Below are 118,278 nucleotides of genomic sequence, written 5' to 3'. Positions count from 1 at the left end.
AGATTTCTTTGTTCTGTAACTCTCCCCAATGCCCTCCAAAGAGACATATTGGATCGAAATATTAACTCTTTCCTCTCTGGTCAGATGCTGAGTTTTTTCACCACTTCCTGTTTTTGTGTAAGGGATTCAGAGAATCATATAATCCCTGCAGGCCATTCAGCCCATTGAGTCTGCACTGACTCTCCGACAGAGCATCCCACTCAGGCCTGTCTCCGTAACCCCACACCTTCTAACTCTGCTAACCTACTCGTCTTGGGACACTAAGAGACAACTGAGCATAGCCAATCAACCTAGCCCGCACATCTTTGGACTGTGGAAGGAAACCGGAGCACCCGGAGGAAACCCACGCAGACATGGTGGGAACGTTCAAACTCCAGACAGTCACCCAAGGCTGGAATTGAACCCGGGCCCCTGACGCTATGAGGCAGCAGGTCTGATTGGAACGCATGAAATTCTAATAGGGCTGGACAGAATAGATGCAGGGAGGATCATAGAATCATAGCATGCCTACAGTGCAGAAAGAGGCCATTCAGCCCATCGAGCCTGCACCAACAGCAATCCCATCCAGGCCCTATCCCCATAACCCCACATATTTGCCCTGCTAATACCCCGACACTAATGGGCAATTTACCATAGCCAATCAACTTGACCTGCACATCTTTGGACTGTGGAAGGAAACTGGAGCACTCAGAGGAAACCCACGCAGACATGGGGAGAACATGCAAACTCCATACAGGACTGTTTTCCCTGGTTGGGGAATCTAGAGCCAGGAGAAATGGGGTAGACCATTTAGGACGGAGATGAGGGAACATCCCTTCACTCAAAGGCTAGTGAACACGTGGAATTTTCTACCACAGAAGTCTGTGGAGGCTCACTGAATGTATTCAAGAAAAGTTTTTTTATTCATTCAGAGGATTTGGGCGTCACTGCCTGGGCTGGCATTTTTGCCCATCCCTAACTACCCTCCATTTCAGAGGAAATTTGAGAGTCAACCATGTTGCTGTGGCGCGGGAGTCATGTGTGGACCAGACCAGGTAAGGATGGCTGATTTCCTTCCCTAACGGCTGTTAGTGAATCAAATGGGTTTTTACAAGAACCAACAATGGTTTCATGGTCATCAGTAGACTTTTTTTATTGAATTCAAATTTCACCATGTGCTGTGGTAGGATTTGAACCAGGTCCCCAAATCTTGTCCTGGGTCACTGGATTACTAGTCCAGTGACAATACCAATATCACTACTCCCTTAAGCGATAGATAATCTTTTAGATGTTAATGAAATCAAGGGGTATGGGGAGAAAGCAGGGATATGGCATTGAGATAAAGGATCAGCCATGATCATATTGAATGGCGGAGCAGGCTCGATGGGCTGAATGGCCTCCTCTTGCTCCTAGTTCCTATGTTTCTTTGGGTGCTCAGTCTGAAGGCAGGTTCTCAGTTCACTGTCTGCTGATTCTTTCCCCTGCGGTATTTTCTGGGCAACTCTTCAATCAGTGGTTGTTTGTCACTGCCGCCCACTCTCGGGGGTAGGGCAAAGAGACAGGTCCCAGGGCTACCTCGGATTAAATGGCAATTGTTGCTGTTATTCTGAAGCACGCGTCAGCCATCTGGCCAGCTGGGCTAACCGGCTGCCCACAGCCCTGTACGTCTTTTCTACTCAGGTGCATACCCAGTTCCTTTTTGAAAGCCACGATCGAATTCTCCTCCCCCGCACTCTCAGACAGTGCATTCCGAATCACTCGCTATCTGAGAATGTTTCTCCTCATTTTGTGTTGGTTCTTTTGCCAATCCTCTTATACCGTGCGTACTGGATCATGACCCTCCAATGGGGAACAGTTTCTTCCTATCTACTTTGTCTAGCTAGAACCCCTCATGATTTTGAGCACCTCTGTCACTTTGGAAGTGTTTCACTCATTTTGGACTCCCTTGCGAGTCGAAACATCTATAATGCACAAGCTTCTCCAGACCCATAATCCTTCTTGAATGCTCAATTCCTCTGACTTTGGTCTTCCGTGCATTCCCACTCCCCTTCATCTCACCACTGCTGTCAGCTGCCTCTGGCCTATTCTCTGGAACTCCTTCTCGAAATCTCTCCACCTTTCCACCACCCTCTCCCAGTTTTAAAAAAAATCCTCTTCAAATCCATCTCTTTAACCAAGTTTTCAGGCGTCCAGCCTGAGCTCAGCATTCATTCACCATGTCTGGGTGGCATGGTTAGCACTGCTGCCTCACAGTGCCAGGGACCCGGGTTCAATCCCCAGCTTGGGTTGTTGTCTGTGTGGAGTTTGCACCTTCTCCCTGTGTCTGCGTGGGTTTCCTCTGGTTTCCTCCCACAGTCCAAAGATGTGTGGTTTAGGTGGATTGGCCATTACTACATTGCCCCTTAGCATCAGAGAGACTAGCTCAGGGTAACGCCTGGGGTTATGGGGATAGGGCCTGTGTGGGATTGTGGTCGGTGCAGACTTGATGGGCTGAATGGCCTCCTTCTGCACTGTAGGACTTCCTGATGCTTATGGTCGAAGCATCTGAGAACATTGTGTTAAATGCACTTTTTAAATGTAAGTTGATATTGTTGTTGTCTCCACCACTTACAAGCCAAGACAGAGAGCAGCCTCAAAACACCGAAAATAATCAGTCAATCAGGCAGCCATCTGTGGAAAAGAAAATTAAACAGCTAGTGCTTCAGATCTGGGACCTGCTGAATATTTCCAGCATTTTCTGTTGTTATTTTAGATACTCAGCAATTGCAGTGTTTTGCTTTTGTATTAGTGTTTAATTCACCACCTCCTTCTCATTTGCCCAATAAGCAAAGAATTTGTCCTCCAGTTAGAAACTCAACCTGTGAAATGAGAATGCCATGAGACTTTGATGTGGCAACGGTGCGAATGCTTCAACGCTACAATCTGCTATTTACTGTATTCAAGTACACACATTAATTACTGTAGCTTCAAAATGATTGCTACCTCTTTCACGGTTCATGTATCACAGGAGGTCAACTCTTTTAACATTACATTATTGTCACTGCACTCCAAACATAATTAATGTTATGAAGCATTTTGATGTGATAAGGTGCAAGATAAGTATCATTTCATTAGTATGTTGATGGTGAGAATTATTGAGCCACATTGGGTATTGCAGACCGAGTGGTTACTTGAAATTCTATTTGACATCAGCAATTTTATTCTTCATGCCTCACCTTTCATTTTATCCTCAGGTGAACGGCTGGTACCATGCCATGTTGTTCCAATGCTTCCCGATAACCACTTCATTCCCAATGACTCACCATAACCACCCCATTCCCAATGATTCACTATAAACACCCCATTCCCAATGATTCACTATAAACAGCCCATTCCCAATGATTCACTATAAACACCCCTTTCCCAACGATTCACTATAAACACCCCTTTCCCAATGATTCACTATAAACACCCCTTTCCCAATGATTCACTATAAACACCCCTTTCCCAATGATTCACTATGAACACCCCTTTCCCAATGATTCACTATAAATACCCCATTCCCAATGATTCACTATAAACACGCCTTTCCCAATGATTCACTATAAACACCCCTTTCCCAATGATTCACTATAAACACCCCTTTCCCAATGATTCACTATAAACTCCCCTTTCCCAATGATTCACTATGAACACCCCATTCCCAATGATTCCATTAACCATCCCATTCCCAATGACTCACTATAAACACCCCATTCCCAATGATTTACTATAAACACCCCATTCCCAATGATTCACTATAAACACCCCATTCCCAATGATTCACTATAAACACCCCATTCCCAATGATTCACTATAAACACCCCTTTCCCAATGATTCACTATAAACACCCCTTTCCCAATGATTCACTATAAACACCCCATTCCCAATGATTCACTATAAATACCCCATTCCCAATGATTCACTATAAACACCCCATTCCCAATGATTCACTATAACCACCACATTCCCAATGATTCACTATAAACACCCCATTCCCAATGATTCACTAAAAACACCACATTCCCAATGATTCACTATCACCACCCCTTTCCCAATGATCCACTATAAACACCCCTTTCCCAATGATTCACTATAAACACCCCATTCCCAATGAATCCATTAACCACCCCATTCCCAATGATTCACTATAAACACCCCATTCCCAATGATTCACTATAAACACCCCATTCCCAATGATTCACTATAAACACCCCATTCCCAATGATTCCATTAACCACCCCATTCCCAATGATTCACTATAAACACCCCATTCTCAATGACTCACTATAAACACCCCATTCCCAAGGATTCTCTATAACAACATTCCCCATGATGCACCACAACCTCTCCAAATTGTCAATTGGTAGTAGAGAACTTGAATATTACTGAAAAAAGAGACCAATTGTTGAAGATTTTTATCCTACACTTATCAGGACAATTACAAGAATACCAGTGTCAGTGGAAACAACAAATTTATACTGTATGAGAACAAAGTGCTGATTTGCTGACAAGTGCCCTGATTGGTCGAGGCATTGTCATGAAGTTGATGGTGACTGACGGTTAACTGCCAGGCACTGATTAAAATAAATGTGGTTGACTCTCAACTGCCCTCCAAAGGCAACTAGGGATGGGCAATAAATGCTGCCATCCAGCAACGCCCATGTCCCACAAATGAATAAAAAAACAGGCAGTTTGACTCTGGTTGGCCAAGGCCTTACTCTGAAGAACAAGTCAGTGAATGGGTGTTTCTTATTTCCCATTGTATAACCATTCCATTCCCAGTGATTCTCTATAACTAGCCATTCCATCCCCAGTGGTATTCTGTAATCAGCCTTTCAGATGAGGTGTTAAACCATCTAAGGCCTATTTTATAAGGCATCCAGTGAATACCCAGTTAGTGCCCATCACCTCGAGAGGAACAAGTGAGATATCTTTGAGCTTTGACAAAGGGTCGCCTGGACTCGAACCGTCAGCTCTTTTCTCCCCTTACAGATGCTGCCAGACCTGCTGAGATTTTCCAGCATTTTCTCTCTTGGTTTCAGAATTCCAGCATCAGCGGTAATTTGCTTTTATTTCACTGGCTGAAAGAATATTTTTTTTAAATGATGGTTCCACCTGAAGTGAAAGCTGGCACTGGGTTTATCGCACCATGGCGGATGCACATCCTGCCTTGTGAGATGGATGACTAATTCATGGAGGGTCTGACATTGCCAAGTTTGCACCAGATGATGATGCCAAGTTCAACTAAACATAACTTGTCATTGTGAACATGGTAAAGTGCCACACTGATCTACTGTATCACCCAGTCTTCGAGCTACAGGTTCATTTAATCTCTTATTTATAATCCAGATTTTACAGTAAAGGACCAGATATTTGTAAAACTGGTGTTGAAGAATAAGGTATGGAAGAAGCAATTTCCCATCAGTGAGTTCTCAGTTCTTATAACAAGACTTATAATTGATAATCAGAATGGTGGAACTTTCTGTGCTCGGGTGGAGTTGGGGGGAAGGTAACTGAATGTCAAGGAGGAAACTTGCCTGGAACACATAGATCACCAACAACCTTTTTCTGATCCACCCATGCCGACACTATAGTTAAGAAAGCCCACCAATGCCACTACTTTCTCAGAAGACTAAGAAAATTTGGCATGTCAGCTACGACTCTCACCAACTTCTACAGATGCACCATAGAAAGCATTCTTTCTGGTTGTATCACAGCTTGGTATGGCTCCTGCTCTGCCCAAGACTGCAAGGAACTACAAAAGATCGTGAATGTAGCCCAATCCTTCACGCAAACCAGCCTCCCATCCATTGACTCTGTCTACACTTCCTGCTGCCTCAGAAAAGCAGCCAGCATAATTAAGGACCCCACGCACCCCGGACATTCTCTTTTCCACCTTCTTCCGTTGGGAAAAAGATATAAAAGTCTGAGGTCACGTACCAGCCAACTCAAGAACAACTTCTTCCCTGCTGCCATCAGACTTTTGAATGGACCTACCTTGCATTAAGTTGATCTTTCTCTACACCCTAGCTATGATTGTAACACTACATTCTGCACTCTCTCCTTTCCTTCTCTATGACCGGTATGCTTTGCCTGTATAGCACGCAAGAAACAATACTTTTCACTGTATGCTAATACATGTGACAATAATAAATCAAATCAAATCAAACAGCAGTTAAGCACAGAACCAGACCATTTGGCCCAACTGGCATTTTTTAAAATTCCTCCGTGGGATGTGGGCATCACTGGCTGGGCCAACAGTTATTTCCTTCCTTAACTGCCCTTAACCTGAATGATTTGCTAGGCCATTTCAGAGAACATTTAAGAGTCAACCACATTGCTGTGGGTCTGGAGCCACATGTAGGCCAGACCGGGTAAGGACGACCAGGTTTCCTTCCCTGAAGGGCATTAGTGAACAAGATGGGTTTTTACAATGGTCATCATTGGACTTTCAATTCCAGATTTCATACTGAATCCAAATTCCACCATCCGCCGGGGTGGGATTTGAACCCTGGACCCCCGGAGCATTACCCTGGGTCTCTGGATTACTAGTCCATACTTGTGCTTCTGATCCAACTGAACCTCATCCCACTCCACTTCATCTCTGAAGCAGACTGGGTCACTGGTCCCTGTTTAAAAATAGGTGGGGGGGGAGGGTGTCACATATTTAGGACAGAGAAGGGGAGCAGTGTTTTTTCTCAGAGGGCGGTAAGTCTTTTGATTTCTCCCCCTCGAAAGGCTGTGGACGCAGAGTCTTTGAACATTTTAAAAGCAGTGGTAGGTAAGCAAGGGGCTGGAAGGTTATCAGAGGTTGGTGGGGAGTTGGAATTGGGGTTGCAGTCGGATCAGCTGAGATCTTACCGATTGGCGGAGCAGGCTCAAGGGGCCAGGTGACCTACTCCTGCTCCTAATCTGTATGTTCTTATGCCCCCTTATCAGAACTGCTGTTTTGTTATTTTCAAAAAATCTGCTTCACTAATGTCCTTCAGGAAAGGAAATCTACCATCCTTACCTGGCCTGACTACATGTGGCTTCAGATCTACAGTAATGTACTATTCCTTCCTCTCGAAGATCCTTATCTAGCTGCCCTCTTAAGAGACAAAAACAGAAAATGCTGGAAAAACTCAGCAGGTCTGACAGCATAGAATCATAGAATCATAGAAACCCTACAGTACAGAAAGAGGCCATTTGGCCCATCGAGTCTGCACCGACCACAATCCCACCCAGGCCCTACCCTCATATCCCTACATATTTAACCGCTAATCCCTCTAACCTACGCATCTCAGGACAGTAAGGGCAATTTTTAGCATGGCTAATCAACCTCGCCTGCACATCTTTGGACTGTGGGAGGAAACCGGAGCACCTGGAGGAAACCCACGCAGACACGAGGAGAATGTGCAAACTCCACACAGACAGTGACCCAAGCCGGGAATCGATGCATCTATGGAGAGTGAATAGAGCCAACGTTTTGAGTCAGGATGGCCCTTCGTCAGAGCTAAAGACAAAGAAAATAGGACATGATTTATACTGTGAGGGTGGAAGGGAGGCTGTAATTGGATGGAGGGAAATGTAAATGGTGATGATTTGCCCTCTTAAGAGGATGGTATCATTGTAGTGATGTTACTAAAGTGCTAACCAGAGCCCTGGACTAACTGCTCTGGAGGTTTGAGTTCACAGCTCACCCTTGTAGTGTAAGGTTGTTTGGTGTCTCACTAAGAGCTCAGGAGGCTTGTGCGGTTGAACATTAACTGTTTATTGGTAACCCATAACTATACACATCTCCTAGACAGAAACCTGAATAGGGGTTGTCTCTATGTTGGCTCCTTCCAGACTCTACGGCACACACTGTATCATGTGACTCTCTACATCAGTATGTGGGCAGAACTGTTTCCCCAGTCCCACATTAACCCTTGCTCTGCCCAAATACCATTATACGAAGGTAGCTGGGAGATTTAAATTAAATTCATTAGTAAATCTGGAATAAAATACCAGTCCCTCGATATGAGTCATGAAATTGCTGTTTCGTTATTTTTTTAAAAGCAGCTGGTTCACTAAAGTCTTTTAAGAAAGGAAATCCACTATATTTACCTGGCCTGCCACCATAGAATCATAGAATCCTTCAGTGAAGAAGGAGGCCATTCGGCCCATCGAGCCTGCATCGACCACAATCCCACCCAGGCCCTATCCCCATAACCCCATGCATTTACCCTAGCTAGTCCCCCTGACACTAAGGGGCAATTAAGCACAGTAGCAGGGGTGGCTCCGTAGCACTGTGGTTAGCACTGCTGCTTTACAGTGCCAGGGACATGGGTTCGATTCCTGGCTCGGGTGCTCCTGTTTCCTCCCACGTTCTGAAAAGACGTGCTGGTTAGGTGCATTGACCCGAACAGGCACCGCCGGACTGTGGCGACTAGGGGAATTTCACAGTAACTTCATTGCAGTGTTAATGTAAGCCTTACCTGTGACTAATAAATAAACTTTAAAAGCATGGCCAATCCACCTAACGCACACATTTTTGGACTATGGGAGGAAACTAGAACACCCAGAGGAAACCCATGCAGACACGGGGAGAACGTGCAAACTCCACACAGTGACCCAAGCCAGGAATCGAACCCGGGTCCCTGGCGCTGTGAAGCAGCAGTGCTAACCACTGTGCCACTGTGCTATCTCTGGCACATGTGGCAACAGATCTACAGTAATGTGCTTGACTCTGAATTGCTTTCTAAAACTCCTTGTAAGTCAGTCAAATTGTATCAAATTGCTACAGAAAAACAACATTGAGGGTGTATAGTACCTCAACTACATTGACTGTGGTGGTTCAAGAAGGTGGCTCACCACCACCTTCTCAAGGGCAGTTAGGACTGGGCAATAAGCTTTGTCAATGGCATTCACACCCTGTATTCTTGGGTGAAAATATTTATCTCGCTGCCTTCTTAAGAGGATAGCAGCACAGTGGTGATATTTTTAGCAGCGAGTTCTGCATTCTAACGAATCACTCTTTGGATAAAGAAGTTTCTGCTGATTTCTCTATTGGATTTATTAATGACAATCTTGACAATCTTTCATTTGTGTCATCCAGCTCTTGCCTCCCCCAAAATGGAAACATCTTTATGTAAGTCCATCAAACTACTTCAGTCATGTCGTTTATTAGCATCGTATGGAAAGTGCCGGTTTACATTGGACAGATGTGCGTGGCACAATGGGTGGCACGGTGGCGCAGTGGGCAGCACAGTGGCACAATGGGTGGCACGGTGGTGCAGTGGGCAGCACGGTGGCACAATGGGTGGCACGGTGGCGCTGTGGGCAGCACGGTGGCGCAGTGGTTAACACCGCTGCCTCACAGTGCCAGGGACCGTGGTTCAATTTGGTCACTATCTATGTGGAGTCTGCACATTCTCCCCATGTCTGCGTGGGTTTCCTCCTGGTTCTCCGGTTTCCTCCCACAGTCCAAAAGACGTGCTGGTTAGGGTGCATTGGCCATGCTAAAAATTCTCCCTCAGTATACCCGAACAGGCGCCGGAGTGTGGCGACTGGGGGATTTTCACAGTAACTTCATTGCACTGTTAATGTAAGCCTACTCGTGACACTAATAAATCAACTTTAAAACTTTCGTGGGGAAGAGGGTAGTAGTGGAAATAGGTATGGGAAGCTAACGGCACAGTGGTTAGCACTGCTGCCTCACAGCACCAGGGACCTCGGTTCAATTCCCGGCTTGGGTAACTGTCCGTGTGGAGCCTGCACGTTCTCCCCGTGTCTGCGTGGGTTTCCTCTGGATACTCTGGTTTCCTCCCACAGTCTGAAAGACGTGCTGGTTAGGCGCGTTGGCCATGCTAAAAATTCTCCCTCCGTGTACCCGAACAGGTGCCGGAGTGTGACGACTAGGGGATTTTCACAGTATCTACATTGCAGTGTTAATGTAAGCCTACTTGTGACACTAATAAAGAACATTTTTAAAAAAGCTTTAATGTAAATCAGCATGTGTAGGGACAATGTGTGAATGGAGGAGGGATCCAGGGCAGCAGAGTTTGGGATTCGCTGGGCATTATGGAGAATGGCAGTTTGGTCAGGATAAACAGTAAATAATGCAAATATTGAATCGCCAGAGAGGAGAAAAAAACTACAGGGCTAAATTAAAATTATCGATAAGACAAGATGGTCAAAATCTATTCAGTGGCGGGGTGGTGGGATAATTTTCACAATTGCAATCCTTGAAAGCACAAACTTTCTGCCGACCAAGTTCTGTCAAGATTAAAACCTCGACAGATCTCATTAGGGTAACTGTAACAATCCCATTTGTTGTTGATGTGATGTGACCCGAGTGACTTTGAAATATAATAAGATCGTTGTGTGTGTGTGTTCGAATGCAGTTCAACGGCTGGACTTTAACGGAACAAACAGCAGGAGGAGGGATGTTTGTCTCCGGCACCTTCCCCTCTGTGTGAGTGTGGAAAGGGGGTAAATTAACATTGGCGAACCTGTCACTTTCAGCCACCCCCCCTCCCCTTGAAGTATCCTTTTGCGTTGACGTCAAAGTGTTCACGTGATCCGGTTTGTTACATCGCCCTGTGTTTGGCTACATCAGGAACTGCACCCTCTGCTTCAGCTGATCATTCTCGGGGTTCTCCTGCTCACAAAAATGCCTTCTGACAAGTCATTCAAACAGAGGAGAAGCTTCGGTAAGTACAGTGGGGGAATGGGGGGAGAGGAGAGAGAGGAGATCCAAGAGGGAGAAACAGGAATGGGAGAAAGTATAGCAGCCAGGGAAGAATCCTTGGTGTATGTCTCTCTCTCTCTCCTTCTTCTTGCGGGGCTGTTTTCCTTCTCTCTCTCTCGTTTTGTTTTTTTTTGCCTTTGACCTTCTCTCAGCTGACTGTGGGGGGGTGATACTGGTGTGGACTCAGTTAAACAGCTGTTGGGAGGACAGGCAGATCCGACTCAGGAAAGGGAGGAAGAAATATAAGAGACGGAGGGAGGGAGAGAGAGAGGGCGATCAGTTGTAGGCAACAAAAAAGGAAACCGTCTCCTAAAAGTGCCTAACAAAGAGAAAGCTCTCTCTCTCTCTCTCTCCCTGAGATCCCGAGGAGCCTGAGGACAGTGCATTAGCAGCCAAACGCACACATCTTTCCATGTCCCATCTCCCATTGAAATGAACCTCGATTATGATTTCATCCCTGTTCTCGACCTGTCCATACTGTGAATCCCCAGGGCTTCAGTTGTGTCCGGAGCTATCCTCATAATTCCTGGGATAGGGCTTTCTAAGGGATGTGGATTCTGTTGTTGTTGTTGTTGTTCACACGTTGGAAGCCATTTTACAGTAAATTTGTCCATTTTTAAAAAACACTGTTTTAATAACAAAGAGACTTACCTCCTTCTTGAGCGCCCCATTCGGTTTTTTTTTCTAACTTAACAATGCGTAATTTAGCTTTTAAAAAATCAGTCATTCCCCTGTTGAATAATCTGTTCAAAAATAGGTGTTTATAAAAACCTAAATGATAGTTCGTCGCTACAATAAACGCTAGGGAGGGCCCTTGTATATAATGCGCTGTTTTGTTTTGCATTTAGCCAGACGTTCTTGTATATTTACTTTCAAATCCAAGGGCAACTTGTACCCTGGTTTGATTGCAGAGATTATTTTCTGTTTAACTTCAATTGCATGTTTGGTATGTATTTGTAAATCAAAATAGTTACTGACCAGGAAGTGTTTTTTCTACCATTCATTTAACTGCGGGACCTTTGATTTAATTAGATTTTTTTCCAAAAAACTAATTTATAATATTTTCAAAACTGATGTGGAGCCAGTTTAAGTTAAAGGGGTGTGACAGATGGTGCAATGCACGCTGTGTATTTATTGTTATTAATTAGGAGCAGGTTAGGGGTTTGGCCTTGAGTGCCTCAGAGAGACTGAGATTTCAATGTGTTTTCATCTTCTGAGATGGTACGGACATTTAAGAAGAAATTATCTGGACTTCCCGCACTAATCTGTCAGACAAAGGTGTTGGGGGATTTAAACAAGATTTACTAGGATGCTACACGGACTTGGTGGTTTGAGTTATAAGGAGAGGCTGGGTAGACTGGGACTTTTTTCTCTGGAGCGTAGGAGACTTAGGGGTGATCTTATAGAGGTCTATAAAATAATGAGAGGCATAGATCAGCTAGATAGTCAATATCTTTTCCCAAAGGTAGGGGGAGTCTAAAACTAGAGGGCATAGGTTTAAGGTGAGAGGGGAGAGATACAAAAGGGTCCAGAGGGGCAATTATTTCACAGAGTGTGGTGAGTGTCTGGAACGAGCTGCCAGAGGTAGTAGTAGAGGCGGGTGCAATTTTGTCTTTTAAAAAGCGTTTAGACAGTTACATGGGTATGATGGGTATAGAGGGATATGGGTCAAACGCGGGCAATTGGGACTAGCTTCGGGGTTAAAAAACCCTGAACAACATGGACAAGTTGGGCCGAAAGGGCCTGTTTCCATGCTGTAAACCTCTATGACTCTATAATTATTCTACATCAGTTACTGAGTGAGGCCTAGTGTGAGAAAGGTTGTCTCTCATGGAGTTGGACCTTGGCTTTTGTTCCTTCAATATGAATTCAAATGGCAAATATTGGCCCATAGTTTCCAGTCTTAGGTAAAACCCAGATCAGTTTAATGCTGATATCTAATTTAAGTTTTTTTTTACTAGATTAACTAGATTGTGACTTGCAGAACTGTACCCCATTTTGCCCTTCCTTCCACAGAAGGCATAAACACATTCCTCACTAATGCACGTTAATATTGTAATTCTGCCTGTAATATTGCTTGCCAGTGGTCCAATAATTCGACTACAATGTAACACTTGTCCTTTTATTGTTTAACTGCCAGATTTTACTACCTATTACCAAATCCATCGTATAAATGCTGAAATATTGGGGAAGTTTTACTTTTAATGTGACAGGGCCCATTGCAGCTTGGGAGTTGAAATTGCCAAGAATGTGAGTGTTGTTGACATTTACTGGTTCATTGCATTTTGTTGATGTGGCTGCCTTCAGCCTTACTGATTGAGAATCGAGAGGCTACCGAGCTCCTGAAACACCTTCCTTTCCTTACTCCCTCTCTACCCTTCTCCCAAATGCATTCTTGTGATGTGGAGCCCCTCCCTGCCTGCTCAAACCTCGCCAAGGAACCAAGGACATAGCCCCGTGGTACAGGAGCTGTACACACAACTGGTGTTGTTCACCCCTTTCTACAGACCCACCCTATTTCCTCCCCCCTCCCCTCCACTGAACTGATCTCAACATTGAAACTAGAAGCAGGAGGAGGCCATTCGGCCCCTCGAGCCTGCTCCGCCATTCATTTTGATCATGGCTGATCATCAAATTAAATATCCTGATCCCTGCTTTTCCCCCCCATATCCCTTGATCCCTTTAGCCCTAAGAGCTATATCTAATATCTAATCAGTTTGACTAAGAGAAACCCTAAGCACCGCCAGTGCTTTGGGAGGGTGTGACAATGCCCACATCTTACCCTCGTGGAGTGCCCACTGACCTGGACCACCCGCTTTACCTGCCTCAAGGAAAAGGATCTCGCCCTCTCAACCATTGCTAATGTGCTGCTGGACTGAGCTCCCTCAAGGCCCTGTACAACCTGCAAGCAGCACAGATTGTATCCTGTAATGACCCAAGGATAGTGTGTGAGATGCACCTCATTTCTCTCAATGCAACTGAACTAAAGAAATCAGCTTTCCCAGTGATAGCTGAGTTCAGAATAATTTGCCTGACTTTTCTTTCTATTTGTGGCACAGCTGATCGAATCAAAGAAGTTCAACAAATCAGAGACCAGCATCCTAACAAGATACCGGTAAGTGGCCTTTCTTCCCTATGGTCAGAGTTGAACTCTAAATTTTACTTCAATGGGGCGATGGAGTTGATTGTCAAAGAAGACTATTTTTGGGGGGGGGGCGGAATTAGAAGAATGTATGTGGCACAGTGGTTAGCACTGCTACCTCGATTCTCGGCTTGGATCACCGTCTGTGCGGAGTCTGCACGTTCTCACAGTGTCTGCGTGAGTTTCCTCCGGGTGCTCCAGTTTCCTCCCACAGCCCAAAGATGTGTGGGTTAGGTGGATCGGACATGCTAAATTGCCCCTTAGTGTCAGGGGGACTAGCTAGGGTAAAATTCATGAGGTTGTGGGGATAGGGCCTGGGTGGAATTGTGAAACCAAAAGAGAAAATGCTGGAAAATCTCAGCAGGTCTGGCAGCATCTGTAAGGAGAGAAAAGAGCTGACGTTTCGAGTCCAGAGGACCCTTTGTCAAAGCTGGGTGGAATTGTGGTCGGTGCAGACTCGATGGGCCGAATGGCCTCCTTCTGCACTGTTGGGATTCTATGTGTTTGACATGACTTTAAAACCCACTGTAGAAGAAGGAATGACTGACCTCAGAAGGAGGGGGAGAGGTGGGACTAATTCAGATAAGATCTAATACAGAGGCGATGGGCAGAATAGCCTTCCGTGCTGCATCATTCTGCGGGAATCATTACTTTTCAGTTGACAGCCTAAAGGCTGAATGGGGATGAGGGAGCATTTGCGAAGGTGGGGCGGACATTGTTGTTTTGTTGCGAGTTGTGGCTTACTGTACACGGGTCTAAATGGTATTTGAATGTATTTACTTGGTGGGTCTGTGAAACATGGAGTGACTGTGTGTGTGTGTGTGTGTGTGTGCGTTGGCTGTCCCTGTAGTCTCAGTGTAGCCGCCTCCCTCCCCGGGCGCTGGTCAATTAACTGCAGCGACTCTCCGCCCAGGCTGCGCTCTGCAGACTTGGAGCTAACAGGTGGAACTGAATCCCCGACTGTCAATAAAGCAGAGGGAGAGCGAGAGAGAGCATTACATCATGGCTTTTTACCGCATTGCGTTTCGGGTAGGAAGCTTAAGTCATGGTAGCTCCCAACACAATAGAACTAAATGATAGCCAGGACATCACAACCCCCAGTCCAAGACAGCAACACATCAGTGGGGAATAGGGCTCTCTTTAACCCTTGGCCAGCAGAATATTTTTAAAATCACATAGTTTGCTTATTGCACTCTTTGTGTGTTGGGAGCTAGTCTTAAAGAGACTCTTGGTAGACAGACTGTACATTTCAGTGTTGGTTTAATTCGAGTTTGATATGACTGTGTTCTTTGGGTGAACTTTGGGGGGGTTTTGGGGGTACAGGTGTGGTAGCGTTTTGAGAATTTGGGGCAAGCTTGAAATTTTAGAACTTTTTTTTTTAAAGGTTTTGTTTATAGTTGGCCTTTTTTGTTTCTGGGTCTAGGGAGGAGATGGTTGGTGAGGGAAAGTCAGCATTTGTAATCCTTGCTGGTAACTATACTTACGAGGAATAACATTTTGCTCTTAACCCTTGTCCCCACCTCCCTCCAAAATTACAGTGGTTGGGGCGGCGCTGTGGCACAGTGATTAGCGCTGCTGCCTCACAGCGCGAGAGGCCTGGGTTCAATCCCGGCCTCGGGTCTGTGTGGAGTTTGCATGTTCTCCCCGTGTCTGCGTGGGTTTCCTCTGGGTGCTCTGGTTTCCTCCCACACTCCAAAGATGTGTGGGTTAGGTTGATTGGCCATGGTAAATTGATCTTAGTATCAGGGGGATTAAAGGGTAAATACATGGGGTTATGGGAATAGGGCCTGGGTGTGGTCAGTACAGACTTGATGGGCCGAATGGCCTCCTTCACTGTAGGGATTCTATGGATTCTATTCTATGGAAAATTTAACCTTCAGCTGAAGAAAGACTTTATCATTTGGTGGTGTTTATAGAACTGTCCCTCTCCCTGGATGAGTCACTGTCGTCAATGGGTGTACCTATTAATGACGAGGCCAAAATTGGGTGTCAATCTGAGAGTTTGTGGGTGCCATGATTTAATTGAAGGACAGAACAGGGTAGAGGGGCTGAATGGCACACTCCCCATTGGGGCAACACAGTGGTTAGCATTGCTGTCTCACAGTGACAGGGCCCAGGTACAATTCCTGGCTTGGGTCACTGTCTGGGCGGAGTCTGCACGTTCTCCCCATGTCTGTGTGGGTTTTTTCCGGGCGCTCCAGTCTCCTCCCATAGTCTGAAGGACGTGCCAGTTAGATGCATTGGCTAAATTCCCCCTCAGTGTATCCAAACTGGTGCCGGATTGTGTCAACTAGGGGATTTTCACAGTAACGTCATTGCAGTGTTAATGCAAGCCGACTCGTGACACTAATAAATAAATTTAAAACTTTATTCTTGATAGAATATGAGTGTGGCATTCATACCAATATTCTGTGCCCTATCAGTGATGAGAAAGCCTTAGCACGGTGACCTACAGTTAGACCTTTACATCTGTTGAACACATTGGCCATTATTGCCCGTTGGTGTCGGGGAGCTAGCAGGGTAAATACATGGGGTTACGGGGATAGGGCCTGGGTGGGATTGTTGTCAGTGCAGGCTCGATGGGCCGAATGGCCTCCTACACTGTCGGGATTCTATGATTCAAGTCTTGATGTTGAGCAGCGTACTTACTTAGCTCGATAGAATATGGCAGATACATGAAGGTCCAGCTCTTTGTAATAATCCAGCGATCCACAGAAACTATGCGCAGAGAGAAGCATGGCCATTTGTGCAGCCACACTGCAGTTCAACCCCTGAGCAGTATGCATCACACACCTTTCTCATCAGCTGTGAAGTAAGCAGGAGAATGACGTTTAGCGCCATTGCAGTATGCGTACCGTTTACCCTGCACAAATGTTTAAAATACACTGAACGGACCAGACCTCCGTAATAACCATCGCCCAATAACTGGCCCTTGCCCAATAATGACCCAAAAAGAATTTCCCACCCCCATTCCCAGCGATTGTCCGCATTGGGCAGAGAATTTATTTCCTGTCCCTTGTTCAGATGGGTTCCAATATCTTTATTTGTGTATGTTGTGGAGACGCTGGTGTTGGACTGGGGTGCACAAGATGACAAGGTGGGCAGCACGATGGCATAATGGTTAGCACAGCTGCCTCAAAGTGCCAGGGACCCGGGTTCAATCCCGGCCTTGCGTGGGTCACTGTCTGTGTGGAGTTTGCACACTCTCCTCGTGTCTGCGTGGGTCTCCTCCGGGTGCTCCTTCTGCAGTCCGAAGATGTGCGGTTGATTGGTCATGCTGAATTGACCCTATTGTTAGGAGGATTGGCAGGGTGAATATGTGGGATTACGGGAATAGGGCCCAGGTGGGATTGTGGTTGGGTGCAAACTCGATGGGCTAAATGGCTTCCTTTTGCACTATCGGGATTCTATGATGAGAGGCCATACAACAACAGGTTATAGTCCAACAGGTTTATTTGAAGCTTTTGGAGCATTGCTCCTCCGTCAGGTGAGGCCAATGTAGCATTAGGTCAAAGGTAATATTCTTATTCCTCTTACTTTAGGTTCTGGCTAAACTTTGGCTTGCGTAGCGACATAACAAGATGAGAGGATACATTCAACCACCATCTGTCTCTCTGAGACTATAATTTGAATGTCATGAGCTCCGTTAACTGTTGGTGGTTAGCGCTGCTGCCTCACAGCGCCAGGGACCCGGGTTCAATTCCGGGCTCGGGTCACTGTCTGTGCGGAGTCTGCACGTTCTCCCCGTGTCTGCGTGGGTTTCCTCCGGGTGCTCCGGTTTCCTCCCACAGTCCAAAGATGTGCGGATTAGATTGATTGGCCGTGCTAAAATTGCCCTTTAGGGTCCCAAGATGTGTAGGTTAGGGGGATTAGTGGGGTAAATCCATGGGGTTATGGGGATAGAGCCTGGGTAAGATACCCTTTCAGAGAGTTGATGCAGACAACAAAGGGTTGTGAACGTATCCCAGTCCATCCCGCAAACCAGCCTCCTGCCCATTGACTCTGTCTACACTTCCCGCTGCCTCGGAAAAGCAGCACAATTAAGGACCCCGGACATTCTCTCTTCCACCTTCTCCCGTCGGGAAAAAGATACAAAATTCTTAAGATCACGTACCGACCGGTTCAAGAACAGCTCCTTCCCTGCTGCCATCAGACCTTTGAATGGATATTAGATTGATCTTTCTCTACACCCCAGCTATGACTGTAACACAACATTCTGCACTCTCTCCTTTCCTTCTCCCCTATGTACTCTATGAATGGTATGCTTTGTCTGTATAGCGCACAAGAAACAATACTTTTCACTGTATCTCAATACATGTGACAATAATAAACCAAATCAAAGAGTTAATGGGCTGAATGGCCTCCTTCTGCTGGTAGGGATTCTATGAACTGGTTTCGCAAAGCTGCCTGGTCCCAGACTATCTCATCTCAGCATCACCTTGTAGAAGAGGAATGTGTGGAACACTGGGTCCACAGTTCTGTAAGAAGTTTAACAACACCAGGTTAAAGTCCAACAGGTTTATTTGGTAGCAAAAGCCACACATTTATTTGGTAGCTTTTGCTACCAAATAAACCTGTTGGACTTTAACCTGGTGTTGTTAAACTTCTTACTGTGTTTACCCCAGTCCACCGCCGGCATCTCCACATCATGTCCACAGTTCTGACCAAAGCCAGATCTCACTAAAGTTTCCAAGTCTGATGTCTTTCTTGGATCATACTTTTTTGCCCTTTAAATGAAGTTGAAGATGATTGTTAAACTGAAGTATTAGTCCCTCTCCTTCCTGAGCCTGCACCAGCAAACGTGTTTTGTCAACATTTTGCTGACTGGAGATATTAAAGTCATAACATGTTGTAATTTAAGACCATTCACTCTTGGTTGGCAATTCCTGCAGTGCTGTTCAAATATTGCTCAACAGGGTTGGCACCTGAGTGTTCACAGAACCTTGTGGACCATGACATTGAAATACTTCAACTTGCATGTGGCTCAAGTTGTCAACACCAACCAAGGTTTAGGATTATCTGCTAATAAAACAACAATGAATTAAACTGCCAAACCAACAATAATTTAACAAGAACAATCAAAACAAAGTATGAACACAAATAGCTCAGAGCTCTGTGGTCAATCTTGTAGCCTAAGGACTCCATGGACTGCAGTTACAAATTTCACTGGGGACATCAGGTATTGTGAAATAGTGGGACCCTCGTCAGTAACCGGCCTCCCCAATCATGTGCCAGAGATCTCTTGAAGCAAAACGCCACGCTGGTGCCAGTACAGAGCGAGACTGCGGATAGTTGGGAACCTGTCTCGGGGGCAGGGAATTCAGATGGTGTTCGTAAAGCAGAAGTGGAAATGAATAGGGTTGGGAAGCATTTTCCGATCAGGGCCATTGTGATCTCCTGGACTCGTTTCGATCGCCTCAGGGGGTCGGAGAGGAATTTCCCAGATTTTTTTTCCCCATATTGGCCCTGGGGTTTTCACTCTGGGTTTTCGCCTCTCCCTGGAGATCACATGGTCTGGAATGGGGGGGTGGGGGTGAGTTAATAGGTTGTGATGAACAAAGCATCGTAGCTGTGAGGGACAGCTCGGTGGATAGGATATTAGGATGTAGATAGGCTGGAAAATTGGGCGGGGATCCTGGATTCAGGATTCAATCCTGGACCGGGGAGCGGCGTGGGCTTGGAGGGCCGAAGGGCCTGTTCCTGTGCTGTATTGTTCTTTGTTCTTTGTTCTATGAGAAGCTGCCTTATTGCCCCAGTCCATTATCCCCAATCTCCTCCTGTCTCAACCTCATGGCCTATAAAAGGTTAAATGCCTTTGTTTTGTGTTGGTTCACATTCCTATGCCCAAGGGCTTATTATGTGTACGGTCAAAATTTATATACTGATATTGATAGGCAGAGGGATCTGGGTACACAGGTCACTGAAAGTGGCAACGTAGGTGGAGAAGGTAGTCAAGAAGGCATACGGCATGGTGGGCGGCACGGTGGCGCAGTGGTTAGCACTGTTGCCTCACAGCGCCAGGGACCCGGGTTTGATTCCCAGCTTGGGTCACTGTCTGTGTGGAGTTTGCACGTTCTCCCCGTGTCTGCGTGGGTTTCCTTTGGGTGCTCCGGTTTCCTCCCATAGTCTGGAAGGCGTGCTGGTTAGATGCATTGACCCCGACATGCGTCAGAGTGTGACGACGAGGGGAATTTCACAGTAACTTCATTGCAGTGTTAATGCTTGTGACTAATAAATAAACTTTAAAACTTTACTTTAAATGCTTGCCTTCATCAGCCGGGACATTGAGTTTAAAAATTGGCAAGTCATGTTGCAGTTTTATAGAACCTTAGTTGGGCCGCACTTGGAATATAATATTCAATTCTGGTCGCCACACTACCAGAAGGGTGTGGAGGCTTTGGAGAGGATACAGAAAAGATTTACCAGGATGTTGCCTGGTATGGAGGGCATTAGCTATGAGGAGAATTTGGAGAAACGCGGTTTGTTCTCACTGGAACGACGGAGGTTGAGGGGCGACCTGATAGAGGTCTAGAAGATTACAAGGGGCATGGACAGAGTGGATAGTCAGAGGCTTTTTCCCAGGGTGGTAGAGTCAATTACTGGGGGGCATAGGTTTAAGGTCCGAGGTGCAAGATTTAAAGGAGATGTATGTTTTTTACACAGAGGGTGGTGGGTGCCTGGAACTCGCTGCTGGGGGAGGTAGTGGAAGCAGATACAGTAGTGACTTTTAAGGTGGGGTCTTAACAGGTACATGGGAATAGAGGGATGTGGTCCCCTATAGGGTAGGTGGTATTAGTTCAGTCGGGCAGCATGGTCTGCAGGCTTGGCGGGACGAAGGGCCTGTTCCTGTGCTGTAATTTTCTTTGTTCTTTGATATACTATAGAGGGCTATGGACCAAGGGCAGGCAGAAAGGATTAGTTTCAATTGGCATCATGTTCGGCTCAGCATTGTGGGCCGATGGGCCTGATCCGGTGCTGTACTGTTCTCTGTTCTCTGTTCTGTGATAATAACCCTCCAATATCCGGTGGGTTCAGGAAAGACAACTTGCAATATGATGTTCCCCCTGTGGCAAATGAAAGAGAAATTACTTGACTGTGCATTTGTTGATCAGACAAAGACCTTTGACACATTAAATAGAGAAACCTTGCGCAAAGCCTTAGACAAACATGGATGTCCTGATAGAGCTGGAAATCTGATGTAGTCGTTTCATAATAGAATGATGGCCAGAGTAACTGACAGTGGTGAAGACACTGACCTCCACTGTCTTAACAATGGTCTGAAGCAGGAGTGTGCCATGGTCCATGTATGCTTCAGAATATACTTCACTGCTATGCTTTTCTGAGACTTTTGATGGAATATACATTCAAATCGGAACGGATGGGAATCTCTTCAATCCGGGAGAACTTGAAATCTTCATCTGAGGTCTCCGAGATAATGATACAGGAATTGCTACTTGCTGAAAACTGTGCCCCTATATCACACTGCGAGTGTGATCTTAAAGGATCGTGGGCATCTTTCAAAAGTGGTTGATGATGATAGGCAAACCATCAGTTTAAGGAAGACAGACACTCTTCCAATAGAACCATAGAAAATTACAGCTCAGAAACAGGCCTTTTGGCCCTTCTTGTCTGTGCCGAACCATTTTATGCCTAGTCCCACTGACCTGCACTTGGACCATATCCCTCCACACCCCTCTCATCCATGAACGGTCCAAGTTTTTCTTAAATGTTAAAAGTGACCTCGCATTTACCACTTTATCCGGCAGCTCATTCCACACTCCCACCACTCTCTGCGTGAAGAAGCCCCCCCTAATATTCCCTTTAAACTTTTCTCCTTTCACCCTTAACCCATGCCCTCTGGTTTTTTTCTCCCCTAGCCTCAGCGGAAAAAGCCTGCTTGCATTCACTCTATCTATACCCATCAAAATCTTATACACCTCTATCAAATCTCCCCTCAATCTTCTACGCTCCAGGGAATAAAGTCCCAACCTATTCAATCTCTCTCTGTAACTCAGCTTCTCAAGTCCCGGCAACATCCTTGTGAACCTTCTCTGCACTCTTTCAACCTTATTTACATCCTTCCTGTAACTAGGTGACCAAAACTGTACACAATACTCCAAATTCGGCCTCACCAATGCCTTATATAACCTTACCATAACACTCCAACTTTTATACTCGATACTCCAATCGCCACAGAACTCCTGACTATACCACATCTAAACACATTGTACTGTGTTTACCCCAGTCCAACGTCGGCATCTCCACATCATGTATACCACATCTACCAGAACTGTCAATGACACAACTCTGAAAGCTGTAGATATCTATCTCGGAAGACAATCTCCAGAATGGGTGGCACGGTGGCACAATGGTTAGCACTGCTGCCTCACAATGCCAGGGTCCCAGGTTCAATTCCGACATTGGGTCACTGTCTGTGGATTCTGCACATTCTCCCCGTGTCTGCGTGGGTTTCCTCAGGGTGCTCCAGTTTCCTCCCACAGTCTAAAGATATGCAGGTTAGGTTGATTGGCCATGCTAAATTGATCCTTAGTGTCAGGGGGACTGGCAGGGTAAATATGTGGGGTTACAGGAATAGGGCCTGGGCGGGATTGTGGTCAGTGCCGACTCTATGGGCCGAATGGCCTCCTTCTGCAGAGGAGATTTACCAGGATGTTGCCTGGTATGGTGGGAAGATCGTATGAGGAAAGGCTGAGGGACTTGAGGTTGTTTTCGTTAGAGAGAAGAAGGTTAAGAGGTGACTTAATAGAGGCATACAAGATGATCAGAGGATTAGATAGGGTGGACAGTGAGAGCCTTTTTCCTCGGATGGTGATGGCTAACACATGGGGACATAGCTTTAAATTGAGGGGTGAGAGATATAGGACAGATGTCAGAGGTAGGTTCTTTACTCGGAGAGTAGTAAGGGCGTGGAATGCCCTGCCTGCAGCAGTAGTGGACTCGTCAACATTAGGAGCATTCAAATGGTTATTGGATAAACATATGGATGATATTGGAATAGTGTAGATTAGAGGGGCTTTAGATTGGCTTCACAGGTCGGTGCAACATCGAGGGCCGAAGGGCCTGTACTGCGCTGTAATGTTCTATGTTCTGCATTGTACGGGTTCTATGATTAAATCAATTGGCTGCATTGACTGTAAGGTGGCAAATAGAATTGCCTGAACAAGCTTGATATTTGCCCATTGACGCAGGAGTCTCTGGAGGAAACAAGATATAAAACTTACAACAAAACTTGCTGTGTACAAAGCTACCTTCCTATATACCTGTGAGACATGGACTACATACTGTATTTAAAGCAACTGGCTAGGTTCCACATGAGATGCATTCGGAACACCCTGGGCATCAAATGGAAGGACAAAGTACCAAACACCGAGGAACTCCAAAGAATAGGAATGTCTGGGAGTGAAGCACATCAGTATCCCGCTCGGATGGGGCTGACTCCAGGGAGACTGAGGGTTACATCCTCATTCACAACTTCAACTTGGGACTCCGCCTGTGAGGTAGACCAAGATGAAGGTTTAAGGTGAGCCATGATGGCATGTACACCACAGACTGGGAGGAAACATAACACCCAGAACTGTCTCGGGTGCGATCTCCGGTCGTGGATCAAACAGCAAAGGACTAAAGGCAAGCTAGGAAGAACAGGCAGCTCCCAAAAAAAACCATGTTAGGCCATGCAGATTGGAAGTCGGGCTCCACAGCCGGGTTAGAACACATAGCGGGTGGCCATATATGCAATAAACAGCCACCTTCAATAACGTAGGAAAACTGACAATGATCAGGGCGGCACGGTGGCACAGTGGTTAGCACTGCTGCCTTACAGACCAGGGACCCGGGTTCGATTCCCGGCTCGGGTCACTGTGTGAGTGGAGTTTGCACGTTCTCCCCGTGTCTGCGTGGTTTCCTTCCACAGTCCAAAGACGTGCGGGGTTAGGTGGATTGGCCGTGCTAAATCGCCCCTTTAATGTCCAGGGAATTAGCAGGGTAAATATGTGGGGTTACGGGGATGGGGCCTGGGTGGGATTGTGATTGGTGCAGACTCGATGGGCCGAATTGCCTCCTTCCGCACTGCAGGGATTCTATGCTTCTATTGCAGGATACTGGTGGTTCTACTGTAGTTTCTGCATCGCTGTTGAATATTAAAGAATAATTAAAGGCGCAATCTAATGCATGGATTCTCTGCGACATTACTAAATTGTTGTTTTGGAAAGAAAAGATTGTTATTGCGTATATCCATATCTTCACTTTGAATCTGTTTTGTCAACAGGTGATCATTGAAAGATACAAGGGGGAGAAACAGCTGCCTGTGCTGGATAAGACCAAATTCCTAGTTCCCGACCATGTCAACATGAGTGAACTTGTTAAGATTATTCGGTGAGTGTTACCCTCCAAGCAAAGGGCAGGGAAAAGCACCTCTGGTGCGGAGATGCAGGACGTTGAGTGGGTTTGAAATGTCAGGGTTCTTTACAAACAGCGGAAAGACGTATTCACTGTGGGCCAATGCCCCTTGCTTGAAACGCCTCTGAGCGTTTTGAGCAGAGGAACTGACGTGAAGAACCCGTTTTTAAAAAAAAAAACAATGAAGAGAGAAAAATAAATGAAACATTTCGACATGACCTTACAGCAAACTGCACCAAAACAAGTCTCTGCTTTGCAGTAAATGCTAGTGGGAGCAGACTTGCTTGTGGCTGTGTGGTGTGACATATAGGTGCCGCAGCAAGGTAACTTCTTGCGAGCTGTCCCCAGCATACCCTCTAATTCTATCGTTCACTCTTGTTCTGTGTTCTTAAATTTTAACTCTAACTCCTTTTAAACTTTCTAATAAGGAGTGTCTTTAAGACAGAGATAGATAGGTTCTTGATTAATAAGGGGATCAGGGGTTATGGGTAAAAGGCAGGAGAATGGGGATGAGAAAAATATCAGCCATGATTGAATGGCGGAGCAGACTCGATGGGCCGAGTGGCCTCATTCTGCTCCTATGTCTTATGGTCTTATGTTAACGGACCTACCATATATGAAGCTGATCTTTCTGTTCACCCTACCTGTAACTGCAACATTATATTCTGCACCCTCTCCTTTCATCCTACCCTATGTACTGGGGCGGCGCGGTGGCACAGTGGTGAGCACTGCTGCTTCACAGCGCCAGGGACTTGGGTTTGATTCCCGGCTTGGGTCACTGTCTGTGCGGAGTCTGCACGTTCTCCCCGTGTCTGTGTGGGTTTCCTCCGGGTGCTCCGGTTTCCTCCCACAGTCTGAAAGACGTGTTGGTTAGGGTGCATTGGCCATGCTAAATTCTTCCTCGGTGTACCTGAGTGTGGCTACTAGGGGATTTACACAATAACTTCATTGCAGTGTTAATGTAATGTTGTGACACTAATAAATACATCTATGAACGGTATGTTTTGTCTGTATAGCGCGCAAGAAACAATACTTTTCACTGTATGCTAATACATGTAACAATAATAAATCAAATCAAAATAGGCCTGGGAAACAGCTAAGGTGAAACTCAGCCCCCACCCCCACTCTGCCCAACAGGTCTCTATCCCGATATTTAATGTCCTCGGGTTTCACAATGCTGGAGGATATTGGATGATGTGGATGTTGCTTGGCAAATGCACACAGTTCAACTCCAGGCAGAAGGGGCTAAATGGCTTCTGTTCCTATCTTCCTCCTCACAGCAAGGTTTGCAGTGGTTAGCACTGCTGCCTCACAGCTCCAAGGACCTGGGTTCGGATTCCCGGCTTGGGGGTCACTGACTGACTGTGCAGAGTCTGCACATTCTCCCCGTGTCTGCGTGAGATTCCTCCGGGTGCTCCAGTTTTCCTCCCATAGTCTGAAAGACGTGCTGGTTAGGTGCATTGGACATGCTAAATTCTCCCTCTGTGTACCCGTACAGGCGCCGGAGTGTGGCGACTAGGGGATTTTTACTGTAACTTCATTGCAGTGTGAATGTTAGCCTACTTGTGACACTAGTAAATAAACTTTTTAAAAGTTCAGTTGATGAGGAAATAGAGGGTCCTTCCCATGGAATCATTCCCAATGAAAGTTATTCCCTTCAGGAGAGCAGTAAGGCAGGGCTCTCATTAGATGAGGGTTGCATTTCTGCTATATAGAAATCATAGAAACCCTACAGTACAGAAAGAGGCCATTCGGCCCATCGAGTCTGCACCGACCACAATCCCACCCAGGCCCTACCCCCATATCCCTACATATTTTACTCACCAATCCCTCTAACCTACACATCTCAGGACACTAAGGGGCAATTTTAGCATGGCCAATCAACCTAACCTGCACATCTTTGGACTGTGGGAGGAAACCGGAGCACCCGGAGGAAACCCACGCAGACATGAGGAGAATGTGCAAACTCCACACAGACAATGACCCAAACTGGGAATCGAACCCAGGTCCCTGGAGCTGTGAAGCAGCAGTGCTAACCACTGAGCTATCGTGCCACCCCATATAGCTAATTTTTAAAATCTAAATCCTTTCAGAACCATGATACGTTCTTACACCTGTTTCTTCTCCAATCTCTGAAAGATAACAAGCAGATGATGTTTTTAAAGCTGATTTTAAAAAATTTTTAATCTTGAATTTTCCTCTTTCGACATTGTCCTTGAAAGCAGTTTAAAATTTGTCTGTGAGCGAAACCTGCACATTTTGTTAAACTTAAACACCTGGGACCACAGAATGCTGCAGACGAGAATGGTTTGGATGGATCATCCGTTACTAACCGAGCTTCTGTGGGGAATTATCCTGCTGAAGTCAGCGGGAGAGTGAGAGGGAAATTGGAGCAAGAGGAAGTTGGATAAATTCAGAGGACGCAAAATTGACATGTAACTGACAGACTGGAGCCCCACCTTATCCTTAAGTGATCATGATCTAGGCAAATACTGACAATACCCTGCACAGACACATTGCCAGGGAGGGTGGTGGAGGTGGGTTGCCTCACATCCTTTAAAAAGTACCTGGATGAGTACTTGGCACGCCGTAACATTGGGGGAGTTAGTTCAAATGGTAGGGTGCTCGCTTTGCATGTGAGAGGTCGTGGGATCGATGTTCATATTCTTCACTTTGAGCATCACAGTGGCACAGTGGTTAGCACTGCTGCCTCACAGCACCAGGGAACCGGGTTCAAATTCGGCCTTGGGTCACTGTCTGTGTGGAGTTTGCACGTTCTCCTCATGTCTGCGTGGGTTTCCTCCCACACTCCAAAGATATGTGGATTAGGTGCATTTGTGTTACCTCAGAAGGAATTCTTCAAAATGCAGGTAATAAAAATACAACAAAACTTACTCTAACTTCTAAATCAAAGAAAGGTTTAATAAAGAAACTTCATTACTCCAAACTTGGGGCCTCGCCCTGGGCCACTCCAAGCTCCCCACAATTCTACATAGTTCCTCATTTATAGTTGGTCAGCTGACTATTACATCACTCTAATTGGTTCCATGGTTTACTGGATCAGCTGACCCCTACATCTTGTTCCCATTGGTCACATTACATCCAATACAAAGTTGTCACCGGTTACGTTCCAACAGATTGGCCATGCTAAATTGACCCTAGTGTCTGGGGTGTTAGCAGGGTAAATATGTGGGGTTACGGGAATAGGGCCTGGGTGGGATTGTGGTCGGTGCAAATTCGATGGGCCGAAAGGCCTCTTCTGCATTGTCGTATTCTGTGATTTAAGATCCTGCTGTTAAACTCCAGGACAATAATCTCTGCGTGTGTGTGTGTTCGCGTCCTCAGTGCGTTGCAGCAGTGCAGTCATCATCTGTAAAACAAACGTGCTTTGCTCAAACGTAGAGCAGAAACACAAAGGGAGGGAGGGAGGGATTGGAAGCAGCAAGCCCTGATCTCCATCTGGAGTCAGGATTGAGATCAGTTCCCCAGAGAGTCTGTGGATTTGCTGAGTTCAAAACATGACCAAGCATATGTGGAGGTTTTGTTTTTTGTACATGCTTAAGTTTGCGTTCCAGTTCCAGTCACGCGGTTGCATTTGACTGATCTTTTAACAAGGAAACGTTGGCACAGTCATTCAGCAGAGAATCCTTTGTGCTGTTTTGCATTGAGAACCAGTGCTCTGTTTTTGTATTGTTCATGTATAAACTTGGCCTTGATTAAGATCTAAAGCAATAGAAGACCGACCTGCCTCAGTTTCCTATTTCAATTAAATCACTTTGTCTTTAAACATCATCCAAATTGTACAAGGACTGTGATCAGGGATAAGAATCACAGTGAACTATGAGTCCAGACGAATAAATGTTCGCTTCAGATTTATTTTACTAGTGTCACAAATAGGCTGACATTAACACTGCAGTGAGGTTATTGTGAAAATGCCCTTGTCGCTGCACTCCGGCGCCTGTTCGGGTAACGCTGAGGGAGGATTTAACATGGCCAATGCACCCTAACCAGCACGTCTTTCGGACTGTGGGAGGAAACCGGAGCACCCGGAGGAAACCCACAAAGACAAGGGGAGAACGTGCAGACTCTGCACAGACAGTGACCTGGGAATCGAACCCGGGTCCCTGGCGCTGTGAGACAGCAGTGCTAACCACTGTGCCACTGTGCATTTCATTGTTCTTGTACAAGGATTGCAGAAAATTAATGTGTAGATACAGCAAGCAATTAGGAAGGCACATGGCATGTCTGACTCTGTCAGGTAGTGATAATGAACAGGAACGCTACCTGAGTTTGTTTTTTCTGCCTGTGCCTAACAGCAGTGTTGAGACAGTTGTAGAAAACCTATCCAGGTCTAACAGTTCAGGTCAGCGCTGATCGATTACCCCATCATCAACTTCATCAATGACCTTCCCTTTAAAAGGTCAGATGTGGAGTATGTTGAGTGATGGTTACACAAAGTAATTATCACCAGAGATGTGTTCACAAATGGAACCTGTCATAAACAGGGCGAAAGTTGGGAATGGTGAGAGTGGGATGGTTGCGGCGATAGGTAAACCCTTCTGGATCCAGGCAATCTGGGAAACCGGAGTTGATTCGTGCCTTGACTAACCATTCAAAACACTTCAGAATGGTGAATGTCAGAGCCACTGGGCGGTAGTCGTTCAGGCGCGCTGCCTGGCTTTTCTTTGGTACCGGGATGATGGTTGTCTTCCTGAAGCAAATGGGGACCTCAGATTGGTGTAAGGATAGGTTAAAGATGTCTGCGAATACTCCCACCAGCTGGTCCGCGCAGGATCTGAGTGCTCATCTGGGCTGGGCGCTTTCCATGGGTGAGCTTTCAAAAAGGCCGATCTGATGTCTGTGATGGTGACCTTGAATATCAGTTCAGCCAAGGCTTCCGGGGCGGAGGGCGTGCTTTCGCTGCCCTCTTGCTCAAAATGAACATAGAATGTGTTGAGCTCATTGGGGCAGGGTGCAATGCTACATTGGTGTGGAATGGACTGCCTGCAGTGATAGTGGAGTCAGACACTTTAGGAACATTTAAGCGGTTATTGGATAGGCACATGGAGCACACCAGGATGATAGGGAGTGGGATAGCTTGATCTTGGTTTCAGATAAAGCTCGGCACAACATCGTGGGCCGAAGGGCCTGTTCTGTGCTGTACTGTTTTATGTTCTATGTTCTACATGTCCTCACCCTGTAGCCTGTTATGTCGTGTAGACCTTGCCATAATCAGTGAGTGTTCGTGTGGCTAGCCTGGGACTCTAGCTTGGTCTGGTACTGCCATCTTGTAAAATTACACTTAGCATATCAGATGTACAAGTTTCAAGTATCATTTCAAACATTATACAAGTTCAAAGGTATCCCAATGCAGTCTGGCATCTTTGGTTCTCCGCCGATTGTATCTGGATTTCTTGTATAGGTCAGGGTCACCCTACTTGGATGCCACAGGGCTGGACTTTAGTAAGCAGTGGACATCCCTGTTCATCCATGGTTTCCGGTTGGGAAACACTCGGATTGGCTTCTTTGGCACACAGTCATATTTAATAGACACATGGACAAATATAGATTTCTAAAGGGAAGATCATGTTTCAGTAATTTGCTGGAATTTTTTGAAGAGGTAACAAAGAGGATTGATGAAGGTAATGCTGTTGATGTGGTGTACAGGATGGCAAAAAGCATTTGATATAGTGCCACATAACAGACTTCAGTTAAGGCTCATGGAATGAAAGCTAGACGTTTTTGGAATTTTTTGAGGAAGTCTCAACCAGAGCGGATAGGAAGGAACCAGTCGATGTGTTTGGATTTCCAGAAGGTGTTTGATAAAGTACCTCACAAAAGGTTAAACCATATGAGGCTGGAGATAGTATATTGGCATGGGTAGAGAATTGACTAATGGGCAGGAAACAGCAAATGGGGGAAAGCGTTCTTTTTCAGGTTGGCGGCCTGTAACTGGTGGGGTTCCACAGGGATCAGTGCTGGGACCGCAACTGTTTTGCAATATAAACGACTTAGAGGAAGGAAGCGAATGTACTGTAGCCAAATTCGCAGATGACACAAAAATAGGTGAAAAGGCAAGTTGTGAGAGGGATGCAAACAGTTTACAAAGAGGAGTGTACAAAGTTGGAGTGTAATGTGGGAAAATGTGAAGTTGTTCATTTTGGAAGGGAGAACTAAAGAACAGAGTATTATTTAAATGGAGAAAAACTGCAGAAAGCTGCAACACAAACGGACTTGGGGGGGTCTGCAGATTTTCACAGGAAAATTTTTCCTTCAGGAAAACAAGATCTTCTTTTCAGCTAACCAACAGAATTTTCAAAACAACAGGGAGAGAAGGAAAATACTACTTTTTAGCTTGCTGTCCGTTCTAAAACTTAAACTCAAACCTGCAGCTCCAAACTGAAAATGGAAAAAAAAAACTGTCCAAAAACACATGACCGTCCTCCTAACAATGCAGGATCATAAAAATTATCCCAGATTAAACACAAACAACCCCATTTAAACCGCTTGCGTAGCAATAAAAGGACTCGTGGTCAAGACGGCAACAATGACATTACTGAAGCTTTGTGAGCTGCAGAAATCATGTTTTTTAAAATAAACTTTCTTAAAGGTACATCAGAATCATAGAGGTTTACAGCATGGAAACAGGCCCTTCGGCCCAACTTGTCCATGCCTCCCTTTTTTATTCCTCTAAACTAGTCCCAATTGCCCGCATTGGGCCCATATCCCTCTATTCCCATCTTACCCATGTAACTGTCTAAATGCTTTTTAAAAGACAAAATCACACCGCCTCTACTACTGCCTCTGGCAGCTCGTTTCAGACACACACGACCCTCTGTGAAAAAAAATTGCCCCTCTGGACCCTTTCGTATCTCTTCTCTCGCCCTTAAACCTATGCCCTCTAGTTTTAGACTCCCCGACCTTTGGGAAAAGATATTGACTCTCGAGCTGATCTGTGCCCCTCATTATTTTATAGACCTCTATAAGATCACCCCTCAGCCTCCTACGCTGCAGAGAAAAAAGTCCCAGTCTGTCCAGCCTCTCCTTATAACTCAAACCATCAAGTCCCATCACGTCAAATCATCACATCACACACTCCTATGATTTTGAAGAAAGCTGCATGTGTGTCAGATGAGGACTGTGTTAGAAGTTACTGTGATGGTCTCATGATCAAATTGGCCTTTTATACTTGCTGGCTTGTCATGCATATAAAGAATATCCGATTTGGAAAAGGTTAGTGTCTGGCAGTCTGCATTCCTGAAACAACGAGCACATTTTGGTATCGGGTGGCATTAAAGAACGAAAACATTACCCAAACACACAGATTTTGACTAGAAATTCAATAAGTATTTCCTAGCAGTTGACCCTGAAACCAGGCAGTTTTAAGAAAATAGCACTCTTTAATTGTCACAGTGGTTAGAACTGCTGCCTTGCAGCGCCAGGGACCCAGGTTTGATCCCCGACTTGGGTCACTGTCTGTACGGAGTCTGCATGTTCTCCCCGTGCCTGCGTGGGTTTCCTCCGGGTGCTCTGGTTTCCTTCCACAGTCTGAAAGAAGTGCTGGTTAGGTGCATTGGCCATGCTCAGTGTATCGGAACAGGCGTCAGAGTGTGGCGACTAGGGGATTTTCACAGTAACTTCATTGCAGTGTTAATGTAAGCCTACTTGTGACACTAATAAATAAGCTAAAGTAAACTCTTTAAGGCTGCAGCGATTCAAGAGAGCGGCTCACCACCACCTTCTCGAGGGTAATTAGCATTGGGTAATAAATACTGGCCTAGCCAGCGACACCAGGGACCCGTGAATGAATGAAAGAACCCAACGTGGTGACTGAGGGTTTGGTTTCTCACCGTGTACATTTGCCAAACCATCGGAGGAATCCTGACGGGAAGAAGCTCTGCACAAAATAGCTTTTTTATTTGGCAGTGGTTGGCCATTGACTAATCATTTTAAAGAGTCGAATGAGATAGCTGACTAGAGTGTGTAAGCGTACCTCCCTTCAAAAGAATCTGAATTATGGAACAATGGAGCAAAGTGCAGCGCTCTTTCATTTTACTCTGGCACCTTTCCTTATTCCACATTCCCAGAATTGGACGCCCGGTCTTAAGCAAAAATGAGACGTCTCATTAAGAGAGTGGAGTCTTTGCCACATGAATCACCATCTGTGCATTGGTTGCTAATGCAATATTAATCCAAGGCCTAATTCAAGGACTCTATTGTTACAGGAAGTGTTCACATTATCCATACTTCACAGGAAAAAATGTAAAGAGGTTTAATCCTTTCAATATGCTACCACAATCTATGCATGTGCATGTTCTTTTATTTAGACCATTAGTTTCACTTGGCCTGCTCATAGATTCAGTCTGGGATCAAAATGGTGAGGTTACGGCCTGATTGTCTTCAACGGTCGGGGCAGTGAGTATAAAAATTGGCAGGTCATGCTGCAGCTGTACAGAACCTTAGTTAGACCTCATTTGGAATATTGTGTACAATTCTGGTCGCCAGACGACCAGAAGGATGTGGGTGCTTTTTGGAGAGGGTACAGAAGAGGTTTACCAGGATGCTGCCTGGTCTGGAGGGTATTAGCTATGAGGAGAGGTTGGATAAACTCGGTTTGTTCTCACTGAAACAACGGTGGTTGAGGGACGACCTGATAGAGGTTGACAAGATTATGAGTGGCATGGACAGAGTGGATAGTCTTTCCTTGGATAGAAAAGTCAGTATTAGGGGACATAGGTTTAAGGTGCGTGGGGAAAAGTTTAGAGGAGATGTGCGAGGCAAGTTTTTTTTATACAGAGGGTGGTGAATGTCCGGAATGCGCTGCCCGGGGAGGTGGTGGGAGCAGGTACGATAGCGGCATTTAAGGGGCATCTAGACGGATAGATGAATAGGATGGGAATGGAAGGATACGGTCTCTGTGAATGCATGTGATTTTAGTTTAGGCAGGCATCCTGATTGGCGCAGGTTTGGAGGGCCGAAGGGCCTGTTCCTGTGCTATCCTGTTCTTTCTTATAGAAGTCAAAAAAGGCAAGGGAATTGAACTAATGAGCACATTTAACATATTGGTTACTTTATTTGTTGAATATTTCTGTTTTTGACATAGAGTCCACACAACAAGGGACAATTTTTAAATTGGAGTTAGGTCGCTCAGCGGTGAAACACTTCTTCACAGAAATCTGGAACTTTCCCAAAAAGCTGAGAGGTTGAGTGAAAATGTTAATACTGAGATTGATGGGTTTTTGTTTGGTAATGTTTAATGTTTAGTCACAATCTTATGGGGGAATGGGGTTGAGAAACTTCTCAGCCATGATTGAATGGCGGAGCAGACTCAACGGGCCGAATGGCCTAATTCTGCTCCTATATTTTATGGTCTTATCGTCTTAAAGCCCTGATATCCCTCATTGAAATAGTCGGCATTTATTGTTGGAATCAAAAATTGTCCTGTGATTCAAACTCAAACTCTCTGGTATAAGATGCAATTGATTCCAATTCAGTAGATTAATTGGCTGACGTGGTTAGAAAAGTAGTCTTGTTTGCCTGCATATTTTCTCCTCTTCCATTTTCTGTTCAGCTAACATTTTTCGTAGCTCTCTGGCCATCAGTCAGGAAGACATGAGTAGGACATTCAGCCCATTGAGTCTTGCTCTGCCATTCAATCGGCTCATGGCTGATCATCTACCTCCGTGCTACTTTCCCACACTATCTTCATATTCCTTGATGCCATTAGTCTCCAGAGATCTACAGATTTCTGTCTTGTGCATGCTCAATAATCGCTTATAAATAGTTTGGGTACACAACAGCAATCTAAGTAGTTCCTGCTCCAATTGCAATGATACAAATATCCACGTAGAACAGTAGGTTTCCATGTGGGGAGCCACAAGGCTCCCTCCGGATGCTCCGGTTTCCTCCCACGGTCCGAAAGATGTGCTGGTTAGGTGCATTGGCCATGCTAAATTCTCTCTGTGTACCCGAACAGGCGCCTGAGTGTGGTGACTTGGGGAATTTCACATTGCAGTGTAAATGTAAGCCTACTTGTGACACTAATAAATAAACTTTAAAAAAACTCACCCACCCCCACCCAAACACAGGGACCTGGAATACTGGAGATTATAGAGATGGTGGGGGGTAGTAATCAGGTGGGATTTCCATACGAGCGTGAGATTTCTAAATGTGGGACTTTGCATTGGGAGCCAGTGGTTTGGATAGGGGAAGCGAGGCAAGTACCTCCCTGTGGATTGCTGGCCCCTGCTGGAAGACGCACACGGCAACATCAAATTCAGCAAAAGAGAATCCAGAAACTAGAAAGAGTGCAGAGAAGATTTACTAGGATGCTACCAGGACTTGCTGGCTTGAGTTATAAGGAGAGGCTGGATAGACTGGGACTTTTTTCTCTGGAGCGTAGGAGGCTTAGGGGTGATTTTATAGAGGTCTATAAAATAATGAGGGGCACAGATCATCTAGATGGTCAATATCTTTTCCCAAAGGTAGGGGAATCTAAAACTAGAGGGCATAGGTTTAAGGTGAGAGGGGAGAGATACAAAAGGGTCCAGAGGGGCAACGTTTCACACAGAGGGTGGTGAGTGTCTGGAACGAGCTGCCAGAGGTAGTAGTAGAGGTGGGTACAATTTTGTCTTTTAAAAAGCAGTTAGACAGTTAAATGCGTAAGGTGGGTATAGAGGGATATGGGCCAAATGCAGGAAATTGGGACTAGCTTAGTGGTTAACAAAAAAAAGGGCGGCATGGACAAGTTGGGCCAAAGGGCCTGTTTCCATGCTGTGAACCTCTGTAACTCTATAATCTTGCATCTACCACCACTCAATGGTCAGCCAACAGCCAAGGCGATGAGAATCATCTCCCAAATCATCTACCAAAGCTGCCTGAAGCGGGGTGCTGTAAGGGAGTCGATGGCTTGAGAAGTGAGGGAGGGGCTTGTTAGCCAAGCCGTGCCCATCTCGCTCTAACTGGTGAGGCAGCATTAGCAGATCCACGAATGCTGGCCCATCGTGATGGGCCAGATGCGACTCAGCCTCAGGTGATTTCAGTGTCCGGCTGCCAACCAATATTACCAGCTGCAGCTTTGATACAATTCCACGTACAGACTCATTCACTGAATACTGTCCATGAATAGATACACAATCTGCCGACTCAGGCCTGTCGCAAACCGCAAGAGCAATAGTAGTAATCTTACCCTGAAGGTTATATTACTAACTTGCAACGCATGGTTGAAGCCAGCTATTATTTATAAGATGCATCTCTCCTGGGATAGTCCAGGAGTGCGGAGTCTGCTGATTCCCACTGTCCTGCTGTCAATGGGACCATTGGCCAGGTCAGTCCAGCAAATTGACCAAAGCAATGAATCATGTGAGTGGCTCATTGCAACAATCACAGAATCTGAGACATTGCCTGCGTGGAAGGAGGCCATTCAGGCTATCGAGTCCATGATGGCCAGCAGGTAGCCATCTAGCTCAATCCCACTTTCCAGCTCTTCATTTGTAATCTTTAAGGTTACGGCACTTCAAGTGCATATCCAAGTATTTTTTTAAATACAATTTGCGTTTCTGTCTCTCCCACCTTTTCAAGCAGTGAGTTCCAGACTCCCATCACCCACTGGGTGGAAATATTTCCTCCCAGATCCCCTCCGAACGTGACCCTAAATCAGTGCCCTTGTTATTAGACCCCTCAATCAAGGGGAATTGGGTTTTGCTGTCCACTTTTTATATGGACCCCTCATCATTTTATACATATCGCTCAGATCTCACCTCACCTCCCACCCTCACCCCCCCAGCCTCCTCTGTTCGAAGGAAAACAATTGGAGTCTATCCGATCTTTCCTCATAACTGAAAATATCTCATTTTAAAAATCTACGTATAATCCGGGGGGGGGGGGGGGGGGGAGCGAGAATGGGGAGTGGATGTAGAGGAGTGGGTGTGGGGGGGGTGAGTGGTTGTGGTTGGAGGGTGGAGTGGATGTGGAGGGGTGAGGGTGAGTGGTTGTGGTTGCGGGAAAGTGGGGGTGGAGTGGGTGTGGGGGGGGGTGAGTGGTTGATGTGGGGGTAGAGTGAATGCGGGGGTGGGCAGAGTGGGTGTGCGTGGTGCAGGGAGTTGGTGGCGGCGAGCAGATGAGGAGGTGGGGCTGGAGGGGGGTGTCCAGGTTGTGTTTGGGTAGGAGAGCAGATGTGGGTGGTGTCCATGTGGCTGGTGCAGGTGGGGGAGGGGGTGAAGTGGGTGTGTGGGGTTTGGGGATGCTAGGGGTGTGCATGTGGGTGGGGGGAGCCGATGGGGATGTGGGTGGTGTGAGGGGCGGGTGTGGGGGTGCAGATTGGTGATGGGGGGGTGTGAATGGTGTGCGCGCGCACATGTACACTTGTGGATGCGTACATATCTATTGGTCTATCATGGGATTACACTTCTGTCGGAGATGGATGAAACACACAGGACCTAGAATGTATTTCAACAGCCCACATCACAAACCCCCCAGCTAGACTGGGACCTCATTTAGACACAGCGTATGTAGGAGAAAGGGGCAGATACACCATGGGTGTTGTGGAACTATACAGTACTGGCAATCCACCATGATAACTCCATAGCATACAACAATAGTGTGTCAAAGTTCGCAGATGACACTAAGGTGAGTGGCAGAGCAAAGTGTGCAGAGGACACAAAGTCTGCAAAGGTATATAGATAGTCTAAGTAAGTGGGCGAGGGTCTGGCAGATGGAGTACAATGTTGGTAAATGTGAGGTCATCCATTTTGCTAGGAATAAAAGCAGGACTATTATTTAAATGGTAAAAAATTGCAGTGTGCTGCTGTGCAGAGGCACCTGGGTGTCCTTGTGCATGAATCACAAAAAGTTGGTTTGCAGGTGCAGCAGGTAATTAAGAAGGCAAATGGAATTTTGTCCTTCGTTGCTAGAGGGATGGAGTTTAAAAACAGCGAGATTATGCTGCAGTTGTATAAGGTGCTGGTGAGGCCACACCTGGAGTACTATGTACAGTTTTGGGCTCCTTACTTGAGAAAGGATATACTGGCACTGGAGGGGGTGCAGAGGAGATTCACTAAGTTGATTCCGGAGTTGAGGGTTGGCTTATGAGGAGAGACTGAGTAGATTGGGACGATACATGTTGGAATTTAGAAGAATGAGGGGGGGATCTTATAGAAACATATAAAATTATGAAGGGAATAGGTAAGATAGAAGCAGGGAAGTTGTGTCCACTGGCAGGTGATACCAGAACTAGGAGGCATGGCCTTAAAATAAGGGGGAGCATATTTAGGACTGAGTTGAGGAGGAACTTCATCATCCAAAGGGTTGTGAATCTGTGGAATCCCCTGCCCAGTGAAGCAGTTGAGGCTACCTCATTGAATGTTTTTCAGGCAAAGATAGATTTTTGAACAGTAAAGGAATTAAGGGTTATGGTAAGTGGGCGGGTAAGTGGAGCTGAGTCCACGAAAAGATCAGCCATGATCTTATTAAATGGCAGAGCAGGCTCGAGGGGCCAGAAGGCCTACTCCTGCTCCTAGTTCCTTTGTTTATATGTAACTTGTACCATAAGACAACCAGGCAGAAAGCTTACAAATGCATAAGCAGTAGGGAAATAAATGATCAAGAATCGAGTATTTTTATTTCAGCGTTTTCCACAATTTAAATAAAAATTCTGAGCTAAGGTTAGTGTTTGGGGGGGGAATATTTTTTGTCTTGCTGAGGTGGACTAGTGTCTCTGCCAGAGTGGGAGGGAGACGTAAAGAAAACACTTGGATACTCGTATGTTGTGACTGCAGTTGATCCAAATGAACACATGCTCAAAGTGTTGGTCATTAGATACTTGTTATTGATGGAAGATCCCTTCCTGGTGTGAGGGGCATCACCAGCAACTATTAACCCTTTCTGAGAACTGGGGGCAGGGAAAGAATTGTGTAACTAAATGAAGAATACTTGGAACAGATGTGGGAAGGTGGTAGAAAATAGACAAATAAATAAAACCTGCATTTTAGGTTCATATTGAAAATCCAATTGTATCCGCTACAGCACAGAAGGAGGCCATTTGGCCCATTGTAACCATACTGGCTCTTTGGTGGAGCTATCCCTTTTCCCGGGAACCCTGCAATTTCTGTTCCCCTCCACACATTCCAATTCCCTCTTTAAAACTACTCAATCTGCATCTTATCAGGCAGTGCATTCCAGATTACAACAATTTACTGAAAACTCCAAAGGCAATCGACCCTGGCAACATTCCAACAATAGTTGGAGAATTGTGCTCCAGAACTAGCCACCCCATTAACCAAGCTGTTCAGTGCCACTACAACATTGGCATCTACCTGGCAAGTTGCCCAGGTAGGTCCTGTACACAACAGGTAGGTCCTGTACACAACAGGCAGGACAAACCTAACCCAGTCAATTACTGCGCCATCACTTTACTCTTGATAGTCAGTAGACTGATGGAAGGGGTCATCGACAGCGATATCAAGCGGCACTTACTCCGCAGTACGCTGCTCATGGGTGCTCAGGTTGGGTCCCACCAGCTCGTGACCTCATTGCAGCCTTAGTCTAAACATGGACAAAAGAGCTGAATCCAAGAGGTGAGGCGAGAGTGAGAGGTGAGGCTGCCTTTGACATCAAGGCAGCATTTGATTGACTGTGGCATCAGGGCACCATAGCAAAACTGGAGTCAATGGGAATCGGGGGGGACAACGTTCCACTGGTTGGAGTTGCACCTGGCACAAAGCAGGAGGCTGTGGTGGTTGAAGGTCAATCAGACAGGACATCACTGCAGGAGTTCCTCAGGATCGTGTACTTGGCCCAACCATCTTCAGCTGCTTCATCAATAACCCCTCCACCTCCCTGCCCACCCATTTAAGGTCAGAGGTGGGGATGTTCACTGATGATTGTTCAATGCCATTCTCCTCAGTTACTGAAGCAGTCCATGTCCAAATGCAGCGAGCCCTGGACAATATCCAAGCTTGAGGTGATAAGTGGCAAGCAACATTCCTGCCACTCAAGGGCCAGGCAATGACCGCCATCTCCAACAAGAGAGGATCTCACCAATGCCCCTTGACATTCAGTTGTATTACCATTGCTGAATCCCCCACTATCAACACCCTGGGGATTACCATTGTCCTGAAACTGAACTGGACTAACCATATAAATACTGTGGCTACAAGAGCATTTCAGAAGCTGGGAATCCTGTGAAGAATATCTCACCTCTTGACTCCCCAAGCTCATCCACTATCTAAACGCACAAGTCCGGAGTGTGATGGAATACCCTCCATTTGCCTCGATGAGTGTAACTCCAACGATGCTCTAGAAGCTTGACACCATCCTGGACAAAACAACTCACTTGGTTGAAACTTCATCCACCATCTTCAACATTCACTCCTTCTACCGCCAGCACACAGTGGCAGCAGTGTGTACCATCCACAAGATTCACTGCAGCAACTCGCCCAAGATTCCCTCAACGACATCTTCCAAATCTGTGACCTGCACCACATAAAAGGATAAGAGCAGCAGACACATAGGAATACCACCACCTGGGAGTCACTCTCCAAGTTTCTCACCATTCTGACTTGGAAATATATCGCCATTCCTTCAGTGTCGCTGGATCAAAATCCTGGAATTCCCTCCGTAACGGCACTGTGGGTGAACCTACACCACGTGAGCTGCAGTGGTTCAAGAAGGCGGCTCACCACCACCTTCTCAAGGGGCAACTAGGGATGGGCAATAATGCTGGCCTGGCCAGTGACGCCCACATCCCCTGAAGGACATTCAAAAAAATAGAGAGGATATGTTGCTGAAAACATTTTTTCTTTATTTATCCTGTCAAATCCATTCATAATCTTCGACACCTCCATTAAATCTCCTCTTAACCTTTCTCTGGACGAAGCAGTACAACTTGAAATATATATATATATATAAAGTGAAAAACAGAGCGTACACTTTGTGTACACGGGATTATCCTGTCAAGTTTATATACCTGCACAATATACTTATATTTCAGTCCTCTTTGGAAAAGAGGAGAGATAGTCAAAAACCTAGCCATATGTGGAGACAGACGGGCTCAACTGCACACGGGGAAACATCTAAGCTGGTACTCCGGAGCAGTACTGAGGGAGTGCAGCACTGCCAGCGATGCCATCTTTTGGACCTTAAACCAATGACCCCTCCGTGCTGTCAGGTGGACATAAGAGATTCCATGGCACCACTTCAAAGAAGAACAGATAGAGTCATAGAGGTTTACAGCATGGAAACAGGCCCTTCGGCCCAACTTGTCCATGCCGCCCTTATTTATTTTTTTAAACCCCTAAGCTAATCCCAATTGCCCGCATTTGGCGCATATCCCTCTATACCTATCTTATCCATGTAACTATCTAAATGCTTTTTAAAAGATAAAATTGTACCCGCCTCTAATATTACCTCTGGCAGCTTGTTCCAGACACTCACCACCCTCTGTGTGAAAAAATTGCCCCTTTGGACACTTTTGTATCTCTCCCCTCTCACCTTAAACCTATGCCCTCTAGTTTTAGACTCCCCTACCTTTGGGAAAAGATATTGACTATCTAGCTGATGAAAGGTCTTTGACCTGAAACAACTCTGTTTCTCTCTCAGCAGATGCTGCCTGACCTGCTGAGTATTTCCAGCATTTCCTGTTTTCATAACAGGGGAGTTATCCCTGGCCAATTTGTAATACTCATTCTCGCATTTCCAGCAGTAATGTGAGTAGACCTGATAGATTTGTGGCCTTATGGGCGGCACAGTGGCCGGAACTGCTGCCTCACAGCGCCAGGGACATGAGTTCAATTCCGGTCTCGGGTGACTGTCAGTCTGTACAGAGTCCGCACGTTCTCCCCGTGTCTGCATGGGTTTCCTGCGGGTGTTCCGGTTTCATAGAACATAGAACATTACAGCGCAGAACAGGCCCTTCGGCCCACGATGTTGCACCGACCAGTTAAAAAAAAAACTGTGACCCTCCAACCTAAACCAATTTCTTTCCGTCCATGAACCTATCTACGGATCTCTTAAACGCCCCCAAACTAGGCGCATTTACTACTGATGCTGGCAGGGCATTCCAATCCCTCACCACCCTCTGGGTAAAGAACCTACCCCTGACATCGGTTCTATAACTACCCCCCCTCAATTTAAAGCCATGCCCCCTCGTGCTGGATTTCTCCATCAGAGGAAAAAGGCTATCACTATCCACCCTATCTAAACCTCTAATCATCTTATATGTTTCAATAAGATCCCCTCTTAGCCGCCGCCTTTCCAGCGAAAACAATCCCAAATCCCTCAGCCTCTCCTCATAGGATCTCCCCTCCATACCAGGCAACATCCTGGTAAACCTCCTCTGCACCCTCTCCAAAGCCTCCACATCCTTCCTGTAATGTGGGGACCAGAACTGCACACAGTACTCCAAGTGCGGCCGCACCAGAGTTGTGTACAGTTGCAACATAACGCTACGACTCCTAAATTCAATCCCCCTACCAATAAACGCCAAGACACCATATGCCTTCTTAACAACCTTATCTACTTGATTCCCAACTTTCAGGGATCTATGCACACATATACCTAGATCCCTCTGCTCCTCCACACTATTCAAAGTCCTCCCGTTAGCCCTATACTCAACACATCTGTTATTCCTACCAAAGTGAATTACCTCACACTTCTCCGCATTAAACTCCATCCGCCACCTCTCGGCCCAACTTTGCAACCTGTCTAAGTCTTCCTGCAAACTACGACACCCTTCCTCACTGTCTACCACACCACCGACTTTGGTGTCATCAGCAAATTTGCTAATCCACCCAACTATACCCTCATCCAGATCATTAATAAATATTACAAACAGCAGTGGCCCCAAAACAGATCCCTGAGGTACACCACTTGTAACCGCACTCCATGATGAATATTTACTATCAACCACCACCCTCTGTTTCCTATCCGCTAGCCAATTCCTGATCCAATTTCCTAGATCACCCCCAATCCCATACATCTGCATTTTCTGCAGAAGCCTACCATGGTGAACCTCTGGTGCGGCCTCCAAATATTTGTGGGTTCGGTTGATTGGCCATGCTAAATTGCCACTTAGTGTCAGGGGTAAATACGTGGGGCTATGGGGATAGGGCTTGGATGGGATTGTTGTCAGTGCAGGCTCAATGGGCCAAATGGCCTCCTTCTGCACTGTATTTTGAAAAAGCAAATGGAATATTGGATTTAATGGTCAAACTATAAAATATAATAGCCCAGATGCAATGGTAAATCTGTATGTATAACCTATATAGATCACAATTGAAGCACCAATATTGGACTCTATCTTACTTTGAGGCAAAAGAGAGGGAGCGCGTAGATTTGTTAGAATGCTGCCCAGGAAATGATAGGAAAAGAATTGGGGTTGATTTCCTTAAAGGGAGGAGACTATCGGGTGATTTGAGAGAGATGTTTTACATTCAGAAGGAATGGGATTGGGTAGCGAGTGTTGGGGAAGTCTCGAACAAGGGCAAATAGTAGATTAAATCTAAAGGATCTAGAACAGAGAGCAGGAGAAACCTATTTTAATGTCAAGAGGTGTGAGGCTGTGGGATGCAGTACTGCAGTTAGATAAAGGCATCGTTCAGTTTGAGTTTATTTATTAGTATCACAAGTAGGCTTGCATTAACACTGCAATGAAGTTGCTGTGAAAATCCCCTAGTCGTCACACTCCGGCGCCTGTTCGGGTAACACTGAGGGAGAATTTAGCACGGCCAATGCACCCTCACCAGCACGTCTTACAGATTGTGGGAGGAAACCGGAGCACCCGGAGGAAACCCACGCAGACACGGGGAGAACGTGCAGACTCTGCACAGACAATGACCCAAGCTGAGAATTGAACCCGGGTCCCTGGCGCTGTGAGGCAGCAGTGCTAACCACTGTGCCACCGTGCCGTCCACCAGTATTTGATGTTTTGGCCGTTTTGCTGGGTTGATCTCGCCTCAGATCGCTTCTTGGTCACCACAATGTGTTTAACAATCTTTTATTAATTGAGAAATCTGCGCTTTACAAATTCTAATAATCAAGACTATTCTAGAGCTGCTTTCGTGTTTAAAATGTCCAAATTGTTCTGTACAGTAATGGTTAAATCCATCAGTAAAATAAACCAGTGATTGATTGTAATCAGAGAATGGGATGTGGTGTCAGATGGATATGGATGAAGATATGTGTGGTCATTAAGAGCTGAACTTGAGTGTTGCTGAAAAAAAAAGATGTTGTTGAAGCTTTCCACCTTGCACTCATCAGGACAGATGCAAGAATGCCAAATTTCAAAGGAAACAGCGATTTCTACTGCATGAGAAAAGGGTGCTGATTGGTTGGCGAGTGGACAACTGCTCCCCAATGCTTTTTTTTATTCATTTGGGGGACATGGGCGTCGCCGGCTGGCCAGCATTTATTGCCCATCCCTAGTTGCCCTTGAGAAGGTGGTGGGTGAGCTGCCTTCTTGAATCGCTGCAGTCCACGTGCTATGGGTTGACCCGCAATGCCGTTAGAGAGGGAATTCCAGGATTTTGACCCAGCGACTGAGAAGGAATGGTGATATATTTCCAAGTCAGGATGGTGAGTGGCTTGGAGGGGAACTTTCTTGGGGGGGGGGGACGGGGGACACTTTGTCCGTGGCGATGGTTGGACCATTGGTCAAGTCAATCAGAACCTCTTTTCTCGTGCAGCATAAATTGTTGTTACCTTTGAAATTTGGTATTCTTGCATCTGTCCTTCATCTATCTTGATGAGTACAAAATGGAAAGCTTCTACAGCATGTCTTCTTTTCTGCAATACCCCTAGTTCTGCGCCACCAAGGGACTGTTTAATTACTGAATCTTTCAACTAATAATAACTTGCACACATCATCAAATATTTTTTTAAAATCTGCTCAGCTGCTGGAAGTAAAGTCATGTGTCTGTACACTGGAAAGATGCAGCTTGTGTGTTAGGTCAGAGCAATAGTTTTAAATTACAGAAGCAAGGTTCTAAAAAATTACACCAAACGCAACAATTATTTGTTTGAAATAAATGGTAGATAATCCGTCCTGGTTGTTGGGGCAAGAAGAGACTGGCTCCAATCATATCCAAAGTAGCAATGCGAGGAATTCCAAAGCATTTCCACCCCTTTCTGTTTCACGCCGGGTTCAGTTCGCTCTCCTTTCTCTTCAGTCAGGTTGTTTGAGATTGTGCATCGAACCAGGGCCCTGAAATCTGACAGATATGGAAGTCTGAAACAATTGACCAAATTTGGATGCACTACTGGAGGTGAAAGGAAGGAAGCTATATCAATATAAGTCTTATCATAGAATCACTACAGTGCAGAAGGAGGCCTTTCGGCCCATCGAGCCTGCACCGACCACAATCCCACCCAGGCCCTATCCCCGGTGGCACAGTGGTTAGCACTGCTGCCTCACAGCGCCAGGGACCCAGATTCGATTCCCGGCTCGAGTCACTGCCTGTGTGGAGCTTGCACGTCCTCCCCGTGTCTGCGTGGGTTTCCTCCGGGTGCTCTGGTTTCCTCCCACACTCCAAAGATGTACGGGTTAGGTTAATTGGCCATGCTAAATTTCCACTTAATGTCAGGGGGACTAGCAGAGTAAATATGTGGGTATGTGTGGGGATTGTGGTCGGTGCAGACTCGATAGGCCGAATGGCCTCCTCCTGCACTGTGGGGATCCAATGATTCTAACCCCACGTATTTACCCTGCTAACCCCTAACCTGCACATCTTGGGACACGAAAGGGAAATTTAGGAATGGCCAATCAACCTAACCTGCACATCTTTGGAGTGTGGGAGGAAACTGGAGCACCCGGCGGGAACCCACGCAGACACTGAGAGAACGCGCAAATTCCACACAGGCAGTCACCTGAGACTGGAATTGAACCCGGGTCCCTGGCGCTGTGAGGCTGCAGGCTCGGTCAAAGAAGACAGAGGGCAGCAGTGGAAGGGTGCGTTTCTGAATGAAGGACTGTGACAAGTGGTGTTCCTCAGGGATCAGTGCTGGGACCTTTGCTGTTTGTAATATATATAAATGATTTGGAGGAAAATGTAACTGGATTGATTAGTAAGTTTGCGGACGACACAAAGGTTGGTGGATTTGCGGATAGCGATGAGGACCATCAGAGGATACAGCAGGATATCGATCAGTTGGAGATTTGGGCGGAGAGATGGCAGATGGAGTTTAATCCGGACAAATGTGAGGTAATGCATTTTGGAAGGTCTAATACAGATAGGAAATACACAATAAATGGCAGAACCCTTAAGAGTATTGATAGGCAAAGGGATCTGGGTGTACAGGTACACAGGTCACAAAGTGGAAATGCAGGTGGAGAAGGTAGTCAAGAAGGCATACGGCATGCTTGCCTTCATCAGCCGGGATATTGAGTTTAAAAATTGGCGTGCCATGTTGCAGCTTTATAGAACCTTAGTTAGGCCGCACTTGGAATATAGTGTTCAATTCTGGTCGCCACACTATCAGAAGGATGTGGAGGCTTTGGAGAGGGTACAGAAAAGATTTACCAGGATGTTGCCTGGTCTGGAGGGCATTAGCTATGAGGAAAGGTTGGAGAAACTTGGTTTGTTCTCACTGGAGTGACGGAGGTTGAGGGGAGACCTGATAGAAGTCTACAAGATTATGAGAGGCATGGACAGAGTGGATAGTCAGAAGCTTTTTCCCAGGGTGGAAGAGTCAATTACTAGGGGGCACATGTTTAAGGTGCGAGGGGCAAGGTTTAAGGGAGATGTACGAGACAGATCTTTTACACAGAGTAGTGGGTGCCTGGAACTCATTGCCAGGAGAGGGAGTGGGAGGGGATACGGTAGTGACTTTTAAGGGGTGTCTTGACAAGTACATGAATAGGATGGGAATAGAGGGATATGGTCCCCGGAAGGGTAGGGGGTTTTAGTTCAGTCGGGCAGCATGGTCGGTGCAGGCTTGGAGGGCCGAAGGGCCTGTTCCTGTGCTGTAATTTTCTTTGTTCTAACCACTGTGCCGCCATGCAGCCAAGCCCTGGGTTCAGGCCCAACTGTAGGGTTAGAGCATAACACCTGAAAAGGGTGATGGAAGCGGATTCAATCGTAGCTTTCGAAAGGGAATTGGGTGAATACTTGAGAAAATGTTGTAGGGACATGGGGGAAAGAGCCAGTACAGGCTTGATGGGCCGAATGGTGGCCTCCTGTGCTGTACTCTTCCATGAAATTCTTCCCCAGTATTGTGTATGTTGCAACTATTTTTCTATTGCCTTACCAGAGTGAATCGTTCAGCTTGACAGCGAGGGTTAAATCTACGATGTGCCTTTTCTGACATCCTTGTGTTCTTTATACATCTAAGTTTGTCATTCAGAGCTTTAGCTGTTGTCTGATGAAGTGTTCTCCCGCTGCCTTTGGCAGTTTGAGGATGAGCATGAGGTAATTTAACAAAAACCCATTAGCTGAAAGAAAGTAAAAAAAGGTTCCATCATCTGTCAGCAGATGTTCATCTGAGACCCGTCCAGGTGAATGTACAATAACACACGCCACTATCCTGAAGGACTACAGGGGAGTTCTGACCAGCAATGTTAATGCCTCAACCAACATCATTAAGAACCGATTATTTGATCATTATCACATTAGTTTGAACTTGCTACGCATAAATTGACTGCTGGGCGTCCTGTCCAGTAGGGCAGTGACTATATTTCAAAAGTACTTAATTGGCTTTGGGACGTCTTGAAGTTGTGAAAGGCGCCATATAAATGCAAGCCCTGTCTTTCAGTTTGATCCCTCTGCTTGCCACCTCTAAATCTGTAGAGCAAAAAAAAAACTACCTCACCCACCTTCAGGGTGGATATTCAGGCAAGCGTGTTAAAACTCCCATGTTGTACATTCAAATCCATAGAATCCTTACAGTGCAGAAGGAGGCCATTCAGTCCTTTGACTCTGTACCGACTCTCCCTGCCAGATTACCTTACCCGGGCCCTTTTCCCCCCATCCTATCCCTGTAACCCGACATATTTACCCTGTTAATCCCCCTCATCTTCAAATCTGGTGGACACGAAGGGGCAATTTAGCACGGCCAATGCACCTAACCAGCACATCTTTCGGAGTGTGGGAGGAAACCGGAGCACCCGGAGGAGACCAAGGCAGACACGGGGAGAATATTCAAAACTCCACACGGTCATCTAAAGCCGGAATCGAACCCGGGTCCCTTGCACTGTGAGGCAGCAGTGCCAACCACTGTGCCACCGTGCCGCCCAGGACTTGAACATATGATTTGATTTATTATTATCACGTATTGGGATACAGTGAAAAATATTGTTTCTTGCGTGCTATACAAAGCATACCATTCATAGAGTACATAGGGAGAAGGAAAGGAGAGGGTGCAGAATGTACTGCACAGTCATGGGGTATGGAGAAAGATCTGCTTAATGTAATGTAAGTCCATTCAGAAGTCAGATGCCAGATGGGAAGAAGCTGTTCTTGAGTCGGTTGGTACGTGACCTCAGACTTTTGTATCTTTTTCCTGACGGAAGAAGGTGGAAGAGATTATTTACCACCCTGCCCGCCACGGGAATCGGCGTGGATGAGGGACGGACAATTTACCCTAGCTAGTCCCCCTGACACTAAGGGGCAATTTAGCATGGATAATCCACCCAATCCACCCAACCGTGGGCTGCATGGTAACACAGTGGTTAGCACTGCTGCCTCACTGCTGCCTCGGCTCAGAGACCCGAGTTCGACCTCAGTTGGGATTTTACGGTTTCGGGATGAGTGAGACCGTAAAATCCCATGCTCAGTCCGGGGTGAGTGGGGTCCGTGATTATGCTCACTGCTTTCCCGAGGCAGCAGGAAGTGTAGACAGAGTCAATGGATGGGAGGCTGGTTTGCGTGATGGACTTAGACTAGCATTTCGAAACTGCGTTGCCAGAGGTATCTGCCTTCAAATGAGATGCGAGATCTTTAATCTACATCCTCGAAGACCATCCGCCATGTTATGATGACACGGGTGAGTGTCAAAAGGCCACGTGGCACTAAAAGAAGAAGGGAATGTCCTCCCAGTGCCCAACAGCTTCTCCTGTATTGGCAACCCGCAAAAATAGCCGCTCGCTGCTTTGGCAGCCGTTATTTTGCGCAATCTTGCCTTGTACAAAAACACCATTTTCCAACACTGACTTTATTTGCAAAGCAATTCATCACGCCAAGTTTGTGACATTTCTGACTGTGATGGAGTGCTGTGAAGATATAGCTGAAAAGGGTTGCTGAAACTTTCCATAGAATCCCTACAGGGCAGGAGGAGGCCATTCGGCCCATCGAGCCTGCACCGACCACAATCCCACCCAGACCCTATTCCCATAACCCCACACATTTACCCTGCTAATCCCCCTGACACTAGGGTCAATTTATCATGGCCAATCCACCTAACCCGCATGTCTTTGGACTGTGGGAGGAAACCCACGCAGACACGGGGAGAACGTGCAAACTCCAAGGCCGGAATTGAACCTGGGTCCCTGGCGCTGCAGGGCAGCAGTGCTAACCACTGTGTCGCCCATCTCGCATTCATCAGGAACAAATGCAAGAATACCAAATTTCAAACAATCATTTATACTACGGGAGGAGATAGTGCTGATTGGTTTACAGGTTGACTCTCGCTGAGGTGCGACCAGGGAGAAAGGTTCCCCAAGCTCTTGGTCCATGTCCCTTTTGTCAACAATATTCAAGTTCTGTACGGCCAAGCGACCGTTTATAATTTTGCTCTCTCGCCTAACTAAGCGACTCCCTTACTGTGTATCTTCCGTTCCTTGTTATCAGAGGGAGCTGGTGTTGAGCAGGAAGGGCCCAGGATCCAGTGATGGACTATAATGGTTTCCCCTGGGTCCTAGTAACCGTCTGTCATTTTAAAATCAGCTTTCCCCGTTCTCATTTTTTGCACAAACAAAAGGAAATTTTGAACAGAAACGGCGATACTGTGCTACACTCACCCCCCAGAAATAAATATTTATCATCAGTCAACACCTGCTGTCTTGGGCTTGAGCAACATTTAGTGATATCGGATATCATAGAATCCCTACAGTGCAGAAGGAGGCCATTCGGCCCATTGAGTCTGCACCAACCACAAACCCACCCAGACCCTATCCCTATAACCCCATTCATTTACCCTAGCCAGTGCCCTATCCCTATAACCCCATTCATTTACCCTAGCCAGTGCCCTATCCCTATAACCCCATGCATTTAACCTAGCTAGTCCCCCTGACACTAAGGGCAATTTAGCATGGATAATCCACCCAATCCACCCAACCGTGGGCTGCATGGTAACACAGTGGTTAGCACTGCTGCCTCACGGCGCCAGAGACCCGAGTTCGATTCCCGGCTCGGGTCACTGTCTGTGTGCAGTTTGCAAGTTCTCCCCGTGTCTGCGTGGGTTTCCTCCGGGTGCTCCCACAGTCTGAAAGACGTGCTGGTTAGGTGAATTGGCGTGGACATGTGCCGGATTGTGACAACTAGGGGAATTTCACAGTAACTTCATTGCAGTGTTAATGTAAGCCTCATTTGTGACACTAATAAATAAACTTTACTCTTTTTACTTTGCTTTACAACCGGCACATCTTTGGAATGTGGGAGGAAACCGGAGGAAACCCACACAGACATGGGGAGAATGTGCAGACTCCGCACAGACAATGACCCAAGTTGGGAATTGGACCCGGGTCTCTGGCGCTGTGAGGCAGCAGTGCGAACCGCTGCGCCACCTTGCCGCCCACGCATTATCATTTTCCTTCTATTTTTTTATCCTGACCACCAATGACCGCATCTAGTGTTTTGTCTGTGCTTTTATATCCAGGCACCGGCTGGCCTCTCGGTCAGATGTAACAGATCACATGACATTATTTTGATCTGGAGCTGGTGGCTTGTTCCCAGGTGTCCTGCCGATATTTATTTACCCATCAGCTGCCATCACACATTCTCCGGTTGTTATCACGTTGCTGTTTATGGGAAGCTTGCTAACTGCGAAGTGGCTGCCAGGCTTCAACAGTGACTGACTGCGCTTTTAAAACTCTTTCCATGGTGGAAAAACATGCCACAACGTCCTGGGTGAGTGAAAAGCAGTGCATTGAACCTGGCAGGGATGAAACCATGTTCATGGTGACTAGGACCCAGGGGAAACCATTATTGTCCATCACTGGGCCCTTCCTCTCCAACACCAGCTACCTCCAATAATAAGGAATGAAAGATTTCCAATAAGGCATTCGCTTAATTTATTCATTCGTGGGACAGGGGTGCCACTGGCTGGCCAGCATTTATTGCCCATCCCTAATTGCCCTTATTCAGAGGACAGTTGAGAGTCAACCACGTTGCTGTGGCCCTGGAGTCACATGTAGGTCAGACCAGGTAAGGACGACAGATTTCCTTCCCGAAAGGGCATTAATAGGCGAGAGAGCAAAATTATAAACAGTCACTTGGCAGTACAGAACTTGAATATTGCTGACAAAAGGGGCACGTAGCCGAGAGCTTGGGGAGCCTTTCTCCCCAGCCACGCCTCAGCCAATCAGAGTCAACCTGCCAACCTATCGTCACCCTTTTCTCCTGTAGTATAAAATGGATGGTTTGAAATTTGGTATTCTTGCATTTGTCCGGATGAGTGCAAGATGGAAAGTTTCAGTAACACGTCTCCCTTTTCAGCTATATCTTTACAGTACTCCATCAAACAGTCAGAAATGTCACAAACTTGGTGTGGTGAACTACTTTGCAAATGAAGTTAATGTTGCAAAACGGTGTTTTTGTACAAAGCAGGATTTCACAAACAATGGCCACAAGAGCGGCGAGCAGCTAGTTTTGCGGGTTGCCAATACAGGGAGGTGTTGTTGGGCACTGGGAGGACATTCTCTTCTTCTAATAGTGCCAGGGGATGAGACTGGCCAATTGCACTTGTAGAGTCATGGAGATAGATATACAGCACGGAAACAGGCCATTCGGCCCAACTCATCCATGCCGACCAGGCTTCCTAAACTGAACTAGTCCCATTTGCCTGTGTCTGGCCCATATCCCTCTAAACCTTTCCCATCCATGTATCTGTCCAAATGTATTTTAAATGTTGTCATTGTTCCCGCCTCTACCACCTCCTCTGGCAGCTCATTCCATACACGCACCACCCTCTGTGAGAAAAAGTTGCCCCGCAGGTCCCTTTTAAATCTTTCCCCTCTCACCTTAAACCTCTGCCCTATAGTTGTGGACTCCCCTACTCTGGGGAAAAGACCTTGACTATTCACCTTATCTATGCCCCGCATGATTTTATAAACCTCGATAAGGTCTTTTTGATTTGATTTATTATTGTCACATGTATTAGCATACAGTGAAAAGTATTGTTTCTTGCACATCATACAGGCAAAGCATACCGTTCATAGAGAAGGAAAGGAGAGAGTGCAGAATGTAGTGTTACAGTCATGGCTTGTGTATAGAGAAAGATCAACTTCATGTGAGGTAGGTCCATTCAAAAGTGACGGCAGCAGGGAAGAAGCTGTTCTTGAGTCGGTTGGCACATGACCTCAGACTTTTGTATCTTTTTCCCGACGGAAGAAGGTGGAAGAGAGAATGTCCGGGGTCCGTGGGGGTCCTTGATTATGCTGGCTGCTTTGCCGAGGCAGCGGGAAGTGTAGACGGAGTCAATGGACGGGAGGCTGGTTTGTGTGATGGATTGGGCTAGATTCATGACCTTTTGTAGTTTATTGCGGTCTTGGGCAGAGCAGGAGCCATACCAAGCTGTGACACAACCAGAAAGAATGCTTTCTATGGTAAAAGTTGGTGAGAGTCGTAGCTGACATGCCAAATTTCCACAGTCTTCTGAGAAAGTAGAAGCGTTGGTGAGCTTTCTTAACTATAGTGACGGCATGGGGGGGACCAGGACGGGTTGTTGGTGATCTGGACACCTAAAAACTCGAAGCTCTCGACCATTTCTATTTTGTTCCCATTGATGTAGACAGGGGCATGTTCTCCACTACGCTTCCTGAAGTCGATGACAATCTTTCTTTTTGTTGACATTGAGGGAGAGATTATTGTTGTCACCCCAGTTCATCAGATTCTCTATCTCATTCCTGTACTCAGTCTCGTCATTGTTTGAGATCCGACCCACTACGGTGGTGTCATCAGCAAACTTTAAAATCCAGTTGGAGGGGAATTTGGCCGCACAGTCATGGGTGTATGAAGAGTGTAGTAGGGGGCTGAGAACACGGCCTTGTGGGGCATTGGTGTTGAGGATGATTGTGGAGGAGGTGTTGTTGCCTATCCCTCCTGATAGTGGTCTGTGAGTTAGGAAGTCCAGGATCCAGTTGCAGAGGGAGGAGCCGAGGCCCAGGCCATGGAATTTGGAGATGAGTTTTGTAGGAATAAAGCTGTTGAAGGCTGAGCTGTAGTTAATAAGTAGGAGTCTAACATAGGTGTCTTTGTTATCTAGGTGTTCCAGTGTTGAGTGCAGGGCCAGGGAGATGGTGTCTGCTGTGGACCTGTTGCGGCGGTAGGCAAACTGTAGTGGATCCAGGTGATCTGGGAGGCCGGAATTGATTCATGCCATGACTAACCCTTTGAAGCACTTCACAATGATGGATGTCAGAGCCGACGATGGCCATTAAGGCACGCTGCCTGGTTTTTCTTTGGTACCGCAATTATGGTCTTCTTCTTGAAGCAGTTGGGACCTCGGGTTGTTGTAAAAAGAGGTTAAAGATGTCTGCGAATACCCCCGCCAGCTGATCCGCACAGGATCTGAGTGCTCGTCTGGATACCCCATTTGGACAGGAAGAAGTCTCTCAACACCAGGTTAAAGTCCAACAGGTTTATTTGGTAGCAAATACCATAAGCTTTCGGAGCACTGCTCCTTCGTCAGATGGAGTGGATATCTGCTCTCAAACAGGGCACAGACACAGAAATCAAGTTACAGAATACTAATGAATACCCCATTTGGGCCATGTTGCTTTCGAGAAGGCTGCCCTGACGTCTGCAGTGGTGACCTCGGATACAGGATTATCCGAGGTTTCCAGGATGGAGGGCGTGCTCTCGCTGCCCTCTTGCTCAAAGTGGGTATAGAATGCATTGAACTCACTAGGGAGGGGTGCATTGGAGCCGGTGATTTTACCTGCCCTCATCTTGTAGCCTGCTATGTCTTGCAGACCTTGCCATAGTCGCCGGGGGTCCATGTGGCTATCCTGGGACTTGAGGATCACCCCTCACCCTCCTACACTTCAGGGAAAAAAGTCCCAGTCTATCCAGCTTCTCCTTATAATTCAAACCTTCCAGTGCCGGTAACATCCTTGTAAATCTTTTTTTGCACCCTCTCCAGTTTAATAACATCCTTCCGATAGCAGGGTGACCGGAATTGTACACAGTGGCCTTACGAATTGACGCCTGCGATCGTGGTTCTCTAAGCTAGGGTAGAGTAAAGGATCAGAGGAGCCAAGGAGGTTAAACCGAGGCTTTACCTGATGCAATTTTTCAAAGCCGCCTCTGCCTTTTGGTGAAGGTGAAATGTTAACTCCAGCCCAGGAGGGGGTGCAATGCCTCACCTTGCCAGCTTGGATCTTGTTTGATGAAGCCCAAGATGGGATGCAATGTCTTGTCTTGTCAGCTTGGATCTTGTTTCGCCCTCATGTGGGGACCATGATTGGAATTGGCTTTTTTGATTAGAAATAAAGTTCATACATTGTTCAATTTTCAGGAGTAAGTGTTTTAAATTGTGAACATTTTCCACTATAATTCCGCATGTTTGTGCTAACTCTAATGGAGAGGAATTGTAATTGTTTTAAATTTCAGCATCTGGCACCCAAGTCAAAGGGCAGCGATGTCATAGAAATCATGGAAACCCTACAGTGCAGAAACAGGCCATTTGGCCCATCAAGTCTGCACCGACCACAATCCCACCCAGGCCCTACTCCCATATCCCTACACATATTACCCGCTAATCCCTCTAACCTACGCATCTCAGGACACTAAGGGGCAATTTTAGCATGGCCAATCAACCTAACCCGCACATCTTTGGACTGTGGGAGGAAACCGGAGCACCCGGAGGAAACCCATGCAGACACGAGGAGAATGTGCAAACTCCACACAGACAGTGACCCAAGCCGGGAATCGAACCCAGGTCCCTGGAGCTGTGAAGCAGCAGTGCTAACCACTGTGCTACCGTGCCATGATGTGTTGAGTAAAACCTTCTCCACAACACGCAAACTCAAAAGGCCCCCCACTAATTGAGTGTGGAGACTTTCCGTTACCCACACTTTCATGATCTTTGAGACAAGTTGGCAACTCATGATCAAACTAAGGGTCATTTTTATGCTGTGGGCCTACAGGTCAAAATAGACCAAATGCATTTCACCTGGGTAGGATCATAGAATCCCTGCAGTGCAGGGAGGTGGCGCGTTGATCGCAAGCAGCGGGATTCTTCAGTCCTGCCGCTGTCAATGGGAATTCCCACTGATGTCACCCCCACGCCGGTGGAAAACCCGCAGCGGGGGTGGGTTGGGGGGGAGGGGGGGGGGGTGTTGTGCTGCCGGCAGGAACGGCCAGAGAATTCTGATGTGGAGATGCCGGCGTTGGACTGGGGTAAACACAGTAAGAAGTTTAACAACACCAGGTTAAAGTCCAACAGGTTCATTTGGTAGCAAAAGCCACACAAGCTTTCGGAGCTCCAAGAAGGGGCTCTGAAGAAGGGGCATGGAGCTCCAAAAGCTTGTGTGGCTTTTGCTACCAAATAAACTTGTTGGACTTTAACCTGGTGTTGTTAAACTTCTTACAGAGAATTCTGGCCATGGTTTAATCTGTGATTTTCCTGCCGTCTCAAACTTACTTTGCCGGGGCTACCAGTCGATTTTCTTCTTTCTTTCGTTCCTTCTTTCTCTCACTCTCTTTTTGGAATGTCCCTGAGATTAACGTCTGTCGCTCCTTCTCTCTCCCCTCTCTCCCACAGGCGCAGGCTTCAGCTGAATCCAAACCAAGCCTTCTTCCTGCTGGTGAACCAGCGGAGCATGGTGAGTGTCTCCACCTCCATCTCGGAGATCTACGAGCAGGAGAAGGACGAGGACGGCTTCCTCTACATGGTGTACGCCTCTCAGGAAACCTTTGGGTGCTGAAGGTGGCGGCGGCGACGGCGGCGGCACTACTGCGAGCGAAGGCCCCCCCCCACCCCGGACTTCGTTAACCGGTCAAGGATAAGAGAGAAGAGAGAATTTCACTGTGTTTTTAAAAAACAAAACAAAAAAAAACCCAAAACACCAGGATTTCTATCCTGAATTTCTGTCACTCACACGTACTACGAACGCATAATGTACCGGGGTCATGTAAAACATTTGAACAATACCCTTCTCTCACTTGTATCTATATGATTGGCAATTGTTTATTTGCTAGTTATTGGTCTTTTATTTTCCCTTGTGTTTTTATTTCATTTTGTAATTAAAAGAAAATGTGATTAATGCATGGTCCAGCTGCCGAAACAATGAGGAGTTTCAAGGCCTTAGAATGACTGATATTGAATAATACAGATGGCCTTGAATGGAGAGAGGGTGAGATATATTATAATATATGATATATATATATATTATCTAGATATATATATATATATATATAGATAAAATTACCAATGACTTTAAAATTGATTTTAAGTGCATATCGAATATCGGTGCTACAAGGCGATAGGTAGGGAGGGGAGGGGGTGTCTGGGGTGGGGGTAGAGGGAGAAGAAAGGCAACTTTAGGATTGTGCATAAAGCTCTTTCCTGTTTTTGTGATCAGCTATTTTAGGTAGAGTTTGCTTTTAATGCACTTTATAAACAGCACGGGTGTTTAGGAAAAGAAAAACCCAAGAACAGTCACATTGTAGCATATACAGATGTAGACTTTTAATGTAGTTTCTGTACTTTGTGACACTTGTTATGATTCTTTATATTATTTGTGTGTGTGCGTTTTCTGATTGCGTTGGCTATTATTTCAGTTTTTGTTTTGGTTGCCAGTTCTGTGTAGTTACAGCACCTGTCAACGTGTGATAAAAAAGGGAATGGCATTCACAGAAATTCCACAATTGTTGATTTTTTTATTTCTTCTTTTTGAACAAAGACTTGCATAATTTACAAAACAAAAAGTCCAATACAAAAAAAATTATGATTTTAAACCAGCCCAGGTCTCCTTAATCCATTTTGTACTTTGAGTGTTGGGTTTGTCTTGAATGTTCTCTGAAGCATTGGAAACCCAGATCGGCCTGTTCTGAGAGCCGGGCTCCGGCGATGGATTGGGGAGCCCAACTCCACCATCCCGGATTTGATCTCTGCTCACTCCCCGTTTGATGATCTCCGCCAGGGGTTGGCTACAGTTGGTTAGGGAGGGGAACAATCAGTTAGGGTTCCTGATCGCCTAATGGGCGGCACGGTGGCACAGAGGTTAGCACTGCTGCCTCACAGTGCCAGGGATCCGGGTTCAATTCCTGGCTTGGGTCACTGTCTGTGTGGAGTTTGCACGTTCTCCCCATGTCTGCGTGGGTTTCCTACGGGTGCTCCGGTTTCCTCCCACAGTCCAAAAGACCGTGCTGGTTAGGTGCATTGACCATGCTAAACTCTCCCTCCGTGTACCTGAACAGGCGCCAGAGTGTGGCAGCTAGGGGATTTTTGCAGTAACTTCATGGCAGTGTTAATGTAAGTCTACTTGGGACTAATAAATAAACGTTATTTTTAACTGCTGACCCCTGCTGTAGTAATTCGAGAGGGTGAATTCTTCTTAACTCAATATGCCACCTTAGTCATAGCTCCTTTCTGCTTTAAGTTTATTTATGAGTGTCACAAGTAGGCTTACATTAACACTGCAATGAGGTTACTGTGAAAATCCCCTCGTTGCCACACTCCAGCGCCTGCTCGGGTACACTGAATTTAGCATAGCCAATGCACCTAACCAGCACATGTTTCGGACCGTGGGAGAAAACCGGAGCACCCAGAGGAAACCCACGCAGACATGGGAGAATGGGAGACTCTGCACAGACAGTGACCCAAGCCGGGACTCAAACCCGGGTCCCTGGCACTGTGAGGCAGCAGTGCTAACCACTGTGCCACCTGTATTTACCACTGAGCTTCCTTCGTGACAAATCGATCTTCAACTAAGATACTTAAGAGCAGTTGACATCCACGGAACTGGAAGAGTCTTCAGGAAAGGAGAAGGAGATCGTGAGAGTGGTGACTTAATTGAACACTTAAAAGTTCTAGGTGCAAAGAAAATCATTTCATAAAAGAATATTTCTTGTATAGATACAATAACCAATCCACGGACATGTTTTCTCAATGTAGGAGTGATCCAGTGCTTCTGGGGCATGTACGTCTGAAAATCAAACTGAGAGATCCTTCCAGGATCATTGGGAATGAGGAGCACCAGGTCATTCAGCCCATCAATCCTCCTTCGCCATTCAGTGAGATCATGGATTGTGGTTTAAACTCCATTTTCCTGCCTATCTTCCATAAATCTATAACTTGGCCCTGGATATATTCAATGATGTGGAGATGCCGGCGTTGGACTGGGGTGAACACAGTAAGAAGTCTCACAACACCAGGTTAAAGTCCAACAGGTTTATTTGGTAGCAAAAGCCACACAAGCTTTTAAAAAGCTTTTAGACAGTTACATGATGGATATTGAGGGATATGGGCCATACACGGGCAATTGGGTCTAGCTTAGTGGTTAAAAATAAAGGGCGGCATGAACAAGTTGGGCCGAAGGGCCTGTTTCCATGCTGTAAACCTCTATGACTCTATCTTTTCTCATTCTTTGAAACTCCAGTGAGTACGGGCCCAACCTGTTCAACCTTCTCTCAAAAGACAACTTTTTCACCCCAGGAGTCAGCTGAGTAAACCTGACCTGAACTGCTTCCAATTCAAGTGTTTTCCTATTCAAGTAAGGAGACCAAAACTCTACACTCTACTCTAGGTGTGGCCTCACCAATCTCCTGCACAGCTGTAGCAAGATTTCACCACTTTTATACTCCATCTCCCTTGAAATGAAATAAAGGCGAGTTATATTCCAAATTACTTGCTGTACCCACATACTAATATTTTGTGATTCATGCAGATTCCAGGGTCCCTCGGTACCGCAGCACTCTGCAGCTTCTCTCCATTTAAAAACAATCGTTTTTATCTACGCTTTCTGCCAAAGTGGACAACCTCAAATTTTCCAACATTTATACTCCATCTGCCAAATTTTGCTCACTCATTTAACCTATCTACAATCCCTTGACAGACTCTTTGTCTGGAATTTGACCATCTCACCCACCATGGGAATCAGAGCAGGCAAGAGGCGGATCATGGAAAGGTCCATTGACCACGGGTGGGATTTTACGATTTCAGGAAGAGCGAGGCTGTAAAATCCCGCCCTTTGTATCCTCCTCACAACTTACTTTCCTACCTATCTTTGTATCGTCAGCAAATTTGGCTACAATATAGTCCGCCTCCTCAGTCAGGTTATTGAAATAGATTGTAAATAATTGAACCCGCAGCATGGGTCCCTGGGATACTCCACTCATCACAGTTTGCAAACCTGAAAAATGACACATTTATGCACTTTCCTGTAAGCTAACTAATCCTCTATCCTTGCCAGTAAATTACCCTCCCCCAACATCATGAGTTCTTAGCTTGTGGTAGCCATGACGTGGAGATGCCGGCGTTGGACTGGGGTGGGGCACAGTAAGAAGTCTCACAACACCAGGTTAAAGTCCAACAGGTTTATTTGGAATCACGAGCTTTCAGAGCGCTGCCCCTTCATCGGGTGAGTGAATGCAGACTCAGCTGATGAAGGAGCAGCGCTCTGAAAGCTCATGATTCCAAATGAACCTGTTGGACTTTAACTTGGTGTTGTGAAACTTCTTACTGTTCTTGTGTACTAACCTTTTATGTGGCACCGTATAGAAACATAGAAACCCTACAGTGCAGAAGGAGGCCATTCGGCCCATCGAGTCTGCACCGACCACAATCCCACCCAGGCCCTACCCCCACACATTTTACCCGCTAATCCCTCTAACCTACGCATCCCAGAACTCTAAGGGACAATTTTTAACCTGGCCAATCAACCTAACCCGCACATCTTTGGACTGTGGGAGGAAACCGGAGCACCCGGAGGAAACCCACGCAGACACGAGGAGAATGTGCAAACTCCACACAGGCAGTGACCCGAGCCGGGAATCGAACCCGGGACCCTGGAGCTGTGAAGCAACCTGTATCAAATGCCTTTTGGAAATCTAAATACATTACATCTACTGGTTTCCCTTTATCCACCCCAGCTTCTTACATCCTCAAAGAGCTCTAATAAATTTTCCAAACACGATTTACCATTCTCAAAACCATGTTGACTCTGCCTGATTATCTTATAAATTTTCTAAATTTCCTGCTACTACCTCCTCAATAACTGTTCTCCAATCCCTTCTTCATCCAGAAACAGATTGGATTGGCTTGGGAGTCTTACTGCATCCATTTCAATGGAAATGTATTACCTGGTGAACTTATCCCATTAGGTTAATTTGCCTCATTTACAATATATATTATAATTTCACTCGAATGGAGAATTTGCCAATTTGCTTCACAATCCTGCAAACGTAAATTGGATTCCTCAGAATTTCTCTGCCAAAGAAAACAAACTCCAATTCTTTAACCATTCCAAATATTTGAAGTTCCTGATTCCTGGAATTATCTTTGTGGCTCACCTGGCTGTACTGGCCAGGTTGAAATTCAGTGCTGAAAATAGGAATGCAGGCGACATTATCTGTGTGCGCAGGGCAGAGAGGCAGTGATGAACTTTCCAGACACTCTGCACTTGGCTAGTGGGTTGCATTGCTGACCAGGAGTTGTTGAAAGATTCGAAAGTTTTATTATTGCTACCCTCCCTTTGTACTTAAAGAAAGTGATGAGCGATTGTGGCTGCCAATTTAAGCTGATCAGTGCAGAGGTGTCGCTGGCGAGATTCCTGCCGCAACATTTTTAGTTAAATCCTGCAGCATACACACTCCCCTGTGTTGCCACCTTTTTAGATTCCAAGTGCAAAATGCTGACAGCACTAAAATAAAGGGAAAGTTCTGGAAAACACTGGCAGCAGCCATGGAGAGAGAGAGAGTGGAATGTTCCCAAAACCTGATCAAGGCCGTGCCGGTCGCTCAGCAAGGTGCGATTAGGCGAGTGAGATGAAAATTCAGGATCGTGACCGGTTTTCCCACCTCTCGCGATCTTACTGGCACGGATTTGCCGGCAAAATCAGTTTCATGTCCAGGATGGGCGCTCTGGTTGATTTCAATATTCATGAGCCCCAGACACTATCATCTGGGTTCACTTGAACTTACCTCCTCACCCGCAAGGATCATGTATGATCCCCATCAACGTGGACCAGACATGATGGCCTTGCTAGTGGGACTGGAGGCCATTGAAGCCCCCAGGGTGGTCGGGGGCAGTGCCCCTTGGGGGTGGGGCCGAGGTGGAGGGAAGAGCTCCAAAGAGAAGGGGAGAACTCTGCAAGGGGTGTTCATCGTGGGGGCAGTGATCATGTTGGAGGGGGCGATGTCCAGGGTGGGCCAGTGACCAGGATGGTGGTGCTGAGGGAGACCAGCACAAGGTGGTGGCTCCCAATGTCTGTAGGGGTGCTGGGGGTTGATGACAGTTCTCCCAGTGCACTGGAAGATCGCGGCATCTGTGCAATGGCACCCCTCGGGCTCAGTAGCCGGCTTCACCGGCGGGATTAGACAGAGAGCAGCCCCATGGTTCTTGCAAGGGGGCAGCGGAGGATGTCTGGGGCTGCTGGACCACCAAGCTTCCTAATTGGAGCATTTGGTGTCGATCAGGACCTCCCTGGTCCTCCTGGCATGCTTGACACTTGCTGCTGCCTGTTCTTCATCCTCAGGCTCTTCCTCCTCCCCAGAAGAATATGTATGGTCCTCATCTTCCAGAATGTCACTCCTCTGCTGCTCAAGGTTGTGGAGAGCACAGCAGACCATCATAATGCAGGAGACCCTCTGGGGGCTATAGTGAAGAGCATTACCAGAGGAATTCAGGCAGCGGACAGCATCTCGAGCATGATGTACTGCTCAATGACAGATTGGGTGGCAGTGTGGGCCCCATTGTAGCAGGACTCTGCCTTGGTCTCAGGCCTCCACACTGGCCTAATTAGCCATGACTTCAGTGGGTAGTTTTTGTCCCCACCATCCATCCTGGGGTGATCCTCGAAGACTCCTGGGATATTCGAGTGCCCCAGGATGAAGCTATTATGCTCAATGCACCTAGGCAGTCAGTGCATGAACTGTGACTGCCAATGGGGAGTTAGATGTTAGTCTCCTCTCCCGCCCTCAGGATGTCTGTCCCGGCATCTCTGAGTGACATACAGCCAATCCCTTGTGCTGGCACGTTTTAGTCATGGGAGTCCCTCCCACCCAGATACGGAACCCTGTCACCCCTGGTCATGGAGGCAGCATGTGGCAGATTGGGCTGAACTTGGTGGCGCTCACATAGCCAATGAGGGTGGTTGTGAGAAGGCCCTCATTGGGTAACGTTTGCAGTATTTCTGGGTGTACCCACCTGGACATCTGGTGTAAACTAGCTCCAGGAAGTGTGTGCAGTTCAGATAGAACTCTCCGAACCATGTGATTAGATATTACGGTGCTCATTGTAGGAAGCATTGCAAAGTTTGTGCAGTATGAACAGCTGTGCTGACTAGCTCCCTTGACTGAGGCACCAGCTGATGGTCAATCCACCTAACCTGCACATCTTTGGATGTCTATGTTAAATTGCCTCTTAGTGTCAGGGGGACTAGCTAGGGTAAATACATTGAGTTATGGGAATAGGGCCTGGGTAGGATGGTGGTCCATGCAGACTCAATGGGCTGAATGGCCTCCTTCTGTATTGTAGGATTCTTTGATGCTTGTAACTGTTAGTGGGTCCTGAAATGGAATGCAAAAAACAAACCACGGAACCTGTCCAGCAGGGTTACCAGTGCGACATTAGTGGGCTATGCAAGTGGCATCATTGGCCGTCCCTCATCTCTCAGCAGCCGGTGAGAATTCCCACCACACAAGCCCCAAACCTAGTGGTGGGCCCTGACCTGTGGATCTCCAGCACCACTAAACCCCCGTACCCTTGAAGGCCCCTGACCCCGCACCATGGCAGCAGCTGACCTGCCCTATTGCACCCTTGAGGTTAGTGCAAATGGTACTCACCACCTCGCTTGGCCTCGCAATCCATGGCACCTGGACCACACTTCAAGGGACCAGTAATCTCAAATCAAACAGTCAAACTGGGACTAACCAAAGCTTTACATTTGCACAGCAAACTTTCCCTGCTTTTGCACTATGAAGCCCAAGATCCCATATCCTTTGCTAACCACGCTCTTGTATGTTCTCCTACCTTCAGAGACCAATGTCTATAAAACAATGAGGGGCATAAATAAGATAGATCATCAACATCTTTTCCCAAAGGTAGGGGAGTTTCAAACTAGAGGGCATAGGTTTAAGGTGAGAGGAGAGAGATACAAAAGGGTCCAGAGGGGCAATTTTTTCTACACAGAGGGTGGTGAGTATCTGGAATGAGCTGCCAGAGGTAGCAGTAGAGGCAGGTACAATTTTGTCTTTTAAAAAGCATTTAGACAGTTACATGGGTAAGATGAGTATAGAGGGATATGGGCCAAACATGGGCAATTGGAACTAGCTTAATGGTTAAAGCAAAAGGGCTACATGGACCAAGTCGGGCCGAAGGGCCTGTTTCCATGCTGTAAACTCTAATACATGTGCACTCCCAGGTCATTGTGCCCATATACCTTTTAAAGTGCGCCACTGAGTTTATATTGCCTCCCCCCATCACTTCTGCCAAGATTTGTCTGCATTCAATTCCATCTGCCACATCTGTCCTCACCCATTGAAACTGGGTGATTTTCATTTAGGGTAATTCCTTGTCCTTTTCGATAGGCAACCTAAACTGAATGATACAATGATCACTATTCCCTAAAGGTTCCCCGACTAACACCCGATTTGCCTCATTCCCAGAAACAGATCCAACAATGCTTCCTGCCTCATTGGATTGGTAACAGATGGAAGTAGATAATACTCCTGAACAGTCTCAAAGCACTTGCCCCTCTCCACTACTAAAACTCTTACGATTTCTGTCAAAATAAGAAAATTAAAATCTTCTATCACAAGTCTATAATTCTTTCACCACCCTGATTTTCTTACAAACTTTCCCCATATATCTTCCCCATTAGTTGGTGGCCTGTAGAAGGCACCTAGCAATGAAACAGTACTTCTACTGTTCTTAGTCCTAACCAAGTAGATTGTCCTTGACCTCTCTAAGGCACCTTCTCACTCCTGCACTGTAATGTTCTCCTTGATCAATGCTGCGACCTCTCCTTCTTACTTCTGTGTCTTTCCTGAACACCTCGAATCCAGTTCAGCCCTTTTTTGAGGATTTTCACAGTAACATCATTGCAGTGTTAATGTAAGCCTACTTGTGACACTGATAAACTTATCTCTACATAGCTGTCTGCACCAGCAACTCACCAACCTTATTTAACACATCATAGAAACCCTACAGTGCAGAAGGAGGCCATTCGGCCCATCGAGTCTGCACTGACCACAATCCCACCCAGGCCCTACCCCCACATATTTACCCACTAATCCCTCTAACCTTTGCATCTCAGAACTCTAAGGGGCAATTTTTAACCTGGCCAATCAACCTAACCTGCACATCTTTGGACTGTGGGAGGAAACCGGAGCACCCGGAGGAAACCCACGCAGACACGAGGAGAATGTGCAAACTCCACACAGACAGTAACCCGAGCCGGGAATCGAACCCAGGACCCTGGAGCTGTGAAGCAGCAGTGCTAACCATTGTGATACCGTGCCGCCCTATACATATACATGCATTGTATACCTAAGTCAGACCTTATTACTCTTTTACTCTGACTCCATCTAATACTCACTTCCTACTCTTGTAATATCTCTCTCTGTGCACCTTGGTGTCCCTCTCTAATATTAATTCCTGCTTCACACAACCCTGCCAAGTTAGTTTAAACCCTCATTCTCACAGATGTGCCCGCTTGACTAGAGGCTGCTCAAGCTCCAAGACTTGAAACTCACGATGCTGCAGCTTACGACATATCCTGCACGTGGTTATCCAGGTCTCTGAAATGTCCTGAAGGTCCCAACATGGAACAGCATGCGCACCCCACATGTCTGAGCTACCCTGCCATACCTCAATTTATTAGACTAAGACTCACCTGCTACTCATCAAACAAATGTTTTTCTTGTGCCGATTTTACAATTTTATTGGGAGGATAAGTTCTTACTTAACTCTGGGGCAGCACAGTGGTTAGCACTGCTGCCTCACAGAGCCAGGGACCCGGATTCAATTCCGGCCTCAGGTCACTGTCTGTGTGGAGTCTGCACGTTCTCCCCAGGTCTGCGTGGGTTTCCTCCGGGTGCTGCAGTTTCCTCCCACAGTCCAAACATGTGCGGGTTTGGTTGATTGGCCATGCTAAATTGACCCTAGTTTCAGCGGATTAGAAGGGTAAATATGTGGAGTTACAGGAATAGAACCTGGTTGGGATTATGGTTGGTGCAGACTTGATGGGCCGAATGGCCTCCTTCTCAACTGTAGGGATTCTATGGCTCTATTTCCTAAATACTTTAAATTTTGATTTGATGAAAATTTCAGAAACTTTGTGTTACTATCCCACGCCAGTTAATTTTGACTTTATCCTGTAGATTTGATTAATTAACATAAAAGATATAAAAATTATGGGCTTACCAGTGCACTCACCCGACATGTCTATTGTCCTGTGACGTCACTTCATGATGTATCCCACTTTCCACTGCTCCTCTCCTGCTCTGTAAGAAGTCTCACAACACCAGGCTAAAGTCCAACAGGTTTATATGGAATCACAAGCTTTTGGAGCGCTGCTCCTTCCTCAAGTAAGTGACTCACCTGATGAAGGGGCAGCGCTCCGAAAGCTCGTGATACCAAATAAACCTGCTGGGCTTTAACCTGGTGTTGTGAGGCTTCTTACTATGCCCACCCCAGTCCAACGCTGGCATCTCCACGTCATTGCTGCTCTGAACTAGAATACACTACACTCAGATCCTACTCAGTGTATTATGGTTTATATCTATCGAAACTTAATTTTGTGGGCAAGTGTGATACCTACCACTCATTATACAGTCCTCATGACCAAAGAGTTTTTTCATTAGTATGAGATGCATGCTGACAGTGGGAAAAGTATTTCACAACACTGGGTAATAATATAAACGAAACATTTCAGAATCCAAAGGCTTTGATTAGCTTTATCAACAGAATCTTACAATCATTTGGAGGTGTATAGCAGAGAGTGTTATAACAGAAGTTTATATGGAAAAGGATGTGCTGTACATTTAGTTAATGATTTAGACTTGACAATTATATTTTTAGCCCATTTATTACATACCACCCATTTTTAGATTTCTGACAGCAAGACTAGCTCCACTTCTCAGAAGTGTGGTCAAGTCTCCCGAGTGAGATGAACAGTAGACGCACACCACCGTGTGAACCCATCACAAAGGCAGCCTTTAGTCCAATACTTGGGTAACGCAGCTTTGAAGCCAGGTACTGCTGAGCCTCCTTGGTAACAAAGTTGGAAGCCACTGTAAGAAACGTCATACTAGAATACAGCTGGGAAGGCAAACCTGTCCGGAGTTAACCAACATTCCACAGGAACCCTTGTCTTTTAGTCACCCGTTACCCAGAGGGGAGAGAGACGGGAGCATACATAAACATGAACATTGAGCCACAAGCATCTGAATTCCGAGGCAAGTACAGCTCCAGTGCAATATCGTGACTCTCACTGTCCAGGAATAAGATAAAAATTACGGATCAACTTGCCAAAAAAAAAAACTTAAAAGATTTCTTAAAACTTTGCTTCCAATTGACAGTGCTTTGAACTTAAACTCTTGTCCTCCAGGTGCTTCAAGCACCATAGAAACAAATACATTTAAGTGATTGAATCCTGCAATCCATAGCGGTACCACTCTAAGGGACACTGATGTCCTCAGTGACAGTACCTTCCCTACTAAATAAAACAGGAGTGGGTTGGGATTTTAATGTTAATACATGGCATTAATTGGTCCCTTATTTAAGAACAACATGGGCTTCTTTGCCATCCGCGGATTTCAAGTTAAGTCCCTCGACGAGATGATATTCTCTCCGAATGTAGGCATAGAAGTAGTCAGAAACCAATAGGATCTGTGGAGGAACGTCAGACATTACCAATCATCACACCACACACACGTACACCAATGTTAAATCAGGATCACTCAAATTATGTTATGGAAGTAAAACAGGCGATGCAGCATGCACATATGGACCGGGGCGACACGGTGGCACAGTGGTTAGCACTGCTGACTCTCAGTGCCAGGAACCTGGGTTGGATTCCTGGCTTGGGTCACCATCTGTGTGGAGTTTGCACATTCTCCCCGTGTCCGATTGGGTTTCCTCCGGGTGCTCTGGTTTTCTCCCACAGTCCAAAGATATGCGGGTTAGGTGGATTGGCCATGCTAAATTGCTCCTTAGTTTCAGGGGGACTAGCTAGGGAAAATGCATGGGGTTATAGGGATAGGGCCTGGGTGGGATTGTGGTCGGTGCAGACTCAATGGGCCGAATGTCCTCTTTCTGCACTGTAGGATCCTATGACTGGCTAAGAGATCCAGCCATGACGGTTATGCAGGTGATTTAGAATATGCCTTACTCACCAAGTAAGAAGTCTCACAACACCAGGTTAAAGTCCAACAGGTTGATTTGGAGTCACGAGCTTTCAGAGCGCTGCCCCTTCATCAGGTGAGTCAAGCTCGTGATTCCATATAAACCTGTTGGGACTTTAATCTGATGTTGCGACTTCTTACTGTGCCCACCCCAGTCCAACGCTGGCATCTCCACATCATTACTAACCAAGGGCTGCGACCATTTACCCATTGAAGATTAAAATAAATGAGATTGTCTTGGGTTTGCTGCTCAGGCTATGGGAATACATTGGTTTTAGAAGGTCAGGAACTATCATTTACTGCACAACATGCGCTGTATCTAACAAGGTTTCATTGCTGTGACTTCCTCAGATAAATTTGAGATATTGGAGTTTTCCTTGGAGTCCTGGCCAATTTTTTTCCCTCACCCATCATTGAAATAGACTATCTGGCCATTATCAAATTGCCGCTGTCAGTGCAGAACCTTGCTACGTATAAACTCGCTGTCAATTCTGCAGTGTTGTAATTTAGGAAAAATACTTAATTGGCTGCATCGCACTTTTGAAATGTTGTGAAAGGTGCTACGGAAACACAAGTTATTTTACTTTATGACCTTAAAGTGACGCGGCTTCACAAAAACAGAATAACACATTCTGCATAACATTGTCCAATAATGTACCTAATCACCTGACATAGCCACCCAAACCATAGGAGCTCCATTAATATACTGATGTGCCATTTTAGAATCATAGAATCCTACAGTGCAGAAGGAGGCCATTTGGCCCATCGAGTCTGCACTGACCACAATCCTACTCAGGCCCTATCCCCATAACCCCATGCATTTACCCTGGCTAGTCCCCCTGACACTAGCACGGCCAATCCACCCAACCCGCATATCTTTGGACTGTGGGAGGAAACCGGAGCATCTGGAGGAAACCCACAAAGGCACAGGGAGAACGTGCAGACTCCACACAGACAGTGACCCAAGCTGGGAATCGAACCCGGATCCCTGGCGCTGTGAGGCTTAACAACACCAGGTTAAAGTCCAACAGGTTTATTTGGTAGCAAAAGCCACACAAGCTTTCGAGGCTCTAAGCCCCTTCTTCAGGTGAGTGGCCTTGTGAGGCAGCAGTGCTAACCACTGTGCCATCCTTGGTGCACTTGCAGGCCTCAAGTGTTTCTTCTTGGGATGGAGAGAAAGATTACTCAGCTACTGTTAAGCAGACTAAAATTATGACTATGTTCGTAAGGAGTTACACAAGTAGATATCATTGGTAATTTAGTTTTGAAAGGGGAACATATTCTACTGAAACACCCCAAAGTCAAGGTCGAGTGCTACATGAAGCTAGATGAACACTTAATAGCTTTGCATGGTCACCTCTTGCCCCATTTTATTCATGAGAATTGCTGATCCAACGGAACAACATTTGTGTTTTTAACTTTCCCTGCTTTACAAAGTTCTATCTGGTAACAAACCTAATGGGGAACTGTACCTACAATCTAGTGTGCCCATTCACACAGACAGGACTTTTTGTTTAACATTAATTCACACAGGTACAGACATTCTGACGGTCTAAATATTACACTAACCTGTCCCACATTGAAAGCCAAGGTAATGGCATAGTAGAAGTTGGAATTCGCACTTCCAGCGTAAATCCAAAGGTGCCAGAGAACAGGGAACAGCACTGATGAGGATATCAGCATGCATGTCACCACAAAGATGTTCCGAAGGACTGGAAAATACAAACAATTTGATTTCATCACTTTGGTCTGGCACATTATATGGGTATCTTCCAAAACTGTGCATTGGTGCAAGGGACAGACAGGATAACTTCAACTTAGCTACTGCCAGTAGGGTAAGCATAATCTCATTCCAACCTTTCTTGTGGGGAGCAAAAGACAATATGCTGGATCTTCAGTTGAGTGCAAGAGATTGGTAGGTAGAATAGAATCCCTTCAGTGTAGAAGGAGGCCATTCGGCCCATTGAACCTGCACTGACAACAATCCCATCAGGGACCTATCCCAGTAACCCCACATATTAACCCTGCTAATCCCCCTGACACTAAGGGGCAATTTATCATGACCAATCAACATAACCGCAAATCTTTGGACTGTGGGAGGAAACCGGAGCACCCGGGGAGAACGTGCAGACTCCGCACAGACAGTGGCCCAAGCCAGGAATTGAACCCAGGTCCCTGGTGCTGTGAGGCAGCAGTGCTAACCGCTGTGCCACCGTGCCACGTAGGTGGCCTACTCTGTAGCACCAAGGGAGCAAGATGCCACATTCGTTGATCAGCAAATCTCCCTGTTTGTCCCTGGCAGCTTCACCAGATCAGACTTTTGTTTCGATGCTGTAGATCGCTGGAGAGTCCCAAATTCAAGGAGTAACGAGCATTCAAATGGCTACGTTCAGGAAGAGATTCGACTCCTGATCTGCAGAGAGTTAACAGATCTCAGCCACCGATCAGGCAAGAATGGTATTTAATGCCCAGGCCTTGAGAAGACAGTTGATGGGCCAACTGAATGACTTGCAAGGCAGTCAGAGAGTAGTTAAAAGTTAACCACGTTGACAAGGGAATAGAGTCTAGACCAGGTAAGGACAGCAGCATTCCTTTTTTAAAGGACGCTGGAAAGCCAGTTGGGTCTAAATATTAATTGCGCACAGTCACAGTTAATGCTCCTTGCAATTCCCCTTTGCTGTGCAAAGTAGCTTTAAGATTGCCACCCAACTGCATATGCACACCTCTTAAAGGGATCGTTTGTGTGTAGCCTCCTGCATACCTGTACATCTTCAAAGGAACATCAACTGATGTCAATTTTACTAATGCCAGCTCCTTTTAAACTGCACTGAAATTCTCACACTGCCATAATGGGATCTGAAGTCAGTCTTTTGTGGATTAATTCCAGATAACGATTATTAATCTCAACACTGCCATATCTCCATTTATCAGACAGTTGCTTGGAGTGTCCAAAGATCAGGGATAGGAATAATTATCCATTGCCAAGAGTAACCTCTGCTAGAAGGTGTAAATGTGTGTACGGCAGAAAATGGCAGGTTCAGACACCAGTTTGATGCTTTCCAGGGTCAAACAATCTGTCAATCCACTATTAAGTTTAAAGTTTATTTATTAGTGTCAGAAATTATCACTGCAGTGAAGTTACTGTGAAAATCCCCTAGTCGCCACACTCCGGCACCTGTTCGGGTACACTGAGGGGCAATTTAGCACGGCCAATGCACCTAACCAGCACGTCTTTCGGACCGTGGGAGGAAATCCACGCAGACATGGGGAGAATGTGCAGACTCCGCACAGACAGTGACCCAAGCCGGGAATTGAACCCGGGTCCCTGGCGCTGTGAGGCAGCTGTGCTAACCACCGTGCCGCCTCTTGTGCCGAAAGAAAGAATGGTCACATGGGTGAGGTATTACAACGGGGCTAGCAAAGATGGAACAAAGGTGTCTCTCTAAGTGCTCCTTCAACAGAAGGAAGGAGAACATTAAAGAAAAAATATAGTTAGTTCCAGATGCATGCCATGAATGTCATACTTACATCTGTAAAGATGATTCCACATGGGCAGGAAGGCCATGTACAGTGCGACATCTCCGACGGTGGGGTATGACTTAAAAATTGCAATGATTGCAAGCTGAATGAACATGAAAAACATGGGATGATCTCTGCAAAAGGAAGGGGACGCCAGCAAGTTATTAATAAGTAAGACTGCAGATAGGCCAACAAATATTGCACACTGCAGAATCGGCACTAAACATAAAATGCTCAAAAGCAAGCTTCACAATTGGCAGCTAATGATTTATTATTAATGCTCAGTGCTGTACACCAAATAACAATTTACAACAAGGGGTTTAGCAGCCTGATCTCAACTTTTCATATTAACTGGTCCTGCCATCAATAGAATAAATAAAAGGACAAACCATACAGGTTTAGGATCAGATCAGCGGAACCACTTATTACACATTCAATGCACGAGATATAATCTTAGAATTTTAAATAGAACTATTTTTTTAAAGTATATTGTAGTTTCACTTGACCAGGTCACCTGGTTAAGAGGGTGGCCTGATGAACACGACGTCTCAAATACTCCCACCATTATGCTTACCGGAATTAACATACTCCACATTACACAAAACAAGTGCACACTCAAATAAAAACAGAAAATGTAGGAAATACTCAGGTCAGGTGACATCTTAGAATCATACAGTGCAGAAGAGGCCCTTTGGCCCATCGAGTCAGCACCAGCACGCGAGAAACACCCGAATTCCCACCGAATCCCAACTACCGGCACTTGGCCCATAGCTTTGAATGTTATGACGTGCCAAGTGCTCATCCAGGTACTTTTTAAAGGGTGTGAGGCATCCCGCCTCCACCACCCTCCCAGGCAGCGCATTCCAGACCATCAACACCCTCGGGGTAAAAACATTTTTTCCCTCACATCCCCCCCTGAACCTCCTGCCTCTCTTTGAATCTATGCCCCCTTGTGACTGACCCTTCAACTAAGGAGAATAACTGCTCCTCATCCACGCTCTTCATAATCTTGTACACCTCGATCAGGTCTCCTCTCAGTCTTCTCTGCTCCAACGAAAACAACCCAAGCCTACCCAAACTCTCTTCATAACTTAAATATCCCATCCCAGGCAGCATCCTAGTGAATCCCCTCTACGCCCTCTCCAGTGCAATCACATGTTTCCTATAATGTGGTGACTAGAACTGCACACAGTGCTCCAGCTGTGGCCTCACCCCAGATATCTGTGCTGCTGAAAGCTGGCTGAGCTGTGGAGTATTTCCAACTGTCTGCTTATTTAATTTTCTGCCTTTGCAGCATTTTGTAGGTGCGTGAAAACTATTTTTTTTTAAGGATACAATGCAACTCATTTTTAGGGTCTCCCTGTGCCACCTACATTGGAGCTTGGCTCAAGCAGTAGGCAAGCAATTAGTGTCCAAATCTTTGCCAATGCTGTTCTGTGTTCATCCACTCCAAGCAAAGGACAATCTGTTCTCCTGTGCTCTCACAGGGATTATTGCCACTGGGGTGGGGGGGGGGGGGAGAGAGAGAGAGAGAGAGAGAGAGGAGGAGGAGGAGGAGGAGGAGGAGAGAGGAACAGGAGTGCCTTCGCTTCCCTCATTGTCCTCACTTCCTGACTCTGGGTAAGTGCTTCCACCGGACAGAGTTTCACTATATCAGAACTCGCAGGAAGAGTGCCCATGTACCCTCATATATGTCTGGCAGATTTTGTGATCAGGCATACGATTTTGTGATCGCAAATCAAGGACAATTTTTTAAATTTGCATTTCTGAACTGCACTTTGCACCATTTAGAGCAATAACATTTAAAATAAACAGTTTAGACATCCTCTGTACACAACAGTGTATGGGTATAGAATCCCTACAGTGCAGAAGGAGGCCATTCAGCCCATCGACACTGCACCAACCACAATCCCACCCAGGCCCTATCCCCATAATCCCACATATTTATCCCGCTAATCCCCCTGACATTAGGGTCAATTTAGCATGGTCAATCAACCTAACCCACACATCTTTGGGTTGTGGGAGGAAACCGGAGCACCCAAGGGAAACCCACGCAGACACGGGGAGAATGTGCAAACTCCACACAGATAGTGACCCGAGGCCGGGATTGAACCCGGGTCCTTGGAGCCGTGAGTCGGCAGTGCTAACCACTGTGCCACCGTGCCGTAAAACAATACAAGGCTTACATCCTTGAAACTGGCCTCGTCAGCAATTCAGCAGGGCTTACTACTGAGTAACTAGGTCACACAGATCAGGAAGGTCTAGTTTCGTAGCGCTCTCCTCTCGGAATCAGAAGGCTGTTGGTTCAAGTCCCACAAGAGATCCAAGAACAGAATTCTATGCTGACACTCTAGTGCGGTACTAAGGAGGTGTTGCACTGTCAAGGATGCTGTGTTTTGAAACTGAAGCCCTTTGTGCTCTCAGTTGGATGTAAATATCCCTTTTCTGATGAAGGGCAAGGGAGTGACTCCTGGCGTCCTGGACAACATCTTTCCCTCATTCAATATCACTACAGACAAAATGATCCGGTCACATTGCTATTTGTGGCAGCTTATCGCGTGCAAATTGTCTGCTGTCCATCTTGCAACAGTGACTATACTTCAAAAGCATGTAACTGGCGATACAGCTGTGGAAAGTACTATATTAAACACTTGTCTTTCTTTCTTTCGAGGTTCAGGAATGACAAACAAATGATCTCAGTGCAGGGGGATGCTGGCTGTCTACATCTGACAGCCATGCAGCAACCAAACAGAAAGTGTGTGAGGGGCTACTGAGGAAGGAGAGGACTCTGCTCAGCTGTATTCTCCCTAAGCTGAGTGGATAGACAACAGACCTGGTCTTAGACCAACATGGCTAATGGCAGCTTGGATGAAGTACCAGAGGGAGGTTAACATAAACATAGAAACTAGAAGCAGGAGGAGACCATTCAGCCCTTGGAGTCTTCTCTACCATTCATTTTGATCACGGCTGACCATCAAAGTCAATATCCTGAAACCGCCTTCCCCCCAATTTCCCTTGATCCCTTTAGCCCCAAAGAGCTATATCTGCAGCACAGCGGTTAGCACTGCTGCCTCACAGCACCAGGGACCCGGGTTCGCTTCCCGGCTTGGGTCACTGTCTGTGTGGGTTTCCTCCGGTTTTCTTCCACAGTCCAAAGATGTGCAGGTTAGGTGAATTGGTCATTCTAAACTCTCCCTCAGTTTACCCGAACAGGCGCCGGAGTGTGGCGACTAGGGGGTTTTCACAGTAACTTCATTGCAGTGTGAATGTAGGTCTACTTGTGACACTAATAAATAAATAAGCTTTAACTAAATTTCTTCTTGAAATCACACAATGGTTTTGGCCTCAACTACTTTCTGTGGTAGTGAATTCCACAGATTCACCACTCTCTGGGATGAGGAGATCACTTCAGTCCTAAAAGGTTTACCCCTTATCCTCAAACTATGAGGTTCTGGACTTCCTTCACCATCAGGAACATTCTTTCTGAATCTACCCTGTCTAATCCTTCTAGGCTGTAGAAACATAGAATGGAACAATACCCCAGCAACATCTCTCAAGGGTCAGTGGAAGCTACTGAGGGGGAAAAAAAATTAACAGGCATCAAAAGAGAGAACACAATGCAAAAGCTGATTTTAAAGAATACTTCACCTTAATTTCACTGACAATGGGAGTGTGTAGAAGAACACGTTGATTTGAAACACGCACACAAAAAACAAGCGGAAATGCTCAAACATCTCAGCAAAGAAGTACCAGAAAAGACCGATGTTTGGTGTAAGGTCTGGAACAGAAAGACTAAAAAAAAACACAAGAAGATTTAGTCCAGAACAATGGGTTCAAAATTTTTCACAAAACCCAAACTGTGAAGGACTCAGTTAGGAGTCTTTCATCTCGATTTGCACGCAGTTATGTTCTTTTTATGATGTGGAGTTGCCGGCGTTGGACTGGGGTAGGCACAGTATGAAGTCTTACAACACCAGGTTAATGTCCAACAGGTTTATTTGGAATCACGAGCTTATGGAGTGCTGCTCCTTCATCAGGTGAGCGGAGAGGTGGGTTCACAAACACGGCATATATAGACAGAGACGCAATTGCAGGATAATGGTTGGAATTCTAGCAATTGCGCCTCTGTCTATATATGCCGTGTTTGTGAACCCACCTCTCCACTCACCTGAGGAAGGAGCAGTGCTCCGAAAGCTCGTGATTCCAAATAAACCTGTTGGACTTTAACCTGGTATTGTGAGGCTTCTTAATGTCCTTTTCAAGCATCAGTTTAATCAAAGAAATTGCTCAGCTGAGTCAACAATCAGATATTTAACCAAGTTTCAGCTCATAATCTAGACTAATTTCAGCACAGTACAGAGAGAATGTGGGATTTTGATTTATTGTCATGTATTAGTATACAGCGAAAAATATTGTTTCTTGCGCACTATGCAGACAAAGCATACCGTTCATAGAAAAGGAAGGGAGAGGGTGCAGAATGTAATGTTACAGTCATAGCTAGGGTGTAGAGAAAGGTCAACTTAATGTGAGGTAGGTCCATTCAAAAGTCTGATGGCAGCAGGGAAGAAGTTGTTCTCGAGTCGGGTTGGTACATGGCCTCAGACTTTTGTATCTTTTTCCTGACAGGAGGCGGTGGAAGAGAGAATGTCCGGGGTGCGTGGGGCCCTTAATTATGCTGGCTGCTTTGCCGAGGCAGCGGGGAGTGTGGACAGGATCAGCTGGCTGTTCAAGTACAAGGTGAAAGATTCCATGGGAGGAGGAGCAGGGAGCTCTGTCGGCCATTTCAGAGAACATTGAAGAGTCAATCACATTACTGTGGGTCTGAAGTCACATCAAGGTCAGACCAGGTAAAGGGGGCAGGTTTTTTTCCCTAGGGGGACATTAGTGAACCACATGGGTTTTTAACTGCAGCCCAGTATTCTTCTGGGCACCATTACTGATCTGAGATTTTTAATACCAGATTTACTTAATTGAGTTGCCATGATGGGATTTGAACTCATGGTTTCAGATCTTGAGTCCAGGTCTCGGGATTACAGCTCCAGTAACATAATCACTATATCAATGGTTGTAAGATGATTATGTTTTGGGACCATATCTTTAATTGAGAGTAAAATGAAGGGGGTTATGAGGCTTGTACTGAAGTCTGCCTGACGACAGGCATGGCTGTTTAAGATCAAAGGTGAGGGGCAAGTTTCTTTGCAGGAACGATGGTGTAAAATGTTTTTTTTTAAGCACAGCACTTAATCTAAAACAACAATTTCATGCTGTTCCATTTCCCTATCGTCTTTAGTCTGCACCCATCACAGTATGACACCCTCCCCTTTAATAAAGCCCCAAACATGGACAGCAAGTCATTATTTTAAAATGCATAGACGACTTTAAAAGATATTTTTGAATAATCTTTTTCAATAACAACTCACATGAAGCCATAGGTAGAGGGAATGAAACTCCACGAATTCAGCAAGAAAAACGACAAGCATATGGTGACCATCAGACAACCCAAAGACATGACTGTATACTTCAGCAAATATACCAAGAAAGTAGTGCTATGTAGGCTCACCAATATATAGTGTCTCTGTGACAAGAATGAAAAACAGACATGAATATTTATACTTCGATGAATTTCACATCATTCCTTATTTAGTCATTTTGATTTGATTTATTATTTCACATGTATTGATGCAGTGAAAAGTATTGTTTCTTGTGCGCTATACAGACAAAGCATACCGTTCATAGAAAAGAGAATGAGTGAATGCAGAATGTAGTGTCACAGTCATAGCTAGGGTGGAGAGAAAGATCAACTTAACGCGAGGTAGGTCCATTCAAGTCTGATGGCAGCAGGGAAGAAGCTGTTCTTGAGTTGGTTGGTACGTGTCCTCAACTTTAATAAGTAATTTTTTTTCCTGTTCTTCAGGTTGGGAAGAGTTTCCCAGTTCTGCTGGACCCCCCAAGTTCAGGTATGACAGATGGACAGTAAAGTTCCCTTTAATCTGCCCTGAAACATGCCATAGAGGTTTACAGCATGGAAACAGGCCCTACTGCCCAACTTGTCCATGCCTCCCTTTTTTTTTAAAACCCCTAAACTAATCCCAATTGCCTGCATTTGGCCCATATCCCTCTATACCCATCGTACCCATGTAACTGTCTAAATGCTTTTTAAAATACAAAATTGTACCCGCCTCTACTACTACCTCTGGCAACTTGTTCCAGACACTCACCACCCTCTGTGAAAAAATTGCCCCTCTGGACCCTTTTGTATCTCTCCTCTCTCACCTTAAACCTATGCCCTCTAATTTTAGACTCCCTACCTTTGGGAAAAGATATTATCTAGCTGATCCGTGCCCCTCATTATTTTATAGACCTCTATAAGATCACCCCTCAGCCTCCTACGCTCCAGAGAAAAAAGTCCTAGTCTATCCAGCCTCTCCTTATAACTCAATCCATCAAGTCCCGGTAGCATCCTAGTAAATCTTTTCTGCACTCTTTCTAGTTTAACAATATTCTTTCTATAATAGGGTGACCAGAATTGCACACAGTATCCCAAGTGTGGCCTTACCAGTGTCTTATACAACTTCAACAAGACATCCCAACTCCTGCATTCAATGTTCTGACCGATGAAACCAAGCATGCCGAATGCCTTCTTCACCACTCTGTCCACCTGTGACTCCACTTTCAAGGAGCTATGAACATGTACCCCTAGATCTCTTTGTTCTATCACTCTCCCCAACGCCCTACCATTAACTGAATAAATCCTGCCCTGGTTCAATCGACCAAAATGCATCACCTCGCATTTGTCTAAATTAAACTCCATCCGCCATTCGTCAGCCCATTGGCCCAATTGATCAAGATCCCGTTACAATTGTGGAGATAACTTTCTTCACTGTCCACTATGCCACCAATCTTAGCGTCATCTGCAAACTTACTAACCATAAGACCATAAGACATAGGAGCGGAAGTAAGGCCATTCGGCCCATCGAGTCCACTCCACCATTCAATCATGGTTGATTTCAACTCCATTTACCCGCTCTCTCCCCATAGCCCTTAATTCCTCGAGAAATCAAGAATTTATCAATTTCTGTCTTGAAGACGCTCAACGTCTCGGCCTCCACAGCCCTCTGTGGCAATGAATTCCACAGACCCACCACTCTCTGGCTGAAGAAATTTCTCCTCATCTCTGTTCTAAAGTGACTCCCTTTTATTCTAAGGCTGTGCCCCCGCGTCCTAGTCTCCCCTGTTAATGGAAACAACTTCCCTACGTCCATCCTATCTAAGCCGTTCATTATCTTGTAAGTTTCTATCAGATCTCCCCTCAACCTCCTAAACTCCAATGAATATAATCCCACGATCCTCAGACGTTCATCGTATGTCAGGCCTACCATTCCTGGGATCATCCGTGTGAATCTCCGCTGGACCCGCTCCAGTGCCAGTATGTCCTTCCTGAGGTGTGGGGCCCAAAATTGCTCACAGTACTCCAAATGGGGCCTAACCAGTGCTTTATAAAGCCTCAGAAGTACATCCCTGCTTTTGTATTCCAAGCCTCTTGAGATAAATGACAACATTACATTTGCTTTCTTAATTACGGACTCAACCTGCAAGTTTACCTTTAGAGAATCCTGGACTAGGACTCCCAAGTCCCTTTGCACTTTAGCATTATGAATTTTGTCACCGTTTAGAAAATAGTCCATGCCTCTATTCTTTTTTCCAAAGTGTACGACCTCGCACTTGCCCACGTTGAATTTCATCAGCCACTTCTTGGACCACTCTCCTAAACTGTCTAAATCTTTCTGCAGCCTCCCCACCTCCTCAATACTACCTGCCCCTCCACCTATCTTTGTATCATCGGCAAACTTGGCCAGAATGCTCCCAGTCCCGTCATCTAGATCGTTAATATATAAAGAGAACAGCTGTGGCCCCAACACTGAACCCTGCGGGACACCACTTGTCACCGGTTGCCATTCTGAGAAAGAACCTTTTATCCCAACTCTCTGCCTTCTGTCTGACAGCCAATCGTCAATCCATGTTAGTACCTTGCCTCGAATACCATGGGCCCTTATTTTACTCAGCAGTCTCCCGTGAGGCACCTTGTCAAAGGCCTTTTGGAAGTCAAGATAGATAACATCCATTGGCTCTCCTTGGTCTAACCTATTTGTTATCTCTTCAAAGAACTCTAACAGGTTTGTCAGGCACGACCTCCCCTTACTAAATCCATGCTGACTTGTCTTAATCCGACCCTGCACTTCCAAGAATTTAGAAATCTCATCCTTAACGATGGATTCTAGAATTTTGCCAACAACTGAGGTTAGGCTAATTGGCCTATAATTTTCCATCTTTTTTCTTGTTCCCTTCTTGAACAGTGGGGTTACAACAGCGATTTTCCAATCCTCTGGGACTTTCCCTGACTCCAGTGACTTTTGAAAGATCATAACTAACGCCTCCACTATTTCTTCAGCTATCTCCTTTAGAACTCTAGGATGTAGCCCATCTGGGCCTGGAGATTTATCAATTTTCAGACCTTTTAGTTTCTCTAGCACTTTCTCCTTTGTGATGGCAACCATATTCAACTCTGCCCCCTGACTTTCCTGAATTGTTGGGATATTACTCATGTCTTCTACTGTGAAGACTGACGCAAAGTACTTATTAAGTTCCTCAGCTATTTCCTTGTCTCCCATCACTAGATTACCAGCGTCATTTTGGAGCGGCCCAATGTCTACTTTTGCCTCCCGTTTGTTTTTAATGTATTTAAAGAAACTTTTACTATCATTCCTAATGTTACTGGCTAGCCTACCTTCATATTTGATCCTCTCCTTCCTTATTTCTCTCTTTGTTATCCTCTGTTTGTTTTTATAGCCTTCCCAATCTTCTGACTTCCCACTACTCTTTGCCACATTATAGGCTCTCTCTTTTGCCTTGATGCATTCCCTGACTTCCTTTGTCAGCCATGGCTGCCTAATCCCCCCTCTGATAACCTTTCTTTTGTTTGGGATGAACCTCTGCACTGTGTCCTCAATTACTCCCAGAAACTCCTGCCATTGCCTCCTATATTCTCATCCAAATCATTAATATAAATGACAACTAACAGTGGACCCAGCACTGATCCCCGAGGCACACCGCTGGTCACAGTCCTCCAGTTTGAAAAACAATTCTTTACAACCACCCTCGGGCTTCTGTCATGAAGCCAATTTTGTATCCATTTAGATACCTCACCCTGGATCCCGTGCCATAACTGTACCAACTTCACCAGATTATTATATACCAGTTACGGCACCGACTCCAGTCACCGGGACTATAAATTCAGCATGGAATTCGGAGCACACGATGTGAGGGAACCATTTGAGATGATTTTCCCACCATTTCTGAAACTCAGTGGCCAAACACTGGAGCGCTAAGGCATTGTAACTGTGCTATCTACGGAGCACATATTTTCAATGTAAAGTGCTCAATCTTCTCTATTTCCAAAAGGCAATTAATTACATTTAAAATGTCTCAAACTCTGCAGTCAAGACATTTATTTTAAAGTTTATTTATTTATTAGTGTCACAGGTAGGTTTACATTAACACTGCAATGAAGTTACTGTGAAAATTCCCTAGTTGCCACATTCCGGCGCCTGTTCAGGTACACTGAGGGGGAATTTAGCATGGCCAATGCACCTAACCAACACGTTATTTCGCTATAGGAGCAGCTTCAGAGGTTGTTTAAAGCTGTAAAAGCAATGACACCATCATTGACTGACATCAAGTCTCCCATTGAATCATTTCTTTGATTACTCACATTCATTCCCTTAACACACTGTGCTTCAGCCATGAAGGCAAGATTGGTTAAGTTGAGGATTCCCACTTCTCCCAACTACCAAAACATTCAATTTTCGGCCAATACAAAGAACTTTTAGTGCATCAGCCAGCACCTATAAATTTTTATGGTCACTTTAAAAGCCAATCTATTCTGTTCTTCAATAAGTTAATGTGATCCGGGTGCTTTGCGTCCTTATTCTACAACTATAGCAAGATGTAACAGTGCCTTTGTGAAAGATTAGAGGAAGGCTGATGTTTAGTTGTTCAGAAGAGGTCAAGTTCAGCAAACACATCATGTGGAGGAAGGTTGGAACCAACACTCAAGTACTTCAAGCAGGTGAGCACAAGTGAACAGATTCAGAGTTAACATTTCAGGTCAATAAGCGGTTGTCAAAACAGATCATTGAGCGGAAACATTACCTGTTCTCTTTCCACATATTCTGCCAGACCTGCTGAGTATTCCCAGTACTTTCTGTTTCTATTTCAGATTTCTAGCAACGAAAGTTCGATAGATTGCCAGTAGTTGTTTGCACAGTGCCTAGCTGTTCTTTCCACGGTGCTTCTGGCGGCTGCAAGTGCTGAGGATGTTTTCTCGCTGGGGGCTTGCTTGCAGTTCAGCAGTGCAATAGGCTGGGCGATTATTACTGATTCCATCGAAACCAGTCTGCATTCTGCTTCTCATGTTTGCCAAAGGAGGTGATTGCTGAGTTATAGATGATGTCTCTGATGTAGGCTCACTTGGTTGCTGCATCCCCTGCAGGGGTGTTCCGAGGGGCTTGTTTGTGAGAATCGAGAATTATCTGGCCGCTATCACATTGCTGTTTGTGGGAGCTTGCTCTGTGCAAATTGGCTGTGCATTTCCTACACGATAGCAACCACATTTTAGAAAGTACTTCATTGGCTGCAAGATTCTTCAAGACATCCAGTGGTTGTGAAAAGCGTTACATAAATGCCAGTTTCTCTATCTTTTTGTTTTTACGTCAGCAAATGCCTCAGAGTCCTCTTATTGGAGGGCTAATTTATGTTCTGGACATGAATTCCAGCCCACACAATTCATTATCTTGACTGAACTGACAAAGTACAGTTTCTTAGGCCCCAGATACGGGCAGATTCTCAACTGGTTGTGTAGGAGTTCTTGTTGAAGTCAGCGCATCTCAGCTTGTTGTTAGACCATGGGGACGGGCGGCGTGAGTCAATGTTACCTCAGTCTAGACTGTTGCAGGCCTCAGCCAATGCCCAGACATGAACACTTTGCAGCAGGCGTCATTCAATTGCAGGGGTAATCTGCTGGAATTCTGGCTGTTCCATCCTTACCCAATTATATCACACCCATCACCTAACTTAACCCTAAATCTTCCTGGTCTGTATCGTCATTGAGATTTACAGCACAGAAAGAGGCCCTTTGGTCCAGCATGTCTGTGCTGGCCAACAAACGCCAATCTATTTATATTTCTTATCTGTATCACAAAACCTGGTGCTTTTACACAGAGTTTAAAAAATCAAGTTTCTGAAAAATATTGCACCAAACATATATTAATATTTCAAACTGACAAGATGTAACTTCAATGTTTATTATCTAAAGCACATTACTATCCCGGTGTTCAATGGACTGTTCCACTGATTGCTATAATAAGTTCATTCTTAGCTAACCCCCTTTCATTACATGCTCAATTTATGAAAGCCATTGGAGCAGTTGATTTTAAGAGCAGAGGGCATTAATTTTCTAAAGCTTATAGGGTATACATCCATAGTGAAATGCCCCCTTTCCCAAATCACAGGCTCAGGGTGTGGTACAGCCCTACAGACGCTGACAGCTTTTCCACGGTAAGGCATGTGCCCTGGCAGGCTCTTTGACCAACAACACCTGGGTCCGATCCTGTCCTAGACTAATTCAGCACAGTTCAGACCACCATCCTTCCTGTCATTTTCCTCTACTTTCTCAGAAGACTAAGGAAATTTGGCATGTCAGCTACGACGCTCACCAACTTTTACAGATGCACCATAGAAAGCATTCTTTCTGGTTGTATCACAGCTTGGCACGGCTCCTGCTCTGCCCAAGACTGCAAGGAACTACAAAAGGTCGTGAATGAAGCCCAATCCATCACGCAAACCAGCCTCCCATCCATTGACTCTGTCTACACTTCCCGCTGCCTCGGCACGGTAGCACAGTGGTTAGCACTGCTGCTTCACAGCTCCAGGGACCTGGGTTCGATTCCCGGCTTGGGTCGCTGTCTGTGTGGAGTTTGCATATTCTCCTCGTGTCTGCGTGGGTTTCCTCCGGGTGCTCCGGTTTCCTCCCACAGTCCAAAGATGTGCGGGTTAGGTTGATTGGCTGTGCTAAAATTGCCCCTTAGTGTCCTGAGATGTGTAGGTTAGAGGGATTAGTGGGTAAATATGTAGGGATATGGGGGTAGGGCCTGGGTGGGATTGTGGTCGGTGCAGACTCGATGGGCCAAATGGCCTCTTTCTGCACTGTAGGGTTTCTATGATTCTATGAAAGCAGCCAGCATAATTAAGGACCCCATGCATCCCGGACATTCTTTCTTCCACCTTCTTCCGATGGGGAAAAGGGAAACAAAAGTCTGAGGTCACGTACCAACCGACTCAAGAACAGCTTCTTCCCTGCTGCCGTCAGACTTTTGAATGGATCTACCTCGCATTAAGTTGATCTTTCTCTACACCCTAGCTATGACTGTAACACTACATTCTGTACTCTCTCCCTTCCTTCTCTATGAACAGTATGCTTTGTCTGTATAGCGCGCAAGAAACAATACTTTTCACTGTATACTAATACCTGTGACAATAATAAATCAAATCACTATCTGATCTCCATGGTGCAGTCACTCACTGCGCCACCCGGGGGAGGGAACATCATTCTTTCGTAAAGGATTTGTCAAAACCTTAATTCCTTTCTTTAATAACCATGCTGTAATTAAAAATAATCACCTGTGCAAGGTATAGTAACGCCGGGGCAAACAGTGCAACAGGATACAAGGATTGGTACGCGGCCAAAGCCAAAAATACTGCACTGATAAAGGCACTTCCTGAAAATCGGCAAACAGAAAACATGTCAATGCAAATCAAGGAGCACTATACATGATAGACAATCTTTAGCAAGTTGCCTTAAGGAATAATGTATAAGATGCAAAGACAAAAGACAAGCCAGCGTTTTGCATGTAATCTTTCAAAGGACCCTGTACAAAAGACTGCACCTAAAACAACATCCACACAAGTTGTTACAAAGAGCAGTATTTTGTGTTTCAAATTCAGTTTCAGTAGTGGAACATTTCATATCAAAGTACAATATTATAATATCTCCAAATATTTTTCTGACGCCAGTTTTTCCACCTTTCCTCTTGAAAGCACTTACCTCATCCTAAGCGGCAAGTCCCATGGGTACTGACTGCCCTTTAGGAGCTCACCCAATTGACCATTCTTCACTCTTAAGTGCCGACAAAATATGTGACCATGGAGGCCATCAAGCGTTCAGCCCAATCCCACTTGGTCTGATGTCCACAAGCAGACACATCCAGCAGATGTACTCAAGTGTTGGTCTGCCCATCCCAAACACATGAACATGAAGATCAATTTCGGTAGTCGTGACAACTTTCGGTAGTCGGGACTAGGGAATGAAATTGGAACTCTACACCATGTAACTTGGTGCTATGCTGGTTAGCGCCTTTATCTACCTTCCTCCCACGAGGGCCACTCTTCTTCATGAGTAAGTTGAAACAAATCTCTCTCTACATCAAATTAAAACAGAATCAAATGAGACTTCTTCCTTTGTCTCTGCAACTTCCTCTCAAAGGTTACAACAAAGTATTTTACTATTTAACAGGATTCCAGCTGGTTCCACTTTCTTAAGGTGTTTAGTGAGTGCATCACGGGTCCCAATCTCCGATTTGTCTTGTGCGGATGTGCAGAATAACAGGCAAAGCTCATTCTACAGTCTCATGTGCTAGATTAATCACCCCAAACAGACTGATGCTCGGCACATGAAATGGACATAACACACCACGAGTTTTGGAACAACGAAATAAGTAAGCCTCACCTTTCACAGTGGCCAAGACAAAAACTGCAATAATTGCATTGTTGATGGCACAGGTAGATTTTGCCACACAGGTAAGCACAGTGAATGGATTCAGAAGATAGCTGGAACAGAACAGAAAGCTCTCTTTATGCATCTCATTTCATAATGGTTGCAAGGCACAGAGTGCATCACATCTTATCAGGTTTTTATGTGGCTTTTACACATGAGAATCAAAGACATGAACATTTTAATTTCTGAATCCTTATTGACTAAGCAGTGACTAACAGTTGTTCGTTCTTCGGTTGATATATAGCTGATCTAAAATCAGTCTAGTCTACATTATCTTGAAATATAAAGTTGTGTCAGAAAGTTCCTTGCTTATGCGGAATGTATTAAAATTCAATTACTTTTTGATTTTGATTTTCTGGGCTTCTTACAGTCAATTGGGATATCGTAAAAAACAATCGCATTGCTTCGGATAACAAAAGTTAAGGGAAAATAAACATATATTTTGAACCATATTCGATTAATGGCTTTTGTTAACCAGCTGCTGGAGATCTGATGCTACTAAAGTCTGGTAATGTCCTAACTATGTTAGGGGGTGTGGGTTTCAAACGAAAATATTGGTATGCACATATAGATTCAAATTAACCCACACAGGTTTATTCTAGGAGCTCTTGCCTCTACAGAACCAACTGAAGCTAAATGCAGGAATCTCTAAAATACCCCAGTGACATCACCATCAAATCATGTGACCTGCGGTTAAAACAATCATGCAACTACTTAAATATATAATATCCCTCCCCCTCTACTTCTGTGGCCATAAGAGCAAATTACTATGATGTTATACATAGGATTCAATAATACTTTAGACACAGCACTATGCATTATTAATCATGATACACAGTCAATAAGAAAGTCAATCAGGAGGACATCTACTCCTCTTCGGTTAAATACAACATTTTGGAGTTCGGCTGCCCTTGACCCCAGAAGTATGATTTGGAGCATCAGTAGACACTTCTCTTAGAACTAATTCTGTGGTATAGTAGCAGACACAATCACTAGGCGACTCAGATTCAACTTTGTCTTCTGTAGTAGTATTCAAAACACTAGGGACTAAAGAAGTTGGTACATCTGGAGATGGTTCCGAGAACTAATTTTGAGATGACCACAATTGATCAGCATGGCGTTGTCAAACTAGTTCATTTTTGATTTTAATCGTGTAATAAATTGGACCTGTTTTTGCTAAGATTATGGCTGGAACCCATGGAATGCATAACAACACTTGATCGCCTTGTTGAAATGAGCGTTGTTTTGCCTTCACTTCTCATCCAGCAACTTGAGATGTCACCCTGCATCACTTAACCAGCTGTCCAGCCGATACAGCCAAACTGATTCCTCCACAGTCCCAGAGACTGCTATCTCCTTTAGAGAGAGAGCTGACTGGTGGTGATTTAACCTGAGGGTTAAGGTTGAGGAGGCATGGGACAAGATTGAGAAGGTGGGACCTTCATGAATAATCTCTGCCAATCTGGGAATTGAACCTGTGCCATGGCACTTAACATCCTTGAGAGTGATCTAAAATGCCATGGCACTTCTCATCCAGCAACTTGAGATTGGTGTTGACGCCGTACTCTCTCTGAAGTTTCTGGAGGTAATAACAAAATCAAACGTAGTTCTCAACTTTCTCTGAGTAGTAATGCAGGGGAACTTTGGGTAGTCGCATGAGTAATGCTTCGATAAGATGCCAAAAAGCAATTTACACTACGCGATAACAAACCTTACTCTCTTGAAGGTTTTAAAGAATGTTTCAAGGATCGTAAGAATCTTTCGGCTAATCCATTGGTTGATGGATAAGGTGCTGATTTCATAGGCTGAATGCCGTTTACTCTGAGATAATCTTCAAACTCCTGTGAAGTAAACTGCACACCAGTATTGCTAACCGTTTATCAAATCTTGCAAAAATGTCATCAAGTTTTTCAATGGTTTGTTCAGATGTAGTAGATCCCATAATAACTTTTGGCCACTTTAAGTGTGCATCAATTATGACTAAGAGCATGTAACCCTCAAACGGGCCAGCAAAGTCTACATGCAATCGTTGCCATGACATCTTAGATCACTCTCAAGGATGTTAAGATATCGGAGGTGTATTTCTCATTCTGTCCAGCTAACCGATCCCCCCGCTTTGTGATGCAGTGCAATGCCAACAGCACAGGTTCAATTCCCAGATTGGCGGAGATTATTCATGAAGGTCCCACCTTCTCAATCTTGACCCATGCCTCCTCAACCTTAACCCGCAGGTTAAATCACCACCAGTCAGCTCTCTCTCTAAAGGAGATAGCAGTCTCTGGGACTGTGGGGGAATCAGTTTGGCTGTGTCGGCTGGACAGCTGGTTAAGCGATGCAGGGTGACGTCAACAGCATGGGTGCAATTCCTGTACCAGCTGAAGTTACTCAAGAGTCCTGCCTTCTCAACCTTGCCTCTCACCTGAGGTGTGGTGATCCTCAGGTTAAATCACCACCTGTCAGCTCTCCCCCTCAAAGGACAGAGCAGCCTATGGTCATCTGGGACTATAGTGTCTTTATTTCTTTTTATAGAAACCCTACAGTGCAGAAGGAGGCCATTCAGCCCATCGAGTCCGCACCGACCACAATCCCACCCAGGCCCTACCCCCACATATTTACCCGCTAATCCCTCTAACCTATGCATCAGGACTCTAAGGGGCAATTTTTTAAACCTGGCCAATCAACCTAACCCGCACATCTTTGGACTGTGGGAGGAAACCCACGCAGACACGAGGAGAATGTGCAAACTCCACACAGACAGTGACCCGAGCCGGGAATCGAACCCGGGACCCTGGCGCTGTGAAGCAGCAGTGCTAACCACTGTGCTACCGTGCCGCCTTTATCTTTTATTTCTTATTGCCTTCATGTAGTTGTGCAAGAACTCTTCCACTTGGAGGAATGATCGCTCGGATTTCCCACAATAGGCACCCGCCTTGGACAGTCAACTCAAACGTCCTTGACACACGTGGTTTCAAATCAAGATGCGTACGATGTGTTCCAGTTCATTTACCAAAAATGTTAAAGAAACACTTAGGAGGGGTCAAACTATCCCATCCTCCACTTCATTTCGGAGATCCTCTCCTTGCGTCCAACTCATAGCTTCAACACCCACTCACTGCAGCTCAGAAATCTCTCCAGCTGGCAATAATGCTGAAGGAGTAACCAGGTCACGGGCATTTTTATTTGCATGTATATGTAATACAAAAGCTGGAAAATAACACTGTGCATTCTTACCTCACACGGTTTAAGTTTTGCAAGTCGCTTGCACATAAGAATGCAGTAACACACACAGGATATGTTGAAATGCATTCACTACATCAGTCCACATGTCTAGTCATGCTACGACCACCATTGGCATAGCAGGCCTTTTTCTAACAAGAGTTAATTATGAGCTCCCAAAGTCTTAAGAAAAAGGTTACACGGACCAAGGGTTGTAAATTTGCATTAGGGCTTGCTGGTCTCCTTCTGTGCTGTAACAATCCCATGGTAAGAGTTTTAACAACACCAGGTTAAAGTCCAACAGGTTTATTTGGTAGCAAACACCATAAAAACATGGTTAGATGCCACTAAGTAGATGGCAATGCCTTAACCATTTGTGTGTTGTAAGGGCCCCTTCCATCCTTATCAAGGGGAATGCTAACCCTCTCTCCTTTCATACAACCCCTTGATAAGGATGGAAGGGGCCCGAGTGGCCTTACAACACACAAATGGTTAAGGCATTGCCATCTACTTAGTGGCATCTAACCACGTTTTTATGGTGTTTGCTACCAAATAAACCTGTTGGACTTTAACCTGGTGTTGTTAAACTTCTTACTGTGTTCACCCCAGTCCAACGCCGGCATCTCCACATCATTCCCATGGTGCCAGAGTCAGCCAGGTCAAAACATGAGTGCTTCCCAATCTTTGTCACGCTGTACAAACTCACTGTGCTACGTGGCCATCCTTGTGGCCATACCCGAGCACAGATATCACAGTACTGATAATGGCAACGTGCTTTCTTACTTACAACAGTGCTACCTTAAGAGGAATATGATACATTTCTTTCGGAGTCCTGACCAGCGTGATGACATCGGGAGCATATTTCTGGAATTCATAAGCAATCCGCTGCTTTCTAAACTAAGAAATAAAAATTACATTGAAAAAAATGCAATGCCAAGTTACAATTCAGTTCCGCACATTTAATACAGATTGCCTTTAAATTCTAATTTATTATCCTGAGCAGTGAGCCCTAAATATTCTCGCTGCCCTTATGAAATGTGCAGCTGTTAATTAGTTAAGACATTATGCTGTAACATTAACACATCTAATACAAAGAATAAAAGGATTTTCACTTCTCTTCCTCCCCAGTTTCCCTGCCTCTTTGCCCGAAGGTGCACAGACTTATGCTGGAGGAGAGTTCCACAGCTCTCGGATAACTTGACAAAGTGGCTATCCGGTGTATGAGTGCACCATGGTCATAAGCACTGCCAAGCTATCTGATCAGACAGGGCATCACAGTGCAACTGCAGTTAGAACGTCCACTGCCCGTGGACATTCTCACTCAATATATAAATCCACATTCATTTCTTGAAGAATGTCATTAGATAGTGGTTGGGAAACCGATAGATTTCTTCTTCCTAATCCTCTTGTTGTACAAAGAACAAAGAACAATACAGCACAGGAACAGGCCCTCCAAGCCCGTGCCGCTCCCTGGTCCAAACTAGACCATTCTTTTGTATCCCTCCATTCCCACTCCGTTCATATGGCTATCTAGATAAGTCTTAAACGTTCCCAGTGTGTCCGCCTCCACCACCTTGCCTGGCAGCGCATTCCAGGCCCCCACCACCCTCTGTGTAAAATATGTCCTTCTGATATCTGTGTTAAACCTCCCCCCGCTTCACCTTGAACCTATGACCCCTCGTGAACGTCACCACCGACTTGGGGAAAAGCTTCCCACCGTTCACCCTATCTATGCCTTTCATAATTTTGTACACCTCTATTAAGTCTCCCCTCATCCTCCGTCTTTCCAGGGAGAACAACCCCAGTTTACCCAATCTCTCCTCATAACTAAGCCCCTCCATACCAGGCAACATCCTGGTAAACCTCCTCTGTACTCTCTCCAAAGCCTCCACGTCTTTCTGGTAGTGTGGCGACCAGAACTGGACGCAGTATTCCAAATGCGGCCGAACCAACGTTCTATACATCTGCAACATCAGACCCCAACTTTTATACTCTATGCCCCGTCCTATAAAGGCAAGCATGCCATATGCCTTCTTCAGCACCTTCTCCACCTGTGACGTCACCTTCAAAGATCTGTGGACTTGCACACCCAGGTCTCTCTGCGTATCTACACCCTTTATGGTTCTGCCATTTATCGTATAGCTCCTCCCTACATTATTTCTACCAAAATGCATCACTTCGCATTTATCAGGATTGAACTCCATCTGCCATTTCTTTGCCCAAATTTCCAGCCTATCTATATCCTTCTGTAGCCTCTGACAATGCTCTTCACTATCTGCAAGTCCTGCCAATTTTGTGTCGTCCGCAAACTTACTGATCACCCCAGTTACACCTTCTTCCAGATCGTTTATATAAATCACAAACAGCAGAGGTCCCAATACAGAGCCCTGCGGAACACCACTAGTCACAGGCCTCCAGCCGGAAAAAGACCCTTCCACTACCACCCTCTGTCTTCTGTGACCAAGCCAGTTCTCCACCCATCTAGCCACCTCCCCCTTTATCCCATGAGATCCAACCTTTTGCACCAGCCTACCATGAGGGACTTTGTCAAACTCTTTACTAAAGTCCATATAGACGACATCCACGGCCCTTCCCTCGTCAACCATTCTGGTCACTTCTTCACAAAACTCCACCAGGTTAGTGAGGCATGACCTCCCTCTCACAAAACCATGCTGACTATCGTTAATGAGGTTATTCCTTTCTAAATGCGCATACATCCTATCTCTAAGAATCTTCTCCAACAACTTCCCCACCACGGACATCAAGCTCACCGGCCTATAATTACCCGGGTTATCCTTCCTACCCTTCTTAAATAACGGGACCACATTAGCTGTCCTCCAATCCTCTGGAACCTCACCTGTGTCCAGTGACGAGACAAAGATTTGCGTCAGAGGCCCAGCGATTTCATCTCTCGTCTCCCTGAGCAGCCTTGGATAGATTCCATCAGGCCCTGGGGATTTGTCAGTCTTTATATTCTCTAACAAACCTAACACTTCCTCCCTTGTAATGGAGATTTTCTCCAACGGTTCAACACTCCCCTCCGAGACACTCCCAGTCAACACATCCCTCTCCTTTGTGAATACCGGTGCAAAGTATTCATTTAGGATTTCCCCTACTTCTTTGGGCTCCAAGCATAATTCCCCACTTTTGTCCCTGAGAGGTCCGATTTTTTCCCTGACAACCCTTTTGTTCCTAACGTATGAATAAAATGCCTTGGGATTCTCCTTAATCCTGTCTGCCAAGGACATTTCGTGATCCCTTTTTGCCCTTCTAATTCCCCGTTTGAGTTCTTTCCTACTTTCTTTGTACTCCTCCAGAGCTCCCTCCGTTTTTAGCTGCCTGGACCTAACATACGCCTCTCTTTTCTTTTTGACCAGTCCCTCAATTTCCCTGGTTATCCACGGTTCTCGAATCCTACCCTTCCTATCCTTCTTTTTTACAGGCACATGCCTGTCCTGTAGCCCTAACAACTGTTCCTTAAAAGACTCCCACATGCCAGATGTGGATTTACCCTCAAACAGCCTCTCCCAATCAAGAGCTGCCAATTTCTGCCTAATCCCACTAAAGTTAGCCTTCCCCCAATCCAACACCTTACCCTTGGGACACCACTCATCCTTTTCCATCGCTGTCCTAAAGCTAACAGAATTGTGGTCACTATTTGCCACATGTTCCCCTACCGAAACTTTGAAGACCTGACCGGGCTCATTCCCCAGTACTAGGTCCAGTATAGCCCCCTCTCTAGTCGGGCTATCTACATATTGTTCCAAAGAACCCTCCTGTACGCATTTTACAAATTCCTCCCCATTCAGAGTCCCAGCTCTCAGCGATTTCCAGTCTATACCAGGGAAATTGAAGTCTCCCACTACAACAACCCTATTTTTCCTGCACCTATCCAGTATCTCCTGACATATCCGTTCTTCCACTTCCCTTGGGCTGTTGGGGGGCCTGTAGTACACCCCCAACATAGTGACTGCGCCCTTCCTGTTTCTAAGCTCCACCCAGAGTGACTCGTTACACGACCCCTCTGAATTGTCCTCCCTCTGCACCGCTGTAATATGCTCTCCCAACTAATACTGCTACTCCCCCACCTCTTTTGGCCCCTCCTCTGTCTCGCCCAGCTCACCATCCCCAGACGAAACCAGCAAAGGCCTGGGAGTTTACCGATCTGTCTAACTTTAATGGCATGCTGCATATTGAATTTAATGCAGCAAACCACTGGGAAGTCAAGATTTTTACATCTGTTTGACAGATATGCAAATTGCTTTCAAATCCCTCTGACAAGAAAATAAATCTGGTTACATAAGTACTATCAATTCGCAAAATTGACTTGTGTATTCCAGTACTCATTCTCACTCCTGACTGTGGGACAATCTCCTGCTATAACACATCACTAATTTGCCCGAAAAGGCTCCTGCGTGAATCAGCAATCTTAGAAACTGAAGACAGAAATTGCTAAATTTGTACATGTTGGCACTATAATCTATTAACAGCTCATTTACCAAAAATACAAAAAAATGCAGAATCGCTACAGAGCAGAAGGAGGCCATTTGGCCCATCGAGCCTGCACCAACCACAATACCACCCAGGTCCTATCCCTGTAACCCCACACATTTACCGTGCCAATCTCCCTGACATTAAGGGGCAATCTGGCATGGTCAATCAACCCTACCTGCACATCTTTGGAGTGTGGGAGGAAACCCGAGCACTCAGAGGAAACCAATGTCGACACGGGGAGAACTTGCAACCTCCATAGTTTTTCTATGTTTCTATGTATACTACCACGTGATTTTGGAAGATTTCTCCTGTGGAGAAATGTATGCAACAGCCACGAATGGTCTCCAAAGAGACCCATCTATCTATGAGCAAAACGAGTGATACTGGGCTGTCAACATGACAGACTTGCACCATTACAATGCTGCATGTTAATTACAATCTCCTTACCACAACTTTGTTGAAATCTTCAGCGACAATGTACAGTGCAACTGCAGTTATAACGTCCACTGCCTGTGGAAGCAAAATTCATCCAGTGTCAGAAAGCCACACGGAAGCATTTAAAAGGGATGTAAGCAAGTCGCTTTCAATCATATTACTTACCATAAAGACAAACTCTGCATAATCAATAAGGAAATGAAAGAGGTATAAAATAAGAGGTGTCTGTAAAATAAAACAAAGCGTGACTTAATATTTGCAAGATGGATTTTCAGCAAGTAACCAGAATGCAGCAGTGAGAGCACAATAAGGCAGCACTTCCGCCCGAGTCAGAATGTTGGGGTTCAAGTCCCACTTCAAATACCTGTGTACATAGTGTAGGCAGTACTCAAGAAGTGCTGCACTGCCAGATGTGCTGTCTTTTTGACGAGACATTAAAATCGAGGCCCCGGCTGCCTTTCATTAAACGGCAGAGCAGACCCAATGGGCTGAATGGCCGACTTTTGCTCCTATATCTCATGGTCAAGTGGATGTAAAAGATCCTGCAGCACTAGTCAAAGGGTAGCTGGGGAGTTACCCAGTGTCTTGGACATTCAGGTCACCTGGTCATTACCATGTTACTGTTTGTCGGAGCTTGCTGTGTGCAAATTGGCTGTTATGCTTCCTACAACTGTGACTACACTTGAAAAGGACTTAACTTGAAAAAAAAACACTTTTGGACCTCCTGAGGTCATGAAAAGCACTATATAAATGCAAGTCTTTCTTTGGTCGTCAGTAAAGACCCTGCAACACTGAAACTGAACACTAAAAACTGACTTTCCAATGCAATATGTACACACAGTTTTACTAAAAATTAGAGAAAGCTTGCACAAGGGACAATATATTGTAATGCACGCACTGGAACATCAGAACACATTCACGAGTGTACTGTACTGCTACACTCCTCGCTACTGGTTTCACCATCAATAGATTCATGCTGAACCCTGTGTCATACCATTATCCAGGGTGAGCAGAAATACGCAGCTGACAGTATTGTACTTACTTCATGGAACACATTTCCAGAATATGGGGACACTCCTAGATCCAGCAAAGAAAGCCCTTCCACAACTAAAACAAAAAGGAAACAAACATTACGGTAATTAAACAAGCCTTAAAATACAAAACTAGAGCAGGAAACATTTTTGAGGAGATGTCCTCAGAAATGTTCATTAGAACTTTCTGGGAGGTTTTGCTCTGTTCCGACATATTCAGAACTTCCCGTCGAAGCGCATGACTCTGGATCAGGAGAAGCGGTGTTTTAGTCGCACGCAGAGATCAGGAAAGCGGAGGTAATCGAGCTAGGTTTCAGCTGACAGCCCTGCTCAAAGCAAATGCAAAATACTAGCTGGAAAGGGAGTGCAGCTTATATGCCAATCTTTTTAAAATTCAACTTCAGGAAAGATTTCAAAGCCTTGGCGAGGTTGCACTCTAATACTCCAGCATTGCCCCAACTATGATGCCGCCAAGTCTCTGTAATCACCATCAGATCATACCCGTTTATATCAATTTGCACAGTTAATTCATCTATCCTATTGTAAATGCTCCATGCAGTCAGATACAACGCCTTTAGACACGTCTTTTAAACATTTTTATCCCAGTTTTTGTGCTGTGGTTCCATTTGCTGCTAGCTGGTTTCCTCTGACTTCCAATTTTGCTTTCTACTTTTCTGTCTTGCTTTTGTTTCCTTCTCTTGTATCTCAGGTTCCCATCCCCCTGCCACTGATATTCCCAATCTCTGGAACAACCTCCAATCTTCATGGTTCTCCTGGACTTCTTGGGAGGGGGCTATCATTTTGAAAGTCTGTACTGAACTGTGCTGTAAATCCCAATATCACCTATGCAGTCAGATCACAAAAGAATAGTTTTTTTCTGCCCTTGTTATTTTGTCAATCAGAAGAAACTTTGTGTAAGCTCCCTTAATCTGATCTTTAAAAATCGATGAGGAACATAAATTCTGAATCTGATGAACAGTCTAGTTTAATGAATATTTGTTGGAAACTCTCAGATGGATTTGCAGGGCTTGCTAAAAGTAAAAGTTTATTTACTAGTCACAAGTAGACTTACATTATCACTGCAGTGAAGTTACTGTGCAAATCCCCTAGTCACCACACTCCGGCCCCTGTTCGGGTACATTGAGGGAGAATTTATGATGGCCAATTCACCTAACCCACATGTCTTTCGGACTGTGGGAGGAAACCGGAGTGCCCGGAGGAAACCCACGCAGACACAGGAAGAATGCGCAAACTCCGCACAGATAGTAACCCAAGCCTGGCATTGAACCCAGGTCCCTGACGCTGTGAGGCAGCAGTGCTAACCACTGTGCCACCGTGTTACCCCCACTTTGCTCACCAATCTGAAATTTGGTGTTTATCACCGATTACCAAAGAAAAATTCCATATTCGACTAAAGACGGCATCTTGTAACAACATGTTAATTACCCAAATTAAGTTTGAAATTTGACTTTTAGTACCCAGTTATCTTCCACAAACAGGGGTCGGAGGGGGCAAAACAAAAGATTTCACCCAAATCACAGTGACAATACCTGATCATATCACCAGCGCGGGGCTGGGTAAATCTCAAACTGAGATGGCGTCAGCACAAATCCCGGTTTTGACCGCTCATTAGATTTAGCGCCTCTTATGGGATTTGTGCCTGCGATCAACAGGGCCGTTAACTCATGGCCACGTGCCCACAAGGACAGGTCAGAGGCATGGCATCCTGCAGCGAGCAACTTCATTTACTGACCCTCCAAACCCTGTCCACCACATGGACTCCAGTGGTTCAAGACGACAGCTCACCACCACCTTCTCAAGGGCAATTAAAGATGGGTGACAAATGTTGGACCCAGTCTGCGACACCCACATCCCATGAATCAATTAAAAAAGAAATAAATTAGGGTATAATCTCTGGAATTCTCTGCCCACTGAAGTGGTGGAGGCTACTTCGTTGAACATGTTTAAATCACGGATAGATGGATTCCTGGTCGGTAAGAGAATTAGGGGTTATAGGGATCAGGCGGGTAAGTGGAACTGATCCACTTCAGATCAGCCATGATCTTATTGAATGGCGGGGCAGGCTCGAGGGGCTAGATGGCCTACTCCTGCTCCTATTTCTTATGTTCTTAAATTAGGGTAGAAGGGTAAGTTAAAATGGATAGGAAGAGCATCTGCATGTACTTCAAAAAGGAAAGGAGTAAGGAAAATGAGTGTTGGTTCTCTACAGAGTGACAATACTATGGGTTAGGTTGATTGGCCAGGTTAGAAATTGCCCCTTAGAGTCCTGAGATGTGTCGGTTAGAGGGATTAGCGGGTAAATATGTGGGGATAGGGCCTGGGTGGGATTGTGGTTGGTGCAGACTCGATGGACCGAATGGCCTCCTTCTGCACTGTAGGGTTTCTATGATTTCTATGACAATGCGGAGTTAATTGTAAATAATAAGGAAATGGTGGGTCAAATGAACAAATATTTTGCTTCTGTCTCACTGCAGATGATACACAAAACATTCCAGTAATAGCCGTAAATCAGGAGGTGGAAGGGAGAGAGGAACTCGGTGTAATTTCAATCACTGGGGAAGTGGTACTGAGCAAACTGATGGAGCTGCGGGCTGACAAGTCTCTGGGTCTGGTCACAGCAACACACAATATAAAAACGAAGCACATAATCCAGGCTATCAGTCTACTACAGCACTTGGGGAGTAGTGCAATAGCAGAGTTGTGCTCCATAAGAAATGTAAAATGCTTTGCCTGATCCTGTGCTTTGTCAGATATTCTCACCAATAAATCTCACGTCCGAGTCAGAAAGCTAAGGACTCATTACGGCAGAAAACTGCAGACAGACAATCCGCTGTAGTGCTGAGGGGGTGCTGCATTGTCAGAGTTGCTGTCTATCAATTGGGATGTTAAACTGAAGCCAGTCTGCTCTCTCAGGTGCATGTAAAGGATTCCATGTTTTCTTTTGAAGAGCTGGCAGGTTTTCTCTGGTATTCTGGCCAATATTTATCCCACAATCAACACCAAGTTACCGTTTGTGGGAGCTCACTATGTACAAACTGACTTCTGCATTTTTTAAAAGAGTACAGCACCAAAAGTGTGCTTTACTGGCAGGAAAACACCTTGGGCTGCCCTTAGGTTGTGAAAGGCGCTACAAAATACAAATATGGGTGGCATGGTGGTTAGCACAGCTGCCTCATAGCACCAGGGGCCTGGGTTCAATTCCGGCCTTGGGTGGCTGTCAGCGTGGAGTTTGTATATTCCCCCCGTGTCTACGTGGGTTTCCTCCGGCTGAGCCGGTTTCCTCCCACACTCTAAAGATATGTAAGTTAAATGGATTGGTCATGTTAAATTGCCCTTTAGCATCCCAAGATGTGCAAGTTAGGGGGATTAGTGGGGTAAAATACCCATGGGTAATTAGTGGGGATTTTCACAGTAACATCATTGCAGTGTTAATGTAGACCAACTTCTGACACTAATAAATAAACTTTAAAACTTTAATGGGGTAAACACATGAGGTTACAGGAGAGGGCCTGGATGGGATGTCCTGTCGGAGAGTCGATGCAGACCCGGTGGGCCAAATGGTCTCCTTCTGCACTGTAGGGATTCAATGAAATGTTAACGCAACAAATTGGTCAACTTGGCCAGACGTCTGTCTCATTGCTTGCCCATGAAATCTTGCAAGCTGCAGCACTTGCCTGCACATCTCAGATAAAAGCAAAATACTGCGGATGCTGGAACCTGAGACAGAAACTGCGGAAAATCTCAGCTGGCCTGACAGCATCCGTGGAGAGCTAATGTTGCGAGTCTGGATGACAACATCCGTTGGCTCTATTCTCTCTCCAAAATCCCCTGCTGAGATTTTCCAGCATTTTCTGTACTACATTTCACAGCCAGCTGTTGAGGCTGTAGAAAGGTGTGATGAGGAACTATTGAAATGCAAGACTTGGAGCAGCAAATCTTGACTCTCCTACTTGACTGGAATCCTAGCCAAGACAATGGAATGGAGGTAAATGAACATAGAACGTAGAACATAGAACATTACAGCGCAGTACAGGCCCTTCGGCCTTCGATGTTGCGCCGACCTGTGAAACCAATCTAAAGCCCACCTAACCTACACTATTCCAATATCATCCATATGTTTATCCAATGACCATTTAAATGCCCTTAATGTTGGCGAGTGCACTACTGCTGCAGGCAGGGCATTCCATGCCCTTACTACTCTCTGAGTGAAGAACCTACCTCTGACATCTGTCCTATATCTATCACCCCTCAATTTAAAGCTATGTCCCCTCGTGCTAGCCATCATCATCCGAGGAAAAAGGCTCTCACTGTCCACCCTATCTAATCCTCTGATCATCTTGTATGCCTCTATTAAGTCACCTCTTAACCTTGTTCTCCCTAACGAAAACAGCCTCAAGTCCCTCAGCTTTTCCTCATAAGACCTTCCCACCATACCAGGCAACATCCTGGTAAATCTCCTCTGCACCCTTCCCAATGCTTCCACATCCTTCCTGTAATGCGGCGACCAGAACTGTACGCAATACTCCAAGTGCGGCCGCACCAGAATTTTGTACAGCTGCAACATGGCCTCATGGCTCCGAAACTCAATCCCTCTACCAATAAAAGCTAACACCCCGTACGCCTTCTTAAACAGCCCTATCAACCTGGGTGCCAACTTTCAGGGATCTATGCACATGGACACCGAGATATCTCGGTTCATCCACACTACCAAGTCGTCTTACCATGAGCCCAGTACTCTGTAATCCTGTTACTCCTTCCAAAGTGAATCACCTCACACTTTTCCGCATTGAACTCCATTTGCCGCCTCTCAGCCCAGCTCTGCAGCTTATCTAATGTCCCTCTGTAACCTGCAACAACCTTCCTATGGGTGTTAACATTTGTTGGACATTAAAGATATGAAATGATAAATGCTGTTGCCCATGAATTGGGGGGAGGGGGGGGGTGTTTTGAGGTTTAATGTGCACCGCCCCCCTCCCCCCCCAGTATGAACTGACAGTCAGAGAGTCCCTCAGCCCATCCATGCTGAGTGGAGGCAGCAGCACTGGGAGGGAGGAGGGGGAGGGGCGGGTTAGTGAGCAAGGAAATATATAAATACCTCGCTTCCAAGAACTGAGAGGCGACACCACCTCCACCCGCTCCGAAATAAACTCCGCCAACGAGGAGCGGAACAGCACAGCCCTGACCGTCACCGCCAAAATCAGCACCAACACCAAGGAGGCGGCCATTGTCCCAACCACCAGCCTGGCGCTGGGGGGGGGGGGGAGGGAGGCGGGACCAGGGAGGCGGATGTGACGTCGACGCGCCGCGCGGGCCACCTCGGGAGCTGTGGTCCCGGTCCCAGGCTCAGCGTCACCCGCCTGGACTACAAGGACCGTGAGGCACCGCGCGGCGCTCGGCACGGTGGCCGCGAGCGGCCCGCACACCCAGCGCACAAAACGCGAAACCTCAGAGTTGGAGCAGATGTCTTGTTGGGTGGGGGAGAAGTTGGGGAAACCGGTTATGTCCCGAGTTAACAACACAACAGTTCGCCTTTGCAGCGAATTGCGAAAGCACAGTTGAATTACACGATCAATAATTGTGATCTCATTGGTATTAGTTCCATTTCTTAAGCTTAAAGTTCATTCATTGGTGTCACAAGTAGGCTTACATTGACACGATGTGGAGATGCCGGCGTTGGACTGGGCTGGGCACAGTAAGAAGTCTCACAGCACCAGGTTAAAGTCCAACAGGTTTATTTAGGAATCACAAACTTTCGGAGCGCTCTTTCTGAGTGTCACCTGATGAAGGAGCAGCGCTCAGAAAGCTTGTGATTCCAAATAAACCTGTTGGACTTTACATTAACACTGCAATGAAGTTACTGTGAAAATCCCCGAGTCGCCACACTCGGGTACACTGAGGGAGAATTTAGCACGGCCAATGCACCCTAACCAGCGCGTCTTCAGACTGTGGGAGGAAACCGGAGCACCCGGAGGAAATCCATGCAGGTACGGGGAGAACGTGTAAACTCTGCACAGAAGTGACCCGAGGCCGGAATTGAACCCGGGTCCTGATGCTGTGAGGCAGCAGTTGTACTTGGCTTTTTATTCTTCCTCCCAAACTGAACAGCCTCACATTTTTGCACATTATACTCCATCTGCCTTTCATGTCCACTGACTCAGCCTAATTATATCCATCTGCAACCTTATGTCCACTCCACAACATACTTTCCTACCTATCTTTGTATCGTCTGCAAATTTAGCTACCATGCCTTCCCTCCCCTCATCTAAGTTGTTGATGTAAATTATAAAACGTTGAGGCCTCAGCACAGATCCCTGCGGGACTCCACAAGGCACATCCTCCCAATGAGAAAAAGATCCATTTATGCATACTCACTGTTTCCTGCCACCCAGCCAGTTTTCTATCCAGGCTAAAATGTTACCCTCGACATCATGAGTTTTTATTTTCTGCAATAATCTTTGATGTGTAACCTTATCAAATATTTTCTGGAAATCCAAGTACAGCACAGCAACAGACCATAAGATATAGAAGCAGAATTAGGCCATTCAGGCCATCAAGTCTGCTCCATCATTCAATCATGGCTGATAGGATTCTCATCCCCATTCTCCTGTCTTCTCCCCGTAACTCTTGATCTCCTTATGAATCAAGAACTATCTATCTCTGTCTTAAAGACACTCATTGACCTGGTTTCCACAGCCCTCTGTGGCAATGAGTTCCACAGATTCACCACCCTCTGAAGAAATTCCTCCTAATCTCAGTTTTAAAGGAGTGTCTCTTCACTCTGAGGTTGTGCCCTAAAGTTCTAGTCTCTCCGACTAGTGGAACATCCTTTCCACGTCCATTCTATCCAGGCCTCTCAGTATTCTGTAAGTTTCAATTAGGTCCCCCCTCATCCTTCTAAACTCCATCGAGTATAGACCCAGACTCCTCAACCGCTCCTCATATGACAAACCCTTCATTCCTGGGATCATTCTTGTGAACCTCCTCTGGACCCTTTCCAAGGCCAGCACATCCTTCCTTAGGTATGGGGCCCAAAACTGCTCACAATGTTCCAAAGGAGGCTTCCAAATACAGGCTCCCCTTTATTCACTGCACATGTTAATCTTTCAAAGAACTCCAATAAATTGGTTAAACATGATCTCCCTTTCACAAAACCACGCTGACTCTTCCCGATTACCTTGAGTTTTCCTAAGTGCCCAGCTATAATTTCCTTGATGATCGAATCTAACACCTTCACGGTGGCACAGTGGTTGGCACTGCTGCCTCACAGCGCCAGGGACCAGGGTTCGATTCCCAGCTTGGGTCACTGTTTGTGTGGAGTTTGCACGTTCTCCCCATGTCTGCGTGGGTTTGCTCCGGTTTCCTCCCACAGTCCAAAGATGTGCTTGTTAGGTGAATTGGCCATGCTAAATTCTCCCTCAATGTACCCGAACAGGTGCCAGAGCGTGGCGACTAGGGGATTTTCACAGTAACTTCATTGCACTGTTAATGTAAGCCTGCTTGTGTCTAATAAATAAACTTTAAGTACTTTTACTTTTTCCCCATGACAAATGTCAAAATGACTGGCCTATAGTTTTCTGCCTCCATCCCTTCTTGAGTAGAGAGGTTATATTTGCTATTTGCCAGTTTGATGGAACCTTCCCAGAATCGAGCAAATTTTGGAATTAAACCAGAGCATCTACCTCATTAGCCACCTCCTTTAAGACCCTAGGATGAAGTCGTTCAGGATCCAGGGACTTGTCATCCCACAGCTCCATCAGTTTGCTCAGTATTGCTTCCCCAGTGATTGTAGTTTCACCAATTTCCTCTCTCCCGTCCACCTCCCAATTTACAGCTATTACTGGAATTTCTTTTCTGTATCCTGTCTTGTGAGGACAGAGACAAAATATTTGTTCATTTGACCAGCCATTTACAATTAACTCCGCATCGTCACTCTCTGGGGGACCGTCACTCACATTCCTTACTCTTTTCCTTTTAAATACATACAGAAACTCTTGCTATCCATGCTTAAATTTCCAGGTAGCTTCCCCTCAAACCCGAATTTCTTTCTTCCTTTTTTAATTCATTTATGGGATGCAGGCATCACTGGCTAGGCCAGCATCTGTCACCCATCCTAATTGCCCTTGAGATTGTGGACTATGAAGAAAGGTTGAAAAGTTAAAGTTTATTTATTAGTCACAAAGCTTACATTAACACTGCAATGAAGTTACTGTGAAATTCCCCTAGTTGCCACACTCTGGCGCCTGTTCGGGACATGCACCCTAACCAGCACGTCTTTCAGACTGTGGGAGGAAATCAGAGCACCCGGAGGAAACCCACGCAGACACGGGGAGAAACTGCACACAGACAGTGACCCGAGCCGGGAGTCGAACCCGGGTCCCTGACGCTGTGAGGCAGCAGTTGGATTGTTTTCATAGGTGCGTCGGAGGATGAGGGGGGACTTGATGGAGGTTGACAAGAGTATGACAGGCTTGGATAGAGAGAGTCTTTTTCCCAGGGTCGAAGGGTCAATTACTCGGGGGCATAAGTTGAGAGTGAGAGGGGGCAAGTTTAAAAGCGATATAAGGGGCAAGTTTTTCACACAGAGGGCGGTGAATGCCTGGAATGCACTGCTGGAGAAGGTGGTGGAAGCAGGTTCTATAACAACGTTCAAGAGACATCTGGATAGATACATGAATAGGCAGCGAATAGAGGGATATGGACCACGTCGAGGCAAGAAAATATCAGAATCGAGAGGCGTCTGTGTCAGCACAGACTTGGTGGGCCAAAGGGCCTGTTCCTGTGCTGTACTGTCCTTTGTTCTTTGAGAAGGTGGTGGTGTCGCAGTCCATGTGGTGTAGGTACACCCACAGTGCTGTTAGGGAGGAAGTTCCCACATTTTGACCCAGTGACAGTGGAGGAACCGCCCGATATATTTCCAAGTTAAGATGGTGATGATTTGGAGCGTGTAATAAGTCTTCGGAGGAAAAAGTCTCTTCACCAAAATCCCTTTACAAACTCTACTAGCCATACACAGAGTGCTATCAGTCTGATTCCTGATCGGTAAGGGAATTAGGGGTTATAGGGATCAGGCGGGTAAGTGGAACTGATCCACTTCAGATCAGCCATGATCTTATTGAATGGCGGGGCAGGCTCGAGGGGCTAGATGGCCTACTCCTGCTCCTGCGCCTGCGCCTGCTCCTGCGCCTGCGCCTGCGCCTGCTCCTGCGCCTGCTCCTGCGCCTGCGCCTGCTCCTGCGCCTGCGCCTGCGCCTGCTCCTGCGCCTGCTCCTGCTCCTGCGCCTGCGCCTGCTCCTGCGCCTGCTCCTGCGACTGCGCCTGCTCCTGCGCCTGCGCCTGCGCCTGCTCCTGCGCCTGCGCCTGCTCCTGCGCCTGCTCCTGCGACTGCGCCTGCTCCTGCGCCTGCGCCTGCTCCTGCGCCTGCTCCTGCGCCTGCTCCTGCGCCTGCGCCTGCGCCTGCTCCTGCGCCTGCTCCTGCGCCTGCGCCTGCGCCTGCTCCTGCGCCTGCTCCTGCGCCTGCGCCTGCGCCTGCTCCTGCGCCTGCTCCTGCTCCTGCTCCTGCGCCTGCGCCTGCTCCTGCGCCTGCTCCTGCGCCTGCTCCTGCGCCTGCTCCTGCGCCTGCTCCTGCGCCTGCTCCTGCGCCTGCGCCTGCGCCTGCGCCTGCGCCTGCTCCTGCTCCTGCGCCTGCTCCTGCGCCTGCTCCTGCGCCTGCGCCTGCTCCTGCTCCTGCGCCTGCTCCTGCGCCTGCTCCTGCTCCTGCGCCTGCGCCTGCTCCTGCGCCTGCTCCTGCGCCTGCTCCTGCTCCTGCGCCTGCGCCTGCGCCTGCTCCTGCGCCTGCGCCTGCTCCTGCGCCTGCGCCTGCTCCTGCGCCTGCTCCTGCGCCTGCTCTTGCGCCTGCTCCTGCTCCTGCGCCTGCGCCTGCTCTTGCTCTTGCTCCTGCGCCTGCGCCTGCTCCTGCTCCTGCGCCTGCTCCTGCGCCTGCTCCTGCGCCTGCGCCTGCTCCTGCTCCTGCGCCTGCGCCTGCTCCTGCTCCTGCGCCTGCTCCTGCTCCTGCGCCTGCTCCTGCTCCTGCTCCTGCGCCTGCGCCTGCTCCTGCGCCTGCGCCTGCTCTTGCTCCTGCTCCTGCTCCTGCTCCTGCGCCTGCGCCTGCTCCTGCGCCTGCGCCTGCTCCTGCGCCTGCGCCTGCTCTTGCTCCTGCTCCTGCTCCTGCGCCTGCGCCTGCTCCTGCTCCTGCGCCTGCTCCTGCGCCTGCTCCTGCGCCTGCGCCTGCGCCTGCGCCTGCTCCTGCGCCTGCGCCTGCGCCTGCTCCTGCGCCTGCGCCTGCGCCTGCGCCTGCTCCTGCGCCTGCGCCTGCTCCTGCGCCTGCTCCTGCTCCTGCGCCTGCTCCTGCGCCTGCGCCTGCGCCTGCTCCTGCGCCTGCTCTTGCCCCTGCGCCTGCTCTTGCCCCTGCTCCTGCGCCTGCTCCTGCTCCTGCTCCTGCGCCTGCGCCTGCTCCTGCGCCTGCGCCTGCTCCTGCGCCTGCTCCTGCGCCTGCGCCTGCTCCTGCGCCTGCGCCTGCTCCTGCTCCTGCGCCTGCGCCTGCGCCTGCGCCTGCTCCTGCGCCTGCTCCTGCGCCTGCTCCTGCGCCTGCTCCTGCTCCTGCGCCTGCTCCTGCGCCTGCGCCTGCTCCTGCGCCTGCGCCTGCTCCTGCGCCTGCGCCTGCTCCTGCGCCTGCGCCTGCTCCTGCTCCTGCGCCTGCGCCTGCGCCTGCTCTTGCTCCTGCTCCTGCTCCTGCTCCTGCTCCTGCTCCTGCTCCTGCTCCTGCGCCTGCTCCTGCTCCTGCGCCTGCTCCTGCTCCTGCGCCTGCTCCTGCGCCTGCGCCTGCGCCTGCGCCTGCTCCTGCGCCTGCGCCTGCTCCTGCGCCTGCGCCTGCTCCTGCGCCTGCGCCTGCGCCTGCTCCTGCGCCTGCGCCTGCTCCTGCGCCTGCTCCTGCGCCTGCGCCTGCGCCTGCGCCTGCTCCTGCGCCTGCTCCTGCGCCTGCTCCTGCGCCTGCTCCTGCGCCTGCTCCTGCGCCTGCTCCTGCGCCTGCTCCTGCGCCTGCTCCTGCGCCTGCTCCTGCTCCTGCGCCTGCGCCTGCTCCTGCGCCTGCGCCTGCTCCTGCTCCTGCTCTTGCGCCTGCGCCTGCGCCTGCTCCTGCGCCTGCGCCTGCGCCTGCGCCTGCTCCTGCGCCTGCTCCTGCGCCTGCTCCTGCGCCTGCTCCTGCGCCTGCGCCTGCGCCTGCTCCTGCGCCTGCGCCTGCGCCTGCGCCTGCTCCTGCGCCTGCGCCTGCGCCTGCGCCTGCGCCTGCTCCTGCGCCTGCGCCTGCGCCTGCGCCTGCTCCTGCGCCTGCGCCTGCTCCTGCGCCTGCGCCTGCTCCTGCGCCTGCGCCTGCTCCTGCGCCTGCGCCTGCTCCTGCGCCTGCGCCTGCTCCTGCGCCTGCGCCTGCTCCTGCGCCTGCGCCTGCTCCTGCTCCTGCTCTTGCGCCTGCGCCTGCGCCTGCTCCTGCGCCTGCGCCTGCGCCTGCGCCTGCTCCTGCGCCTGCTCCTGCGCCTGCGCCTGCGCCTGCGCCTGCTCCTGCGCCTGCTCCTGCGCCTGCGCCTGCTCCTGCGCCTGCTCCTGCGCCTGCGCCTGCGCCTGCGCCTGCTCCTGCGCCTGCGCCTGCGCCTGCTCCTGCGCCTGCGCCTGCTCCTGCGCCTGCTCCTGCGCCTGCGCCTGCGCCTGCTCCTGCGCCTGCGCCTGCTCCTGCGCCTGCTCCTGCGCCTGCTCCTGCGCCTGCGCCTGCGCCTGCGCCTGCGCCTGCGCCTGCGCCTGCTCCTGCGCCTGCGCCTGCTCCTGCGCCTGCTCCTGCGCCTGCTCCTGCGCCTGCGCCTGCGCCTGCGCCTGCTCCTGCTCCTGCGCCTGCGCCTGCTCCTGCGCCTGCTCCTGCGCCTGCTCCTGCTCCTGCGCCTGCTCCTGCGCCTGCTCCTGCTCCTGCGCCTGCTCCTGCGCCTGCGCCTGCTCCTGCGCCTGCTCCTGCGCCTGCTCCTGCGCCTGCTCCTGCTCCTGCTCCTGCTCCTGCTCCTGCTCCTGCTCCTGCTCCTGCTCCTATTTCTTATGTTCTTATGTTCTTACCTCCGGGGGTGCCAGAGGAACTGACACTCCCAGTTAAGTACAAGGCAAAGACTCCCTGATTGGCCCATCAATTGGATTCTTAATCAGGGAATTCATACTCCAATAGACCAATCTCAATGGCCTGATTGAAGTCATTGCAGAAGGGAACTTCCAGTTGGTGGTGCTCCCATGAACAGACCAGTTTGTAATATAGTATATATATCTATGTATATAGCGTGTGAGTAGAGTTTCTACCAATATATTTGGGCCGGATTCTCCAGTCCCACTGCAGTGAACAGAGATTCGGCTGAGCGCCAAATTCTCCGTCCTCGCTGGCAGAGCAGCGAGGTGTGAACGGCTGGAGAATTCCAGCCAAAGTGTTTTCTTTTTTCTTTTTATGTCATCAATCAAAATTGTGATATCATTATTATTTTTATAATTATCATTCAGTAAAATTGTTGTTTTCATACATTATTTGGCATTGTACGCCTCTGAACCTAAGTGAGATTCCACAAGTGACTCTCACGCTCACCTTACACCTTGTAGTTGGTAACTTTGCCCTACCCCTTCCACTTGCAGGACAAAACTATTTGAATATGGTCCCCTGTAATGCTCCTTGCAAACTGAAGGTGTCCTCAGCATTACATCCTGAAGGCTAACAAGCGTTTTAGTCAGATTTCTCTTGCTGTCTTTGATGATTCACAGGCATCTAGGGTGGCACAGTGGTTAGCACTGCTGCCTCACAGCACCATGGACTCGGGTTTGATCCCAGCCTTGGGCCACTGTCTGTGTGGAGTTTGCACGTTCTCCTCGTGTCTGCGCGGGTTTCCTTCCGAGTGCTCCGGTTTCCTCCCACAGTCCAAAGATGTGCGGGTTAGGTGGATTGGCCATGCTAAATTGCCCCTTAGTGACCTAAGGTGTGTAGATTAGAGGGATTAGCGGGGTAAATACGTGGGGTTACTGGGATAGGGCCTGGGTGGGATACTTTGACAATGTATGTCATCTTCCGTCAATGCTAAAAGATTTAGATGGATGGCCAAAGTCTTGATTTAGTTAAAAGTGGATCCCCTTTTTTTGCCAATTAATCCTACACCTCCTTGCAGGTGTATTTTTGTCTGTGTGAAAATTGGCAAGCGATCGATTTGATGTGGTTCCAAAGCTTTTTCAATCTCACCAGTGATAGACGCTCTGGCACTTTTGTCAATCGCTGTGACAAGCGCTTTAATGTAAGTTTGAAAAATGCCTCATGGGGTGCTAATTCTCGTGATGCTCGTAGCCCACGGTGTTTTACCTGTGACGCAGAAACTGGCTGGCAACAAAACTGTGCCAGAAACCCATGTCCCTGTGGACAATGGAAATGGCGTCTATAGAGAAGGTGGTTCTTTCCCTTGTTGATAAGTTCAATGCAGTTGCAACAGGTGTCACTGTTTTCTGCAGCCATTTTGAATCGTTGTGTGTCGGAGGCTTGTTTAACTACTATTTATTAGAGAGTAACGGCTTAATGGTTATGCTAACAAGACCATGATGTTAATGATGATGACATTGAGGCCTAGATTTCCATCTCGGGGTGGTTTCAGGAACTTGTAAAAATCCCTGGCCCGGCCCTTGGGTAAGAGTAAACATCAAGGTAGGATTTCATTATTGGGGGGTGGGGGAGGGGGTGCGAACTGGGGATCGGGCTCACAGGAAAGAGGTGTGGGGGCAGTCACAGGGCGGCCGAGTGCTGAGGCGAGATGTTCAAAAGGCCCTTTGTTGGACTTTGTCCCAATGAAGATAACTCACAATGACCCTCCAGTTCTCATCCCACACACCGCCTTCACCCTCATGCCCCCACCCGTGTCATCTCATGCCCTCACCCACTCCCTCAGGCCCCTCCAGCCCCCAAGACAGACTCTGCTTTTCCAGGAGATGTTCCCAAAGGTGTGGACCGGCGACCATCTCTCATGCTTGTCTGCTCCCTGCCAGTTAGTTATTGAGCCTGGGTTCAATGCAATACAAACGAACCCTACAGTGCAGAAGGAGGCCATTCAGCCCATCGAGTCTGCACTGACCACAATCCCACCCAGGCCCTATTCCCGTAACCTCACTTATTTAACTTGCTAATTCCCTGACACAATTTAGCATGGCCAATCAACCTAACCTGCATATCTTTGGACTGTGGGAGGAAATCGGAGCACCCGGAGGAAACCCACGCAGACACGGGGAGAACGTGCAAACTCCACAACAGACAGTGACCCGAGGCCGGAATTGAACCTGGGTCCCTGGCGCTGTGAGGCAGCAGTGCTAACCACTGTGCCACCGTGCTACCCGTGAGAGGGGTTCAAGCGGGACTGCGAGCTTAACTTACCGAGAAGAGGCTCAGGAGTTGAAATGGCCTGGGTCACGCTCTGGTAATTGGAGAGAGCCTGGCACAAGCTCACACTCATCCCTTGACCCAGTTAAAATCAGGACTGATGTCTTAGCCTTGAGGTGGCCTCTTTATAACCATATGTTGACTCTAGCGGATTAGTCTGGGTGCTGAATTTGAATCAATATTAATTCCACTTGAATCTTGCAGCTAATTAGGAAACCCACAACAAATGCTCAGAATGTACATGCACAAGGCCCACTGAAGCATGAAGGTCAGTCACGTGTGGCCAATGTAACAGAAAAATAACAGAATTTAGAATGGATGTCCTCTTCTGTGGATGCATCACCTGCATAATATTTACCATCCTTTTTCTAAAACTAATGTCATAGAAATCATAGAAACCCTACAGTGCAGAAAGAGGCCATTTGGCCCATCGAGTCTGCACCGACCACAATCCCACCCAGACCCCTACATATTAACCCGCTAATCCCTCAAACCTACACATCTCAGTACACTAAGGGGCAATTTTAGCATGGCCAATCAACCTAACCCGCACATCGTTGGACTGTGGGAGGAAACCGGAGCACCCGGAGGAAACCCACGCAGACACGAGGAGAATGTGCAAACTCCACACAGACATTGACCCAAGCCGGGAATCGAACCCAGGTCCCGTGGGATTATTTATAGCTATTAAACAGTCTTCTAATTACTATGATTCTGTCTGTTTGTTTTTTTTCCTGGACTTCTGTCTCTATCTCTCTCACTCTATTTCTGTCTTTCTCACTATCAAGTTTGTCCTTCTTTGCTTTTCTCTCTATCACTATGTATCTCTGCTTCAGTCATATTTTCTCACTCTTTTGGGCGGGATTTTCCAGCTACGCTCGCCCCAAAACCAAAAAAGCCCGCCTGAGGACAATGGACCTTTCCATGGTCCGCCACCTGCCCCCCCCCCCCCCCCCCCACCCCCACCCCCGCCTGCTACATTCCCGTGGCGGGCGGAACGAGAAAACTCACTCCATCGTCTTTTTTGTTGGCATTTTGTCTCTCTTTAATTTGCTTCCCTAATCTCTTTGTCTGTGTCTGCCCCGTGCTTTCTCAAGCTCAGTAAGAAGTCTCACAACACCAGGTTAAAGTCCAACAGGTTTATTTGGTAGCAAATACCATTAGCTTTCGGAGCACAGCTCCTTCGTCAGATGGAGTGGGTATCTGTTCTCAAACAGTGCAAACAGACACAGAAATCAAATTACAGAATACTGATTAGAATGCAAATCTCTACAGCCAGCCAGGCCTTAAATGTACAGACAATGTGGGTGGAGGGAGCATTCAACACAGGTTAAAGAGATGTGTGTTGTCTCCAGACAGAACAGCTAGTGAAATTCTGCAAGTCCAGGAGGCAAGCTGTGGGGGTTACTGTCTCAAGCTGCCATCTATTCTAATCTCTTATTTATCCCTTTCCATCTTCGTCTCTTTCTCAATCTCTTCTTTCCCCATTCTCACTTAGAGAGGTTCTGCCCACTTCCTGGCCAATTATTGAACTCTTCCCCCATCTCTTTATCTCTGTTTTTCCCCTTTCGATCGACCCCTTCTCTCTCGCTCGCTAACTGCCAATGACTGTCTTTTGGTTCGTTTCTCCCTCTTTATCTCTTTCTCATTATCCATCTCCAATCCTTCTGCTGTGTGTCTCTGCATCTGATAATCTTCCCCTTCTGTCCTCCTTTATCTCTCTCCAACTCTCTGGGGGAAACCCACTGGGATCAGGTGGAATGCTGAGTTTTCATCCCATCCAATGGGGCAATTTTAATTCACTCATCCAGTCTTGAGAGGCAGCACGTGGCACAGTGGTTAGCACAGCTGGCTCACAGTGGCAGGGTTCGATTCTGGCCTTGGGTGTCCGTCTGTGTGGAGTTTGCATGTTCTCCCAGTGCCTGTGTGGGTTTCCTCCGGGTGTTGTGGTTTCCTCCCGCACTCCAAAGATAGGCAGTGTAGATGGATTGGCCACAGTTAATTGCCCCTTAGTATCCAAAGATGAGTAAATTAGGTGGTAAATTCACGGGGACTGGGGGGGGCGGGGGAGTAGGCCTGGGTAAAATGCTCTTTCAGAGAGTCGGCACAGACTTGATGGGCCAAATGGCCTCTTTCTGCACTGTAGCGATTCTATTCTATGAAACTAACGGGATTGGATACAACGGCAGTTTTACACTCAGCTTATTTTACTCTCTATTTGAAGTCAATGTTCTCCATTGATCATAGAATCATAGAATCCCTACACTGCAGAAGGAGGCCATTCGATCCATTGAGCCTGTGCCAACAACAATCCCACCCAGGCCCTTATCCCCGTAACCCCATGCATTTACCCAGCTAGTTCCCTTGATACTAAGGGTCAATTTAGCACGGCCAATTGACCTAACCCGCACATCTTTGGACTGTGAGAGAAAATCGGAACACCCGGAGGAAACCCACGCAGACACGAGGAGAACGTGCAGACTCCACACAGACAGTGACCTGACGTCCCTGGTACTGTGAGGCAGCGGTGCTAACCACTGTGCCGCCGTGCCGCCCCGAAAATGACGAGGTTGTAAAATTTGCGTTGTAATCCCTCTCTTTTTATCTGTCACTTCCCTCCCCCACCTTCCACTCCTCTCCCTCTCTCCGCCCTTCTATCTTTTTATTGCTACAGATTTCTGCTGCTTTCCAAGCAGTTTTCAGATCTTGTAATTGGGTTGGTCTGAGATTGACACTTGGAGTGTATCCCATTGACAAGGTTTGTGAGCTGAAGGGTAAAATAGCACTGCTCTAGTCCACAGACTGACAGAACAAGTGGAACGTTTAGAAATGAGCCTCACATCACTCAGCGCTTTTTTCTCTTTATTTTTTGCCTTCTACAAGAGAAATATTTAATACTTTGAAGACCAGAGATAAAAATGAAACAAAGAGGAAGCGTTAAATCTTTACCAATTTGGTAACTGTGAACGAGCGATCAGAATGGATTTGATTTGATTTGATTTATTATTGTCCCATGTATTATTATACAGCGAAAAGTATTGTTTCTTGCGCGCTATACAGACAAAGCATACCGTTCATAAAGAAGGAAAGGAGAGAGTGCAGAATGTAGTGTTACAGTCATAGCTAGGGTGTAGAGAAAGATCAACTTAATGCGAGGTAGGTTCATTCAAAAGTCTGATGGCAGCAGGGAAGAAGCTGTTCTTGAGTCGGTTGGTACGTGATCTCAGACCTCTGTATTTTTTTCCTTACGGAAGATTTGATTTGATTTGATTTGATTTATTATTGTCACATATATTAGTATACAGTGAAAAGTATTGTTTCTTGTGCACTATACAGACAAAGCATACCGTTCATAGAGAAGGAAAGGAGAGAATGCAGAATGTAGTGTTACAGTCATAGCTAGGGTGTAGAGAAAGATCAACTTAGTGCAAGGTAGGTCCATTCAAAAGCCACTCAGCCTCCGCATTCTTAAGATTGACAGGGGGGTATAGTTTTGTTTACATGGGTTGGGATCCTCCAACCTTGTCCGTGGTTGGGATTATCCGGTCCTGCTGCTGTGAATGGAGATTTGGCTGAGCGCCAAACTCTCTATTCTCACTGGTAGCGGTGGTGGGGTTGCGCGAGACCGGAGATTTCCAGCTTGGTCTGGATGGTTGTTTAAGTTTATATATTAATGTCACAAGTAAGCTTACACTGACACTGCAATGAAGTCACTGTGAAAATCCCCTAGTTGCCACACTCCGGCACCTGTTCGGGTACACTGAGAGAAAGTTTAGCATGGCCAATGCACCTAACCAGCACGTCTTTCGGACTGTGGGAGGGAAATCCTGCAAGAAACCCACGCAGATACGGGGAGATCGTGCAAACTGCACACAGACACAGGTTGTCTGGTAATGCTTATTGACTTTCTTTATAGTAACCACCTGTTTTTTTGTTGAACTGTTGGGATGGGATATCTAGGACAACAGTTTTCTATCAACAACCTCTGCTGTTATTTAAAGGCATCCTCTCCCCATTTTGGTTGAACAGAATGTTTTATTGCCAAGACATTATGGATGAGGACAAGAGTGCAATGTGGAATAAAGCCAATGGTGTAGGTTCGATCCCCGTGCTGGCAGTGGTAGTTCATGGAAGCCTGCCTCCTTGCCTTGTCCCATGTTTGCAGAATGGTGTCCCTCAAGCTCTCTCTCAAATGAGGAGAGATTTCTATGATCCTTTTGGAACCATGGCTTACCCCACCCATCATGTGTTCTTGAAATTACTGAGGCCAGGTCCAGGGAACGAAATAAAATGACTCCCACCCCCATTTTTTAGCTTCAGTGCTGCAAAGTAGGATTTCCCCTATTTGGGGTCAAGGGTCACTCATGTCAAAGGTCAGCTGCCAACCCTGCATGGGGAGAAGATAGGTAAATATTAACACCAACTTGGTGGTCTGTGACCAAACTTTTCGAGGAAGTTCGCCAAGGTAAACATTACTTTGCATTTACCTGTATGCTGGAGAAGTTTATTTATTAGTGTCACAAGTGGGTGACACAGTGGCGCAGTGGTTAGCGCTGCTGCCTCACAGCGACAGGGACCTAGGTTCGATTCCCAGCTTGGGTCACTGTCTGTGCAGAGTCTGCACGCTCTCCCTGTGTCTGCTTGGGTTTCCTCCGGGTGCTCCGGTTTCCTCCCACAGTCCAAAAGATGTGCTGGTTAGGTGCAATGGCCACGCTAAATTCTCCCTCAGTGTACCCGAACAGGCGCTGGAGTGTGGTGACTAGGGGACTTCCACACTAACTTCATTGCAGTGTTAACGTAAGCCTACTTGTGATTAATAAATATACTTTACTTTTTAAGTTGGCATTAAGGGGCAATTTAACGTAGCTAATCCACCTAACCAGCACATCTTTCAGACTGTGGGAGGAAACCGGAGCACCCGGAGGAAACGCGCGCAGACACGGGGGGAGAATGTGCAGACTCCGCACGGACAGTGACCCGAGACGGGAACCGAACCCGGGTCTCTGACGCTGTGTGGCAGCAGTGCCAACCACCGTGCCACCGTTCTGCCCCCGGCTGGTCGACCCCACCTTCCGCTGTGCGTCCCACCCCCCCCCCCCCCCCCCACCCCCACCCCCCTCGGCGGCAAGGCTGGAAAATTCCGACCTGTGTTTTCCAGTCCCTTGCCTCAAATCATTCATTTCCTGTTTCTCTGATGTGGTATTGTTTCGATATGTCAACCAGAATTACTGGTTACATTGTCAAAAGATTGAGTTTGTGCATTCCTGCTGTATTTTGATCGTTCCGTTACTGACTCAAAACCAAAGGCTCATTTCAGGCAGCTGAATTGTTCAATTTTCACGACTGCATTTAATGTTTCATTGGATTCCGGAACTTAGCAACAACTCCAGTAAATTACATCTGAACACTACTGAATTGTGTGGATTGGCCTTGTTCTTGCTGTCTGTGAATGAATGCAGACAGGACAGTCTCAATCGCAGCCGTTAGGGTCTTGTGCTAAAACAATTTGATCATTTTATGAATATTCTTTCTTGAGACGTGAAGGACGCTGGCTCGAACATTAATTGCCCATCCCTAATTGCCCTTGAGAAGGTGTTGGTGAGTCACCTACAACGCTCATCAACTTTTACAGATGGAAAGCATTCTTTCTGGTTGTATCACAGCTTGGTATGGCTCCTGCTCTGCCCAAGGCCGCAGAGAGCCGTGAATGCAGCCCAGTCCATCACTCAAACCAGCCTCCCATCCATTGACTCTGTCTGCACTTCCCGCTGCCTCGGAAAAACAGCCAGCATAATTAAGGACCCCACGCACCCCGGACATACTCTCTTCCACCTTCCTCCGTCGGGAAAAAGATACAAAAGTCTGAGGTCACGTACCAACCGACTCAAGAACAGCTTCTGATCTTCGGGTAAGCGTTCTCCAAGGCGGCCTTCATGACACACGACAGCGCAGAGTTGCTGAGCAGAAACTGATAGCCAAGTTCCGCACACGAGGACGGCCTAAACCGGGATGTTGGGTTCATGTCACACTATCGGTAACCCCCACAGCTTGCCTCCTGGACTTGCAGAATCTCACTGGCTGTCCTGTCTGGAGACAATACACATCTCTTTAACCTGTGCTTAATGCTCCCTCCTCTCACATTGTCTGTATCTTTAAGACCCGGTTGGTTGTAGAGATTCACATTCTAATCAGTATTCTGTAACTTGATTTTGTGTCTCTGTGCCCTGTTTGAGAGCAGATTTCCTCTCCATCTGACGCAGGAGCAGCGCTCCGAAAGCTAATGGTATTTGCTACCAAATAAACCTGTTGGATTTTAACCTGGTGTTGTTAAAACTCTTACGGATTCTATGAGTACAGGCCCAGCCTACTCAACCTCTTCCCAGAGGAAAATCCCTCCATACTCGGGATCAACTTCGTGAATCTTGGGCTGCCTCCAAAGTCATTGGCTGGAATTTTACCGCCCCGTCCGCCACGGGAATCTTTTTCTTAATTTATTTTTATGGGATACGGGCGCCGCAAGCTGGGGCAGCATTTATTGCCCATCCCTAACTACCGTCCATTTAAGACAGCATTTGAGAGTCAACCACATTGCTGTGGGTCTGGACTCACATGTCGGCCAGACCAGGCAAGGACGGCAGATTTCCTTCCCTAAAGGATAAGAGTGAACCAGATGGGTTTTTCCAACAATCGACAACGGTTTCATGGTCATCAGCAGATTCTTAATTCCCGATTTTTATTGAATTCAAATTTCACCATCTGCCTTGGCGGGATTCGAACCCGGGTCCCCAGAACATTACCCTGGGTCTCTGGATTGCTAGGCCAATGATAATCGGAGCGGGCAAGGGGCAGACAAATCAAAGAAAGGGTTGAATAAAGAAACAGCATTACTCCAAACTTGGTGCCTCGCCCTGGGCCACTCCAAGCTCCCCACCATTCTACATAGTTCCTCGGGAGAGATTTTACAGTTTCGGGATGAGCAAGGCCGTAAAATCCCACCCAACATATCTTTCCTTAGGTAAGGGGACCAAACCTGTTCACTGTTCACGTCTCCAGAGCATTAGTCTATGCCTCTGAATTACCAACGCAGTAACATTACTACGATGCTACTGTCCCTGTAAAAGTAACGTCTGCACAATTGTCTCCCTTACGTTGTCAATCTCAGAGATTTATCCTAACCAGTTTGTCCTGTGATTTAATTAGCTGATAAAAAATTCAATAACCGAACAATTGTCAATCCCAGTTGAAGCCACTGTAGTTTTTGCTAAAATGATTAACCTCCCAATTTTTTTTAAAGCAGTGCTGATGGAAAGATTATTTTGGTAATTACAGGACGGGCAAGTATTGACAAAGTAATTGCAGGAAAATAAGCAGAAAAAGAAGCAATCCTGTGGCCGACCCTCCCATGTGGAACCTGATTAGTTTTCTCCCCTGTTCTCAGTGATGGCCGGTGAATCGAGTGAAGGGAAGTCGCGGCAGTTATTGTGAGAATGTAACCAGTGACAACTTTGTATTGGATGTAATGTGACCAATGGGAACCAATGGATGTAAGGGTCAGCTGACTCAGTAAACCATGGAACCAATTACAGAGTGATGTAATAGTCAGCTGACCAGCTGATTCACTATAAATAAGGAAGTATGTAGAATGGTGGGGAGCTTGGAGTGGCCCAGGGCGAGGCCCCAAGTTTGGAGTAATGAAGTTTCTTTATTCAACCCTTTATAAGTTGGAGTAAGTTTTGTTGTATTTTTATTAGCTGAAGAGTTCCTTCTGAGGAAACAGTGACGACTCTCATTGCAACCCTGTGAGGACCAGATGAAAACAAGTTAACTGAAGCACAAATTGGGTCGGTCCGCACCAACCCAACGCATGTAGAAAAATTCCACAGACGTGAGAATGAAGGTCAGTGCCACTCGAAGGGGAAGAATTCAAACAGGAAGATTGAATACAGTGATGCATGTCACAAACTAGTGATGCAGGGTGAGATTCTCCGCCCATAGGAGCCTGGGAAAACTGGAGGGCCGTCACTGCATATTTATTCACAATGCCAGGCGCAGATTCCATCGCATACTTATACAGGGGGCACAGTTATTAGCCCTGCTGCCTCACAGGGACCTGGGTTCAATCTTGGCCTCGGGTTACTGTCTGTGTAGAGTTTGCACATTCTCCCCGTGTCTGCATGGGTTTCCTCCGGGTGCTCCAGTTTCCTCCCACACTCCAAAGATGTGCGGGTTAGGTTGATTGGCCGTGTTAAATTGCCCCTTAGTGTCAGAGGGATTAGCAGGGTAAATACGTGGATAGGGCCTGGGTGGGATTGTTGTCAGTGCAGACTCACTGGGGAAAATGACCTCCTTCTGCACTGTCGGGATTCTATGATTCAAACATTTGTTCTACATCTTCCTGTTTTGTTATCCCTCTCCTTTCATTACTGGAGATGGCATAATGGAAGGGAGTGGAACATTGGGGTAAAATTAGGCCCAAACAGGTGCAATAATTTTCCCTCCTGCTCTAATCCCCTTCCTTTCCGATCATTAATAGGGAGGCAGGTAGCCTGATGTTTATACCCCTCAAATCCATAAGATGCCTCTGGAGGCAACAGCAGCACACTTAAAGAATAATGCTGAGGATTAATGTTGCACGGTGGCACAGTGGGTTAGCACTGCTGCCTCACAGCGCCAGGGACCCGGGTTTGATTCCCGGCTCGGGTCACTGTCTGTGTGGAGCCTGCACGTTCTCCCCGTGTCTGCGTGGGTTTCCTCCGGGTGCTCCAGTTTCCTCCCACAGTCCGAAAGACGTGCTGGTTAGAGTGCATTGGCCGTGCTAAATTCTCCCTCGGTGTTACCCGAACAGGCGTCAGGGTGTGGTGACTAGGGGATTTTCACAGTAACTTCATTGCAGTGTTAATGTAAGCCTACTTGTGACACTAATAAATAAACTTACAAAGTGTCAAGTCTGGGCTCAAAAAGAGCTGATTATTGTGGGTAAATCATTTCATTGCTCCACCCCCTCCACCCGCACGCACCCCATTCATTCTGCATTCTGCACTGGGTGTCTGCAACAGCAATTCATCATTCCCACTCATCCAACCTTTTCCCATAATCCTGCAAACTTTTTATCTTCTTTTCTGTAAATTCATGTGAACAGCAGGGTGAGTGCTGTTTACTATTGAATTGAATGGAGTTCCAGTTATTCATCTAAAGAAAGAATTGCTTACTATTCAACTGATTGCATTTTGGGAACGGCAAATCTGTTCCCAAAGCAGAAAGGTTTTATTTATTCAGCACAATGACAGGCTTCCTGGCATATAAATGTTTGACAATCAGTGCATTCTGCAGAGTAGATACCGTTCACCCTGACACTCCTATTCATTCCTTAAGGTAGAGATTACTTATCATATAACTGAATACATATCCTGTTGATTTGGTAGGCTCAGGTTTCACCTCCAAGCCACGTCTTTTATTGTGTAACCACATGGAGTTCTTTACAAAAAGTACAAGGGAACATAATTCTGAACACAAATGATCAATGAGTAGAAATTAGCATAAAATGGGAAAGGTGTAAGTAGCTCAGTTTAGTTTATGTATTAGTGTCACAAGTAGGCTTACATCAACACTGTAATGAAGTTACTGTGAAAATCCCCTAGTTGCCACACTCCGGCGCCTGTTCGGGTACACTGAGGGAGAATTTAGCATGGCCAATGTACCTAACCAGCATGTCTTTCGGACTGTGGGAGGAAACCGGAGCACCCGGAGGAAACCCACGCAGCCAGGGGGGAGAATGAACAGACTCCGCACAGACAGTGACCCAAGCCTGGAATCAAACCCGGGTCCCTGGTGCTGCGAGGCAGCAGTGCTAACTACTGTGCTAACCACACTCCGGCGCCTGTTCGGGTTACACTGAGGGAGAATTTAGCATGGCCAATGCACTCTAACCAGCACGTCTTTCGGACTGTGGGAGGAAACTGGAGCACCTGGAGGAAACCCACGCAGACACTGGGAAGAATGTGCAGAGTCCGCACAGACAGTGACCCAAGCCAGGGATCAAACCCAGGTCCCTGGCGCTGTGAGGCAGCAGTGCTAACCACTGTGCCACCTCAGGATTCAGTTTGTACTCTTCCTGATTGTGGACAATGTTGAGATTTCTATTTAATTGACCAAAATGTTATCATAACTGAACCTCAGTGAGCAATGCTCTTACCCCGGAGTCAGAAGGTTATTGGTTCATGTCAC

General features: G+C 46.7%; 2 protein-coding genes and 2 pseudogenes across 3 annotated transcripts; 2 read left to right on the top strand and 2 right to left on the bottom strand.

Moving 5' to 3' along the window:
• The first annotated feature begins 10,326 nt into the window (after positions 1-10,326).
• LOC144508622 (microtubule-associated protein 1 light chain 3 alpha) lies at positions 10,327-56,281 on the top strand. Its single transcript, XM_078236817.1, has 4 exons — positions 10,327-10,677; positions 13,775-13,830; positions 24,143-24,249; positions 55,186-56,281. Exons 1-4 carry the CDS (start codon positions 10,638-10,640, stop codon positions 55,346-55,348), a joined length of 366 nt encoding a protein of 121 aa, XP_078092943.1. The 5' UTR covers positions 10,327-10,637; the 3' UTR covers positions 55,349-56,281.
• A 9,237-nt stretch (positions 56,282-65,518) lies between these two features.
• On the bottom strand, positions 65,519-98,949 carry pigu (phosphatidylinositol glycan anchor biosynthesis, class U). Of its 2 annotated transcripts, XM_078236787.1 has the most exons (12): positions 98,692-98,949; positions 93,587-93,651; positions 92,710-92,769; positions 92,557-92,619; positions 88,403-88,512; positions 84,352-84,452; positions 83,247-83,344; positions 75,932-76,086; positions 74,160-74,303; positions 70,521-70,645; positions 68,562-68,704; positions 65,519-66,477 (listed from the first exon to the last, which is right to left on the bottom strand). In XM_078236787.1, the coding sequence occupies exons 1-12, from the start codon at positions 98,819-98,821 to the stop codon at positions 66,364-66,366; spliced, it is 1,308 nt and encodes a 435-aa protein (XP_078092913.1). In that variant the 5' UTR covers positions 98,822-98,949; the 3' UTR covers positions 65,519-66,363. The 2 variants fall into 2 exon arrangements, with proteins under 2 accessions (XP_078092913.1, XP_078092914.1); XM_078236788.1 differs by lacking the exon at positions 98,692-98,949 and having other exon boundaries at positions 92,710-92,723; positions 93,587-93,634.
• LOC144508784 (U6atac minor spliceosomal RNA) lies at positions 87,941-88,059 on the bottom strand (annotated as a pseudogene).
• LOC144508787 (U6atac minor spliceosomal RNA) lies at positions 88,057-88,152 on the top strand (annotated as a pseudogene).
• Positions 98,950-118,278: the final 19,329 nt, after the last annotated feature.

This window comes from Mustelus asterias, chromosome 20 (genome assembly GCF_964213995.1).
Source record: "Mustelus asterias chromosome 20, sMusAst1.hap1.1, whole genome shotgun sequence".
Classification (NCBI taxonomy): Eukaryota; Metazoa; Chordata; class Chondrichthyes; order Carcharhiniformes; family Triakidae; genus Mustelus; species Mustelus asterias.
Note: the sequence above shows the minus strand (reverse complement) of the source record. Positions and strands in the feature narration are given on the sequence as shown.

Bases quoted from the DNA above. Each gene is read 5' to 3' on its own strand.
- pigu (XM_078236787.1), bottom strand. From the start codon at position 98,821: ATGGCCGCCTCCTTGGTGTTGGTGCTGATTTTGGCGGTGACGGTCAGG. The intron at 93,652-98,691 runs GTATTTATATAT...TTTTTGTTTTAG, and splicing joins TCTCAGTTCTTGGAAGCGAG to TTGTGGAAGGGCTTTCTTTG. The intron at 92,620-92,709 runs GTAAGTAATATG...TTGCTTCCACAG, and splicing joins ATGCAGAGTTTGTCTTTATG to GCAGTGGACGTTATAACTGC.
- LOC144508622 (XM_078236817.1), top strand. From the start codon at position 10,638: ATGCCTTCTGACAAGTCATTCAAACAGAGGAGAAGCTTCG. The intron at 13,831-24,142 runs GTAAGTGGCCTT...TTTTGTCAACAG, and splicing joins AGCATCCTAACAAGATACCG to GTGATCATTGAAAGATACAA. The intron at 24,250-55,185 runs GTGAGTGTTACC...TCTCTCCCACAG, and splicing joins GAACTTGTTAAGATTATTCG to GCGCAGGCTTCAGCTGAATC.